Genomic DNA, 140,601 nt, shown 5'->3' with positions numbered 1-140,601 from the left:
GGCTGCCCCACTGGGAAGGGTGGGTAGCCAGAACACGCTGGAACACACATGCCCGTCTCAGAGAGGGCGCCTCCCGGGTGGGCTGCGGGGGCTCGGACCCCTGCAGGGCCAGCGCTGGCTGGGCCGGTCCACTGGAGTGGGGGGCCCGAGCCAGGCAGGTGCCAGGTGCTTTCACACCTGCCGAGCCAACGGAAGCAGCAGTGACTATTTCTCCCGTTTCTCGGATGAGGAAACTGAGCCCCAAGTAGTAAGGGGTGCAGCCGAACCCCTGACTCCTAGTTGGGCCCAGGGTGGCAGCAGGGCGGCCCAGGGGTTCAGCCAGGGCAGGGGAACCTGGGCCCGCTGTCCCCTGCTGGCCCGAGGGCAAATCCATCCTAATGGTGTGACTAGACTCAGGGACAACTCCAGAACATCTCGGCGCCCGGGTCCCAGTTTCCTTACCTGTGCAGCAGGGCTGAGGTGACTTCCCCACGAGGGGTATGTGGAGGTGTCCAGAGCACACCAGCTAATCGTAAAAACAATCACGGCATTTATCCATCGCTCGTCCTGTGCCGGGCACCACGTCCCCACTTTCCGCGCCTGCGGGATTCCATCCCCTCCTCCGCCTGGTGGCGGGGTCACCATTCCCCGCCCCGTGGAGGTTAAGTGACCGGCTCCAGGCCAGGCCGCTAGGGAGTGGCCAAGGCAGGACTAAACGCCTGGAGTTGTAACCTCCCCACACTTGGGGCTGGGCACATGGGGAAGAGCCGTCCTCTAGCACTGTCCCTGTGGCTTCAGCTCCCACAGGGAAGCATCGCATCCCCAGACCTGTCCCTCCGCCTCTGGCTGGGGAGACGCTGTCTGGTGATGTCTTCCCGGGCTGAGTCACCAAGCCAGGTGTGGGGACCAAGCAGTGGCTGTTTTCTGTCCTTTCTCAGAGGAACCTGTGAGGAAATTCAGCTGGAGAGTCTCTCTTTGGAATTCTGAGTCACGTGGGCACCCGGCTGCCTGGATGGCTCCATCTCTCTGTCTCTGTCTCTGTCTCTCTCTCTCCCTGTCTCTTTGCTTCTCTGTCTCTCTGTGTCACACACACAGACATGCACGCACACACACACCTGTCCTCCAGAAGGTCACATCCAAACCCCTGATTCAGGCAAACCCCTGATAGTAAATAAAGATAAAGGCATGGAATTTCCCTCTCTCTTGGTCCCAATACTTGTTCTCCTACCTAGAGGGACAGGAAGGTGTTATCTACAGGGCAAGTCCTCCAGGGACTTTACAGGAAGCACTGAAGCGGCCATGGGGAGCGCATGGTGCCGGATGCCGTTGGACATGCCACTGTGCCCGCACCCAGACCTCCCCGTGCTCACGGAGGTGAGATGCGGGCCATCAGCCTCTGCTTCTAGCCCTCCTGCGTGGGCCGTGGTGGGCACTGCCGTGAGTGGAGGTGACGTGCCTGGGGTGCCCTGAGGTCCAATGAGGTGGACATTCCCCAGAGAGCAGGTGCAGCTCGCTCCCGTGGTGTGGACAGAGAATGTCACTTGCTATATCAGCAAACAAAGGGTGTCGCAGCCCCCAAGCTGTCAGCCACTGCAGCCGCCCGACTGTGCACCCTGCGGGGACTCAGGATGGAGAAAAGCGGGATGCTGGCCCCAGATGGCTGAGGTGCACGTCAGGGGAACAGTTCCAATGAGCCCAGGCTCTTGCATCTTCCCATACATAGAAAAGCGCTAAATTCATTACTTGAGGTGTCTGGTTTTTCTTTCATTAACAGCCATCTTTTGATGTTCCTGCCGCCTGGCTTTTGTTGCAAAAACCCCTGTATATCCTCGTTCCTCCCTTGCCTCTTCAGAGCAGCTCCTCGGAGCGATCTGAGGGGCTGTCTCCTGGGCTTAAGTCCTCAGCAAGTTCGCCAAATAAAACACAATTCTCTCCTTCTAGGTTGTGCATTTCTTTTCGGTTGACGCCGGCCCCTCTACACCCAACCCCCTTCTCTGGCTCACTGACACACTTCCTCTACTGCTGTGTGTCCCTGTCTCGAGTGTTCCTTTCCTTTCTCTTAAAAGGATACAGTCATTGGACTTAGGGCCCACCAGGATCATCCAGGTTTCGTATGGAAGTCCTTAACTTAATGACACCTGCAAAGACCGTATGTCCAAATAAGGTCACACGCACAGGTGCTGGGTTTGGACACTGATGTATCGTTGGGGGACACGACTCGCCCACTGCAACAGGGGCCCTCGGGCATCCTGCATCTGCTTTCCCTTTGAAGACCTGCGGTCTGCTTTGCTGAGCCAGACCGAAGTCTGTTGAACGTCTTCCCTGTTCTAAGTGCTTTTGTTCTGAGTCTTCATTTGAGGACACGGCCTCGGGGTCCTGAAAGCTGTGGACTGGAGCTGATCCAGGCTCTGCCCCTTCCTGTCTCTGAGCCCCAAGCCAGAAGCCTGTCCCCTGCCCTCAGGTACAGAGGATGGAAGGGCGGTGAGGGCTTTCCCCCGGCGCCGATGCTCTGAGCGTTGGCTGGGGGCTGCCTTTCCGGCCAGGCTGGAGCGCCCTGAAGCGCAGGGTTTTGGCAAACCCACACCGGGGCCGAGGGCTGGCTTTCTCCAGCCTAACTTTGGGAGGTCCACGAGGACTCTGGCACATTCTCCCAGTATCTGGGGGAGGGTCCGGGGCTGCTGCCTGATGCCACGGAAACCGAGGAAAAGGAAAAGGTTCCACGGCAGGGTCTGCTTTCGGGAACCTGCATGCGGGGCGGCCACGCTGCCCTTTCTTCTCAAGATGTGGAAACTCGTCCCGGAGGGATGCTCTGCAGACTCGCAGGGCTGGGTCTGGCGGGGGTCTCAGACGCTGCTCCCACTCACCGGCCACCACCAACTGTCCCTCTTTCGTGGGCTGGGTTTGGTTAGCAGGCAGAACTCAGAGAAACCCAGCAATGTTATGCAAAGGTGACCGAGAGCTCGAGGTGGGAAGCGCATCACCCAGGCCGCGTGGCAAGTCTGCACTGGAGCATGCATGGGCCCCGGGGTGCTTCTGTTGCCCTGCAGGGACACCGGGACACCTGAAGCTGAGAACGCCTCCACTTCATTTGGAGGGTCTTAGAGCAGCACTTCTCAAAGTGGGAGCTTAAAACCCTGCTAGGGGCCAAGACGTGAAATCTCCTGCTATCAAAATACTAGGATGCTTTTTTCCTTTTCCACCTTTATTTTTTCACAACTTAACAGTGGAGCTTTCTGGAGACTACATATGTGTGATATTGCAATAGATGGAATACAGAAACAGATGTGAGAATCCAACTGGCTTCTGTGAAGCCAGACGTTAAAAAGACTCCAAAAATGTAAAACAATGCTACTCTTTTCACTAAATAGTTTTACTTTGGAATAGAGAGTTGGTTTTCATAAATAATGTGTTATTTGTGTTAACAACATAATGGGCTTATCGTTGTTCTTTTTAAAGGAATAAGTAAATAAATATTTTTTAAAACTCGGAGTAAATATTGATAGACTAAGCAACAGAAACAAATAACCTTTGTGGTCCCCAATAATTTTTGTTATTAATGGAAAGGATCCTGAGACGAAAAGTTTTGAAAACCACTGATGTAGAGCGTGCCAGGAGGTGGAGTAAAACGATTCCGGAAAAAGCTGGAACGTGAGTGGAGTCAGAACAGGGTGTGAACGTAGGCTTTGCCATCCTCACCTACTCGTCTACTACTGTCACATCTTTATCACCACGGCCACCATCACCACCACCTCCACGGTCACCACCACCATCACCATCATTATCACCACCGAACCACAAACGCCACCAGTGTCGCCACCACCATCACCATCATTATCATCACGATCGCGTCTACCCTTAGTTGAGCATCTGCTATGTGCCGGACACTGTAGTAAGTGATTTATAGCCATTATCTCCACTTGCCAGAGACCTCTATGAAGTCGGTATCATTATCCATATTTACAAGTGAGGAAACTGAGGCTTATACAAGGTAAACAAAATCCCCTGACGGAGCGGGCTCCGAACTCCAATCTATTTGTCTCTGTGGACATCCCGGGAAGTTGCTCAAGCTTGCTTAGTCCCCAGTTGTTAGTTGCGAATATTTGTAACGATACTAGTTATGATTACTGACCACCCACTAAGCCCCAGGCACGGGGAGAGGTGCCTGTCCACACTCTCTTAATCCTCTCAATCATGTCGAGCAAGCGTTGAAATAACGCCCATCTTGGTGCAGGTGAGTTGCATGTGAGAACATTGCCCCAGTGGCTGCAAGAGGGCCACCAGATGAATGCTTGCCCCCATCAGCATGGCCCCCTCCTCCGTGTGGGCCCGAGGCTGCTGGGACTGAGACTTGGCGGCGGAGGTGGGGGGATGAGCCAGACCTGTGCAGGAGACGGCAGAGGTGGGCGTGGCCTCTACCACCGCTCAGCTCTGTCTCTTGGACTCGGGACGCTCCCAGTGGGCCCCTCCATCCTTCCTCTCCCTCACTGAATATTGATAGCACATCTCTTAAGTGTTAAATAGTGTTCCAGGCACAGGGGAGTCCACTGTGAATGGGAAAGCAAGGCACCTGCCTGCATGTAGCTCACAAACAAAGATGGAAAACAAGTGCGTGAAGGCAGCCCCTAGCAAGGCAGCCCCTGCTCTTACCCATGCTATGAAGGACAGGTAGTCGTGTAAGGGGCTGGTAGGAGGCATGCGATGTTGGGGGCTCTCTGGAGAGGATGGCTAGGGAGGACTTTCTGAGAACAGGACCTTTGAGCGGGAGACCTGTGTGGAGTGAAGGACTGAACCCTGGCACCTCGGGGCTGAGCATCTTCCAGACAGAGGAATAGCAGGTGCCCAGACAAGGGCTTGGTGTGTTCACATAATGGCCAGACGCCAGTGTGCCAGGGGGTAGAGTGATGGAGGAGGGGTACCAGGTGCGGCCATGCAGACTGGCGGGGGCCCCCATGCATGGCTTTCTGTGCCACGTGTGGAGTTTTATTTTAGTCTGATTGTGATGGAAGCGACATTGCAGGGGGCGTTCTGAGAAGGGAATGTGACGATCTGATTTAAAAAAAATATGTCTCTGGATATAGAGGTTCAAGAATGGAGGCCGGGTGTCTTTTAGAAAGATTTTGTGTCGTCCAGTCTTACTTTAGGATGGTAGAAGGGGAGGTTGGGAGACGTGGGTAGATTCAGGTATATTTTGAAAGTAAGTAAAACAGTTATCCACCCAAGCCTATGGCCTTAGGGATGGGGTGGGAAGGTGTCTTAGCCAACTCAGGGTGCTGTAACAATACACCACAGATGAGGTGGCTTCTGAACAAATGTACTTACTACAGTCTGGAGGCTGGAAGAATGAGATCAGGGTACCAGCATGGTCAGGGTCAAGTGAGGGCTCTCTTCCTGGGTTGCAGACTGCCGCCTTCTCTTTGTATCCTCACACAGCCGAGAGAGAGAGCTCTCTGAGGTCATTTTTATAAGGACACTAATCTCACTCATATGGGCTCCACCCTCACGACCTCTTTTCCTCCTAAAACCATCACATGGGGGGTAAGATTTCAACATGTGAACTTGGGAGGACATAAACATTCAGTTCACAGCAGAGGTTTCCGGTCAAAGGCAGTTAAGTCAGCAGGGGCTGGGATAGGAGTTGGGGTTCTCGCTGGCTCCGCCCACAGCTAGATGTCTTCGATCTTTTGGTGCCTCAGTTCCCCCCACCCCCACCTTGTCCTTAGATGATAAGGTACCTCTCAGCTCTCAAGGGAGTACTGAGACTCCAAAGAGATAGCCGATGGGAAGCACATTTTTTTCTTTTTGAACCACATCATCTTCTGCAATGAGGTCAGACAATCCGTGTGACCCTGGGGCTCAAGCATGAGCTCTTTGAGGTCAGAGTTGACCTCCTCTCCAGTGGGTCTCCCCACACCTTGCTCAAGGTAGGTGCTTCACAGGTGAGTGAAACTATGAACTCTCATGCGTATAGATGCAACAATCCGCAACACACTATTAGCAGATCCAATCCAGCAACGTATAAAAAGGAAAACCTAGCACCGCCAACTGGAGCTCATCGCAGGAACGCAAGGCTGCTTCAGCATTTGAAAATCAATCAGTGTACTTGGCCACAGCAACAGACCAAATGATCATCTCAGTGGAGGCAGGAAAAGCATTTGACAAAATTCAACATACATTCATGATAAAAAGTCTAAGAAAATTCGTATTAGAAACTTCCTCAACTTGATAAAGGGCATCTGTGAAAAACCCACAGCTACCATCAGACTTAATGGTGACAGACTTGGTGCTTTCCCCCTCAGATTGGGAACAAAGTAAAGATCTCCACTCTATCCACTCCTATGCAACAGCAGACTGAAGTCCTAGCCAGTGCAATAAGACAATAAAAGGAAACACAAGGTATACAGCGTGGGAAGGAAGAAATAAAAGTGTTTGTGTTCACAAATGACACATTTGTCTGTGTAGGAAATTCTAAAGGACAGATAAAAAACCTGTAAGTGAGTCGTACAAGATGTCAGGATACAAGGTCAATACACAAAGATGAACTGTATTTCTATGTATTAGCAATGAATACTTGGAAGTAAAATAAAATAAATAAAAACTCAGTACTATAATACCATTAAAATAACACTAAAATACATGAAATACTTAAATTTAATGTAATAAGATATGCAAAGAATCTGCTGAAGACACAAAACGCTGATGAGAGGAATAAAATAAGACCTAAATAAATGGACAGACATACTATGTAACCAAAAGGGGGGTCCGGCTGCTCGCCGCTCAAAAGCCAATAGAGAGGCAAGGCTGGTGGAAAGGAAAGTTTGCTTTGTTTTGGAGGCTGGCGACCGGGGGGCAGGGGAGGCGAGGGTGGACTCCTGTCCAAAGGCCGACTCCCCCCGCAGACAATCAGTGGGCAAGAGCTTTTGTAGGCGGAGGGAGGGGGCTACATGCAGAAACAAACTTATTCTTTGGCTGAAGTTTTTCCATAGACAAAAGACAGGCTGAGGACATGGGGTGCGGGGCGGGTGAGGACCATAGGGTCCTGCTCCGTTTCATGTTCACGAGTTTGAACACTCAGTATTGTTAAGATGTTTGTTTGCCCCAAACGGATCAATAGATTCAATGCAATCTCAATCAAAATCCCAGCAGGATTTTTTGGTGTAGAAATTGACAAGCTGATTCTAAAATTTATATGGAAAGGCAAAGTAACTAGAAGAGCCAAAAGAACTTCGAAAAAGAATAAAATCGGAGGATTCATACTACTTGATTTCAAGCACACTCTAAAGTTACAGAAATCAAGATTGTACAGTATTGGCAAAAGAATAGACACAGAGATCAACGGAACAGGATAGAGAGTCCAGAAACAGACCCACACATATGCGGTCAATTGATGTTTGACAAAGACGCAAAGGCAATTCAACGGAGGAAAGATAATTTGTTTAACAAATGGTGTTGGAGCAATTGGATGTCCATATGCAAACATACACACACCTTGGCTCATACCTTGCACCCTAAACAAAAATGAAGTCAAAATGGATCATAGACCTATATGTAAAACGTGAAAGTATAAAACTTCTAGAAAAAACATAGGAGAAAATCTTTGTGACTTTGGGTTAGCATAAGCCGTACCAGAATACAATGATACACTGGACCTCCTCGAAGTGAAAATCTTCTCCTCTTTCAAAGACAGTGTTAAAGGAATCCAAAGACAAGCCACAGACAGGGAGAACGCGTTTGCAAAACACATACCTGACAAAGGGCTGGTATCCAGATTATATAAAGAACTCTCAAAATGTAATACTAAGAAAACACACATCCCAATAAAGCATGAGCAAAAGATCTGAACAATCACTTTGCCAATAATATAAGCAGGTGGCACAACACTCAACGTCACCGATCATTAGGGACTGCAGATGAAAACCACGATGAGATACCACGTCCCTCGCGTGAGAATGGCTACAACAACAACACTGCAGCCGCCACCAGCACCACAGACAATAGATCCCCGCTGCCGGCCAGCACGTGCAGCAGCAGGACCTCACGCATTGCTGGAGAGAATGCAAAACGGCAGAGCCACTTTGGCTGGGAGTTTGGTCATTGCTTGGAAAGGAAAACATACACTGACCGTGGGACCAGCCCGTTCCACCCGTGGGTGTTTCCCCAAGTGAAATGAGAACTTACATCCACCCAAACCCTGCACGTAAATGTTATACTGGCTTCATTCATGATCGCCCAGGACTAATACAACCCAAATGTTCTTTAACGCGAATGGGTAAAAAAAAAATGTGGTACGTCCATTCAGTGGAAACGTACTCAACAGTCAAAGGAACAAACTACGGATACACCAACAACGTGGATGAATCTCTAAACCTTCTGCTTGGTGAACAAAGCCAGATGTAGAGGTCTACACGCTGTAGGATCCATGTGACATTCTGGAAAAGGCAAAAGTCTGGGGATAGAAAACCCATCAGTTCTGCCAGGGGCTGGGCATGGGGGTGGACTGACCACGAAGAGACGCCAGGAGATTTTGGGGGTGCTGGAACTGTTCTCTATCTTGACTGTGGTGGTGGATACACAACTGTATTCATTTATCAAAACCCACACTGAAAAGGTGGAGCTTTACAGAATATAATCACACCTCAAAAAAACATATCAATGGGGCATTGAAAAAGGTATATATATGTGGTAAGCACCAACTTGAAAGTAAAGAAAGGCAACCTGTACACTAAAGGGACGTGTGTGTGAATGGGCTTGGTGTGCACAGAGGCGGGCAGTGGCTCAGTGTGGGCAGGGTTAGACCTGGCCCTGTCAAAAGACGCTTCTGTTCCTGGTGTGCCTGGGGCTTCGTTGCCAGGGTGGGGCTGGCAATCCAGTCCCTCGAAGGTAGGGCTCCCAGGACTTGGGGTTGGGACCCAGAGACGTCGGTTAGCAGCCGAGGCTGGTGCGACCTGCTGTCGGGCCAGCTCAGGACAAGGGTGCCTGCCGATGCCAGCAGGCCTGGGGGGCTGCCAGTGGCCTCTAGAGGGCAGGGCGGGAGCTGGATGAGCACGGGTGCCGGGTGTCTTCAGGGTCCCTGGAACTTGGAGAGAGGGTGCCTGGCAGGGAAATGACCATGGCCTCGTGCTGGGCTGGGAGGGGAGCTGCCCCTGTCACCACAGGCCCGAGGGGCCCCCTGTCTGGCCCTGTCCAGAGGACTCTGGCCCCGTGTGTGCGTGGGGCTGTCCCCCCGGAGGCTCCTGGCTCGGGCTCTGGCTCCGTTCCCAGGGGCAGGTATAAGCAGCTGAGGCCGGTGGCCAGGCCCTGCCCAGGCCCTGCCCAGGCCCTGTTCCCCGGAGCTGTGGGGCCAGGGGTGAGGGGAGGGGAGGGTCCTAGGACAGGCCAGCTCTGTCAACACCTGCTGCTGCTGGCCAGGAGGAGGGGCGTGTGGTGGCCTGGCAGGGGCACAGGAGGAAAGGGGGGCTCCTCACCAATTCATTTGCTGAAGAAAAAGGTGGGGCCTTCGAGGACGGTGTTTCCTCGGGCGGGGGGCGGGCAGGGCCTGGGTCTCCTGACCTGGCTGCACGAGGGGCTGCGCTGGGCCTGCAGCTGCTGTCTTGGCCTTGATGGACTCGGGGTGGGAGAGGGCTGGGGAGGAGGCCCTGCCCGGACACCACCAGCCCCCATCACACCCTCTCCTTTCCACTCCCTGTAACGTGTTCCCTGCAGTCCACACCCATCCAGCACTGCGGCTCTGCCTTCCCACAATGGCCTTGGTTTCTATCTGTGGCCATATTTTGTGGGAACAATCCCAGCTCGTTCAGATTCGGGACCTTTACGTTTCTGCTTTAGGCCTCTTGCCCCTTAAAGACATCTAGGGTGGCACCGTTCAACCGAATTTTCTGAAATGAGGGAAATGTTGATACGCTATGTGACCCAGGTGGGAGCCACTGGCCACAGGGGCTGCCGGGTGCTTAGAGTGGCTTGTGCCTCTGGGTATCTGAAGTTTACCTCGTGAAGGTGTCAGTTTACACAGCCCTGTGTGGTCAGTGGCTGCTCTGATGGACAGTGCAGGTCTGGACTCTGAAAAATACTTTATCTGCTTTTCCGTGGTGACCTGTCTGCCTTCAGACTGTGTGCCCGGTTAGCAGGTGGAAGGGGTCCGGAATTACCCACTGAGATGTGAATGCTACCTAAAGCAGTCCACAGATTCAACGCAACGCTATCAAAATGCTTTTTTCCAGAAATAGAGAAATCCATCCAAAAATTCATATGAAATCTCAAGTGACCCAGAATAGCCAAAGCAATGTTGAAAAGGAACAAAACGGAGGCCTCACACTTGATTTCAAAACTCGCTGCTGAGCTAGTCATCAAAATACTGCGGTACTGACAGACACATAGACCAACATGCTAGAATAGAGAGCCCAGAAATAAACCCTCACGTTTATGGTCCAAAAACTTTCACCAAGAGTGCCAAGACTGTTCAAGGGGGAAAGGACAGTCTTTTCCATAGAAAACAAACTTATTACCAAAAGGGAAAGGGGGTGGGGAAGGGATAAATTAGGGGGTTGGGATTAGCAGATCCAAACTACTATATATAAAACAGATGAGCAACAAGTTCCTACTGTAGAGCACAAGGAACTCTATTCAATTTCCTATAATAAACCAAAGTGGAAAAGAATATGAGAAAGAATATATATACGTATGTGTGTATAACTGAATCACTTTGCTGTACACCTAAAACTAATACAACATCGTAAGTCAACTAGACTTCGATAAAAATTTTTAAAAGAAATAAATGAAAGGCAAAAGGGCAGTCTTTTCAACAAAGGGTGCTGGCAAACTGGATCTCCACATGTGAAAGAGTGAAGCTGGACCCTTACCTCACACCATATACAAAATTAACACAAAATGGATTAAAGACTTAAGTGTAAAAGTTAAAGCTGTAATAGTCTTGGAAGAAAACGGGGAAAACTTCATGACACTGGATTTGGCAATGATTTCTTGGATATGACACCAAAGGCACAGGCATGAAAGGAAAAAAATAAACTGGACTTCATCAAATTAAAAACTTTTGTGCATCAAAGGACACTGCCAACTGAGTGAAAAGGCAATCCATGGAACGGGAGAAAATATTTGCAAATTAGAGAAGGAATTAATATTCAGAATAGATTAAAGAAACAAAAAAAATCCTCTTACAACTCTGCAGGAAAAACCTGATTCAAAAATGGGCAAAGGGGACTTCCCTGGTGGCTCAGTGGTTAAGAATCCGCCTGCCAATGCAGGGGGCACAGGTTCGATCCCTGGTCTGGGAAGATCCCACATGCCGCGGAGCAACTAAGCCCGTGCACCACATCTACTGAGCCTGCGCTCTAGAGCCTGCGAGCCACAACTACTGAGCCCTCGTGCCACAACTACTGAAGCCCACGCGCCTAGAGCTCATGCTCTGCAACAAGAGAAGCTGCTGCAATGAGAAGCCCGCGCACCTCAACGAAGAGTAGCCTCCGCTCGCTGCAGCTAGAGAAAGCCTGTGCACAGCCACGAAGACCCAATGCAGCCAAATAGTAAATAAATAAAATAAATAAATTTATTTTTAAAAAGCGGGCCAAGGATTTGAATAGATATTGCTCCAAGAAAGATATACAAATGGCGAATGAGTACGTGAAAAGATGCTCAACACCACTAGTGATCAGGGAAATGCAAATGGAGACCATGCACGACGCCGTGGAACGCGCGATGGGTTCAACATTGTGACCACACCTTCACGCACTCACGCGTTCATCCGTTCCTTTGTTCATGAGCTCTTTGTTCTATACGCACTTAGGAGCGAGACGCAGCTGCGTCCTCAAGGTGCTCTTAGGCTGGGGGAGGTGGGGAAGAAAAGCTGTCACGAATGCCCACCCTGATGACTGATTTTCTGTGTCAGCTTGGCTGGGCTAAGGGCTGCTCAGATAGCTCGATGCAGCGGTCCCCAACCATTTTGTCACCAGGGACCGGTTTTGTGGAAGACAGTTTTTCCACGGCGGGGGGTGGGAGGGGCGGGGGAGGGACGGTTCAGGCGGTGATGTGAGCGGTGGGGAGACGCAAGTGAAGCTTTGCTCGCTCACCTCCTGCTGTGTGGCCCAGTTCCTAGCAGGCCACGGACTGCTACCGCGGGGCTGGGGACCCCGGCTGGATGAATGTATGTACATATGTGATGTGAGACATGACTTCTAGTGTGTCTGGGAGGTGTTTCTGGAAGAGACTAGCATTTGATTCTGTACGCTGAGGGAAGATCACCCTGACCGATGTAGGCGGGCGTCATTCAATCCATCGGGGCGAATGAAACAAAAAGGCAGAGGACGGGTGGAGTCGCCCTCTTCTAGAGCTGGGACGTCCATCTTCTGCCTTCGGACCCTGGACCTCCTGGTTTGCGGGCTTTCAGGCTCGGGCTGAATTACATCACTGCAATGGATGGTGCAAGACTTGGCTTCCCTAACCGCGTGAGCAGATTCCTACACTCCGTGTCCTCTTACGCGGACCTACACACATCCCACTGCTTCTGTTTCTCCGGAGAACCCGCAACACAGTGAGCGTGCGGGTGAGCCTGGAGGGGGCCCATCAGGGCCTTCCTGCGGGGTGAGGGGGAAAAGCTCCCTGGGAGGAGGTCACCCGGAGCCGTGCGCCTCCGGGTGTGGATCTCAGGTCTGGGTAGGGGTGGCGGGTCCGGCAGGGTGGTCCTCGGCAAGGTCCTTTGAGGGCACACGGAGGAGACTGGGAACCTGGCTGGGCCCCGTCGCCGCCTCCCTGCAGCTGTGTCTGATGATGACACCCTGTGCGTCTGCTGTGGCCTCCTTTGCTGTCGTCCTGCCTGGTCAATCGCTTTTAGCTCCGGGGGGAAGCGGTTCTGCCCTGTCACTGGGCAAGGACTGCTGGCCCAGGCAGTGCCACGCATCTTGGTGGCGGTGCAGTGGGCTTCAGAATTCAGCTAAAGCGCCAGCTACCTCTGGCCCAGGCGACCGTGACGGCACAGCTGAAATCCCCAGTTAGATCAGCTGCTGGAGACACCGTGACCCCAGCATCTGTGCCTCGCTGCCCGGGGTCTCTCTCTTGAACCCCCTTCCCCACAGAGGAGTGGGTGACAGCTGCCTTGGGCTGCTGGGTCGTCCCTGGCAACCGCTGCTGCTGAGAGGTGATGAGTGGTCAAGTCTACGGGAGTGACACTGCCTGGGAGGCAGGAAGGACAGGCCACTTACAGACAGCATCCTATGCGGTGAAATGCAATTTTTGGAGTAGACGGCAATTTTATAACATAATGGGCAAATCATACAGAAAAATTAGCTCATCTGCTACGTTAGTGTTTGAAGACTGTGGATGTCCCCCAGAGTGAAGAGAGGGCTGGGCCGGGCCAGGTGGGCCAGTTTAGGGTCTGCTCCCTTTAACCGTAAGAACTCCAGTTTTATTCACTGTAAGTAGCGGAAATTTTCCGTACCTTGGGGAAGTGTGTTGAGGCCCTAGGCTCTATTACAAGCATCTGTGATCAGCGGTGGGGGCAGTATTGGGGGTTTTGCATACCCACCTTGGTAAATATTTGCACATGGGCAGAGGCCTGGTGGGGCAGCTGTGTCCATCCACCGGTCTGGCTTCCTCAGAAGGGCTGATGCCCATTGGTAACCAGACACGCTCCCACGTGGGGCTGCAGAGATGCGGCCTCGGTGATAAGGATCTGGGGGCCCACCAACACAGAGCCACAGAATGCAGATTCCAGGGTCCCTGGGGAGACCCACCGGTTTCTGGAGGGGACCAGGGTGTCAGTATCCTATGCTTAGTCAACCTAAGATCCAGGGCTCCAGAGGGCAGCTGACCAGAAAGGGAAGGTTCTGGAAGGAAGCACCGTGCGGGGCTCTGGGAGAGGAAGGGAATGGGCAGAGCTGTTTGGGAACCTGCCGCTCCTAGAATGAAGCCAAGAGGTGTGAGTGTGGAGCTTAAACGCCAGGGCTGGTTTGCCCGTGAGCCAAGAACACACAGGGAAAATGAATTATACAACTGGAAGGGCACGCCCCTCAGCCCTGCTGGCACCTGGGGCCCCCCTCCACAGGGCCACACAATTCCCAGCCTGCACCGCTTCTACTAGTAAGCCCACTCCTCCTTCAGCCCACTCGGCTCCAGTCTCGCCTCCTCCTGGAAGCCCTCCTGGACATCCCCCAGCTCAGTCACCTCCCCCAAGCCTGGAGCTGAGCGGATGTGGCCATGAGCCCCAGGGAGGCAGCTGCCTGTCTGTCTGGGTCTGTCTGTCAGGGTCCGAAGGGCTCCGCGTCCAGCAGGCATGGGGAAGAGCAGAGGGGACCCCAGTGTCCTTGGGAGTTTTTACCCTCCTGCTCTGGTTGGGGAGGCTTTGTTCCATTTGTCCACGCCTGTTGTGTAAATATGAATCTGCCCTCCATGGGTGGGCAGGCACCAGCACCCACGTGCACGGGGATCGCGTGGGGCGGGGAGGGGGACCTCTGCACATCTTAGCTGTGCAGCATCCCCCCAGCACCTGCCTCCCCCCGGGGTCTCGAGAGGAGGTGGGATGTGGCAGGGTGGTGGCCTGTGTGGGGAAGACCGGTTGTTCCCTAGAGCCCCCCAACCCCCATGGTTGCTTCTGCCCCCTCCTCCTTATTTTCGGCCTGTTTTCCAAGTCGGGTCATCGTCCTCCTGTGCTCTGGGAGCCCCTGCCTCCTTCCATAAAGCCCCTCCCCTCAACAGGCTCAGCCCCTTCTACAGGCAGGGCCCAGACCCCCCCCCCCCCCCCCCCCCACCCCCGCCCCTCCTGGGGCTGCAGAGGGAGAGGGCCTCCCTCCCGTCCCTGGGGATTCCTGTTTCATTGGCCGTGGGGCAGGCAGGGTCCAGGCCTCAGGAGTTTTACAAGCGCCCCAGGTGAGGCCACTGCACAGTGGGGTGGAGAACTTGCGAGGATGAATTGGGTCCCTTGGGGCAGCTCCTAACCCCCAGACGTGGCAGGCAGGACCCCAGGGACTCAGCTCATGTGGTGGGCTCCTCTGCTGAGCCGGGGCCGCAGCCCAGGGGACCGAGCGCTGGACACTCAGGTTCTGGGCTGAGAAGTCTCCCCGACCCCTAGAGGGTCGGGTCCCAGAATGGAAGGAGCAGGGGAGGGGGGTGGCCCGGTGGCTCTCCTTTCACAGAAGCAGGAAGTCCCGTGGGTGAGGGCACGCAGCCCCTGTCCCTAACACATGCACCAACGCCTGCCTCTCTACCAGATAAATAGGTCACGTGGAGCAAAACACTTGAGTAGTGATCTCTGCCACCCCTGGGGCCACTGGGATTTCAGCTCCAGACCCGAGGCGGGGAGGGATTCACGGAGGAGTCAAGAGACCCATCGGGGATCTGTTGTCCCAGAAAGTCACTGCCTTGGAATCTCCGGGGGCCACACGGCCCCGGTGCCGTGTGGACAAGGGGACACGGCCGGGGCCCCCGACCAGGCAGCTGGGAGGGAGGCCCCCAGGCCTGCGGCCAGCTCCACCCTTTCCCACCCGCCCATGCGGTCTCTCCAGCACTTTCTGACTAGGGTAGGTCTGTGCGGACCCTCGGTGAGATCCTTTCTGACAAACAGGAGGCTGAAGGAAAGGTGGGCAGAGGTCTTCTTGGAACTGTTAGCCCTGCCCACCCCCCACCGGAGGTTAGGCCTCTGCATTCCTGGTGAGCGAGAGGGGCGGCAGGAAGGGGGCCCTCCCGTAGGTCACCTGCACCCCAGCCCCAGGTGCAGGGCCTTGGGGGATGGAGACGGCCTCCTTGGAGGGCATGTGTGTCTGTGAGGACCAGGGTGGCCCAGGCCCCTTGGAGACAGGGGTGTAGGGAATGCTTAGGGCAGCACCAGGGGTCCAGCTCGGCGGCCATGCCAGGTACTCGTCTCATGGTGGGCAGGGTTGCGGGTGGACATTCCTCTTTCTGCTGGGCCAATCGGCTGGGCTTTTGCTGCTTCCTGGGGCTGTCTTGCAGGGGGTACCCTTTACCTAGAGAGCCCCCTCTGAAATCCAGGATGGGGTTCCCTGTTTATGCTGAAGGGCCTCTGGATAGCCACTGCTCTGATTCCTATTCTGCTGCAAACTGGTCCTAACAGCACATCCTCCTAATTCATCCTGGGGTGTGAGTGATTGCTAGTGGCGTATCTCAAATCTTTCATTAAGAAGCTCTGCATTCTTACTGGGGAACAAAAGCTGAATAATTTTGATCCAAAAGCAATGTATGATCACCAGCTCCACGTCCACGGGCGGTCACATCGTGGACATGGTAGCCTCTGGCTCCAGCGGGGACAGCTCGGGTCTCAGCTCTCCCCACACCTGTCCTCGCATCCTTCCGTCTGTCCACCTCTCCCTGTGCTGGCGCCAAAAACGTGGAGATGCGACAAAACCCTCGCTCCACGGTGACCCCTGCTGGGAAGAAAGGAAGATGCTCCGGGGAGAGATGGGGAACCCGGGAAAACTCCTGGCACATCCCCTGGGCCAAGAACAAGGAAGGCTGGTCCTGCCTGGGTGTCCAGGGCTACGGTGGCCCGAGCCTGGACCACGCAGAGACTTCTCAAAGGGCTCGAGTCTTTCGGTTTTGTGACAACCGGCCGGAAGTCTCCCTGAGGGTGTATGGGTCTGGGTCTGGTAGAGGGGAGCCCCACTGAAAGACCAGGAGGCAACTAACACCTGCCGGCTCAGCTCACCCGCAGGAAGCAGCCAGCCTGGGACACCAGGTGGAGATCAGGTGATCCCTCTACAAACCACCAAACCGCAGAGATCGCCAGCAGACCGCCGGGAGCTGGGGGAGGGGCCTGGACCAGAGGACCCACCCCTGCAGATGCCTTGGTCTTGGACTTCCAGCCCCCAGACAGCAAGAGGATAGATATCTATTGTTTAAGCTCCCATCTGTGGTGCTTGGCTACGGTAGCCCCTGGAAACTGATACATACCCATCGTGCAGGTGGGGAGATCGAGGCATCCCAGGGCTCTGACAGGGTTCTCAGGTGGCAAGCAGGTGTCCCAAGGGCACTGATGCTGGTGGCACAGGAGTGACTCTGGCCTTTGACCCCGTGGCCTGTGATTGGCCCCTTTTCCGTCTTGGAGGAAAGCGGAATCGTCTCAGGTGCAGGAGAAAAGGGGTGGGGGCTTATTGGGATCTGCTGGCCTTGGGCCGCCCGCCTCCTCCAGGGAGGCCTCCTGGCAGCCTGCTGTTTGGCCTGCCTTCCAACCCCCCCAGCCCTCTGTGGTGGTTTTGCTGGTTTTCTGTCTTGACTGGGGGGGGGCGGGGCGCTCCAGGCTGGCGTGGTGCCCTTGCGGTTCTGCAGTCCTCCTCCCACTGCCTTGTAATGTGCCTGCAAGGGCCGGTCAACCACACGTTCGGCGCGGCGCGTGTGGGAAGCCCTGGGCCGGGGGCCTGGGACACTCGTGACTTCCACGTTGATGCGCTGACCTCCACCTGGTGGGTGTTCCCCGCACGCACCCCTGCTCGAGAAGGGGAGGGGGCTGGCTTCCAAGGAGTGGGGAATGGTCCACACCTTGTGCCCCGTGCCCTCGGGACATCGCAGGGAACCCCGTCAGGGCAGAGAGGAATGAGCGAGAGTCCCTGCAGGAAGAGGAGGAGGGGCCAGGTCTGGCCGGCTGGGTGGGGTGAGCTGTAATTTAAGGCAGCTGACAGGCCGCATCTGTGCCAGGAGGCCGCCCGACCTCCTTTCCCCTTCACACACCCACAAGGACGGCTCAGAGCAGGCCTGCGGCTGCAGAGGGCTGCAGGGCGCCGGCGCCAGCGGTGGGGACAGCCCCCAGGCCCCGGGCAGGAGGCGCTGAGCCCTGTGACGGTGGCTTCTGCTGTCCCAGGGTGTGCGGGCCGTCAGACCCGCGGGGAACGGCCAGGCTGCTGGCTTTCCTTTGCCTTGGAGGGGCCCCTGGGAGCCCCGCCCGCTCTGCAGGTGGGCTGCGGGGCGGTGGCCTGGCAGTCGGTCAGTCCACCAGGCTGTGGCATTGCAGGGCAGTGGCATTACCAGGCTGCCCGGTGGACCTTGGGAATCCTGCTTGCTCCCAAACTTCAGGGGCAGCAGCAGCTGCAGCTGTGCTCTTTGTGACCACTGTAGACCCCCGGGGATTCGGCCCAGGACGGGGGCCTCTCCCCTGCTCAGCCCCCGGGGGTGTCTGGCTGGCCCCTCACTGTGCAGCCTCCTGTTGGGTCTGAGATGGGGGAGAGGGGAAGGCCCTGGATGCCCCCGTCCTGTGGCAGGGCCTGGCGCCCTCTCCTGCTCCGATGCTGGCCCCCGGGGTTCTGTCACACACGTGTCATCAGCCTTAGTTCAGGTGCCCTCTTACCTGGGAAGAAGCCCTCCCGTCCCTGATGGCATGATTCCTGGAGCCAGACCCCCTGGGGGCGACCTCAGCTCCGCCACTTACTGGCTGTTTGACCTTGAACGTTACTGAACCCCTGGGATGGGCAGAATTGCAGGTCGACCCAACGCTCCCTCCCATAACAACCTGCCCTTGAGTGTGGGTGGCACCTGTGATTACAAGCGAGCGAGATTGTACTGTGATGACGTCACGTGACCCGGCAACGGGGATCTTTGTGGACGTCACTGAGGCCCCCGGTCCGTCGACTTCGGTCAGTCAAATGATGAGTGTGGTAGGTCTGCCTATTGGGTGCAGAGGTCAGGGACTGGGGAGGCTGGGGCAGGAGGCAGGCTTCCATGGCCGGATCGGAGATGGAGGAGGCCACGTGGTAGGAAACTTGGGTGGCCCTGCTGCTGGCCAGCTAGGAAACAGGGACCTTAGTCCCACAGCTGCAAGGAACCAGGTTCGGTCAACGGCCTGAACGAGCGTGGGCGCAAGCTTTTCCCCAGGGCTGCAGAAGGCACCGGCTGGCAGGTGCCCTGATTTCTGTCTGTGAGGCCCTGAACAGAGGCACCAGCTGAGCGTGGGCCGCTGGCTCCAGGACATAACAGCGGTGGCAGGAGCCACTTTAAGCTGCTAGGTGGCAGTAGCTGCATAACCTCCCATGCCTCAGTTTCCCCAGCTATGACAGGGTCGTCACGGTCTTTACAGGGGGGTGTAGGGATTAAGAGGGTGAGGACACGAAGTCCCTAGGACAGCTGCACTCAGGAGGTGGAGGTCGGGGGGTCTACTCTGATGATCACAGCACCTCGCGCGCAGCTCACGACGGCTGCAGCCGTTGAACCTGCTCACTTCATGCCTCCGTTAATGACTGGCTTTGAGTCTTTCCTCCTCCAGGCCTACGGCTGGGGGTGTCCAGCTCTTCCTGTATCTCCTGGGCCCCCAAGGAGGTTTAACACAGAGTGAAGCCTGTAAATGTTTGGTGAAAATACTCATGGCTGGACAAGTGAGCCTTGGTCAGAGCAGGGGTTTGGGTCCCTCGTGGGGTCTGGTGCGCCCCGTGCATTAATGCCCGGCCCCAGCCTGAGGAAGACAGTGCAGATCTGCGATGGTTCTCTTACTGAGGTGGGGCCTCCTTCCCTGGCACGCGAGCTGCCCTCCCACTGAGCTGGTCCTCAGGGCCCCTCCAGGCCCGTGGGCTCCCGGGCTGGACAGGGGTCTGGAGGACAACAAGTCTGTGACAAGGACAAATTATGGGCCAGCCAAGGGCTGCCAGCCAGGGAACGCTGGCTCCTGACTCAGCCAGACAGCTGAGATGTGAACGTTGCCAGCTGGAAACGAAGGCCCAGAAGGGCTCCAGGACACACCTGGGTCACCCCGGCCCTGGGCACTGGCTGGCAGGGTCTGGCGCATCCTTGTCCCTGGCCCGGCCTCCCCCAGGGCGGTGTGAGGAGGGGCGAGCCCTGCCTGACCCTTGGTGTGTCGCAGGGCTGGAGAGCAGGAGGCGGGGAGGGTCTGGTCTGGGGGAGGGGAGGGAACCCCCGGGGCTGGTGAGGTCAAGCGATTCGGGACATTGCACTCAGACTGTCCGGGCCCAGGGACCCGTGTGGGACCTGGGGGCCCCATGGGCGCTCCTTGGGAAGGAAGGCAAGAGCTTAGCCAGGGGGGCTTGGTTTGGGGCTGCCCAGCCCCCTTCACTGTCCCATCCCCCAGTAGCCCTGCTCCTTCCCCCCACCAGCCCATCTGCACCCCCAAAGTATCTGGTACGTGGTCACCACCCTCTCCCAGCTCCTGTCAGCTCCCAGGCCCCCCACCCCTGCTTATCACCTCGGGTTTCCCTTTAGGAAAAGAGGGTCTTTCACCAAAAATCACCAGCCAGTGACTTCAGCCAAAGCTCTGGAAGGGCATCTCTTGTGGTTCTGTGATCCCTCCTTGCAGTGAGAGGCCCAGCATGTGGGGGACCCCCGGGGGAGGCCTGGAGGGACCCACCACCCGCAGCCCCTGCCTTGGGGCCCCCGGAGTGTGTGCTCAGCATCACCCCCCCTCCCTTGGCTTCGGGAGGAGAGCTTGAGTAATGAGTGTTTCACTATTTCGCTCGGCCCAGTTAGTATTCCTCTCCTTACTTCCTCTGCCGCCCACTAGGAGTCAGCCAGAGGCAGTGGGAATGTCCAGGACCTGGTTGCCCAGGCCCCCGAGGGGCAGTGGGCAGCATCCCTTGGGAGGGCGCTGTCCAGCCCAGGGCTCCTTGGGGGGCAGGGGGGCAGAGCAGAGCTGCGGTCCCCTGGCTGCAAGGGGTGGGGGGCTGGTCCGTAGGAGGTCTGGGTGCCTCCCCTGCTGGCCTGGGGGGGTGGTGTCCTACCTGCCCCGGTGGGAGCCTCAGATCCAGGGCGGGCTGCTGCAAACCCTGGTGGTTCGCACCCTGTGGCAGAGCCCAGCGGTACAGACGCCAGCGCAGCTCTGTGCTTACTGAGCTCTGCCGGGGGCCCCCTTATGCCCCGAGCCAGGGGGCTTTTTGCTGCCTGGCCTGTGGGCACAGCCTTTCAAGAGGCACCTACTTATCTGAGACTTCAAGTACATCTGTTGGCTCTCAAAGATGAGTAGAAAAATGTAACATCAAAATTAACGAGTGTTCCATTAATTTCTGGTGGCGACCAACACACCTACAGCATCACGTTATGCTGCGCCAGCCGCCCCACGCCTGGGAGCTCATCTAATTCTCATAAACGCGGCGGCGAGGCGGGCTTTATTAATATCACAGACGGGGAAGGCAAGGCAGAGGAAAGACACAGGCCTAGGGACATGCAGCTGGGGAGAACCAGGGACTCGAACCAGGCACCGTGAACATCACCTTCGGCCCACCGTGCCTCCGCACAGGCCTCCCTGGTCAGCTAGCCCGGTCTAAGGCTGCCTTCATCCAGCTCTGGGGCTCTCCCCAAGACCCTGAGCCGCCGCTACTGCCCCCGCTGCACTGACAGAGCCTTCCTCAAACACGTTCTGAAACAACAGGCCCAGGGCTGCAGCCTCGTTATGCAAATGCTGGAAGACAGAATGCAGCGGTGGCCACGCCCCTCCTGGCCTCCGATCCCCATGGGGGCGAAGGCGCCGACCGTCCCAGGCACCTGGTGCGCACAGGCAGGGACTGGGGAAGCCGAGCCCTGCGGACCTCACCTTCTGCTCCCAGGACCCCTATCTGCACCCAAAGTTCTGGTCAAGTCCTCCATCACTACCCAGAGGACCTCTCAGCTTTGTCCTCCATTCTGCCAACGCAACGTTAGGTCAGAAATTCAGACATACCCCTTTTCAAGTCTGGTTTATAAAGAAGAAATTGCTGTGGGCAAAGAGGCCAGATGTCCAAGGCCCTGACGGGACAGAGGCTTCTTCACACGCGGCCGTCCCAACGCTCCTGCCCTGCCGGACTTCCCCTCCAGGAGGTGCTGGCCGGAGCTGCCCGGGGAGGGACGCGGGAGCCCAGACGTGGGTGCAATGCAGCACTGCCTGCTGTGCCCTGGGACCCACCAGCGCTCCCACTGGGGGGCACAGCTGGGGGCCGGGAGGGGGGCCAGAGCCGGCCCCCACCCGGCCTGTGTGTCAGTTCCCGGGGAACTTGGAGGAAGTCAGCAGAGAACCGCTGCACTCGGCCACCTGCCACTCTCCGGCCCCTCCCCTCGCGGCTCCAGACGCCTCCTTCAGCATCCAAGGCAGCCCTTCCTCTGGGGCCCAGTCCCTCCCCAGGCGGGCAGCACTCACCCTGCAGCAGGGCATGAGGGCGTGGGCTCGCTGCCTCCTCCAGGCTGGTCCTCCGGAGTCTCCACTGCGCTCTGCTGCCCCCGCGGGGGGGGGGGTGGGGACGGGGTGGGGTGCTATGCTCGCCCAGCAGACGGCTCAGCCGATGCCACGGACGCTGGCCGCCCCCAGCCCAGGCTCTTCTTGGTGGGCACCCTGGAGCACCGGAGCTGGCAGAGTCGTGAGGGGAGTGTCTGAGTGGTGGCCGAGATTGGGCCACGGACAGGTGTGGCAGGCTGTGCAGCGAGGGCCAGGGGGTCACTGTGGGGACCGGCGACTCCCAGGAGGTGTGCAGGGGACCGGTATCCCAGCTGCCCCCAGCGCGCTCCTCTGGAGACTGCAGCTGTCCCCTCCAGTCCCGAGCCGCCACCAGCAGGACTAGCTGCGGCAGCTGCATCCGGGCGCCAGGGAGGTCTGGTTCCAGCCTCTGCTGTGGTCTGAGGTGCAGGCTGGGGTGTTACCTAACATCCCGAGGCAGCCACGCCTCCTCCTTGGCAGGTTTGTTTAGGGATTACAGTGGGAAACAGACGGTTCATCATTAAACACCAGAAAATCCTCCCGACACTGCCCTGACCTCCTGTGCTCTGTTCCTCCGGGGAGAGGTGGGGCAGCGCCTGAGGCACCGAGAGGGTGAACGACAGCCTGGGGTCACACAGCAAGTTAGGGGCACCAGGAATTCAGCCCCGTCTTCCTGTATTCTAGTGTCATCCTCCGTCCCCTTGGGTGCCCAGCTCCCTCCCAGCACCCAGCCCAGCCCAGCCCAGCCATGCTCATCCCTGCTTTGCACCCCCCGGCCCCTCCCCAACCCAGCACAGGTTTGCTCACCCTTCCCCTGCCTGGCTCTGCCCAACAGAACAGAATGCCTGCAGCACTGCAGGAGCAACAGCTGACAAGCCTTTTTTTGGAAGCTGGGTTGGGAGAGTTGCAGGTCCCCAACATACAGGTGACTCCTGGGCGGGGGCGTGGCTGGGGGGGAGGGCAGTGGGATGCAGGTGACTCCTGGGGGGGCTGGGAGGAGGGCAGTGGGATGCAGGCGACTCCTGGGGGGCTGGGGGGGAGGGCAGTGGGATGCAGGTGACTGCTGGGGGGCTGGGGAGGAGGGCAGTGGGATGCAGGTGACTCCTGGGGGGCTGGGGGGGAGGGCAGTGGGATGCAGGTGACTCCTGGGGGGCTGGGGGGAGGGCAGTGGGACAGACACTGGGATGTGTTGGTAATGCCATCCCTGGCCCTTGGCTGGTCCCTGCCACCGAGATGCCAGCCTCTCCTTAACATGCTCAGCTCTGCGGCTGGCCCCGAGTGCCCCATGGGCTGCAGGATTCAGGTCGTGGGCTCAGAGGGGCGGCCTGGGCAGCTAGAGCGGCCCCTCCTGCCTCTGCCCTGTGCGGTCTTATAAACATGACCCTCGGACCCCTCCTGTGCCCCAGCGTATCACGCGGAGGTGGAGGCTGGATACCCTGCAGGTCCGTGGCCTGGGTTTTGTTGGCACACCCGCCACCTGCCAGGCAAGTCCCTCAACCTCTCTGGCTGCAAAGTGGCCTCTCAGGACCCAGGACAGCTTCCGGTCAAGGCAGGGCTCTGCGAGCTGCCCCGCCCGCAGCCTCCAGGCCCTGGTGCATGCTGGGACCCCAGGGGAAGATTCTCTGGTGGATGCTGGTGCAGTGGGGGGCAGGGGGACTGCTCCAGGCTGGTCTGCAGGATCCCTGGCATCACAGGAGCAGGGGTGGGCAGCCCATGCCCTACCCAGCCTCGTGACAACTCGACTCCCAGACAGACACGAGGCAGCACTGTCCCTCCTCAGAGATGCTCGTCCTGTCCATTTTCAGGTGTCACAGTCACAAAGTGGGGTATGGGACCATCACCGACATCACCCTCCCAAGGGAGAGGGTGCAGCCCCAGCAGGTTTGAGGGGCTGGGATGGGACCACTGCTCCCGGGCTGGACCAGAGCAGAGCAGCCACGTCCGTGTCCAAGCTCACACGAACCATCAGAATTTTGCAGATTATCCAAGGCTTTCCTTGGGACCCAGATCTTTTTGCGACCCGGTGAAAATTTGATCTGTTCTTCAAGTATCAGTTCCTCCCTCCCTCCCTCCCTCCTCTCACATGCCCTCCCCAATCTCTTCTATTCAGTGTTTACCAAGCACCTAGCAGGCCCGGGCCCAATACAGGCAGTGCCGAGTGAGAAACACAGCTCCCGACGCCCATGCTCACCCGAGCTTGCAAACAGGTGCATATACCTGCAGAGGAGGCTGGTTTCAGGCTACAATTTAGAGACTGATGAGGTCACATCAGGGGAACCTGGGGACCTGTCCGATGGAGGAAGCTGAGTGTGCATGGGGCTGCGGAGGGAGCGAGGAGCGTGGAGGTGGGTGTAGGGCAGGCTGTGAGCTGAGATGTGGAGCATGGAGGAGGTGAGGGCTGGCTCTCTTCCTCCTGCCTTCCTCTGTCCTTGGTAGGGAGCTGGGGGCGCCTTGAGGAGGAGGAGGAGGAGGAGGAGGAGTGATGGCGATGATGGTGATGATGATAATGGTGGTGGTGGTGATGGTGGTGATGATGGCAATGATGGTGATGTTGGTGGTCATGATGATGATGATAATGGTGGTGGTGGTGATGGTGGTGATGATGGTGCTGGTGATGGTGATGATGGTGATGAAGATAATGGTGGTGGTGGTGATGGCAGTGATGATGGTGACGATGCTAATGGTGGTGATGATGATGATGGTGGTGATGGTGATGGTGGTGATGATGGTGATGTTGATGCTAATGGTGGTGATGATGGTGATGGTGGTGGTGATGATGGTGATGGTGGTGGTGATGATGGTGATGGTGGTGGTGATGGTGGTGATGTTAGTGGTGATGTTATTGGTGATGATGGTGATGTTAGTGGTGATGATGGTGATGGTGGTGGTGATGATGGTGATGGTGATGATGATAATGGTGGTGGTGGTGATGGCAGTGATGATGCTAATGGTGGTGATGATGGTGATGGTGATGATGACGACATAATAAAACAATAGAAACAAGTGCTGTGCCAGGCACCTGACATGAGGTGGCATCTCTGACCCTGGGTTCTCCTGGAGGCCTAGTGGGTCTCCTACTTCCTCTCAGCCGACAGTGGGGGCCATATGTAACCTTGAAAAGCTGCTCTCTCCACTCCACATTTTCTGGCCAGCCGTGGTCCCTGCCCTGCCCTGGGAGCCGATCTCCACTCTGCTGTTTCCCTCTCTAATTTGGCAAATCAGTTTATCCCCCTTTACCCCCAAATTGTGATGCTAAGGGTGGAATTTCAGGCCCTGTGGGGAAGGTGGAGGCAGTATTTTGGAGCAGGGAGTTAACCCCTCAGATCCTCTCCAGAAAGACTGCCCTGTGAGGGGTTGGCCTTCACTCTGCGCGCAGGTATTGAGAGATCTCCTACTGAGAAGCTAATGAGGAGGACGACTGCCCTGCGGCCTTGCTGGCTGCACGGGGACCCCTCCGTCTGTCTGCTCCCGGCTCCCTGGTCTCTCTGTCCAGACGGGGCCTGGCTCCCCGCGGGAAGCCACCAAATATCCTTCATCAGTGTCTCTGCAGCCACCTCCCCTCCGCCTGCAGCCCATCCTTCCAGGACATTAGCCTGGCGCAGGCCACCTGCCGCCCCCTTGCTGGAGGGTGCGCACGCCTGTCTGCAGGAGGGTAGGCTGGGGGCCTAGGACACCATCTCTCACGGGCCTGTGCCCGCCCCGTCCGCAGGCCCTGCGGGGCTGAGATACGAGGGTCCTCATCGCGGCTCCCAGGGCCTGGGCACCAGCGTCGCAGATGTGCCCACACACCTGTCAGAGGAGGCCCGGCTCTGCCTGGGCCTCCCTCTCTCCATCAGCAGAATGACGGGGGTCCCATCTGGGCGGGGGGAGGGGGGAATCTTACCCTTGCAGGGGGTTCAATGACACACACGTTTTGTTGCACATTATACACAAAAGAATGTTCGTCGCGTCCACAAGGAAACGAGCTCCCTCCCATTTTTCTCAAAAAGGGGGGCTCCCTGGGTCTATCTTTCCCCACATTTCACTAAAAACGGGAGCAAAAAGACCCATTCACTTTCCTCTTCAACCTAGGAAACAACAGTGTGATGTAGCGGTGTGGCCTGGTCTCAGGGTGACAGTGGAGAAGGGGACTCCAGGAGGCTGGCCCCTCCCCACCCCTCCCTTGTGGGCCGGGGGCAATGTGGGTGAGGTTGGCCAGTCTCTGACATTTAGGAGAGGCTAGAAATCTGGATTTTGATGAGAAATTTCCCAGTTGTTAAGTGCTGGAAACTAATTCAGACTTAACCCTTGTGAATGCCAGCAAAGGTACCTGACCTCAGGCTCTTGGGTCCCCAGTGGCTGACCTCCGGCCCAGGGATGACCGCTGAGGGCCTGCCCTGTGTGGTGTCTGATGAGCTCTCAGGCCAAGCAGGGCCCTGATGCCCGCTAGAGGCGCAGGGCCGTCTGAGGCTGTGAAACATCCTTGTCAGCAGCTCCACACGGTGAGTCTGGTCTCTCCTCAAAGCCCCCGCCTTGGCACCTGGGGCTGCTGGAGGGTGATCGTGTGGACAGACGGGCCCCCGGAAGCTCTGGCTAGCAAAGGTCGGCCTGCAAGTGGGATGTCAGGGCACTGCACGAGGGCAGAGAGGGAAGGCAGACAGGCTGAGGGCCTCCCTGGACTTCAGAGCAGTTTTCCTGGAGGTCCAGGAAGCATCCACTCACTCTGCAAACTCTCAGCCCCTGCGGCCTGCAGGCCAAGGGGGCACAGAGCTGAGGGCTGCAGACTCCATGCCTGAACGGACAACAGCCCTGCTGGGAGGTGACGACAGCCCCGGGAGACTCCTCCCCTGGGAGAACTGTATGCTCACCCACAAGCGTCCCATCGGAGGAAGAAACCAACGCTGCAGCCCTGTTTAGTCTATTGCTAAGTCCAGCTGATTCACCCGTAAGTCATGGGCCCGGGTCCTGCCCTTTTTCATTCTTCTGACCATAACCAGCTCCTCTGAACTGGATTCATACTTTGAAGCTCTGACCCCCAATGGGATGGTATTGGGAGGTAGGCCTTTGGGAGGTGATTAGGTCATGGGGGTGGGGCCCCGTGATGGGATTAGTGTCCTTATAAGAAGGGGCAGGGAGAGACATCTCTCTCTGCTGTGTGAGGACAGAGAGAAGGCACCATCTGCAAACCAGGAAGAGGGCTCTCACCCTCGCCCTACCATGTCAGCACCTTGATCTTGGACTTCCAGCCTCCAGACTGTGAAAAATGCATTTCTGTTATATAAGCCGCCCAGTGTGGGGTGTTCTTGTTATGGCCGTCTGAACCTACAAAGACATTAACATCGCTGGAGGCATGATTTATGCCAAACCTCATGTAACGTGCTCTCTGTGCAGTGAGTCACATCATTTAATCCTCATGCAGCCCCAGGAGATGGGTATGGGCCCCCAACCCTTGGGGACATACATGTCTTGGAATTCAGAATTATTCTTTTCATTAAATTCAGAATTTATTCTTTTCATTAAATATTCTTTTCATTAAAAAAAGTGCGTACAATGAGAGAGCTGGAAGAGTAGCTGAAATCAGACGAACCCTACTGCTTTCAATAATCAGAAACTGCCAATGCAGAGGATACAGGTTTGATCCTTGAGCTGGGAAGATCCCACGTGCCATGGAGCAACTAAGCCCATGTGATACAACTACTGAGCCCACACACCACAACTACTGAGCCTGCGCGCCTAGAGCCCACGCTCCGCAACAAGAGAAGACCTCGCTTGCCATGATTAGGGAAAAGCCCACGTGCAGCAATGAAGACCCAGCGCAGCCAAAAATAAAAATAAATTAAATAAATAAATTTAAAACCAAAAAGCGACTGTAGGAAGACACAGGAGAGTAGATAAATGCAGGCAGAAATTGGAGGGACGCAATCTGGATTAGTTTCTCTTCACTGCTCTGACAAATGAGCATGACCTTGGTGGCTTAAAGGAACAGAACTTCTTGCAATTTTGAGGCAATTAATGAATTAGTTAATTAATAACTTTATTATGAATTATAGAGCCTATAGTTCTGGAGGGTGGAAGTCTAAAATGCTGGGCTGTACTAGTCTGTGGGCTCCAGGGGGAATCTGTTCCTACCTTTTCCAGCTTCTAGGGGCACCTGTGTTCCTTGGCCTGTGGTCCGCTCCTCCATACTCACAGCCACTGGTGTAGCATCTTCTGTTTCTCTGACTTTGCTTCCCTGTGTCTTCCTTCTGTTCGCTATACCTTCTCTGGTCTTCCTGTCTCCCTTTTATAAGGACCCTTCTGATTACATTGGGCCTACCTGGACAATCCAGGGCAATCTCTTCACCTCAAGATGTTTCATTTAATAACACCTGCAAAGTCCCTTTTGTCATACAAGGGAACACTCACAGGTCGCATGGATTAGGGCATGGATATCTTTTACGGGGCATTTTCAGCATACCACAAGCACAGGTGTTTATAGGTGTTGTGTTTTTTTTAATGGGCTGATCCTTTCGTCATCCAAAAAAAATGTCCTGGTTTATCTCTAGTAACAATTTTTTACTTAAAGTCTGTGTTGTCTGGTATTAGTGTAGCCACCCCTGCTCTCTTCTGGTTATTGTTTGCATTTTATATCGTTTTACATTTAGACTATTTGTGCCTTTGAATCTAAAGTGTGTCTCTTATAGGCAGCTTATAGTCGTATCATTCAAAAAAAAAAAATCTGTCTGGCAACCTACGCTTTCATATGGAGTGTTATTATTACAAAGGGTGTAGACATCTTTGGGGGCATTATTCAGCCTACCACATGATTCTGGGGGAAAGGAGACAAATTGGTGAGCTCCACATCTATCCAGCTTTTCTCCGGTGGTGCTTTGAAGATTGGGGGCGGGCAGAAAGCGGTCAGTCTTACTGAGATGGAAGACAGAGTTTGGAATTTGGGGCTGCCAGAGGGACTGGAAATTGAAGGAGAAAATCCGAGAACAGAGAGATACACAGAGAGGAGAGCTCCCCAAATCTCTGTGCAAATAACCCTCAATTCCTTGGGAGCTCCCACTGGATTAAAAAAAAATACTACCCAATAATATGCTGTTTACAAGAGACACACTTAAAAGATGCAAATGGACTGAAAGAAAAGAATGAAAAAATATGACATGTAAACAGCAGAACTATTACCTTCGAATAAAGTAGACCTCAAAGCATGAACTATCACCAGAGACAAAGAGGAACATTTCATGATTGTATTAGTAATCTATCGCTTCATAACTCATTACTCTAAAATTTAGCAACTTAAAACAATAAACTTTTATTATCTCATAGCTTCTGTAAGTCAAGAATTGGGGAGTGACCTATCTGGGGTAGTTCTGCTCAGGGTCTTGAAATCAAGATTTTGATCACAGCTGTGGTCATCTGATGTCTTGACGGGGGCTGGAGGGTCTACCTCCAAGATGGCTCATTCACATTTAAGCTAAATTCAAATGGTGACGTGGAAAAATTCCCTGAAAAATGAGACTTTCTAAAACTGATGCAAGAAGAAAAAGAGAATCTAGGTAGCCCTGTATTTTTCAAAGAAACTGAAATTGTATTTTACACTCCTCCCACAAAAGATGGTTTCTCTGGTGAAAGAGTACTGGTCTTTTCCAAATTCTTACAGAGTAACCGGGGATAACTGATACTCCAAACTGACAAGGGCATTATGAGAAAATAAGCTAGAGAACAGCATCTCCCATGAATGTAACTGCAAATGCCATTATCAAAAGATTAGCAAATCAAACCCATCAATATATAAAAAGGATAATTAATCTACTATGGCCAAGCAAGGTTTATCCAAGGACTACAAAGTCAGCACTGGAAAATGAATCAGTGTAATTCAACAAAGTAACAGACCAAAGGAGAAAAACCATATGTCATCTTAATAAGTGAAGAAAAAGATTTGATAATGTTCAATACCCATGCATGAGTAAAAAAAAAAAAAACCAACTCTAGGAAAACTAGGAATAGATGGAAATTATGTCAATATGATAACGGGCATATACAAAAAGCCTGCATATAACATCATATTTAATGGTGAAATATTGAACACTTTTCCCTGTAAGACTGGGAATAAGGCAGGGATGCCCATTTTTACCATTTATTTATTTATTTTTTATGTGGACCATTTTTAAAGTCTTTACTGAATTTGTTACAATATTGCTTCTGTTTTATGTTTTGGTTGTTTGGCCCCAAGGTATGTGGGATCTTAGCTCCCAACCAGGGATAGAACCTGCATCCCCTGCACTGGAAGGTGAAGTCTTAACCACTGGACCATCAGGGAAGTCCCCATTTTTACCATTTCTATTCAACATTGTATGAGAGGTCTTAGCCTGTGCAATAAAGGAAGAAAAGGAAATAAAAGGAAGTAGTAAAATGATCTCTATTTACAAATGACATGTTTGTGTACATAGTACACAAACTAAGTAGACTTCAAAAAGACTATTAGAACGAATTTAGTAAGTTGGCAGGAGAGTTATTCAATCCTATAAAAAGGCAAGATCAAACAACTGGAAAATGAAGTTAAAAGATAATTTTGCATAGCATCAAGACACCTCAAATACCCAGGGGTAAACGTTCCGAAATATGAACAAGATACCTATGCTGAAAACTACAAAAAATACCTGACAGAAGTCAGAGACTGAAATAAATGGGGGTTAAACATGCTTATCAACGGAAAAACTCCATACTGTTAAGATGTCAGTTCCCCATGAATTTTTTATAGAATAACTGAATAGATTCAATGCAATCCGAGTCAGATTTTCAGTAGATTTTTGAAAAAATTGTCAAGCTGATTCTAAAATTTATATAGAAATGCAAATCTTGAAGAAGAAATAAAAAATTGTAGGACTTAGACCACCTGACTTCATGATATACTTTAATGCTGGTAATTAAGACAGTGTGATGCTGGTATAAGGACAGACAAAGAGACCAACACAGACCAGAGCCCAGAAATAGACCCACCACATACAATCAACTGATTTAAAGTAAGGGCGTCCATGTTATTCATGGGAAAAGGGAAGTCTTTTCAACAAACGTTACTAGAATGACTGGTTAGCCACATGGAAAAAAAAAAGAAAAGAAAACAAAAACCAGCTGAAACTTGACCTCTGTTTCACACCATCTACATTTTAAAAAAATAATAATTTTATTTATTTATTTATTTGGCTGCATTGGATCTTTGTTGCTGCATGTGGGCTTTCTCTAGTTGCAGTGAGTGGGGGCCACTCTTCGTTGTGGCGTGCGGGCTTCTCATTGCAGTGGCTTCTCTTGTGGAGCACCGGCTCTAGGCGTGCAGGCTTCAGTAGTTGCAGCACATGGGCTCAGTAGTTGTGGCGCATGGGCTTCCATCGCAGTGGCTTCTCTTGTTGCGGAGCACGGGCTCTAGGCGCGTGGGCTTCAGTAGTTGTGGCATGTGGGCTCAGTAGCTGTGGGGCACGGGCTTAGCTCCTCCGAGGCATGTGGGATCTTCCCGGACCAGGGCTTGAACCCGTGTCCCCTGTACTGGCAGGCGGATTCCTACCCACTGTGGCACCAGGGAAGTCCACACCGTCTACATTTTATTTGTGATGAATCACAGGAAATACAGACCCGGGAGGAAGGTCACATGTGTGTCTCATGCCCCATGCCCCCCTGGGGTGTCCTCTGTCCCGTGTTGGTGCACACCTGTTCCCATCCCGGGGTCTAGCTGCCACAGCCTCCTCTGGGGACCCCCGTCTTTCCTTTCTTCTCAGCAAGTGCCCGTGTTTGGGGCCTTTCAGACCGCCCCCAGCTGATGGCAGTCCTTTCCTTACACTACTCTGTAAGGCTTAGCGCAGACACCCCCTCCTCCAGGAAGCCTCCTCTGCTTTCTGAGTGAGGGACATGAGACCCTCCCTCTTCTGTGCTTCCCTAACACTAAGGGGACGTGATGATTTGTCACCCATACTGGGACACGTGTGGGTAAAGAGGGGCAGGTAATGATTGTCAAGGGTGAGTCGAGACAGAAGGTGCCTCCCTAAACCTCTTCACGTGCCGTCCTTGGATTGTGTCAATGTGTCTGTCCCTTCTCCAGACGCTGAGCTCCTTGGGGACCGGGGCCACACCATGGCACGACCCTCCCTCGAGCTCCCGCCTAGTGCCTGCCCCCGAGTTGGCTCCGTTGGGGTTTGCTGGCTGAAAGGGGAGAGTGTGGCCGAGAGTAGGTGACAGGCTGTGGTGGCTGGACTCTGCCGTGAGAGCAGATCCCCTCCCTTCTTCACCCCCCTCTCGGGTGTCGGGTCAGTAGTCAGGGCTCTGCTGGCCTGGAATGTCCCAGGACCCAGGACAGACCTGGTCCGAGTCCATTCGGTGGTGCTCCACTTTGGCCATGCCCTTGATTCACTTGACCCCATCTTTCGCGCCATCACCCGTTCACCCAACCACAGGTCCATCCATTCCACAAATACTTGTCAGGACCCTCCACCCAGGCCTCCGGTTCTCGGCCCAGGGAGACAGCTCCCCCCAGGAGCCCACCTTCCCGTGAGACACACGGACACTAACAGGGGTGCAAACATGAGTGCAGGAAATGCAGTGCGTGGTGGGTGGGAGGCCACTCTGGGCAAGGGGGTCCCCTTGGGTGCTCAACCAGGGCAGGTGAGCACCAGAGGAGCTGAGGGCAGGGCGCCCGCTGCCAGGGAGCTCCCGGTGTCACAGAACAGACCGGCCCAAGGACGGGTCCTGATGGCCGAGCAGGATGTGCCAGGAGCAGTGACGCCAGCAGGCAGCGTAGGCGGTGTGCCGAGGTGAGGCTGGGCTGGGGCCATCCAGAGGACTGCCCTGAGACGGAGGCAGAGACGGGGGACGCAACGCGGTTGGCCTTGAAGGTGGGGACGGGCCCCAGCACTGACCGCCCTCTGCCAGCCTGGCTGCCGGCCTCCTACCTCTGCGTCCCGGGAAGGAGATGCTGTTCCCTTTCCTTTTGCAGACCCGGCTCCCCGCTATTCGGTGACTCGCTGGAGGTCACCAAGCTGGAGAGGTGCCAGTGGGATGGGAGCCCAGCCCTGCGACAGCCCCGTCCCTCCAGGTGGCCATCACTCCTCCAGGACTGGGAACATGCTGGCTCTTTGGGCCCAGGCTGCCGCCCGCTCGCCCCAGCGGCGGGTTCCCAGAGGACCAGAGGTCCCGCACTCCCCATCTGTCTAGACTGGGCTGTTTATCACGCGCCCCAGGGGCAGCTGACCGTCTGTCCCCAGTGGCAGCACACAGATGATGGCCCCTCAGGGGGCCTCACAGCTATTTCCTGGGGCTGGGAGGGCGGGGCTTATGCTGGGGCCCCTCTGAAGCTGCCCTCACCCTCATCCCATTTCCAGGCGTTCCAGGGAGGAGGCCACACCCCTCCTTGGGGTCCAGCAGGAAGTGGTCCCACAAATGGATGGCCCCTCGGCACCCTACCCCCCAAAGCCAAGGCTGGGGTCCTCACCCACCTTCCTGAACCTGCCGAACGGGATGGCCTTTAGGCTGCCAGAGCCCTGGCCTCCCTGGGCTGGAGTCATCCAGTCCTAAGGGCAGTCTGGAGAGACCAGGCAGGGCGACCAGGACTGGCCAGAACCTTGCCCATCCCAGGGAAGGATGGACAACCTGCAAAGGTGTCTCCGGGTTGGGGGGCTACAGGTAAGTCTTTCTTCTTTCCATTTCTTAATGTTCTCTGAAGTTCCCGTAATGAGCAACACACACATTTTCTAGTGAAAAAAGGACTTTTTAAAACATTTCTCCTGGAGTTATAAAATGCTTTTTGTAACAGGTTTCACATAGGATATATAGAATGTTTTCTTTTTGGTAAAAATTGAAATTTCTGTGGGTCTCTATTCGAAAACTAAACACAGCTGGAGGGTTCTATGCCCAGAATGTCTCCCTCTAGGTCCAGAGGGCTTTGGTGATTTCCCTTTTCAATATTTTCTGTAGGACTTGAAAGTCTTGACCATGACTATGAACTGTCATTTAAAAAAAAATCATCAGAGGGCTGCCCTGGTGGCGTAGTGGTTAAGAATCCGCCTGCCAATGCAGGGGACACGGGTTTGAGCCCTGGTCCTGGAAGATTCCACATGCTGCGGAACAACTAAGCCCGTGTGCCACAACTACTGAGCCCACGTGCCACATCTATTGAAGCCCGCGCGCCTAGAGCCCATGCTCTGCAGCAAGAGAAGCCACTGCAGTGAGAAGCCCGCGCACCCCGGTGAAGAGTAGTCCCCGCTCGCCACAGCTAGAGAAAACCCGTGTGCGGCAACAAAGACCTAACACAGCGAAAAGTAAAAATAAATAAATTTATTTTAAAAAATCAGAGACACATACAATGATTTGTTCTTTGAAAGCTAAAAGGAATGGCTGCAGTTCCCTCCCTCCCTTCCTCCCTCCCTTCCTTCCTTCCTTCCCAAGGGAAGCCCAGGGGAGTGGGAGGAGGGTGGTGCAAACACTGGCTGGGCAGGGTCTGCAAGGAGTGGGCAGGGATGGGTGGGGGTGATGAGTGAGCAAAGGATTCCTGGGAGGAGGGGAAGTTGGAGATGGGGGTTGGGGGGCAAGAGCACCCTCTAGGCAGCAGGTGTCCAGGACCCCCGTTCCGGGCGACAGGGCTGGAAGGGGCAGGGGAGGGCCCCGCTGGCGCCAGGCTCTGCAGTGACCCTGCTTTGGCGGGCACACTTATGGGTGCGTTTGGTGAGGAAGCAGCGCCATCTGGTGGCCGGTGGGGAGACTGCTGGGCAGGGGTCACCTGGGCGCTGGGAGCCTGTGGGTGAGGCAGCCGGAGAACTCTATAGTGGAAGGATCACAGCACGGCCTCAGCGAGGACAGGCCCCGCCCAGCTGCCCACGTGGGCCTTGGGGGGCGGCCTCCCCTCCACCCCAGCCCTCAGCTGGTGGCAGGGGGGGAAGGAGGCGGGAGCTGGGGTGCCCACCCTCGCCCCAGTCCTGGGGACTCCCCGCTTAGCTGCTGTGTCTCTGGCCTTCTCCTCAGGCCTTCCTTGTACTCCACAGGCTGGGCATGTGGGAGTCAAGACCACGGCTCTCCTGATGCCCCCGGCCCTTGGGTCCCCAGGGCCAGTGAGCTAGGGGGGGCCAGGATGACACATGGTCATGGAGGGTCTGGTGAAGGGCTGGGGGGACCCTGGCCGGCCCTGACATGCGGCCCATGGGCAGGGACAGCCTCCCGGCCCCCAGCTGGGCCCCCTCCCCCAGGGCCCTCTGGAGGACCACCCGGCGTGGCTCCCGCTTGCCCGGCTGCCGGCCCGTCGCGAAGTAGATGAGCGGCCTGGCGCTGCAGGGGACACAGGCCAGGAGGGTGGCCAGCGGGAGGAACGCAGGCAGCAGGAGGTTCAGGATGGGGTGCAGGGTCCCGTAGAGGATGTAGGGGAGGCCGCAGAAGAAGAGCAGGAATACGGAACCCAGGAAGATGCTGTACAACCGAGGGCGCGGGCGCTGGGAGCAGCACATCACCCAGACGAAGAGCGCAAGCCCGGCCACGCAGGCCACGCAGGCCACGGACAGCAGCCACGTGACGCCAGCCACGTGGTACCGTGGGCAGGTGGACAGGCGCACGCCCTCGCGCAGCAGGCCGCAGGCGTTGGCGGGCAGCAGCACGGCCGGCGGGGTCAGGGCCCAGATCAGGCCGCAGACGATGCCTGACGTGTGTCTGGGGCGGCAGCCCTGGTAGCAGGCGGGGAAGATGTCGGAGAGGCAGCGCTCGGCGCTGAAGGCGGCCAGCAGCCAGAGCCCCGCGGAGAAGGCAACAAAGGTGACGGCGAAGTAGAGGCTGTCCTTGGAGCCCAGGGCCGCCTGGATGGCCGAGAAGCCCAGCTGGCAGCCCAGGAAGAGGAAGTCCGCGGTGGCCACATGGAGGATGTAGACAGAGAAGGGGCCCTTCTTGATGTGGAAGCCCAGGTGCCAGAGGACCAGCCCGTTCCCCACCAGCCCCCCGAGGCCCACAGCCAGAGTGAGGTAGAAAACCACGCCGGTGAAGGTCCTCCAGAGCCCGAACATGCTGGCCGGCTCCGCGGCCGGTGGGAAGGACCCTGGAGGGAGGCCACAGACGTTGCCGTTATTATCACCGCCCGGGAAGGCGGGTGGCATCGCGGCGCAGCTGCACAGATGCAGCCAGCCCGGGGCGGCTTCCCGGCCAGTGCCCAACCCTTCAGGCCTCATCACCTCTTTGTAAAAGGAGGATTAGGTAGGATGCACCCAACACAGGGAGATGAGGATGGCCGACCAGGTGGGCAGGCCTGCCCCCGGCTGGATGTTTAGATTAGATGCACAAAGATCGATTGACACGGCTACACCGCGGTAGCCGTGTCGCAGAGGTCAGTGATGGCTGGACAGGTCTCTGCAGGCAAAGGGGGCTCTCATGAGGACACGACTCAGGGACTCCGCGGGGGCCCTCCCACCCTGGAGGGTCAGGGCCACACTCCTGCTGGGTCCCCGCCCCAGAGGGTCTGCTGAGCACACTCTGTCCTGCACTTGCCGTGGACAAGGGTGGGTGCAGATGTCCTGGTGGGGGCAGTAGGCGGTTGGGCGGATGAGGGAAGGCTGGGGGGCGTGCCCAGCCTCCCCTGCTCCCCTGCCTGGGCAGGGATGCGACCCGGGGCTCCCGCTGCCAGCGGGTCGTGCTGAGTGCGGCTCTGAAGCCGCAGCGGGTGTGTGGACTTGGTGGCGGGGCCCCGGTCCTCTGGGGGAGAAACTGACACAGGTGTTTGCTGCCTGCGAGAAGCCAAGCCCTGCTCTGGTCTGAGGGGAGAGACGCCGTCACAGGGAAGCAGAGGCAGTGGAGGGTCTCAGAGCAGCCTCTCCCTCCCCTGGGCCCCTCTCCCCGGGGTCCACATGGCTTTTGTTCTTAGCCTCAGAGATGCAGTGGGGGGGCCATCAGGGCCCTGTCTCTGGGGTGAGGAGTCAGGGGAGACAGAGACAGAGATAGAGACACAGAGACACGGTGGAGGCGGGGAGCCCACCTGCACACCTTGAGTTTTTCCCATAGTCACCCCTTCGCTGGGCTGTGCCCCTGCCGGGACCGCCCTCGCCCCCTCCCCACTCACCCAGGTCCTGCCTCCTGTAAGACCCTGGAGCCTCCCACAGACCCCTGGGGCCTCCCTGCCTTGTGCCTGCGCGCCCTTGCTGACACCCTTCTCTGTGGTTGTCCTTGTGCCCCGGTGGGAGGTGCGGGGGCAGGTCTCTCGCCTTTACCCCCTCCAGGCTTTCCCCTCGCCAGGCACGCAGTGACGGTGTCTCGGGCCCCAGAGAGCCGAGCTGGACTCTGGCGTCCCGGGGGCCCTGCATTGACCGCCCCCCCATGCCCCAGCCTCAGTCTCCCCGAGGTACGTGGAGGGGCCGAGTTAGGTGGAGGTGGAGGGAGGGCTGGAGGAAGGCCATCCTCACAGCTCTCAGGACAGGCACACCTGCCCGTACGTTCAAACGAGGACCCAGAGCGCCGGCTTTTAAATGCTGACCCCGCCAGCCTGCTTCCCCATCCTTGCCCCCAACTCCCAGTCCGACGGGAGCCTGAAAGTCCTCAGGGGTGTCTGGTGCAGGGGCCCCAAGCCTTCTCGCCTGCACGCTGCCGCCCAGGGCTCCCCCCGGGTCTGAAACCTCTCGTGTCCCCGGGGCCCGGCTGGCTGGACCTGGGCGCTTAGCCAGGTCGCTGGAAGTGGGAGGGCCCCTCCTGGTCACGGGATGAGCTCAGGTGGAGATAATATCCTCCATGTGGTCCAGCCCTTCTCTTCCTCAGCACCTGAGGGATGTGGGTGGGGCAGCAGCCTGGGGGCCGGTGTCCAGCGGGCCGTCGCCATTCCTGGACAGCTCGTGCCCGGCCTGGCGCTGGATCCCACACGGTGGGTCACTGGACGGTGCCGCCGGGGGATGTCTGGGGCCGCAGATGTTGGTCCCTTTCCCAAGGACCCACCCCAACCGTCCACCTGCCGGCCTCAAACCCTGGGGCCCCAGCTGCTGACAGATTCTTAGGGGTTAAAATACTTTTCTAAACTCTATTCCGCAGAGCTACGTGCTCTGAGCTGGTCCTGCCGAGGACTCGCCTCTTCTGTGGGCTGCTCTGTGGCCCTGGGGACTCAGAGTGCAAGTCAGAAGTTATGTGTAGAGATGCTGCTTGTTCTAACATTTTTCAAGTGGATTTAGCTTCGAATTCATTTGCGTAACAAGTGCCGCCCGTGGAATAAGTGCTCCGCGCAGCCTGTGGTTCCCAGCCAAGGTCCCCCGGCGTCTCTGCGCTTCTGCACGTGGCTTTAAGGAGTGAAGAGTTGCCTGGCCTCCAGGCCCAGGGACAAGGTTTCCACCTGCAGGGCCCTGTTGCCGCCCTGCCCGCTCTGCCTGCTGGGTCTTGGGACGCTCTCCCGCTGCCCCTCCCCCTTTCCTCAAAGGCTACCTTCCCTGTGAGCTGTCCCTGGCCTGGATACTTGACACCATACCCCAGCTTGCCCTGCCCTCCTGCCCCCTTTCATTTTCTCCGCGCCACGTCCCATGCCAGTCCCCGGGTTCTCTGCCCACCGCTGCCAGTGGGGCCTCGCGTACGCCAGGCTCTCAGCACAGCTTCGAGAGGAGCGTCTGCTCTCGGTGTGTCGGCAACGACAGCAGCAAACATCAGGGTGGTGCGTGTCCTGGACTGAATGGGGCCCCCAAAGACACGTCCTCGTCCAAGCCCTGGAACCTTACTGAGAAGAAGTGACGGTTTTGAGATGAGGCCATCCTGGATTACCCAGGTGGACCCTAAACACATTACAAGTGTCCTTATAAGAGACAGGAGAGGAGAGACACACAGAGGGAGTGCCACGTGACCACGGAGGCAGAGACTGGAGGGACGTGGCCACAAGCCCAGGGACGCCTGGAGCCCCTAGAAGCTGGAAGAGGAAGGAAGGACCCTCCCCTGGAGCCCTGGGACACCTTGATTCCAGACTCTGGCCTCCAGACTGCGAGAAAGGAAATATCTGTTGTCTGAAGCCTGTGTCACCACCCAAAACACCGAGTGCGTTTGTTCGGACGAATCCTTCCTGAGCTTGTTCACAGCTGGTGGCCTGTTCCAAGCCCGACCGTGCTAGCGGGAGCCTTGACTACACCAAGGCCGCTACGCAGCCGTTTCTGCCCTACGAAGTGGGCAGCTTCACACAGTGCAGCCTCAACCCAGCCCTTGGCCCTGGGCAGGCCGGCGTGCCTCTGTCTCTCAGAGCCCGTGTCTGCAGGCTGGAACCTGGTTTTGTCACATCTCGGGCGCGTCACGGGGACCCGGTGAGGAGTACACATTGGGACGAAAAGGGAGCGGGGCGGGGATCGGGGGTGGGGGGATACGGGAGGTCCTGTCATGAACTGTTCCTGTTCCTGTGGTTCCTGTGGCCTCCATGCCATCCGAGGCTCAGGACACAATCGTCCGACTCTGGGACCCAGGGAGGGGACCCAGTGTTGCCCAGCCCCCACCCCGGGGGCAGATAGGGAGTGGGGACCAGAGGAGGGTCTCCCCACTCCCCAGCAGCGGGGAGTCCCAGGCCGAGGGCCTGTCTGCGGAAGGCGTGTCTTAACGGAGGCATTATCATTAGCAGGAATGGCCAGGCCAGCACCTCAGGAGACAGCTGTCATTCAGTGGATAGAGTGTTACTCACTTCTCCAGCGGAGGGGGTGCGCCACCGGGGACCACCGCTCAGGGAAGCGCTGTCGGGTCGGGGCGCAGCGGCAGGGGGCTGTGTGGTCAGGAGCCTTTGTGGTGGTTTCCGCGGGAAGGAACGGTGAGTCAGGGTGAGCAGGCTTAGGGTTGGCTGTTTCGAATCATCTTGGGGGCGCTGTGGCACAGGCGCTGTCCCTGGCTCATTGGGGCAGGAGCTAGTGGCCCTGAGTGCTAGAGCCCCATAGGGGAGGTGGGGAGGTGTGGGCTGGGCTTTGAGGGGTTTGCATCTGCAAAGCAGGCTGCGGGCAGTGGTTTGCTATCTAGGAATTGGCTAACCGTGGGAGGGGCAGCCCCTGGGGGGTCAGGAGGCCCCAGAAGTTAGAGCACAGGAGCACAGAAGATAAAAGAGGGGCTTGTATAGGTAGGTGCTGTGAACTGCTGGGGGCGAGTGGGCTCGGGTCTGAGGCTGCACTTTCTGCTTTATTTCTCCCTTCTCGTTCCTACTCTGGGGCCTTGCATGGCGAGGGGCTCCCAAGGGGCTGCCCCGGGGAGAGGGGGCAGAAGATCCCGGACTGGGAGCTCGCCGTGCCCGGGAAACCGGATCCCCTCGGTCGGCGCTCAGCTCTGTTGCCTCCCGTGTGGATCTGGTCGGGAAGTTTGCACGACATCACGCATGTTACGTGTTTGACCCCGTTGTTACATGTACAACGCGTAGTGCAGACGTAGCATGCGTTGCCTTTCTTGCCTTTTGTTGCTCCAATGACTGTAAAAAGGGTTTTAAAGAATTGGGCCTTTCCTCTCAAAACACTCCTTCATAAAATCACCAAGCCCACGATCACATGAGCGGAAGCCCCCAGAGCTGAACAGCCCCTCCAGCTGGTCCCTCCCTCCCCCCGGCCAGACTGGGGCGCAGGGGTTCCGGAAGAATGGTGCAATTCATGAAAACAAGATAAAACTCGAGTGGATTTCCTAGTTTAGGTTGAATATTTTTGTGGTGTTTTTCCAACTTTGGATGTAATTAAATAGCTGAGGAGGGAGCGTAGCCTCAACACGACGAAAACAAACGATATTTTAAAACTTTCATCCAAGTCGGGGGTGGGGTCTGGTGAGGGGGCCTCTCCCTTGGCCCCGGGCTGACAGGTTGCCTCGTGCGCGAGCAGCCTCCCCTCAGGTCCCCGAGGACGGGGCAGCGTCCCACACCCGTCCCGGGAACGTCTGGCTGCTCAAGACAAGCAGGGACGTGCCTGTCGCCGGGAGTGCTGTCCTGGCCAGATAAGCCCCGGGGGTCCTGGGGTCCTGGAGGTGGGGCTAGGGTGGGCACTGGCTCTGGCTCTGGGGGTCCGGCCTCGTTGGACCCGGAGCTGCCTCCCCTCCCAGCCTGACTCAGGACAGGCTGAGGTCTGGCTTTGCTTGAGGGCAGAGGGGTGCAGGCGGGGCAGGGAGGTGAGAAATGAAGGTGTCCTTGCCTGGGGGGAGCCTGGAGGCTCACCTGCCCGCTCGGCCTGGGGCTCCAGCTGGGAGGATGGCTGCCCCAGCCCCAGTGTCCTCTGGAGTTAAAGTCCAGTGTCAACCTCTCCCCAGGACCCAAAGGTCAGTGCCCCAAGGCAGGGGCAGTGTGAACTCAGCCAGAATGATGGGACTCGAACCGCACCCTGAGGAGGGATGCAGGTGAGTGAGGGTGGACCCAGGCTGGGCGGGGGAGAACGAGTGGCATCCACCCCTGGCTGAAGATGCGTGGGAGCTTGTCCCGTCTGCACTGTGGCCAGTCTGACCCTGGGCTGTCCCGGAGGGGAGCCGCGCCCTGCAGACGCTTCAGTGCAAAGGGTGGCCCAGCTCAAGCAGCAGGTGGGGAAGGGCCAAGGCTGAGGCCCTGGAGGCCGAGGTGGGAGACTCAAGGCCTTTGAGGAGGGGGAGCTCTTCTCCATCACCCCCTGCTCTGCCTCCAGTCCTGGGTCAGACCAGCAGTGTCTGCTTCTCCAGTGGCACCGGTGGTGGCCCTGCATTGTGCCCGAGTCCACACACTGGGACAGGCCCCTGGAGTCCCCAGGGCTCAGGGCTGAGACCCCCGTGCCCAAGCCCCTGCTTGCCCAGCCTGCCGCCAGCACTTGGGGGGCTGTAAGGAAGCCCCACTGCCCCCTCAAACTTCTTCAGGTGGCGGGGCCGTGTGCCTGGAAGGTGGGACTTGGGGTTCCAGGCTCCCCTGAGCAGCCCCGGGCAGCCATGGGCTCCAGCCGGACCCCTGGGAGCCTGTCAGACTCGGCAAGGCAGCTTTCTCCCTCCCAGTGACCTGGGAGGGTTAGTGAGGACAGGTGAGGACGCACCGGGGCCTCCATCACAGCGCCGGGCTCCCCAGGGACTTGGCAGGTGGGTGTCCAAGTGAGGCCGCCAGGCCCTGAGCCCACAGACCTCCTCAAGGTCTCTCGGGCCACCGGACAGGGGCCAGGCAGGCAGATCCAGCCTGGAGAGCAGCGCCGGCCAGCTGACCGCACACCCACTGTGTGACCTGCTTCCACACCCAAGGCCGGGGGTCCATAGAGACATTTCTGGGGCTCCTCGGGGAAGGCGCACCTGTCCATGGAGCCCAAGAAGGAGGAATCTAGAGCCCCCTGAACCTCTGCACATGGGGTGTGGTCTCCGGGAGGGAGGGAGCTCCTGAGGGCTGCTGAGCTGTGTCTGTCCCAGACACGGCAAAGGGGTCTGGGGGCTGAGGGAGGGTCGGGGCAGCCCGAGTGGGGCTGGGGGCACCTGAGCCGGCTGTGGTCCTGCTGGTGGAGGGACTGTGGTCTGGGGAGGGGGGGCGTCACTACTTGCCTGTCTTTCTGCTCCGTCTCGCTTAACCCCTCTGAGCCTCAGTGTGCTCACGTTCAAGATGGAGTGTTCCAGGGCTTCCCTGGTGGCGCAGTGGTTGAGAGTCCGCCTGCTGATGCAGGGGACGCGGGTTCGTGCCCCGGTCCGGGAAGATCCCACATGCCGCGGAGCGGCTGGGCCCGTGAGCCATGGCCGCTGAGCCTGCGCGTCCGGAGCCTGTGCTCCGCAACGGGAGAGGCCACAGCAGTGAGAGGCCCGCGTACCGCAAAAAAAAAAAAAAAAAGATGGAGTATTCCACTTCACAGGGTTATGACAAAGATTACGTTCGTATGCACGTGAAGCTAATCTACCACCATATGAGCTCGTGAATTTTCTCCTTCTCGTCTCCTTTGCTTTAGGTTGTTTTTGAAGGGCCCAAGAAGTGTGGTTTCTCTGCTTACCCCCTTGACACGGAGGGATACCCGTGGCGATTAGCTTTTCTGAAGCTCTGGGCGAAGCTTGCATCTCAGGCCTGGGGAAGAGTATGGGTGGGTGGGGGTCCCGAGGGACCCTTGAGCGGGGCAGGGCAGGCGGGGGGGATCTGCCAGTGAATCGAGTCTCATGGCCTTGAACAATGGATTGATTATAACAAGAGACCCGGGGCTTCCCTGGTGGCGTAGTGGTTGAGAGTCCGCCTGCCAATGCAGGGGACATGGGTTTGAGCCCTGGTCAGGGATCTGAAATCCCACACCCCTCATGGCTCAGTCAAAAAAAAAAAAAAAAAAAAAAAGTGTGAATATTATCATGGTCTATACATCATTCTGCAGAACTTGATGTTTTCAGTGTTTTGTCTTTGGTATTTGCCATTCCAAATGTCTACTCATTTTAACAGTGGTGTAGAATTCCGTAGTATGGACGCATCTGTAATTTATCCATCTTTGTTATATATTCTGCTTTACTGTGTTTCACTGTAAGAAACAATCCTGCAATGAAATATGAAGAACATGAAGAACAAAGGAGGTGCCCGGGCCTGGGGAGATGACACAGGAAGCTTCGTGGGTATCTGTAAGGTCGCTGGTAAAAAAAAAAAAGATGTAGGGGACTTCCCTGGTGGTCCAGGGGTTAGGACTCTGCACTCTCACTGCCAAGGGCATGGGTTCGATCCCTGGTCGGGGAACTAAGATCCCACAGGCTGCGAGGTGTGGCCAAAAATTTTTAAAAAAAGATGTGAAATAGGTATTTTTAAAATGCTAAAATGTGACTCAGCCTGGTGGTGGGTATGTGGATGTCCGTTAAAAAAAAAAAGCTTTTCTGTACGTGTGAACCATTTCATGTCACCAAAGCCTCTGCTTTAGCTCACTCTTGAAGGGGTCACCTAGACCAGCTGGTAGAGGAGAAAGAGATTTGGGTTTTGTTCACAGATAGGTTGATATACTGGTCCAGGCCCCAAATGAGCTGCTGCCACCCCGTGGTCCCACTAAGGAGTACACCTAAAGGACAGTGGGGAGGATGGAACTGCAAGCATGGAGGGAGAAGTGATCTGAAATAAGGAGGTATGTGAGCTCTTGAGCAAACAGTGTGGCTGGTTGCCAGGGCCTTGGAGGGAGCAAGGTTGGGAGACGGTGGATGGGCCGCTGCAGCAGCCACGGCTCAATAAAGGCTCAGATTAAACTCAGAAAACAGTACAATGGTGTCTACCAGGGGCTGGAGGAATTGGGTGTACATTGTGTAATGGTACAAATTTGCAACTAGAGACTTCCAAATCCGGAAGCTTTTCCTTCACTATTCCTTTCACCTGCATGACACCTTTATGGTCCTGCGGTTCTTCTTCTATTTCACTGGCCTGGGCATCATGACTGCCATCAGCTTCCAGCGCTGTCTGTCCTCCTTCTTCCCTGTTTGGTATTGGTGACGTCAGGCAACGTCACCTGTCAGGCAACGTGAGGCAATGTGAGCGCCCTGCTCGGGGCTCTGATCTTTCCGGTTAATATACTGAGAGGTTGTGCCTGTGGTCAGTTATTCATCCCAAGGACAAAGCTCTGTCCTGCACGTATGACCGCCACCACCACGTGGGGTTTCCTGCTGTTCTCCATCCTGGGCGTGTCCAGTGAGCTGTTGCTCCCCAAGTCCAGGCGGGCTCCCAGCAGCACTGGCCCCAAAGCTCTACCTGGTCCTTCTGTTCTCGGCTCCGGGCTTCTTTCTCCGGCCTGCGCCTCTGCGTCGTCAGGTTCCTCGTAGCTGACGTGCGCCCGCATCCTCCCATCCTGCATCAACAGCACGGCTAACGCTGCTCTTTACTTTTTCACTGGGGGCCTTCAGAGACAGCGGCTGAGGGAGCCCCTCAAGCTGGTCCTCCACAGAGCCCTGGGCGAGGAAACAGAGGATGATGAGGGTGGGAAGGTGCCCCTGACTAGCAAGGTGGAGAGGGTGGACCTCTGAAGGATGGGGGGCTCCCAGTGGATCCGTGTCTCTGGGGCACAGTCCCTACCATCTCCTATGCCTCGCTGCCAGCGGCACAGAGCTCCCCAAGTCAGCACCCCCAAATAGTTCCCTTCCCAGCCTCCTCTTTGTGAAAAACGAGGACAAATAGCCACAAGCAGAAGTTTTTGTTTGTTTGTTTGTTTTTTTGCGGTACGCGGGGCTCTCACTGTTGCGGCCTCTCCCGTTGCGGAGCACAGGCTCCGGACGCTCAGGCTCAGCGGCCATGGCTCACGGGCCCAGCCGCTCCGCGGCATGTGGGATCTTCCCGGACCGGGGCATGAACCCGCGTCCCCTGCATGGGCAGGCGGACTCTCAACCACTGTGCCACCAGGGAAGCCCCAGAAGCAGAATTTTTGTGTGTGTGTGTATATGAAACCAAATGCACCACCTGAGCCTTTTGAAACCTGTTAAATTATCCTTCAGAAAGTTTGTGAACTCACACTCACCAACCTCAGAAAGTCGACGTTAACCTCTGACTTACTGTTAAAATTCTGCTTATTTTCAGTTTTGGATACCAAACGCCGCTAAACTCCTTTCGGATGTAGACTGGTCCTTGGAAATGACGCACCCTTGTCCTTCGCCCATTTTTCCGGCATGTTCTAGGGTCTGAATACAGTGTTTTATTTTTTTCTTCCTTGACTTTTAATGGATTGACCTCGTGGAATGTACTCTCTCTCTAAAAACTCTCTCCTTCTGTCGTTAGCATTCCAGTGAAATAAAGGTTTGTTGACCAGTGCTGTCCGGGGCGGGCGGGTGGGCACCGTCAGCTGGTGCGGGTTCGGCTGCGTCAGTGGCTCACGCTGCAGTGACACTCAGGTCTCCGTGTGGCCCCCAGGCTGCTTTGGTTGTTGAGTGAAAGGTTTCAGCCGAAGCGTGAACGACCGTCCAACCGAGAGGAAGGTGCTGGTGTGTCTTTGCTCTCAGGAGCGACCCCAGGAGACTCCGAGTTAGCTCTGGGTTTGACATGAGGCTCCACTGCCCTCTCCAGGAGCTGGGGTGGGCGGGCTTGTCTATGTTTGGGTCTCAGAAAAGAGCCAGGACCCCCCACGACGAGCTGGAGCTGCAGACAGGAACCCATAGCTTCTTACCAGCCAAGCTCTGGTGACTACCTTTTAACTGGGGGGACACTCCCTATAGCAGGGGGGACACTTCCTACAGCTGGGGGACACTACCTTATAAGTGGGGGACGCTACCCTATACCTGATGACCAGCGGCCAGGGTCCTGGGGTCCCTGAGTGCAGGAGGCTCTCGCAGGACAATGCTCAGGACCCTGCCACTGACCCCACGACTGGCCGTCCTGAGTGTCCACGCTCCCTCCATCTCCCTTCCCTGGAGCAGAAGCCCTCCACCCCACTCCCAGCACACGTGGTGCAGGAGCCGCGGCCTCAGGAGGGTGCGTGTGGCTGGGGAGGGGGGCGGCAGACAGGAGGATGTCTCCTCCCCAGGGTGTCAGCAAGGTGCACGTCCCCCCGGGGGACACCCGTGGGGTGCCGACACCTGCACCGAGGGGCCTGGCCATCACCCTGGGTGACAACCATCCCAGAAGGTGACAGCACTGTCACCCCTAGGCGGCAGAACCCACGGCCACGTCCTCTTGAGCTCATCCGTGTCACCACCCACGAGGGCCAAACGCTGGGATGAGACCCACAGGTTCAGGGAGGGCTGCCCACACGGGATGCACCCATCCACTCGCCGGCCGTCCTCAAAACTGTCCTCATCAGCATACCTGGGCCACGTCGGCTCGAAGAACAGCTTCTACGGCTGTTCTGTTTTCTTTCCAGATTCTCCCGAAGGTGAAGGACTGAATTCTCCTTGAAGCGTAAACTTTCCCTTAGTTTTAGGAGAAACACCTTCACGGGGGTCTTAGTACGTACGTGCGGGCTGCTGTAACAAAATATTGACGCCACAGACCTGGTGACACATAAGCAAGAGGGCACTGCTCACAGCTCTGGAGGCCGGAAGTCAAGACCAGGTGCGGGCAGGTTGGGGGAGGGGCCTCTTCCACGTCGGGTCAGAGACTTCTTGCTGGGTCCTCACGTGGCACAGGGGCCAGGGGCTGCCTGGGGCATCTGTTATAAGGACAGTGATCCCATTCGTGGGGCTCCACCCTCAGGCCCCCATGACCTCCCAGAGGCCATACCCCCTGACACCATCACATGGGGGGGTTAGAATTTCCCATATGAATTTTGGGGGGATGCAAACATTCAGACCATAGCACTGGGATTTGGGTCCACAAGGCCAAGACTCTCTTCTGGAAGGACCCCGGACGGCAAGCAGGATGTGGCTTTGCATCGTGGTTAAAAGGTTGTCTTTATGTCGAGTGACTTTACGTCACAGAAAAGTGGCCCTCGGTGGGGTGAGGGAGAGGGGGTTATTCTGTCCCCGAGCCTGCGGGAGAGTTTCTGGATTCCGGGGGTGGGAGATACAAAGATGGCGGCAGCCTTCGGGGAGAGAGGGCGTGTGCCCTTGTTCCCTTCCCTCGGCCCAAGCCTGGCGTCTTATTAATACGTCCCTGGGTGCTGCTGTCACTGTGGGAAGTCGAGGAAAGGTCTGTGCACGTGCTTTGCAGGCCCAGGGCCTGCAGTAGCATTGACAGGAAACGTGGACTTGGATCCAAGGAGCCATCGTCCAGAGGCTGGGCCCGGGCCAGGGCCCGAGGGTGTGTGCAGCGGCCGTTCCTGTTTGGAGAACTCACCATCTATTTTTCCTGATTCTGATAACACCCCGTGGCCCTCTTTGGAGGACCTCGGGGCAGTAGCTAACTGGTTCAGAAATGGGCATATGACCCAACTGAGCTAATCCAGGGCCTGTACTGAAGAAACGGGGAAGGCACATGTGCTAATCTCCTGCTGGATCTGCACTTGGGAGTTGGCAAGACTGCAGTCACAAGAGGAAGCCAGCGCACAGAGACAGGGTCAGGGGAAGAGAGAAACAAGTTCCAACGACATGGCACAAGCCCTGGGTCCAGCCAGGCCTGAAGCCGTCACTCCCCCGGACCGCTCAGCACGTCCGTCAATAAATTCCTTTCCTTGTTCCCCAGGTTCTTTTCTTGGGTAAGGCTTTTGGTAACACACATGCAGAAAGTCCAAGCTGATGCAGTTTGTAAATATTCCTGGGAATTCTTAGGAATTCCTGGTGTTCCAGCAGCATGGGGACTGAGCTGTCTTGCTCGGGCCCAAGGCTGGACCTTCCGCAAGGCCCGCAACCAGAGCCCAGCTCTCTCCTCCCGCCCACACTGGCATCGTCCCACTTAACCTGGGTGCTGACCCAGGATGGTGAGACCGAAATGGGAGGAGAAGGCTGGCAAGAATGGCAGGCAGCCGGCCCCCCAGGGGGGGTCTTTCCTTAGGGCAGCACATGGGGGGGGGGCAGGGATGGTGACCGCGCAGACTGCCCCGAGAGCATGTGAAGCCTTCCCTGGTGGCACAGGATGGAGGCAAATCTGCATCCCTGCAGGTTTAGGTCCTCGGAGTGACAATGACAGTGACCAGGAAAGAGAAATCTGGGAAATGGGCCCATTTACAGTGAGAAGAATCACACACAAGGACAGAGGCAGAAAAGGAGAAAGGGCTGCTCTGCAAAACTACAGAGATTGCAAGGGTGGGTGACGGGCGGGGACAGTCGTTCTAGAACCACCCTCCACCCCCCAGGGCCTCCTCCATCCCCACCTGGAAAATCCTCCTTCAGCTCAGGTGACACTCGGAGGAGATGTTGCACAAGGGCCAGAGGGGCTGGGGAAAGCGCTCGCTTCAAGAAGAGGGTTTATATATAGTAGTCTGGGTGTGTCCATCCCAGTACCTGCTGTACAGCACAGGGAACGCTACTCAGACTCTGTAATGCCCTCCATGGGAAAAGAATCTAAAAGAGAGCGGATATATGTATGCGTATGGCTGATTCACTTTGCCGTACAGCAGAAACTAACAGAACATTGTAAATCAACTATACGCCAATAAAAATTAATTTAAAAAAAAACAGAAGAGGGTTTAAAATCGCATCCTCTTGTATTTCAGCCTTTTTTAAAGAAACTAGACCGAAAAGATCCCTCTCCCTGAAATATGTCAGACGGGGCTTGTCGACACGCCAGCCACTCCTGCACAGTCACCAGCAAGGCAGACGTAGCACGAGCATCCTCACGGGAGGGGAGCCGTCTGCGCAGGACCCGGGCTCAGTCCACGCCGTCCAGGTCCTGATGCTGTCTGCTCTCCAGCTGGAGAACCTAAAAGAGAAGATGCAGCGTCACCACGAGGACCTGAACGGCGAGGCCGTCGCGATGCACCGATTCACCCGGAAGAGGGTCGCGGTCACGGGACTGAAAAAGCAGGTCCTCCGACAGCATCTTCAGTGATGAGACGTGGGTGGATCCAGAGTCCGGAAGGATGTGCCTTGGCCCGGGCACGGGGGTCGCTGCTGGGCTAGAAGATTCCAGGTGAGTTCCGTCTTTACCCACATGTGTTTTTCTCCATTTGAGGGTCCTGGCACACCCTCTGAACCCCAGGCCTGATGTGAGGGAACCCACTCCTGAGTGCGTACTGGTGGAAGCGAGGCCCCACGGCTGACTAATACCTGGCGGGGGGAGAAGGCTGGGCTGTGCACTACGGGGTGTTTTGGCGGCATCCCTGGACTCCGCCCACTAGATGCGGCAGCACAGACCCCTCCCCAGGTACGATAACCAAAAATGTCTCCAGACATTGCCTGACGACCCCTGGAGGAGGGCCACGGCCACGGACGTGCAGCGTTGCTTGCGTCCCATCTCGGTGTGCACGTCATCTCCTCATGGTTGCTCCCCGCTCCCCACCGGCTAGCTCCGGCCGCTGCACTAGCTGTCACTAAAGGGATCCTGCCTATAAGCTTAAATTATACAAAATGGCCCACCTCTGGCCCAACCCTGCCTCCCAGGTCTCGAACAGGAAGCTAAAATACCTTTGTTTAGCTCACGGGAAACATCCTGACCAGGCCCACCTATGAATGGCTGCAGGGAGGAAGAAAAAAACACATCCCCTCTGGGGCCAGGAAATGTTTGACTCTAGTCCCTCCCCTGTTAGGATAAAAGAAGCCTGAATTCTCAGGCGAGATGGCTCTGTTATTAGGTAATTAGGGGAGAAAAGGAAAATGTGAAGCCAGTTGGATACCCTGGTAGTCTAGAAATGACAGTGGTTGGTACCACACTGACACAGTGTTGTAGCCCTGAGCTTAGCATCCTTAGCACAGCCCAAAATAGCTCATGCTCTGACTGACGTGAAACGTACTGGATCCTCTGCAGAAAGACGGACGCTAAAAAACGCCACCGTGTATATTAAAAAGCTTCTCGGTCCTCAACGGAAATGAGCTGATGTTCCCTCCACAGACCTTTAACCGGGAGAAAAAGCATCTCTGCCTGATTTACCTGAGCTTCTATGCAGCGGAACTGCCAAGGCCAGCGGGCGTTGTACAGAAACGGCCGCAGGTCGAACCTGTTGTCGTCTGGGCTGTAGCTCTCGGCGTGATACGCGGGGGTCAGTGTGGTCATCTTGTGTCTGTTCGTGGAATACTTCGAGAAGAACCGCTTCACTTTGTCGGCCACCTGGGAGGCGAGGGATGCACAGGGTCTGATGCTGGCAAAGCCGGAAAGACCCCAGGCTGGTGCTCCCGGCAGCACTGCCCTGGGCTGTGCGGCTAACAGCACCCACCCCCTGCAACACGGCTGCGTCTGGACCCCCCGAAGGCAGGAGTGGACCGGTGCCACTGCTCGGGCTGGGGCAGCGGGATGAACTTTGAAGACGCGGTCTCCTGACTCCAGCACCCCGGAAGCTGCATCAGGAGACCCAGTCAGGGGTCCCGGGAAGATGTATCTCACGAGGCTTCCAGGCGGTTCTGCGGGGACCGCTCTGTCTGTGGGCTTCGGCCCTGAGGAGCCTGACAACTCGCAGAGAAGCAGCGATATTCCGACCTCAGAGTTCGCCCCCTGCCCCCCAAAAAGGAGGAGCTTGCTCGCTACGATGGGGTCCAGCCCCACCCAGACAAACTGAGCCAGCGCAGAAGGAAGGCCTGGGCTGCTGGGAGCCTGAAACTGGACCGTAGCTCCTTAGAGAGAGAGACTGTTCTCATCTTAAGGTCACACCGTGGCCACCTGCTCCTGAGTCAACTCCACCCACAAGGTGACCTTACCTGCCGACTCCCTGAGGACACTGCACATGGCTTACCTGTCTGGGGGTGCAGACGTCCTTCCACACGTAGAGGAGTTTGCAGAACATGCTGTAGGGCCCCATCTTGGCGATCTTCCGGAGCCTCCCATAGACCGACAGCTCCGCGTAGGTCACTCCCATGTCTTCCTGGGGACAAAAGAGATGCGTCTCATGAGTGACAGCAAGTCAGCGCTGGGGGACAGATTAAAACTTCTGCTGGAGATGGAACCGAGCCCCACCCCCACCACTCGCCTCATCACCTCCCTCCCGGCTCCAACCTCGAGAGACCTGAATTGAACACTGAAGGCCAGCCATGGATGACGCTGAGCCCTGGGCTCCCAGGCCGGGACCCAGCGATGGAGCATGGCTTGTTGGGGCAGAAAGGAGGCCATGAAGGAACCCAGCAGCAGGGAGGCGGGGGAAGAAGCACAGTGACAAAGCCACCGTCGTTACCTCGTCAGTCTGGGACACCCGTCCGTGGGCCAAGGGCTCCAGCTCGGCAGTGGCCGGTGCTGCCAGGATGCTGCGGCCAAGACACACAGAGGTCAGTCACAACACCTGCGTATTAACTCAACAGACACCATGAAAGCACCAGGCAGTGCTCAGCCCGAGGACGGAGGGATACACAGACCTCCCGGCCTTACGACAGCGGGAGAAGGGTGGTGAGGGGAAGAGGGAAGCAGCGGCTGCCTGATCTGGCCAGAGCCAGGGCAGCACCGACGGGAAGGAAGGGGGTGCCTGGTCTCGGGACCCCAAGCGTGCCTGAAGGGCAGGACTGTTTCCATCAGGAGATGGGAGCTATGGAAGGGGGCTGAGTGGGGCGAGGGCGGCCCGGGGCTGTGCCGAGACGCATACCCGGTGGCTCAGGGGCCACGGCTGAGGCCTCGTGGGCGCACACGCACCTCTGCAGGGCGGGAAGCTGGAAGCGCTCCATGCAGAGCTGGACGAAGGCTCTCAGGTCCGTCTTGCTGATCCCGCCTATGGGGTTGATGTCTGCGCTGGAGCAGTCGTACTTGGTCAGGTAGCCGAGGAGGCTGCAGCAGGAGAAAAACGCGCGGTTTCCATGCAGCAGACCCGAGGGGCTGCAGATTCCACGACCCTGGGGGCCTGGCCATCCAGTCCCTGGGCATCCGAAGACTGGCTTCTTCCTGGGGCCAGAGCTTGGCAGATTCAAGGGTCTTGGAGAAGCCTGATGTGCTGGGGCAGATTGGGGAAGGGGCAGAGGCTACGGACAGCCAAGGAGGAGGATCCAGCAAGCCGGACGAGACGTCTGGGCCGGGAAGCAGCTTGGGGACTGACCAGCAGCCACCTGCAAGCGGCCCGTCTGGGAGGGAGGGCTGGGGCCAGCAGAGTGCGGAGCTGAGGGATGGAGGTCCTCGGGAGGGAGGGGCAGGACCTCAGGCATGGACGCTGAGCCCACAGAAGCAGGGCCGCCTCCCCACTGCCAGACACCTCCTGCGGTGGGCAGAGTGGCCCCCAAATGCCCACATCCTAATACCCGGAACCTGTACACACACACATACAGGGTGAAAGCAACTCCGCAGATGAGGTGAGGTTGAGGACCCTGAGATGGGTGATTACCCTGGATTATGGGGTGGGCCCTAAATGCAAGCACAAGGGTCCTTAAATGTGGAAGAGAGAACTGGCGGGGGGGGGGGGCGTCAGTCAGCGGGAGCTGTGGCCACAGGAGAGGCGCACAGATTCTGCACCACGGGCTCTGCAGACAGAGGAAGGGGCCACACGCCAAAGGATGTAGGCGCCCCCAGCAGCTGGAAAAGGCGAGTAACAGCTTCTCTCCCGGAGCCTCCAGAAGGAACCGGCCCCGTGCCGCCTTGACTCTGGGCCAGTGAGGCCCGTGCTGAACCCCTATCCTACCGAACCCAGAAGGAACCGGCCCTGTGCCTCTCCCGGAGCCTCCAGAAGGAACCGGCCCCGTGCCACCTTGACTCTGGCCCAGTGAGGCCCGTGTTGAACCCCTAACCTACTGGACTGTAAGATAATTCATTGGCGCCTTGGAGCCGCCGACTTTGTGCCCACTTGTCACCTCAACCCCACGACACTCACCCCTTCGATGCGTCCGTCCCTCTCCACCCCGCCACCACCGCTACCATATTCTCGCTGGACCACTGGATGACTGCAGCTCTCCACTCGCATCCCAAGCTCCCCCCCCACAAGGCCATTGCTGACCTGTGCTGTGGGTACTGTTTGGCCTTTGTCCCACCTGCACTCACACGGCTGACCTCTCCCCACTTTTCAAGAGAAAGACCAAACACTCAGCCCTCCAGGCTCCCACGAGGGTGCAAAGCCGGAGTGTAAGACCCCCTGGATCCCAGACAGGGGTGATTAAAACCTGCATCGCCCTAAGCGGGGCTCCTTCGAGCAACCCCGAGGTGGGTGTAACATCACTCCCTGTCCCGTTAAACGGATGGCTGACGGAAGGAACAGGGTCCGGTCCGTGGGCAAGGGCCAGGGTTTACAGGCCAGAAGAGACCATCGTTTGCACCTGACCCCTGTGCCCCTTCCCCCCCTCGGCTGCTCTCAAAGGGGCATCAGGAGCTAAGGGAGATACAGACCCGGCCGGAGCGGCCGCGGGTCAACCAGGGGACTCGTGCAGAGCGAGGGCATACACACCTCTCATCCACGTTGGCAGATCCGAGCACGAGAAGCCTGCCTGGGGCGCCCCGGGACCAGAGGCTCAGCTGAGCGAAGAGGTAGGCAATGACCATCCTCACCCGCGCCTGGACCACAGGAGGGGAACGTCATCCGCGCGGGGCGGGGGCGGGGCACGCGCATGCTAACACCACCTCCCTGCACCTTGGGGCAGGGGCTCTCCCAGCAACCTCAGGAGCACAGGAAAGTTTAAGTGATGCAGGAGCTTCCAGCGTCCAGAGGGGCCGGGAGCTCGTGGTCCCCTCACCCACACCGTGGGCTCCTGCGCTTAGCCACAGAGATGGAAGGACCAAAGCCCGAGGCCGCGGTGAGACAGGGCTGCAAAGCCAGCGGGGGAGACCGTGGTCCCTCCTGTCACTCCCTGCACTGCTCGGCAAGGTCACCCTCACCCGCAGAAAGGGGACAGAGAGACAGGACAGACCCAGGCAGCTGTAGCCCAGGCCCCCTCTTTCCCTCCACAGACCACGCAGGGTCCAGCTCCCCTGCAGCCGCCTGGAAGGTGGGGCTGCGTCTGAGCCGCCCCCCAAAGACGCAGAAAATGCACGCACTTGCACACACGCCACGTTCACAAACCCTCACGCTGATGCGCACACTCTCACGCACACGCACGCACACGCACGCAGACCCCCATCCTTGTCGCGAGGCTGCACACTCAGGGTCTCTAAGGCAGGCTGCTGACCCCAGTGCCGGCTGTCCCCCGGGTTCCCTGCGGCCCCCGTTGTGGCCCCATCTGGGAGGCACACCTGTACGTTCTGCAGGGCCAGGTTCTCCCGGCTGCTTCCTCCGTGAGCTGCAAACGCAGGGCTTTTACCCGTCACCAGGCTGAAGATGCCCACGACGGCCTTCACGGCCGGGTCGATGTTGAGACGGATGTGGTGGCTGGGGAGAGGAAGGGAAGGCGTGCAGATGGTAAAACAAAAACACAGAACACAGAACTTACCATTTTCAAGTGCCCCACTCAGCAGCATCGAGGACACTGACGACGCCACCTCCAGTTCCAGAGCTTTCCATCAGCCCAGAAGGAAACCCTGTGCCCACGAGCGGTCTCTCCCCACCCCCTCCTCTTCCAGCCCCCGAGGACGCCTGACCCACTGTCTGTCTCTGTGGGTCTGCATGGGCTGGACATTTCAGAGAAATGGAACCACACAAGATCTGTGCTTTCGTGACTGCCTTCTCTCACTCAGGATGGTGCCCTCCAGGCTGATCCATGTCGTAGCCTGTGTCAGCGCTTCGCTCCTTTCTAAGGCTGAATACCGCCCCCTCGTAACCACCTCTTGGTTACCTACTCAGCTGTCGATGGACGTTTGAGCTGTTCTGCCCATTGTGAATACACTGTCACGGACCCAAATGTGTAAATATTTGTTCACGTCCCTGCTTTCACTTCCTTTGGGCATCTCCCTGGGAGCAGAAGTGCTGCGCGGGGACAGCTTTCAGCTGAGCTCCGCGTACAGAATGGGCAGCCTCTTGTTTTTCCCTTGGAGGCAGAATAAATGGGACGTTCTGAATGGAGCCGAGTCTCCCTGTGTGGCAAGATGCCTTCTCTCCACCTTCCTCAGGCACAGAGGCCTCCAGGTGGAAGCGGGCAGAGGGCGGCTCACGCTCCCGGGACGGGCGAGGGCCTGCCTGTGCTCCCAGCTGGAGGGGGGTGAGGAGGGAACCCGCTCGCCTCTGGGGTGCTCACTGACCCACAAACGTGGCCTTGGGGGGAGCTGCCCGCCGTCACCGCCACCTGGCCGCGTCCGACGCCACTGACCAGCTACCTTCCGATCTGCTGCGCGAGATCTCTGGCTCTGTTGCACGTCTCCCGGGAGGAGTTCTCACTGGCCATGTAGCAGGTGGTCAGGATGCGGCCGCAGAGCTCCCGGGGGTCCTGGGGGGCGTAGCTGGTCTGGTTCACAATGGTCCGGACATCGGCCAGCACTTCCTGACCTGAAAACCACCGGACAGAAGCGCACGTGCCGTGTGCCAGGTGCCTGCACCACTTAATCCCTTCTCCACCGCCCGGGAACCTCGTCAGATCGGCCCTGCGATGCCCGTTTCTCGGCCGCGGACACTGAGGGAATGGCCGATGTCACCGCACAGAGCGACAGGGTGTGAACGTGGGTTTGTTCTTTCCTTGGGGCCACACTGCCGACACACGGCAGCGACGGGCACCTGTGGCTTGATGGACACAGCCACGTGGGCCCTGGAAGGGACTTTAACGGCCTTGCTGTCCCCAGGCCCTGGGACTCGGGCGTGACGCTGTGACCTCTGAATACGACCTCCACCACGAGGCCCAGGACCTGGGTTTCCCCTCTGCTCCTCCCACAGGCTGACCCCCTGGAAACTGCTCGGGCCCCAGACGTCACCTACTTCCGCGCTTCACAGCCTCGCAGACCTGGTGGCACATGGAGTAGACGACACAGGCGGTGGCCCCGCTGTCCACCCCGCCGCTCAGGGGCAGGAAGAACCCCGCCTGGAACGGGCCGACCAGACGGGGGTGTGAGCAGGGCCTCTGGGAAGCAATGCGCCCCCAGATGCGCCCGGCTCCCCCTGCAAAAATGAGCGCCCACAAAATACTCTCCCTGGGGGAGGGGAAAAGATGCCCTGCACGTTCCAGGATGGACTTTCTAGAAGGCAAAGGGACCTCCACTGTGGAGGGTCTAAGGCTGGGTCTCCACGGTGAATTACAACAGACACACACGATCACGAAAGCGGCAGGAGACGTGGAGTCTCGTAACTCAGTGTCATCAGACAGGACCCCAAAGACGGAGCCAGAGCTCAGCGGGACCTCTGGGCTCTGTCTAGTGTAGCTGAGGCTCCCGACGGAAGCAGAGCCATGAAATGCTTGCATTAAAAAAAAAGTCACCAGCCTGCCGCAGGATCAAACGCAAACCAACTGGGAGAAGCAGAGGGAGGTGGTGAGACACTGATGCCTTACCTGTTGGCTACGTCTTAAAAAATCCCAGAGCCAGAATGCGGGTCCGAGGCTGGGGAACGATGGGAAGCATTAGGATGGGGAACTGCTGACCTGGTCCACAGCTCACCTGGGGGCAGGTGCCAAGGTGGGCGCTGCGCCCGTGAGAGCCGCCAGCACGACGCCCAGGTCTCTGTTTTAAGCACTTCGCGTGAATGATTTCATTTGAAATCTCAAAACAGCCCCAGGGGGCAGGTGCTATCATTGGCCCGGTTGTGAAATGGCACAGGAAGGCAAGAACAGCGTCTCTGTGCCCAAGGGCCCAGGGCGAGGAGTGGCAGGGCTGGGTGTGGGCCAGGGGTTCTGGCTGCAGCGTCAAGGGCAGGCTCTGGAGACCAGGACACGCTGGCCCCGCAGCGCCACCTGGCGGTGCAGCAGGGGATGGGGGGTTCCCCGGGGGACAACAGGACCACCCCCACCCCCAGCTTCCCAAGGGCCCCACCTGATCTCCTCGGCGGGACTGTGGTATTTCCACTCAATGGGCTCAGAGAGCGGCTCCAGCAGGTCCTTGTGGCAGGACAGGGCGAAGTCCACCTTCACGCGGGGGTAGGGGCTCACTCTGCTGGCCTGGGAAGGACAACCCCTCAGCGCTGCTACCCGTACAGGCCCCTGGGATGACTGCAGCCAGTGGGGAACACAGCTCAGAACCCCACTGGGGACCCTTCACGGCCGCCAGGACGGCCAGAACAGAGACGGATGTAGCAAACGCTGGCAGGGATGTGGGGAACCCAGAGCCCTTGCACAGTGCTGGGGGGACGTGAGATGGGCAGTGGCTGAGGACAGCCTGGCAGGGCCTCCTACAGTCAAACAGGGAACCACCACAGGACGCTGCAGTCCAGTCCCAGGTATGTAACAAAGGACACGCAAACACGTCCACACGGACACCCGGGCATACGTCCACAGCAGCACAATTCATCACAGACAGAGTGGAAATGGTCCAGACGTGCACCGACAGGTGAATGGACAAACAGCACGTGGTCGAGCCGTTCAGTGGAATATTATTCTGCCGTAAAAAGGAATAAAGCACTAACACACGCTACAGCATGGACGAACCACAAAACATTATTCTCAGCGAAAAAAGTCAGACGCAAAAGGCCACATATGATATGATTCCATTTCTATGAAACGTCCAGAATTGGGAAATCCATAGCGACAATGCAGACTGATGGTTGCCGGGGGCCCTGGGGGAGGTGGACGGAGAGTAACAGCTCGTGGGTCCGGGTTTCTTGTGGGTGATGAGAATGTTTTGACGCTGATTGTGGTGATGCTGCTTGACTCCACGAATACACTAAAATCCACTGAACTGTGTGCCGAGATCCGTGAATTGTGTGGTAAGGGAATGACATCTCAATAAAGCTGTTATTAAAAAAAATTCTGGGTCTTTGATGCGCATCCCACGTGTGTGTCTATGAGCACTTACCGCCAGGTTTCGAGATGAAATCTCTGCCCTGTAGCTTCTGACATCCTCCAAATCCAACGTGGCGGTGAGGACTTCCTGGAGAAGGGAGTTTCAAAGAGAAATCGTGATTTCCTGTTCTGTTTTGTTTTTCACTCACACGTCTAATTTGTTTTCGTAGGTGTGCCAGATGGCACCCGATGAGTTATGCCTTCTAAGGCAGGGACTGGGGGTCCAGGGAGAGGGGACAGCCAGTGGTGCTGCCGACCCAAAGCCCTTTCCTCTTGTCGTTGCCACGGGAACCTCCACTGAATTGCCAGTGATTCGTTAATCACGGCACGGGACACAATCCTGTCAATAAATGTCTGCTGGGGCTTCTGAGACAGCTTCTTAAAAAGACACACGAGGAGCAAGGGCCCCTCTTCTGCCTTTGAACGGGGCTGCATGAAGATGCATGGCTGGAGCTCCTGCAGCCATCCTGTGACCAAGAGGCAACTGAAAATGAAGCCCACACAGAGGAAGGCCCAGATGGAGAGTGACGGAGGGGTGGAGCCAGAGCCCCGGCAGTCACCGCGTTGGGATCCTGGCCTGGATGTGCTGCCTGTGCTCTAGGAGATGATGCTTCATTCCTTCGAACCCAGATGAGATGGGGGTTCTGCCACTTGCAACAAATTACAGAAAAGGGAAAAGTTTTAACTCATAGACGTTACTCCTTCCCTTATGAAGAAAAAAACACTAATCAAATTATATTATGAGGACATTGTCTCATACACACAGGTGCAGGACAGCAAGAACTGCTTCTGGGCACCACTGGGGGACACAGGGTGGCTGGGCCCCCGCTCCTGCCGCTGGGCTGTGGACAGCTACCTGTGTCAGCAGTGGGCCTAACCCAAGCTGGAAACACCCGTGAAGAGACAGAGAGTAAAGAGCTGCCGCGTCCTTTGGTTCTCCTGTCATTTCCCAAGTGACGGGTCACTGAAGCCGCCGGGCTGCCTTGACAAAGCCACAGAAAGTGAGGAGACGCCGGAGGAGTGAACCCTTCCTGAGAAGAAGGCTCCAGTCCACTTTCCCCAGAACTCGGTTAGCCTTGCACAAAGGCTCGATCGAGGCTGTGAGAAGCATGTGCCCTCGAGAAGGTCAGCTGACCACGGAGGGGGTGGCAGGACAGAAGGGCACGGCCCTGGCCGCAGGGCAGTGATGCCCCCTCTGTCCCCAACACTCAGGCAAAATCAGAGAGTTCTGGCTCGAAAGCCCCCTCCGGGGGGCGGGAGACAACGGTCCCCAGGTTTCTGTCTGGCGAAGAATCACCTGTGTGCTTGCTGAAATGGGGGCTCCTTGGGGGGCCTGGACGGGGTCCAGAACGTGTAGTGACCTGCACGCCTGCTCATCCTGGAGCCCCTCAACCCACCTGCCAGTGAATCCTGCCACCGGGTGCCTGAGGCTCTGACGTTTGGCTGAGTGTTTTGGCCAAACCGACGTGCACTGAAGCATGTTTGGAGCAGATGAACACCTAGCCGTCTGCATGGACTTCATCTTCCCCTCCAACGCCCTTCCGTCTTTAACATGGTTAATACTGAACAACAGGACGCCTTTGGGGACGCAGCCACTTGGAAAGCAAGGTCTGAGGGACCACGATCAGGACGACTTTTGCAGGGAGACGGAGTGTTCCCGCTGCCGGGGCCCAGACTGCCAAACCTCGGGCTTCCCTCTGGGCAAGAAAACACCATGGGATTCTTTTCAAAGTTCCTTTCCTCGGCCCATTTTGAAACCGAAGTTTGGTTTCATAACCACTTCCTTGCCAACAACCCCAAGGAGACTGCGGAAGGCATGAAACATCACCTCATCTGCGTGGATGCCAAGGAGGTGAAGCGACAGAAGTTACAACAGAGGGTCCTGGAGACTTTCTTATTCCGTGACACCGCTTGCCTTTTGCTCCCGCAGAGCAACCCCCGGAGACTTTTTTTTTTTTTTTTTTTGCTACCACCTGCCTCTGTGAATGAGCATTTCCAACACTTGTTTCCAAAAAAAACCCAAGTTGGATCCAAAGACAAGATGTGCGATGCCATGTGAAACCTGTACTGACTGTCTGAGCCCAGTAAGAGTGACCCTTCCCGGCAGCACTGAAAGTTACGCTGTGTTGCGTTTGCGGAAGTGGAATCTATTCCCATTTTTGGGGCAGTAACAGCCATTTTCCTTCTTGGGTGCTCAAAAAAAAAAAAAAAAACCAACAGGGAGAGCCACACGATTCTCTACAAGCACCTTTTCATCTTGTCTTATTCTCTCTGTAAAGGAAACTAATGTCCAATCACATGGGAAAGCTCTGTACTCACGTTAATGTGTTTTCAGAAGCAGAGGGTGTGCAGTTTTCATATTTGTGGCTCCAGTGAGGTTACAACAACGTTGGGGGGACGTGCCCCCCCGCGCGCCCAGCTGGTCATCAGTCCAGTGAGACCAGGGCGCCCCCCAGAATGAGGAGGGTGGGGGTCTCCAATGCTGCTTCCAGAACCCACGGGGCAGGGCCCACAGGGAACGTGTGCTGCCTTGATTTCTGGGGAAAACCCCCTAATGGCCCACCTGCAAGCCCCCTCCTGGATCCGCCCCCACGGACGGGCTCCGCTTTCATCACGGGGACCAGGCACGGTGCCTCCTCATTCCTGAGGACTGGCTCCAGTTCCCCGCCAGCCCCGGCTGTGGGATTCTTCAAACAAGCCCATCACATCCTCCCGGGAACCAGGGGTCACCCCTCTTGTCACTACAAAGCCCGCTCCTGCAGCTCCTGGCCTCTCCCTCAGCTCCAAGTGCAGCCTCGGGGGGACCCTGCAGGGCACGTGGGGCTGATAAACTGCTGGGGATCCCATCCGTCCGGCGTGCTGTGCGGGCGGTCCCCGTAACCTCAGGGTGAGAATCCCTCCCGAACCAAGGAGGTGAAGAGGAAGCAATCAAAACCAGCAGGACCCACCACGGGGGCCACGTCAGACCCCCCGTCATGGGGGAGAACAGAGAACACAGCCCCTGAACCAGAGACCCTCCCGCCATCCCACGCGGGCTGGTTCGTACCACGTCGTCCAGAGAGAACTGGGACCCCTGGGCAAAGATGCTGCCGTTCATGGCTATCAGGGCACAGCCGTCGTAGTACAGCCGGTCCCCGTCACAGCCCTTCTGATTGGCCAGCAAGTAAATCCCGCCGTTCTGGAAAATGCAGGGGACGGCAACGGTCAACTGTGGTCCGTCACCTTCACCCTCCTCCGGCCCAAACACACGAAGCTTCAGACGCCCCTGCGACTGTGTCATAATTAGCCCCCCCACCCCAGCAAGAAAATGTGCGCCTCCAGGGAACGTCTGCAGCTATGGTGCTCTCGGCCTTCCAAGGTACCAGGCATCACACGAATCATTCATTCTCGCCTCCCAACTACCCTTCAAGGCAGGCGCTGTCACCTCCACCAGACAGGAGGAGAGATGCAGCTTCAGAGAAGACAAAACCCCCAGGTCACGAAGCTGAGACTCTGTCCCAGGGAAGAGCAAACACGGCCCCTGGTGTCACGCTGCCAGCAAGAGGGGCAAACTCGTGGGCGTTCCCCGTGCCTTGCTGTGGTGCCAACGGGCATTCTGGTTCCCGGTCACCATGTCACTTGTCCTGAGACCAGTATGATGGTCAAGAGCCCAGGAACCGGATGGCTGGGGTGTGAGCCCAGGGGCCACTTGACCGCCATGTACCGAGTGTCCTGCTCCAAAGAGCAGAGGTGTCAACAGCACCTGGCCCGTAGGGCAGTTTTGAGGGTTAAATGAGGTCAGGCAAGCGGGGCCCGGGAAGGGGCGTCACGCACACCGATCGGCTGCGGCTGTGACCAGAAGCACCGAGCATCCTCACGCTCAGGCCCCGCCCAGCGCTGGGCGCTGGGGTCACAAGCGTGAGACAGACACGCTCCAGCATCCCTGCCGCCACCTACCTTGGTGGTGGCCATGGTCACCAAGTCCACCCTGGCGTGGGCTTTGCGCAGCACGTGGTGGCTGCCTGAGGCATTGGTGAAGATCTCCACGCCGTCCAGGCCCATGTCCACGTGTGGGCTGTGGGCAGGGGAGGGCAAAGAGACCGGTGTCCCCAAACCACCCTCCCAGCCCCACAGCTCCCAGGGCATCTCCCCAGCCCCAGGCCATGACACCAGGAAGGCTGCAAACCTCCAATCCTCCGGGGCCCAGCGAGGATGGGATCTATGGCGCAGAGGGCAAGGCTGACCTGTGGGGTGTCCAGAGTTCCTCGCAGACCTCACTCCCGATGCACGTGTCCTGGGTGGAGAGGACAGCATCCCCAAAGGGCACGGTTTCCTGGGTCGGGAGACCAGAGCGCTTGAGACCCCTTGGCCATCCCGTCTGGGCCAGGTACTGAACCAGGACGCCAGATGTCACGCATGAGACTTGCATGAAGGCCACGATTTTGTTTCAAGTACTAATGAATTCCTCCTCGACCCGGAGCGTGCCCAGCCCAGGGGCCAGCAGGCAGCTCCTCCGCTGACCCAAGGGCCTCAGTCACACCTGGAAGCCGAGCTGAGCTGCCACAAGCTTGAGTGTGGCTGCCGCTAACTGTGACTCGGTTCCTGAAGCTTCCACGGGCCCAGACGGCCAGCGGCAGCAGCATCGGCTGGGTGCTCTTCTGACATCATCTGTGCTCCTGGGGGTCCCATCCCCATGTCAGAAACGAACGGACTGAGCTCTTACAAAGTTCACGCCAGCCGACGGGTCATCCAGCCCCTGAACGGCAGGGCTGGGGCAGGACGCAGGGTCCCTGTGTCTCTAGGAGCTACGTTCGTGTCCCCCGAGGGGTGGGAGCTTCCAGGGCAGGGACGGAGCTGCCCCTGAGGCTGCCGCACCGGTCTGAGCAGTCACCGAGATGAGCAAGTGCTGACAGGATCACCCGGGCGTGGGGCCCACCTTGGCCTCCTCTCTCGGGGACCAAGTTTCAGCTGCGCTGCCATTTCACTGAGCCAAAAAATCATCCTGGCGGGCCTGGACCGCATCCCAGCACTCTTGGTTGGGTCCCCTGACGTGTGTGTTAGTGAGTTCAACCCCCTTTATCACCAAGGGCAAGAACCGAGGGGCAGGCCTGGCATTTTCTGTTCTGACGCTTCTTGCCACGGACACAGCCCTCAGCCAGGACCCCGAGCTGGCCGTCCCGGGACCCCTGCACACCCTGCAACGGGTGCCTCGCATTCCTTATCACAGGGTTAGGGCTGGAATCCTGACTCCAACTTCCTGTGACAAGACCAGGGCTCGGGGCAACAGGGTGATAAGCAAAGCATGCAGGGGGGCTCTCGGTGACGGGCCCCTGACCTGAATCATCCAGGTTACAGCAGTTACGGGGCTGGTTTGCCCTGTGTCTTGAAAACTCCCCTGAACTTTAATCCACTTGCACCCAGGGCCAATTTCTGCAACTTGCTCTCAACCAGGGACACCAAGCAGCGTCCTTCCACCTGCAGGTGGCCCCCACGCTGGTTTAGGGGGGTCACCTGGCATGTTTTCTAGGATATCAAAGGGTCCTAGAAGAACGAAAGGGAGGCTTTCTCGCAGCAGGGGGACTGCTGCTGAAATGTTTGTTTCACACACACACACACACACACACACACACACACACTCACTGTGTCTGGATCACGATGCACTTAAATTGTTCCCATTGCTGCAATTCACGGTCAGAAAAGTTTCCAGGTCACACAGGAGGCGACCAGACCTGGCTGAAAGCCCCTGTCCCCAGCCTCAGCTGTGCCCAGCCCTGACTGCCTCGCGGGGGGCACCAACCCAAGCTGGCACCCCAGACATCCTCTCTTAGGGATCAGAACCGGTGCCAGTGACTTAATCTGGCTCCCAAGCAGCGGTGATCTTGGCCCAAGGGCCAGGGAAGTGAGAGGCAGGCGGAGACCCCTGGCATAAAGAGGAAAGGGGTCTGGGGGCTGGTGGGATCGGGGAGAAGGGCACTCCTGTCCCACCCCCCAGATCCATCCCCGAGGTCCAGATGCGTCCCTGCTGACCTGCTCCACTGCGGAGGTTCAGTGTGTCCCCATGAGCCACCTTGAGCGCAACAGTGAGGGGTGCAGAGAATTGGGTGTCATGGGCTAAACCGTGTCCCCGAAATTCATGTGCGGAAGCCCTAAGACCCAGCACCTCAGATGTGGCTGTGTTTAGAGATGGGGATCTTTAAAGAGGTGATTAAGGTAAAATGAGGTCACTAGGGTGGGGCCCTAAACCAATGTGACTGGTGTCCTTATGAGAAGAGGAGAAAAGCACACAGACACACACAGAGGGACGACCCCGTGAGGACACAGGGAGGAGACGGCTGTCTACACGCCAGGGAGAGAGGCCTCAGGAGGACCCAGCCCTGCCCACACCTGTATCTGGGATTCCAGCCTCCAGGACTGGAGACAGTGAATGTCTGTTGTTTAAGCCACCCAGGCTGTGGTGCCTGGTTATGGTGGCCTAAACAAACTGATACACTTGGCAACCAGAATGGAAACTCAAGCAGGAGCCAGAGAAATCAGGGCCCCCCCGAAACACCCGCTCTGTGCCCCTGGCTCTCAACGCCCCGCAGGAAGTGGACAGCACCGGGTCCCAGCTGTCCCACCGCAGCAGCTTCCAGGACGAAGGGGATGGTCGAGGTCCCCAGATAAGGCTGCAAAGTCAAAGCTCTTCAGGCCTGGCCAGCCAGGTGCAAAAGATAAGACAGGACAAGACAGATTTCTGATGCTGAGTTTTCACAGAATGAACAGGCAGCCAAGGAAAGTCCTTCATGAGTTTTATAACTAGAAACCCTCCAAACCTGGCTTCTTGAGCAGTCCCTAAGCCCGAGCCCCAGCCCAGCAGGGAACAGCCGGCCGGCCAAGGTGGGGCAGGAACCCCTTCCCCCAGGCTCCCCTGAGCCCTCTACCCCGTTGAGTGAGCCAGAGGAGAGGAGAGGGCAGCGACAGGACAGGCATGACACAGGGGAAAGGAGACGCCCACCGTCCCCCCACCTCTGCTCCCGGGACCCTCCCCACTTGTTACAGACATCACCCCTTTGTTTGTGCTCCTTACACGGGCCATGGTGATGCCCGTTACTTTGACCCGACGGGTCTTGCCCCCACGGCCCACCCCAGAGCGACGTCTGACCAAGAACGGGTTTTCTTCTCTGAGACTCACCTGCTTTGTCAGGTCCTGTATCATCCGGGGGAGAAAATATTCCTCTGTTTGCCTGGAAAGGAAACCACCACAGATGTGAGAAGGACCATCCGGGAAATACGCAGAACGGCACCCAGACGCAGAGCAAAACGAGAGCTCGGAACGGATGAGCTGGCAAAGGAGCCATCAATTTAAGGCAAAAAGGCCAGTATGAGCCTGCGCGATGAGGCCCCCAGGCCACGTGACAGCGAGACGCTGGGTGCTCTGCTACCATCGGCCTGCCTTCCCCACCCTTTTGTAACTGACCAGGACGCCATGGGGGCCTTCCTGGGACAGGCCTCCCCCCATAGCCTCTGCGTTAGCTCCTCTCTGAAGTACCTGGATGACAGTAGTTGATGCCCATTTCCTGAGTTGCTTTCCAGATGTGAACACCCCCCACCACCACCGCCAAATGGAAGAACTACTCAGCGACCATGAACATGTGGCCCCAGGTCTCCTGGAGCCTAAGGACTGATCACATTAACCCCTGTGACACCACCCTGCTGCCTCCCCGTCAGCCAATCAGAGAATTGCGCACAAACTGATCGCGTACCCTGCAACACCCTCCTCTCCTGGCCTTTAAAAACGCTTTGTCAGAACCCTTCGGGGAGCTTGAGACTTCTCAGGGCCTGGACCACCTCGTCTCCTTGCGCGGCCCTGCAGAAAACCTTTCTCTGCTCCGAACTCTGACATTTCAGTTTGCTTGGCCTCGCTATGCCTCGGGCACACACTTGTGTGAACACTTTCACGCGCGGCATCGGAGAGGCATGTCACGGGGGTTATCTGAAAAGCAGTCGCATTTCCCCACGGAGACATCCAGGTGGAATTCCTGATCAAGGGTCCTGAATCGAAATGATCACACCACATGAACCCAACATACGGTGACAAACGGATATCATCACTGAAGTAATAAAATAACGTCCCAGATTGTATGAGCTGGACACAGAGTTTAATACACAACTTCAGTACAAGCCGTCCCACGGTCTACACGAAAAGGTAGAATTCGAACAATAGATGGTTTCCAAATCTGACCTCAGATAGGCTGTTACCAGATGCACCATTAAGACATTTAATTAACTAGATTTCTTTTTGCTTTCTTGGAATTCACAAGAACCTTCTGGGAGATTTTCGTGGCTTTTACTTAAGTAAATTTTAAAAGCAGAGAAATGGAGAGGACAATGCTGTTTCTCCCTCACTAATGAAGGGAAAAGAAACTGTAGACGTCCTCTGACCCCCGAGCTGCCTTGGCATCCCATAATGAGCTCGCCATCGGTAGGCTCGGTGATGGCGATGCCGCTGCGTCACAATTTGTTTTAGAGGGAAGAGCCGCCCCAAGGTTTCTCCCTTCACCCTCGCCTCTCCCCTCAATTTGCACGAAGATCCATTCAGAACCAGATGCAGGCGAGCCCACCAGGGAACGACGCAGGTTCCCCTTTGCTCCTCCCCACGCCCTGCTCCAAAGCCAGCCTACACCCAGCGGATGGCTCATGAGGTCCGCACAGTTCATTAAAGAACCAGAGTACCGACAGTAAACCCTCCGGATCGGCAGTGAGTCATTCCAAGCTGGCTTCACGCTGGCCCGCCCCATCTTTCCAGCTGCCTCCACACCTGAGCCCCTCCTGCTCTGCACAGCTCCTCTGATGGGCTGTTCTTCTTCCTCAGCGAACATCCCCTGGAGAAACCCTAGCAGCATATTTCTGCCGAGAAACCACTCCTGGCCATGCTAATTTCAAGTCATTTCTGGCCCGCTGGGAGCTACAAGAGCCCCCTCGACACCCCCGCCCCCCAACACCCCCGTCTTGCTGGGCTCAGATTTGGGGCATCCACCTAAGAATCTAATGAAAGTGAACCTAGATTCTTAAGTTCTCTGCAGTCAAGAACTGGGCCTTTTTTCTGTTTTCCTACAAAAGCCTGAAATAGCATCTTGAAGCTGTGATGGACTCATTACTATAGCAGGGACACAGTGACAGAACCATTTTATTGTCACCATTTTGGCACGACTCCCGAAGGGTAAAAACTCTGTTTTGTTTTTTAACTGCACCAGAATGAAAGCTTCTGGTTCCAGCTCAGTATCCACTGCCACCCTTCCTACAGGCACCATTAAATGAGTGATGGTCTGAAAGGATTCAACATTTCAACATTAGAAATGGAGAAAAAAAAGTGAACTAGAGATCTATACTGGCATAGAGTTAGAGACAACAGAAGCCAATGCAAGATAGCAAAGAAAATCAGACAACAGAAGATAAAAAGTGAGCTCAAAACTAAGAAAATAATTTGAAAAATTAAAACATTTGAAGATATGAAAACATATTAGGTGCATCAAAGAACAGAACAGAGAGGGAACCCTTAGGTACTGTGGGTGGGAATGTAAATTGGTGCAGCCACTGTGGAAAACAGTATGGACGTTCCTCAAAAAACTAAAAATAGAGCTACCATATGATCCAGCAATCCCAACCCTGGGCACATATCAGAAGAAAACAAAGACGTAATTTGAAAAGTTAAATGCACCCCAATGTTCATAGCAGCACATTTACAATAGCCAAGACATGGAAGCAAGCTGTGTCCACAACAGATGAACGGATAAAGAACATGTGATACATAGACACAATGGAATACTACTCAGCCACGAAAAAGAATGAAATGTTGCCATTTGCGACATTGTGTATGGACTTGGAGGGCATTATGCTTCGTGAAATAAGTCACACAGAGAAAGATAAACACTGTATGATATCACTTATATGTGGAATCTAAAAAATAAAACTACTGAATATGACAAAAAAGAAACAGACTCACAGATATAGAGAACAAACTAGTGGTTACCAGTGGGAAGAGGGAAGCTTGTTTCAGAAGCTGATCACAGGAATCTCTCTTTGGATGAAAATCAGAGGCCCCATGACCTGCAACCAGGGATTATACATACTAAAAAAGTCATCATTTCGGGCTTCCCTGGTGGCGCAGTGGTTGAGAGTCCGCCTGCCGATGCAGGAGACACGGGTTCGTGCCCCGGTCTGGGAAGATCCCACGTGCCGCGGAGCGGCTGGGCCCATGAGCCATGGCCGCTGAGCCTGCGTGTCCGGAGCCTGTGCTCCGCAGCCGGAGAGGCCACAACAGTGAAAGGCCCGCGTATCACAACAACAACAACAACAACAACAACAACAAAGTCATCATTTAAAGGGCTCTGTCTCCAACTTAGATGAAAGGACCCTTATCAGGTATTCATAAGTAGCTCAAGCACAGTGAAACAAGGGAACTGACTCGAGTTCATATTTCCCACTTACGAGGGGTCTCTGCACCAGACTGGTCTACAGAAAGGACTGCTGACCCAAACAACACCCACCCCAGGATGAGAAAAAGGCAGCAGTTGTAGACAGCTGACCCAAGAATCTGGACCAGACCCATTCTACTAATTCAATTTACTGTTTACCAAATGTCTGTCTCCCCATCAACATTAAAGTTATTGTTTTACTTCTAACCATACCTTTGCCCCCAAAGTTCAGATGGAAAGAAAATTCTCTAGTGAAGTTGTCACAGAGTATACGTATTCGTGACATGTACCAGTGCTTGCTTTAAGTCTACTGCTAAAAGCACATGTAAAATGTTTCCTTGACAATTCAGTATAACTGATAAAATGTATAGCCTATAAAAGGTCTCCTTGCTAGCATACTTCTGTGCTTGTTCACTGAGTCTGATTAGTTTCCCCAACGTGGATAACTAGGCATATATATTTGTTTATGTCTATGTTTGAGGGACTGGTTAAACTAGGTATTATCGTTTTGTGTTTGCTAGGATTTATATCCCTTTTTGTCATAACTCTCTACTTGCTGTTTGCCTTGTATCCTTAAGCCCAAAGTCTTGGCCTCCTCTTGGGATTTGTGAGCATTTGCTATCAAATTCGAAACAGTTTCATTCCTCAAAGCTTTGTTAGGCCTACATCCCTCTTCAGCAGGAAGCAGCCAGAGTGGTCATGGCCCCCTTCCCTCAAGACTGAGGAAAGTTTAGAAGGTTCGGGGGACTGAAACCACGCCCCCTGGAGTTCACAGAGTTAACAGAAGCTGACGGCTAAAAGGAGTTCTTGAGGTTGTCTTGCAGAGCAGCAGACTGGGGAACAGCTTGTTAAAACCCCTCTGCTTGTAAACCACCTTTACTGAGGTAGCTCACTTTAGTTATTGTTTTCTTTCTTTCTTTTTTTCCTCTCTCTAATTGAATACGCTCCCAGCTTCATGTAGCCCAGTTGTTTTACAAGAACGTGGAGGTTGGCTCATTGGTTACCAGGGAAACCAGCAAAGGGGCATGTCCCTTACCGCCCCTTTGATAAACTGTCATAGATAGTTCTGATCTAAAGATTAGAACAGTCGTCACTAGCTGGAGCCAGGGGGCAAGTATGTAGGCATTTACTGATTAGGCTCTATGACTAAGAGGGAAGGTGAGTCAGGTGAGTGGGGTGTAGGTGAGGCAGGGACTGGTCCAGCAGGGATGTACAGAGAGCCAGAGAGCAGCCACCTTGGGTGGCCTGAATGCACAGTTGCAAACCTCAGCATCTCGGCATTTGGTTTGCTGCACGTTGGACAAATGGGTGTGTCCACAGCAACAGACTTGTGATTGGCAGTTCAGTGGGGCTGAGCCCTGAACCTGTGGGGTCAGACACTACCTCCAGGTAGACAGTATCAGCACTGAGTTCATTGCCTGGTGGTGGTAGAATCATAGAAAGCTACTGGATGCTGAGTTTCAGCAAATGAGTGACTGACAGGGGAAGACAGTCATCTAGGAGGCTGAGCAAACCCAGGAGGGAAGGGAAGTCCCAGAGAACTGTGACAGGGAGGGGGTGCCGGCTGTGCAGCCAGCCTGGGGGACAATAAGCAGACTGGGGCAGGAAGTGCCTGTCTGTCTGTGGGAGGCGTGTTGGGCGAGAACAGAGATTGAAAGCAAAGGAACTTGACACTGGTCGACTCCAGGCAGGAGAAATGAGCGAAGAAACACGGATTCAGAACACAATCTGCGGCTCAGCTGTGAACGCGGATATCGGCGGATCGTGAAACACTGAGCTGTGACTGGTTAGAGAGAAACAGCAAGCCCAAAATGGAGTCATCTGCACCAACACAGGAAACCAAGACTTAACTGCAGTTTCAACCTCTGAGAACAGTCAGTCTGATGTCCTGCTCACACTGGGGAGGCAGGCTCTGCACGACGAAGACCCTGCTGTTACTGTTCACAAGGGCCAAGACATGGAAACAACCTAAATGTCCATTGACAGATGAATGGATAAAGAAGAGGTAGTGTATGTATGCAACGGAGTATTACTCAGCCCTAAAAAAGAATGAAATAATGCCATCTGCAACAAAATGGATGGACCTAGAGATGATCGTACTAAGTGAAGTAAGTCAGACAGAGAGAGACAAATACCATATGATATCACTTACATGTGGAATCTAAAATATGACACAGATGAACTTACCTACAAAAGAGAAACAGACTCACAGACATACAGAACAGACTTGTGATTGCCAAGGGGGAGGGAAGGATTGGGATTTGGGATTAGCAAATTAGACTATTACATACAGAATGGATAAACAACAAGGTCCTACTATATAGCACAGGGAACTATATTCAATATTCTGTGATAAACCATAATGGAAAAGAGTATTTTAAAAATGTACATATATATATATATATATATATATAACGGAATCACTTTGCTGTACAGCAGATATTAACACAACATTGTAAATCAACTATACATCAACTAAAAAAAAAAAAAAAAGATCCTGCTTGCTGTGTCCTCCGTATCAAAGAGGAAGCCCTGGCCTGAAACTTTTCTCTCGCTAATACCTTCTTGTCCTGTCCTTCTTCTGCCTATAAAAACCTTCCATTGTGTACAGCCCCTTCTATTTACTAGTGGGAGGCTGCCCAGTTCCTGAATCATTGAATAAAGCCAATTAGATCATCAAATTCACTCAGATGAATATTTGTTTTTTTAAACAAACTTAACCAGAAAACTGTGAAGTGCCCATGTTAGGAAGAGGAGGTCAGAGAAACTAACAGTGAGGGCTGAATTGTGTGCCAAATCCTGTCCTTCCAGAGCAGGAGGCCACGAAATGGCAATGTTTGCACGAGTTAGAAATACCAAGGCGGGGGCTTCCCTGGTGGCGCAGTGGTTGAGAATCTGCCTGCTAACGCAGGGGACACGGGTTCGAGCCCTGGTCTGGGAAGGTCCCACATGCCACGGAGCAACTAGGCCCGTGAGCCACAACTACTGAGCCTGCGCGTCTGGAGCCTGTGCTCCACAACGAGAGAGGCCATGATAGTGAGAGGCCCACGCATCGTGATGAAGAGCGGCCCCCGCTTGCCACAACTAGAGAAAGCCCTCGCACAGAAACGAAGACCCAACACAGCCAAAAAAATAAATTAATTTAAAAAAAAAGAAAAAAAAGAAAGAAATACCAAGGCGAAACCCAGAGGCTACAGGAGAAAGGAGAAAAATGGAAAATGGAAATGGACAGCTATGGGGAGCAGGGCTCGGAGACAGGGCAGATTGGGGGCGCGGGTTGTGTATTTCTTTTTTGTTATCAAGCTTATAGAATTATTTATGAATTACAAAACCATATTATTATATAAAAGGGCAAACTATTTGTACTATGTATAAAGGAACAAACCATTGGACGAATCTCAAAAGCATCATGTTAAGCTAAAGAAACCGTTTCCAAAGGAATGTACATGGTGTGACTCCATTTGTATGAAATCTAAGAAAGGAGAAGACTAACCTTGGGGGCATCATCTGGAAAGGGGCAGGGGTGCCGTGGACATGGCTCTATCTTCTTTAGGGTGTGACTGCACGAATGCACACAACTGTCAAAAAAGGAAGCTCCTAAAATCTGCATATCTTATTGCATGTTATTTATGCCTCACTAAAAAAGTGTAAAAGTAAACACTATTTGATACAACATTCCCAATTGTAAAGAGAAGTTCTGTCATATTATTACTTGATATTACATGATTTTTATAATATTTAAAGCATTCAGAGCACAGGAAAAAAATGTTTTTAACTAACATAACACTGGCATATAAATTTAGAGAAGAGAGGGGCTTCCCTGGTGGCGCGGTGGTTGAGAGTCCGCCTGCAGATGCAGGGGACATGGGTTTGTGCCCCTGTCTGGGAAGATCCCACATGCCGCAGAGAGGCTGGGCCCGTGAGCCATGGCCGCTGAGCCTGGGCGTCCGGAGCCTGTGCTCCGCAACGGGAGAGGCCACAGGAGTGAGAGGCCCGCGTACCGCAAAAAAAAAAAAAAAAATTTAGGGAAGAGAGGGAAATCCTGAATAGATACTAGCAAACGGAAACAAAGTTTAACATTCCACATCCATTTGGAGCTTATAAAGACATGCAAAGACTTACCATGTTCATCTCAACATATGCTAAGAAGAAATTTGATAAATTCAACAACCACTCTCAATTAATTTTAAATCCCCAAAGTAAAAATAACTAAGGATGGATATAAATCTGAAACCAAATCAGAAACAGGAAGAGCTTTCCAAGTCAAGTTGGGAAAAAGACAAAAATGCCTGTTATCAAAGACGTTTGTTCTAGAAATGATCTAGAATATTGTTCTAGAAACGCTGGCCAAGAAAAGTAGTTTCAAAAATGAACTGAGGGATGTAAATATTAGAAAGAAGTAAAATTAGTTTTATATAATTTCTACCTGAAAAAAAAAACAAACTAAGAAAATCAATAGAATAACTACTAGACCCAATAAGAGAATGTAGTAAGGTGGCCAATTACAAAAGCAACACACAAAATCTCAAGTTTTCCTACATAAAATTCCATTTGTAATAGCAGCAACAATAAACAGACAGGAATAACTCTAAGAAGAATATAGGGCAGGGGTTCTCAACTGGGGATGATTCTGTCCTCAGGGGACACTTGGCCATGTCTGAAGACATTTTAAATTGTCACAAATGGACGTGTCTATCAGTGGAGGCCAGGGATGCCGCTATACACCTTTCCATGCCTAGGACAGACCCCCACGACAAGAAGGATCCAGCCTAAACCGATGGGGCTGGAGCTGGGAAACCGTGATATACAGGATCAGATGTATAATGATATACAGATGGATCAGATGTACAATGACAGAGGATGGGTGACTGATGACTGAGAGTCTCATGTGGTCTCTGATAAGTGGGCTATAAATTGATCGGCTGTGTCAAAGCAGCTATAGCTAAGCGACAGGTACTGCGGAGCAGGGACTCTGCCCGGAATCCTTGTCTATCTCCCCCACGACCTGCACAAGCTACGCGCAGGAAGACGCTTCACAAGCGTTCAAGGAGCAGTCACAGACCTGGCTCCCGGCATCGGGCAGCGACTCACCGGCTCCGGGACCACGGGGTGAACCAGCGCAGCTCTCGGTAGTTGCCCTCGTTGGCCAAGGCCATTTTGGGTCTGATGAGCAGGATCTTCCTACAGGCAGGGGGACAAGGCCACGCCCGAGATGAACACGACCCGACGAGAAGCAGCTGCCGGTCCGTCCACCCCGACAGTCGACGGGCACAGGGCAGCTAAGACCCGGCAGGGGGGCACTTGCGAGCAGCTGATGTCCCGGGTCTGCGAGGGGACATGACAAGGCCTCTCTTCCTGGACTGACCTCCCAGCAGTGGGGCCATGTGTCCCCACACCCAACCCCGTGGCCTCTCTCTTTCTGATACCTGAAGGTGTCCGTGGTGGTGGAGACCAGGAGCAGTGCCACTCGAGTCACCTGCCTGGTACCCCAGCCCCCACTAAGGTAGTGACAGAAGAAGCCTCCCTGCACAGGGCCCCCAGGGCCCGTGCCCCAGGGCACTGGCACGAGTGCCCGCAGGCCCCTAGAGCTCAGCGGAGGCAGGCAGGTCACTGCTCCCGGCGGTCACCTACCTGTTGAGAAAGATCACCCTGCAGTTGTAGCGGACGTTTCGGTGCATCACGGGCCTGCGGAGAGAGGGGACGCGCGCGCTTGTTGGCGAAGAGCAGAGCCATGTGTCTGCTTGGGCCTGTGGAGAGAGGGGACCACGCGCTTGTTGGCAAAGGGCAGAGCGATGTGTCTGCTTCGATGTGAAGCTTCTCTGTCCTTTGTGAGAATCAGAAGGCTCCCCTGTGGCTTTCTCAAACCAAAGTTAACAACAAGCCCAAGTGTTTCTGCCACAGCGTAGGCCCTAAATGGGAGAGCGTCTTCTAAACAAAGCACCAGGTCCCTCCCTGCTCAGGGCTCTTCCTCTCCTCCTGGAAGGTTCTCGGACCTTCCAGTGGCTCCCTCCCTCCCCTTCTCACACCCCTGCTGTCACATCACCTCTTCGTCCCCTGCTGGCCTCAGGCACTAGCCCCTGTGCCTCCCCAATTCTCCCTCCCGGCACCTCTCCTGACCCGAACACCCCCCACCCCAGAATGCAGGCTGCAGGGCAGGGGCAGCGGGTCCGAGGGGCCGGGGCTGGGGTGGGGAGTGGTGGGCCCTGAGCAGATCTACTCACCCCTCTGTCTGGACCCTCCTCAGGATAGACATTGTGTTTACATCTCCTCCCGGACCACCTGGTACCTTCCTCCTCTGCAGGGGAGGGGATCAAAGCTCCAGAGGCTGGGGTGCTCTGGGGCCAGTGGCTGGGGCAGAGCTGGGGCACAGCTGGGTCGAGACGGGGCAGAGGTGGGGCAGAGCTAGGCGGAGCTGGGCAGAAATGGGGCAGAACTGGGGCAGAGCTGGGAAGAGTTGGGCAGAGCTGGGGCACAGCTGGGCAGAGCTGGGCAGAGATGGCAGAGAAGGCAGAGCTGGGCAAAGCCCAGGTGCTGGAGCCCAGCTCAGGGTGAGAGCGCAGGCGCTCAGGGCAGAAGGCATCAGGCACCACGGGAGGATGGCCTTAAGGGGTACCTAAGACGATGGGTTGTCAGATAAAATTAATAAGGCAAATAAATAAATGCCCTGGGACATGAGTGATGGAGGAGGAAATAAAACCAGCCATTAATAGTGTGCACTATCAAATCAGGTGGCCAGGTCCCAATCCCGCTTTGCACTGGCTAAGTCTCGCTACCCTGGGTTCCTCCTCCCAGAGGGACTGAAGGACAGGATGCAGGCGGGGGTGCCCCCAGTTGTGGCCACGACACACGGATGCCACCAGCAAGGACTCCCACCGCTGTGGTTTCTAATCCTCCCCAGGCCAAACCAAAACCTGCCTGTGTTCACATTTATACAAAAATGTGTTCAAGGGCTTCCCTGGTGGTGCAGTGTTTGGGAGTCCACCTGCCAATGCAGAGGACGCGGGTTCAGGGCCTGATCTGGGAGGATCCCACATGCCGCGGAGCAACTAAGCATGTGCGCCACAACTACTGAGGCTGTGCTCTGGAGCCTGTGAGCCACAACTACTGAAGCCCGCGCACCTGGAGCCCGTGCTCCGCAAAGAAGGGTAGCCCCCGCTTGCTGCAACTGGGGAAAGCCCGCGCGCAGCAACGAAGACCAGACCCAGTGCAACCAAAAATAAATAAATAAGTAAATAAACTAAAAAAAAAAAAAAAAATGTGTTCAAGGCAGGAGGTAAACTTATATTTTAAACAAAACAGAGACCCTCAGTGAATATCCGATTTTCAATTGGAGTAAGCCTCTTGAATAAAAACAAACAGAAAATTGAAAGTTCAACGCATAAAGTTAAACAGCAAACAACATACAAGTAAAAGTATTTTTATCGTATGTGGGGATGGGTTGATATTATTCACACATAAAGAACTCTTAAAATAAATTAGACACTTCAACTGTAGGCTAAAGAACAAGTGTCGCAAACGGCCAAAAACAAACGAGAGTTCACCTTCCTAAGTCATGAAAACAAACAAATAAGACCTTTTTTTAAAAAAAAAATTATTGTGCGTTTTAAGATTCTATTTTGTTTTTTAAGTTTTCTTTATTTTGAGCTAGCCCTTTGTGATCAGCGCTAAGGATAACACGCCTTCAGAAACAGGGCAGGAAGGAGGCTCAGCACCTTTTTCCTGGAGGATAATTTGTAAAGACAATTTCAGACGGAGAATATCAATGACATCATGGTATGACGGTTGTTTTCTTCAGTGGTGCTTACAGATCCAGATAAATGCTGGATTTCCAAAGAAAAATGTCTTTAAATATGACTGTTAGCACTTTGAGGACAAAAAGCAGAAAAATTATAATCGGATTATAAGTTCAAGGCCAGCAGAGGAAAGTGGAACAAAGAAAACACACAAAAGACAACAGGAAAAACAAAAAAGAAAAAACCATGATGACTAGGACATTTAATAAAGTGGCCAGAGGTGGGAATGTGAATTGGTACAGCCACTATGGAGAACAGTATGGAGGTTCCTTAAAAAACTACAAATAGAACTACCATACCACCCAGCAATCCCACTACTGGGCATATACCCTGAGAAAACCATGATTCAAAAAGAGTCATGTACCAAAATGTTCATTGCAGCTCTATTTACAATAGCCCGGAGATGGAAACAACCTAAGTGTCCATCATCGGATGAATGGATAAAGAAGATGTGGCACATATATACAATGGAATATTACTCAGCCATAAAAAGAAACGAAATTGAGCTATTTGTAATGAGATGGATGGACCTAGAGTCTGTCATACAGAGTGAAGTAAGTCAGAAAGAGAAAGACAAACACCGTATGCTAACACATATATATGGAATTTAAGAAAAAAAGAAAGTCATGAAGGACCTAGGGGTAAGACAGGAATAAAGACACAGAGCTACTGGAGAACGGACTTGAGGATATGGGGAGGGGGAAGGGGGAGTTGTGACAAAGCCAGAGAGAGGCATGGACATACATACACTACCAAACGTAAGGTAGATAGCTAGTGGGAAGCAGCCGCATGGCACAGGGAGATCAGCTCGGTGCTTTGTGACCGCCTGGAGGGGTGGGATAGGGAGGGTGGGAGGGAGGGAGACGCAAGAGGGAGGAGATATGGGAACATATGTATATATATAACTGATTCACTTTGTTATAAAGCAGAAACTAACACACCACTGTAAAGCAATTATACTCCAATAAAGATGTAAAAAAAAATAAAATAAAATAAAGTGGCCAGAATCAGTCCATGTGGTGGGCTGCGTAAAGGCCCCCAATGATGTCCCCATCCCTATTCCTAGGACGTGCAAGCATGTCACCTCATGCGGCAAAGGGTAGCTCGCCGATATAACAAAGTTACAGACCCTGAGATGGGAGATTCTCCCGGACTCTCTGGGGCCCTCATCATAACCACAAGGGTCCTTCTGTGAGGGAGGAGGGACAGTCGGAGGGCACGTGGCAGTGGAAGCAGGGGTTGCAGTGATATGATCGCTGGCTTTGAAGATGGAGGGAGGGGGAGGGGCCACGAGCCAAGGGATGCGGGCGGGCCTCCCGAGCTGGACTCTTCCAAGGAAACCCATGCTCCCCCAACAGCCTCCAGAAGCCCAGCCCTGCTGACCCGTTTCAGACTTCTGAGCTCCACACCCACAAGACACAGATCTGTGTGGTTCTGTGTGTCGCATCTGTGGTGCTCTGTCACACAGCAGCAAGAGAGGACACAAACATGGTCCGTGTGTCAAGAATCATAGTAAAAGCGGAGAAACGGGGTTAAAAATCTCATCTGTTCACTGCTCAAAAGAGACCTACTGCACAGATGTCGCAGCAGGTTGAAAAGGCAGCGCAGCCCACGTGCAGGGCCGAGGAAAAGAAAGCAAACTCGGCCACATCCACACGACGTGACACAGAGTGAAGGATGCAAACAGAATCCACATAAAGGCCCACCAGTGGGCTCTGGTTACGCAAAGCACGTCACAGACACGCTCAACAATAGTCCTAGGCCAGAGCCCTACCCACGTGACCTGCACCCGTGGAAACTACACGCTGTGGACCTACAGGCAGACCTCGTCTTACTGCATTTTGCTTTACTGTGGTTTGCAGGTATTGCTTTCTTTTTTCTTTTTTTAATTGAAGGTCTGTGGCAACCCTGCATTGAGCAAGTGTATTGGCGCCATTTTTCCAACAGCTTTTCCTCACTTCCAGTCTGTGTCACATTTTGGTAATTCTCGCAATATTTCAAACACTCCACCAGGAAAAAGATTACAACTCCCTGAAGGTTCAGATGATGGTTAGCATTTTTTATCAATAAAGTATTTTTTAAGTAACGTTAAGTACGTATATTTTTAGACATAACAGTGCATGCTTAATAGACTACAGTATAATGTAAATGTAACTTTTATATACGCTGGGAAACCAACAACTTTGTGACTCACTTTATTGCTATGTTTGGCTTTACTGCAGTGGTCTGGAACCAAACTTGCAAGGTGTCCAAGGTCTGCCTGTACACCACGTGGGCCTACAGCTACGGAACCTACATCATATACGTCTATACTCACGGAACCTGCATCTATGGAACGTACACCATACGGACCTACATTTATGGAACCTACACCTATGGACCTATATACCACATGGACCTATACCATATGGAGGAACCTACACCTATGCATCTACAGCTATGAAAGCTACATTTATATACCTACACCCCCTGGAACCATATGGTCAGCATGTCGATATGGAGTGATGTGGAACCATCCCAAGACTTACCGTTAAGTAAAGAAAGAGCTATACATGTGAAAGGGAGACCCTGTGCTCCCAGCTGTGCAAAGCGTGTTCCCACATGCACAGTAGCATCCGGAAGAACATACAAAAAAAATCTCCCAAGAGCGGCCTCCGCTGGGGGAGTTAGGTACCTGCAGGGCTAGAGAGGGAACAAAGCCCACTCCTCCACAAGAGGCCTTCTGTGTCTTTGAACTGTGCAGATTCCACCTCCCTGATGTTAGGATGGCTCCAGACATACGACGCCCTTGAACTTGCCTCTTTCCAAGCCGGCCTTTCCCCATGCTCACGCCGGCACTTACATTCCCACATCACAGATGATATCCTGAGTGACTGGAGATTCCAGAAGGGCAGCCAGGACCTGGAGCGAATGCAGGAGGGTGTCCGACTCGTAATAATGATCCCAACAACCGTAGCCACTGCAGAGGGAGGGAGCAGGACAGTGAACCCCTGAGACACACCGGGTGGGCCCGGGGGCAGGGGTGGGGCAGGGGCCTAGGGGCCTAGGAGTCAGAACATGCAGGGGTGCAACCCAGGCCTTGGTATTTTTTTTTTTCTTTTTTTTTGCGGTACATGGGCCTCTCACTGCCGTGGCCTCTCCCGCTGCGGAGCACAGGCTCCGGACGCGCAGGCTCAGTGGCCATGGCTCACGGGCCCAGCCGCTCCGCGGCATGTGGGATCTTCCCGGACCGGGGCACGAACCCGCGTCCCCTGCATCGGCAGGCGGAGTCCCAACCACTGCGCCACCAGGGAAGCCCCTTGGTATCTTTATAAAGCCTCCCAGGAGATTCTATTGTGCGGCCAGACTTGGAATCACTGCTACAAAAAAACCCCCAAAAACGATGCTCTTTATTGGAAATTCATGGACTGGTCCCCATCCACTTCTCAAAGTTGTCAGTTACAATGAGAAATTCTCTCTCATGTCAAAAAGTGTCTGCTCTTGGATTTTTTTTTTTTTAACCTTCAATGTAGCCCAAATCCCACTAATCTACAAGAAAGGGATGAGAAAGAAACAAAGCTGGACCCAGAGAAAAACATTCCTCAGGCAAAGGGACCATGAACAATCATTCGAATGCCACTCACACAGCTACTCCTGAGTTTCTTGCTAGAGATACGGAAGCTTGTAGGGGGCTGAATGGTGTCCCCCAAAAAGATGTGTCCATGCCTTAACCTCCAGAAGCTGTGGATGTGACGTCATTTGGAAAAAGTGTCTTTAGAGATGTAAGTGAAGGATCTGGAGATGAGATGACCCTGGCCCTAAAGCCAGTGACAAGTGTCCTTACATGAAACAGAAGGAGGAAAAGCCATGGAGAAGAGACGGGGCTGGGGCTGGAGGGATGCGGCCACAAGACAAAGAACTGGGAACCAGAAGCTTGAAGGGGCAGGAAGGACCATCCCCTGGCACCCTGGAGGAAGCAGGGCCTTGCTGACACCTTGATTTGGGACTTCGGGCCTCCCGAACTGTGAGAGAATAAATTCCTGCCGTTTTAAACCATCCAGTTTGTGAAACTTTGTTACAGCAGCTCCAGAAAAAACTAATACAATGCTCAATGAGGTCCTAACAGGGGAAGTGGGTTGAGAGTAATTTCTCAGTCTGGGAGTCCCAGTAACGAAATGTACAGAATTTGTAAAGTACTATTTTATTTTGTTTTATTTATTTTACTATTTTATTTTATCTTATTTCACTTCATTTTGTCTTATTTCCACACCGCATGGCTTGTGGGATTTTAGGTCCCCAACCAGGGATGGAACCCCGACCCCCGGCAATGACAGCGTAAAGTACTAACCGCTGGATTGCCAGGGAATTCTCTGTAAACCACTTTTAAATCTTCACAAGGTCCTTCCCACTACGCATGGCCCGGAAGTGATGTTGCAAATGCCGAGCAAACTTTGCACACGTGAACACAAACCCCCAAACTGGCCTTTGCCACCCTTAATGCCTTGAAAAGCATTCCTCTCAGCCTCTGGTTCTGATCAGGGGGAGAGCCTGATTCTTAGATGAAAACGGGGTCCAGACCTGGGATGCCCTTTCCTCTCCAAGGACAGACTCCTGCCTCAGAGGCTGTCACTTCCGCACCTCCCAGGCTACATATGATATCAAACACCAATGCAATGCCAGACGTCCAGCCAGCTTTGACATCAGCCCCGGACTGGGAAAAGTCTGCCTCTCTACGAGCTCCTGTGTTACCCGACATAGGAGTCTGGGATCACCCAGCCTTGCCGGGCCTGCTTTGTTCAAGTGTGCCAAGCACGCACATTCACGGGCTTCTGATGGTCTCCTAAATGGGCCTGCGTGTCCGCAGTTCTCAATGCCCGCCACCTCCTTCCTTGCACTTTCGGCTGAGGGGAGCTGATATAGACGCCTCTACCTGCCCACCCTGGGGTGTCTGTGTGTTCTGCTCTCACCATATTTCCAGTTCTGGTCCAAGCCTGTATCTTGCTCCTTTGTGCTTGGCAATTTCAATACCTACATGTACAGAGAGAGAGAAAGAGAGGCAATTTCAGCACCCACAACTGGTCCAAAGGCAGATCCAACTCTCTCGCTGCCATAGGTGTCGTAAAAAACAAAAGGGCATCTCCCAGACCCTGCTGACACCTGCAGGAAATGAGAGACACAGGCAGGGCCTGCAGGGCTGACCCTCAGCACCAAGAAGGAGCAGAGCGGGGCGAGCGGGGAGTCACACACTGGTAGTTCATTAACCAGCAGATGCGGAAGACCCTGTGTAGGGAGAAGACAGGACCCAAAGGCACCAGCAGCAGGTACCAGCCGCCTCTGGGTTTGAGCAGCAGGCCGGGGAGGAAAGGCTGGCCAAGTGGAGACTCAGCTCTGGCCACCGAGACTGCCTCTCTTCACTCCAACTAGATTTGCTCTGAGCTCTGATGAGATGAAAGCAGGTTGAGATCGAAAAAAACAAAAAGGATGAAGGTCCGAGGCACATGGCTGCTAAGATGCCCTCACCTGAATCATTCTGTTTTTACTGCGGTTGGCAACTCTGCTGCAGTAACCAGCTGAGGACAGCCAGTCTGAAGCGGCCGAAACTGTAGGGTCGCCCAGGGCAGCCCCACTTCAGGTGTAGATGTCAACAGTGCAAACTTGCGCTTTCAAAGGTGAGCTGGTGCAGATGACAACTGTATGGGGACCCCCGTCACACACACACAACGACCACACCTAGCCTCTAAGCTGGGGAGCTCACCCCTATTCCACTTCCCTCTTTGGGTCGGTTTCAGCTCTAGAAATGTCACATGCGACCCCAAAGATATTTGAGGACAGGTTCACCCCAGCCCTCCCATCTCCACCTCCACGGCCAGACTTTTCTTACCACGCGTACAGACCACGTGTCCCCAGGCACTGTAACCCACTCCGCACTCCCATTCATGAGGAGGACCTGGGCACTTACGGGCAAAGGCGTGGTCATAAGATAGCTTATCTTATCTGTCCCCATGCCAACGGCCACGAGTTTCTCCAGAGCAAGGCTGCGTGTGCGTCACAGCAAGTCTGGCGGCCAGAATGGACCTTCGCCCCTCTGCCCCACGCCACCCCTAGACTCACTCTTTAAAATCCTTTGCAAATTGCCCTCGAAGTCCAGGGCCCACTGGTTGAGCGCGCAGGTGGCCACGGTCACCTTCCGGCCCATCCTGGCTGCAGTCGCCTGGGCAAAAGGCCGGCCGGACGGTGGGTCTTTCTGTCCTAGGGAGACAGGCGGCCTCGGCTTGTGTCCTTCCGGGTTGCCCCGTCCCGTCCCGCCAGGCCCTGAAGGGACAGGACAGCAGAGCCCCAGCGTCAGGCCCCGCCGCGATCTCCCCGCCCTCGCCCCGCCCCGCCCCGCCCAGCCCGCCCCGCCCAGCCCGCCGAGCTCTCCGCCGCGCCTGCGCAGGAGGGAGGCCCGCGGAGACGCGAGTGCTCCGCAAGGGTGCCAGCGCGCGACCCCCGCCCGCGCCGCCCTGACTCTGACCGGGCAGGTGGGACGGTCGCCAAGTCCTGGAGCGCAGGGGGAGAGGGGCCGGCCCGCCCGCGTGCCCCCATACTTCCCCGCAAACTGCATCTTAATACGCTTGTGCAACTTTATTTTCCCCCGTGATATTAATTACGTTCTTTTGGTTATTGCTGCATTTGTCACTGCACTGTAGGAATAAAGCCCACTTTATCCGTTCATTTAAGTTAGCAGCGCTGTGCCAGCACACAGGCGCCCTGCTATTTTCATTCCTGTAATGCATCCCGTGTGAGGGCAACTAGTTTCTCTACGCCGCCTACCGTTGCCAGTTTCCCCTGGAGCTGCACTTACCTGCGCCTCGCTCGCCAGGCGTAGGATATGCATACGTGCAACTTTACTAAATGTTACCCAATTTCCTCTCTGAAGCATTTGAACCTATTCACTACCAGCAGTTTTTCAGGTTTTGTTCTCACATTTCACCCTTTAGTCCCCTTAGGGTAGGAATTCATTTTTTTCCCCTTGTGAATAAGTAGCTGGCTGACCATCGTTGATGGAACAGGCCACGCTTTTCTACTGGTTTGCAATGCTGCCTCTGCCATACGTACTGTACACGTTTTCACATTTCAGACAAACGTGTATCCTGTTTATAAAGTAATGCTTGTTCATGAGCTTCCATTTGGAAATTTCAGAAAACCACAAAAATGTTTATATGTTCATTCATTTAATCCTCACTTCGACCCTTTGGGGCAGTTTTCATTGCTAGAAATACCTCAGTTCTTTCCAGTATGCTCAAATATCTCCTGCCAACCATGGCTGGTTCTAGGCCTTGGGCAGGGAAGGAGCAAATCCTCCAATGTCTGGTTGGAGCAGAAAATAAGGACGTTCTCCAAAAATGATGGGAACATGTTATTTGAAAAGAAAGAATCAGTTTGGAGGGGTTCCCACTGGCCAAGTATGGGACAATATGGGAACTTTAAAAAAAAGTAAATGACAGTACAGGATCGTAACTCAATGAGCAAAAAATCTATTCGTCCATTCTGACAAAAAATTAAGAGAGGCAAATTCTTTACAGAAAAATGCCAACAAATAAATATTGAAAGGTTGAGGAAGTTAGATCACCCTTTTTGCATCCAGTAGTTTGGTTCAGGCAAGAGTCATCACTAAATGCTAGATAATTGGACCGAGGGTTATTTGTGAGCAGTGTATTTACAGCCTCAAAGTATCACTCCACAGCTTACGCGTTAATCGTGAAAGGAAAAATGGAGACTTTTGGCGGATACCACCTGAACCACACGATCAAACTTACCATCAACAAAGGGACAAAGTGACATCATGTTGCCTCCTGCTAGGATGCGTGAAGATACGACATCTGGGTAGCATATCATCCTGCCCCACAATGCATAACCTAAAAGCAAGGACAACAGCCAAACCCAATCAAGAGACCTGCTGTGAAAAGCCAGCCTTGACTCTTCAAAATTGTCAAGGACGGAAAAGAAACAATAAAACGAACTAGAAGGTACTGCTGGGGCAGTGGTGTAGATGAAGCCAGGCTGAGGAGCTCAATGCACAGTGTGGTTCCCCGACTGGATCCTGGGTTTTTTGTAATGAGCAACAAACAACATGACCGGCACAACAGCAGGAAGCTGAATATGGGTAATATATTAGACAACAGCATTGAATGGATGTTAAATTTCCAGCGTGTGCTCATTCTATTTTGGTAAAGTAGAAGAATGTCCTTGTTTTTAGGAGATGGATACTGAAATATTCAGGAGGGAGGTATCATCTGTAGCTCATTAGTGGTTCGGGGAGGGGGGAAAGGAGGGGATACACACACCTACAGAGTGCGTGCGCGCGCGAGGGAGAGAGAGAGAGAGAGAGAGAGAGAGATTAAATATGGCAAACTGTTGACGGCTGCTGAATCTAAGTATGTGGGTGTTCACTTTACTATTTATTCAACCGGTTTGCATGTTGGACATTTTCAAAATAAAAGACTACAGGGGAAAAACATGTCTCTGTGAGGGACACAGAGATGGCCATCCAGATCCCTCTGCCAGTAAACCGATGCCCCAGATGTTGGAAGTTGGGGTCAGCAGCAGACACCTTCAGCTCCCCTCCCCTCCAGGGGCTGCCTGGGTTGCACAGCTGCCCAACCCAAGGTCATGCCCTTGCTAGGGCAGGGGTATATGAAGGAGGCTTGGCCATTCCTGCTGTCCACAGAAATAATCAATAAACCAACCTATAAGAGGAATAGAAGAGTTTTATTTGAGGCAAACTGAGGATTAGAGCCCAGGAGACGCTGATTCAAGAAGCGATTAAGGGCTTCCCTGGTGGCGCAGTGGTTGAGAGTCCGCCTGCCGATGTAGGGGACGCGGGTTCGTGCCCCGGTCTGGGAAGATCCCACATGCTGCGGAGCGGCTGGGCCCGTGAGCCATGGCCACTGGGCCTGCGCGTCCGGAGCCTGTGCTCCGCAACGGTGGAGGCCACAACAGTGAGAGGCCCGCGTACCGCAAAAAAAAAAAAAAAGAAGCGATTAAAACTATAAAATGGGAGAAGCTTCTAAAGGCAAAACCCCCCAAAATGAGAAAAGTTGTTTGTTAAGAACTGAAATTGCAGTTGGCAAGAAGTAAGAGCGCTTGTTAAGCAAGGATTGGTTGGGGTCCAACATGGTTGCATAGTTACAAGAGGAGACCTCGAGCCTTTCAAGGTTACAGCGGGCAGCCAGCAGCTATTGTTCTGAGAACAGCTGGTGGTGTCCTTGAGGCTGACACAGTCCAGAAAATTCAGGTTCTCAGTGATGTAGGAACAGGCCTGAAACCATGTCCACAAAGGCCACCCAGATCCATTTCAAATGCCTGAACCATAGTCACTCCCTTTTGATTTTTAAACGCATTCTTTTCTTGAATGGTTAAAGCAGATGTACAGCGCACGTTTGATGGGCCACAAACAGGCTGTTTTGGTGAGCCTGGAGTTCAGGGTGAAACGCGTACAAGCCGGAATGACTCCCTCACACCTTGACCTGTGAACATTTCTCTTGTCACTGCCCAGGGGACAACTCTGAGGGGCTGTCTTATTAGGGGGCTTCCCCACGTGGTTGACCTAAGCTGCTGCTCGCATCTCCACGCAGCTTCTCTCTCCACCCAGCCCTGCACACTGTGAGCGCACCCTAAACTCCACCTCCCGGTCCCTTCCTGGGGAAGGCCTGGGGTGGCCTCCTAGCGGCGGGCTCTCCCCGACACCCCTGAATAAAGCTGCTGCCCACACACCCTGTTTTGATCTTCTCCACACCACTTGCCACCATCTGACACCCTATTTGCCTGCCCGATTGTTTCTTGATTACGCACCACCACTACCGCGCGTGCGCCCCAAGAGCAGGGATTTTGGTCTGTTTTGTGGGTTGTTGTGGACCCGGCAATCTGTACACCACAGGCTCAGCGTGGGCTGCGCGCCTTTGAAGCCCCATTGGCAGAAGAGGAAACTGAGGCTGGGGATCTAAGCCGCTTGCCCACCACCACCGGTGGGGACGAACCCCCCCCCTCCCCAGCCCCCAGCCTGGGCGGGGCTCCCCGGCCCTTAGGGAGGCTGTGCGCGGGACTGGTCCTCAGCTGTCAATCTCGCGCCCAGCGGCTGCAGAATGGAGCGCGCGGTGGCCCGGAGTCAGCCCAGGGGGTGGGGCGAGGCGCCGCGGCCAATCGCGGGGCGCGACAGCGCCGGGCCTCACAGGGCCCGTCTCCGATTGGTCATCTGCCATTACGCCACATCTTGGGACGACCGGCCTGGAGCGCGCGAGTAGGAGCGGGTGGGGAGCCGGGCGCGGAGACTGGCGCTCAGGTAAGCGGGCCAGCTGCGCAAGTGTGAGACGCGCGCAGGGGAGCGGGGGGCGAGCAGGTCCGGGGGCGTGCGCAGGTCAGGGGTGGGATGGGTGCGCGCAGGAGCGTGGAGGGGGGCTAGTGCTCTGGCGAGGAGGAGATGCGTGCTCAGGTGGGCAGGGGTGCGTGCGTGCAGGTGAGCAGAGGCCGGAGATCTAGGGGCGCAGGTTGGCCACCCGAAGACGGCCTTTCGGAGATGCTCCGTCCCCCGGTGGTCGGGAGATCCCGGAGGAGCCGGGGCGGAGCCAGGTGGGTGCTTCCTGCGCCGGGTGGGCCGGTTCCTTCCTCGGGTGCCCCGCGTGAGCGGATGCAGTTTTCTGTTGAGGAAACGCGGATAATTTGTCTTTGCTCACCGAGAAGGTGGGAGCAGGTAGCAGGAGACTCTGAATTGCTTTACTAGGAATAGATTAATGGGGGGGGGGGGGGGGGGGGGTCGATGCACGGCGGGCAGGGCAGGGAGTGCTCACAAAAGACCAAACGCTCCCTCTTTTCTTTTCCAGCTTTCCCGACTAACTTAAATAATGATGTATTGCCTCTTTCTTGGACATTTTATAATTTTATGAAAAAGGGTTTTAAGGGTAGGGATTGCTCTGGTGAGATTCCCGACAAAAGGTAAAGAAAGGAGACAGGAAAGTTGGAAATGAGGAATCGTGTTTATCAAAAATGGTGTGTGAGACCTGTTATTTACTGGGTGTTTCCTGAGTGTCCGGCACTGGGCTGGGTGCTTTGACCTTAATTCTCAGAACAACCTGTGTACTTGGCATCGCCCTCATCTTACAGATGAGGAGACTGAGGCTCCCGAGAGGTGAAGTGACGTGTAGAGTCGTGTACTTAGCGGCAGAGCCGGGGTTCAAACCCAGAGATACCGGCTACATGACTTTGGTTTGGGGGGAAGAGCCCCGTCGGCAATGCCTGCATTTAGTAGGGGGGTGGGGGTGGGGATGAGAAGCTGAGAAGCTTGGGGTTTGCAGAGGCCAGGTGGTGGTTGAGCAGCCCCAGGCACCTTGAAGGTCCCCAGGAAGGCGGCAGGAACAGGCCTGAGGAGGATGGAGTTACCCCACCTGCAGGACACTCGCCACTCAAAAACCAGGACGGTTTGCCAGGCAGAAACAACCATGCACAATTAATTCTTGGAAAACTTCCCACAAAATCCTTTTATGTAACTACTGCTGCTAAAAAAAAAAAGTGGCAGATTTATGCAGCAGATCTACCTATTTATGTAGAAGATCTACCTAGTAGAAAGCTGCTAAGATCAGAGAAAGTGAAGAAGCAAACTTACAACAGAATTTAGAGGTAAACGAATTTTGGGGGAGAAAAAGGAGGGAGGGTGGGTGTGTATCGTGTGACAAGTAGCTCGTGAGACAATCCGGAGAATACACAGCAAAATTCAGTGACCCCAGGGGCTGGATTGAGGGGATTTGTTGTCTGACTTTCAAACTTCTGTTGCAGCGATGGTGTTACAGTGAGTGTATATTTTGCAACTTTCAAAAAACAGAAACCCTGTACCTGCAGTCAAAGCTGCAGTTTACCCTTTCGAATCAGAGGTCATCGTTTCTGGAATTTCCTTCCAGGGCTCACATGTATTTCTGGAGGCCTCAGAAGCGCCCCAGGAGCGGGTTGCCATGCCCCAGCCAGGACCTCAACCCTCCCCAGAGAAGCCAGGCCAGAGCTGTCCAGTGCCGAGAGCAGCCTCTGCATTTGTCAATTGGGGCTTGTGAATTGCATGCGCCAGTTGAGGGAGTGACCATCGGCAGAGGGCTGGGGGGGGGGGATGCAAAAAAGCTGCAGGTAAACCCAAGAATGACCCCCGAAATCACTCCCCTATGCCTTGAGAGCAGATGACCTCCCTGACCCCGGAGAGAGCCACAGATGTTCCCAGAATTGTGCTCTAAGAACTCCAAGAGCTGTACCAACAACTCATTTCATCGTTGTTAAATTATTTTATTATACAAGTGTCCACTAGACAAACTAGGAAAAGACGGGGCGGTGGGGGGGAAAGCCCACGTGGATGTCCCACACTACTGAGGGTTTGGGTATACGGCTTTTTGAATAGTTTTTTAGTGATAGACCGTCTTGCGGCTTGCCCTTGTGCTGTAACATACCAGGGAACTTTCTGCCACGTTAAGCTCATTCTTTTTAACAGTTGCTGAGTATTCCCCTGCACCGGTGTGTCAGTGTTTCTCTCACCTGTGGGTTTACACAGCCATCTGTGTGTGTCCCAGGATAAATTCGTACAAGTAAATGCTGGGTCAACCTGAAGGTCTACCTGGCCTCTGAAATTGTTCTCCCACCAGGAGAGCAGCTGCCCAACCCTCACCGGTTCTGAATTGTATCATTCCTTTAAGTCCAAGTTGGGGCATGTCTGTAATTTTCAGTGTCTACCACTCCTTGGACTAACAAATTTCCAAAACAGAACCCCTGCTGTTCCGATAACATTCCAACTAAATGTTTCTGTATGTATGTTAGGATAGTACCTGATGCAGGACTCAGAGAGGTTGGCTCTTGTCATCACTACTCTGAATTTTACTCCACAGTCTCCCAAGTGTGTCACAGAGGGTGGCGTGCACGCAGACCCAGCTCTATCCCTGTAGGTCTGTGCTAACAACTTGTTCCGCTTTCCTCGCCTCAACCCCCTCATCTGTAAAATGGGCCTAATGATGGCAACTCTCCAGGATTGGGGTGGGAATTCTATGAGCTGATGGGTGCTTGGAGCTTGGTAGATGCTCAGTAAATAGTCGTCACCTATGATAGGTTGTATCATCCAGGATCTCACGTTCTTTTAATACCCTGCGGCTTCCCCATCAGGAGTCAGAGCCTGCTTCCCCTCCCCTTGAAAGCTAGTGGGCTTGTGACTCAGTGTAGCCAGATGAATGTGCTGGGCTGACGCGGGGCAGAAAAGGCAGCTCGGGCACCCCCTCCCACTGCCTTGAGTCCGCCATGCTGGGAGGAAGCCCAAGCTAGCCCACACCGAGCGAGCACGTGATGAGCCGCCGCTCCGGGACACCCCAGGCCATAGCTACTTAGCCAGCCTTCCCAGGTTCCCAACCCACAGGAACAAAGGACGAAAGACCGTTTGTTTTGTTTTGACCGCACCCCTCAGCTTGTGGGATCTTAGTTCCCCGACTGGGGATTGAACCTGTGCCCTTGCAGTGAAAGCACGGAGTCCTAACCGCTGGACCGCCAGGGAAGTCCTGCTAGATTGTTGTTTTAAACCAGTACGTTGAGGAGTGATGAGCTGTGCAGTGGGTAACAGAACTCTCTGGGGTCGGGCCTTGCAGGTGCATCCCCCTTAGACCTCTGACAGGCCAAACGTCACCCCGATGCCCTGTGTGAGCCCCACTGAGCCTTCCTGAGGCCTGGGCGGTGCTGGTGGCGGTGTCGGCAGTAGCCGACTCTCTGGGGCGGACTCTGATGGGGCTTGGGTGGGGCTCTGAGCACTTGGCCCCGTGACCTCATTTACCCGACAGTAAGTTACTTTGCGGATGAGGAAACCAAGCCAGCAGAGAACTTGCAGCCTTGAGGGTGACATCTGGGCCTCCTGGGGGTTCACCATGCCATCCCGTCCCTGCCACGGTCCTGGGTCTCCGACGCGTCTCCAAATACCAAACCCTCGAGATGCCGAAAGAACTGCCACGGGGCTTAAGCCTTCTGTTGTGTGCACCCCGGGCTGTCGATGGTGATATTCTCAGCTATAGAACATTGGAGGCACTCACCTGGACTGCTTTGCTGTGAGGAGCCCACAGACGTCTCCCCCGCCGGGGCCATGTAGTGGCCAGACTGGCCCTTGAGGTTCTCACCATGATTGCAGGACGCCTTCAGCCAAAACCGTCATGGAACGTTGAGGAACGAGATTTATTGCTCACGGGTCCTGTGGGTACACGCAGCCAGATTGTAGGTAGAAAGAGGGTGCGGGTGTGGGGCTGGGCTCTGCCTTTATGAGGGCCTGAGGGCGGGGTGTCTAGGGCTTCACGGGGTCACTCTTTATTGGTGAATTTAAAGCATAGGAACAGGAATTAGGGTGTGGGAAGGGAGCAGCGCAGTCACTCGAGCTGTCAGTCACTAGGTTACCCCGGACTTCCTGAGTGAGGGCCCTTCGTGGCTTGGGGGACGCCTTGGTCCTTATCTGGTGGTTCTGCTGGTGGCTATGTGTTTATTCAAGGTGGATGGCTTTTGAAATGGACGCTTACTGTCAGGCACTCACACTACATCATCCCAAACCCTCAGGAGAAACATCCCTTTATCTTTGGCCTGTGGAACTCAAAATCCGGCCCAGGGAGCTGACCAGGGTGCCCCCCGGCATTTCCCTGGCTCCTTCCCGGGTGTGGACACGAAACCTCCTTTATCCAGCTTTAACAACAAGCGCAGAACCTCGTGTGTGTGTGTGGGGGGGGGGGGGGGGGCTTTGATGCCCCAAGACACTCAGGAAGGTCCCAGGTCCAGTGCGTCTGCTGAGAACCAGCCTCCGAGCCCAGATTACTGTCAGCGGTGCCCTGTATTCTTGGGAGCTCACTGGCTCCTAGAACGTGCGGTGGGAACGTGCAGGCTCTAGCGGGGCGTGATCCGGGTCACTGGCACAAATGGCTTGTAGAAACGGTTCAGAGGCACGTGCGCTGCCTGGCGTGAGTCTGCAAAGAAGCCAGCTTCGGCTCGTTGCTGTTCACCAGCTCTGTGTCTGCCGTGTTAAGGCTCATCTGCAAGACAACTCCTCCCTGAAGCCCTCCATCCAGCTCTGCCCGTTGTTGATCAGTGCTTACTCTTCGGCAGACGGCGTGGGTGCCAGGCAGAGAAGCTGCGTGATGAGATTGCCTTCTCCTGGGGGATCCCCACCCGTGGGGGCCTCTTGTGCTTTAGAACCCCTAGGCGCTGAGCTTGCGCCTTTCACTTGGTCCCAGCGGCGGGCCTCGAGAAAATACCATCTGGGTCCTTATCTCCCTTTGTTCCCCTGAGTCTCTTCGTGTCCCCTGCAGGACTTTGTTCAGCGGGTTGAAAAGGATCAAGCGGGCCTTGTGGAGCGTGGGAATCTAGCGACTTGAAAGGGGGCAGTTCGAGAAGGAAAACCTGCGTTCTGCCATGAAACCGCTTGGTAAGAGGTTGGAGGTAAGCCCATCTCAGCACTGCTGCTCCTGGGCAAAGGCAGGGACTTTTCAGCTTTGGAGAAGTAGAGGCAGCTTGTCCCTCAGCTCCTGGTATCAATTCTCGTCTGACTCTTAGCAAAACAATAAATTACATCCAGAATGCCACCCTGTGCCCTATTTTCAGCCATCTCCTGCCAAGGATGTTACTTACACCTTTATTAAAAATTCAGTGCTTATGACAGAGGGGTGAATGAACGCTATTATAAGCTCAGAATAATTATCTGGGCTTGTTTTAATCCCTAGAAGATACGCTTCTTCCTTTCGGCTTTCCACATTTCGTTCTCAGCCTGTACATTTCTGGCCCTTTTGCAACTTTCCAGCACGTTAGATCAGAGTAGCTGCTATGTACCAGGCTCGGTGTTCTGTGTTTTGGGGCTGTAAAGATGGGTGGTCCCCGCCTATAAAGAACTCTTCAGCCTGCCTTGAACATCGCAGATGCTCCACAAACTAACCTGTGTAAATTAACTTATGTGGCTGCAGTTTTCATTACTGAAAAATTGTAAATGAATACACAGTTGTATTAAAGTAATTCATGTTCCCATTTAGAATAAAATCAGTGTTAAGAGGCTTATATATAAAGTGAACAGTTCCGTGACTCATCTCATAGCCTCACTTCCCAGAAGAGAATACTTTTCATTCCCTTAGCTACTTTTGTGTGGTTTTCACCTGCTTCTCTCTAAACCATTTCCTTTCAGCGCTCCCAGCTTTACACGTTTCCTTCTATACATCTAGTAGTCAGTCAGTCATCAGAGTTTACATGGTTCTGGCAAAGTTATTATTATTTGCTGTTAAGCTAAGTAATGTACTATCATATGGTTTGGGTGTTTTTCCCCCTTTGTATGGCTTTTTAATCTTTCTGGAGTCAATGGTCGCCTCCCTTTTTCCATACACTCAGGTTTCTGTGTATCTATCACTAATTTTTTTCCTGCATGTTTTAACAGAGCCATCGTACATATCAATGATTGTTCTACACACTCGAACACAACAAAATGTGTCATTTCCTTTCCTCCTCACCCCTGTAGCCGTTCGTCTTGTGCCGGTGTGGACCGGTTACTGTCTGGTCCACTGCACAGCCGTTCTCTTGGGACTTCCTCTTGTCCTTTCACTGGGCATTTCTTTAGCAGCTTTCTTGGATCCTGTGTCTTCTCTGAATAATAGTTAACCTGGGAATAGAACTGTAGGTTGAAATAAGTTTCCGTCAGAATTTTGAGTTTTCCACCCTTGTTTTCTAGAATCCAGCCTGCTGCTGGCGTGACTCTTCATCCTGGATTTTTTCTGAAAGCTTTTAAGATCATCTTTTTTTTAATGCCTGATATTTGGAACCTTGACAATTGTGAACTTGTTCTAGACGTGGAGACGTCACTGCTTCCCCCATATTATGACCACTGGTTGGCTTGTATGTTGGTACAAGATGAGTGGCTATGGGTGGGAGAGAGGAATGGAAATGATAAATTGTGTTGGGAGTATGTAGAAAAATTATTAATATATATGATAGCTCTGTTAGAGCATTCAGAAAAAAAAGTTAGTGATAGATGCATGGGAACCTTAGAAAATGGAAAAAGGGAGGCAACCATTAACTCCAGGAAAAATAAAAAGTCATATACTGAGGAGGGGACATTTTATAGGAGACCTGAATGAGGAGACCTTCTAAGCTGAAAGTAGCGGGTGTCATGAACAAGATAAACCACATTTAAGGATTGATAGGGAAATCTAGAAAAATGGTACAGATGAACCGGTTTGCAAGGCAGCAGTAGAGGCACAGATGTAGAGAACAAACGTACAGACACTAAGGGGGGAAAGTGGCAGGGGTGGTGGGGGTAGTGGTGGTGGTGTGATGAACTGGGAGATTGGGATTCACACGTATACACTAATATGTATAAAGTAGATAACTAATAAGAACCTGCTTATAACAGATAAATAAATAAAATTTTAAAAAAAAGGATTGGTAGAGACCTCCTTGTGCCTGGAGCAGAGGGTATGAAGGGAGAGTGGGGAAGAGGGGAGGAAGGAGCACATTGTGGGAGGGTTCTGAGCCACGGGTGTCTGGGTTCACGTAGTAAGAAGGATGTTCTGCTGTCGTTGGAAAATGAATGGAGACAGGCAAGAGCAGAAGTAGGGCCATGTGGGAGGTTATTGCGGGTTCCAGGAGTGAGTCTAAGATGCACTGATCTCTTCCCTGCCTGGAATCTCCCATCTAGGACAAGATAAAGAATAGGTGAATGAAGGAGGCCAGCCCTGTGGGGCCTGTGAACAGTGGGAGGTGCAGTGTCCGTTTGTCACGGGACGATCTGAGCGCAGTGTCTCCTTCCCTCAGGGCCCAATGGCTGCAAAGTCACAGTCCAACGATCCCAAAACCAAGAGTCCTGGCAGCGTCAGCAAGGCCGCGACCCACGGGCAGTGGGGCCGTGCCTGGTAAGGCTCTCACCCATCTTCCCAGCTAGAAAGTAAAGTGGAATCTCAGTGAGAGGTTGCCAGCCTTTGGGATTTCATGAACCTATTTAAAAAATTCTTTTTATCAGCAAGACTATCATTAGTAGCAGTTTCCCCTTTTAGAGAGTGAGGAATTACAAGAAGAAGAAACTAAAAACTGATTCCAAGGACAGCTGGTGCCCTTGTACCGCCCTCACTGTGCAGCGCATGGGGGTCATGGTTGTCGAGCCATAGAGTGCTGGGGACTTGGTGAATGTCCCCCATGGCCCAGAACGGGAAGCCTCTGGCCACCTGGGTTGTGAAAGGCCTTCTGCCTTTCGTGCCCTGGGCCCTGGGCTTTCTGGGGGTGCCCACGGGTCTGTCGGCCTTCAGACTGCTTACAGTGGAGCATGCAGGTGGGGTGCCTTCCCCAGGCAGTGGGGGCCTTTGCGCTGCAAGCTGACAGCCTTCTCTTGGGAAGCGCTGGCGGGTTTGCACGTGGAGCAGAGCATCCCGTGCGTCGGGTCGGAGGGTCGGGAGGGCGCCACGTGACCTCCTACTGTCCGTCCGCCCCACAGGGAGGTGGACTGGTTTTCCCTGGCAAGCGTCACCTTCCTGCTGCTGTTTGCACCCTTCATCGTGTACTATTTCATCATGGCCTGCGACCAGTACAGCTGCTCCCTGACGGCCCCCTTGGTGGACATCGCCACCGGGCAGGCTCGACTCTCAGACATCTGGGCCAAGACGCCACCTGTGACGATGAAAGCGGCCCAGATCTACGTGGCATGGGTCACGTTCCAGGTCAGCCCTCCCGGCCGCCGGCCACCATGGGCGGGGCTCCGCCTCTGCAGAGCGTCCCCTCCTGCCGGGACAGTCCTGGCCCCTTGTCAGGGGTGGAGTCCTGGCTCACACTGGCGTCCTCATTCCCGGGACCCAGCAGGGAATCACCTGCAGCCCGAGGGACTTAGCTCTGTCTTCAGATCAAGGGCACCTGGTGGCATTTCAGTGTCTGACTCGCTTTCCGCGGAGCCTCCTCAAGGTTCAGGGCTGTGCCCAGCCCTGCGGGGACCTGCCGAGCAGGAAGCAGGACCCCGTGGCAAAGCGTGAGGGCGTGGCCCACCAGGGAAGCCCCACGCACAATGGGGAGCTTATCCTAAAGGGCCGCTCTCAGTCTCAGCAAAGCCAAGGCTGTGTCCCCAGCAGGTGGTTGCACAGACCTGTCCAAGGACAGCCTTGGCTCTGCTGTGACCCCACTGGCCTCCCAACCAGAAGGAGTTCATCAGAAGGCTGTCTGCACCATGAACTTGGTGAGCAGGTGGTGTTTTATTATCTGAACCCAGGAGGTTTCCAGGGAAACGGTGCTGTGAGATGCCACCGCCTCCCCGCCCTGGGGTTTCCTGTTCTAAAGGAAGACTTTGACCACTACTAGCTGTTTCTCCCCACATTCCCAGCTTTCGAGCTTCAGATTCCCTCTCATTTCAGGTCTCTTGGTCCCTTTGGGTAAAAAGTGATTCAGAGCAGCGAGAGGCACAGTAGCCTAAAGGCAGGAACAGCCCACGTGTCCATCGACAGTTATGGACACACACGATGTGATCCATCCACGTGGTGGCATGGTGTTCTGCTGTAAAAAGGAATGAAGGTCTGACACAGGCTACAGCGTGGACGGACCTTCAGAACACGATGCTCAGTGAAAGAAATTAGCAACAAAGGGATACATCCTGTCTGATTCTGTTTATGTGAAAAGTCCAGGATGGGCAAATGCATAGGGACAGAGAGTGGGTTAGTGGTTGTCAGGGGCTGGTGGGCGGGGGCCGAGGGGAGTGGCTGCTTGTGGGTGTGGGGTTCCCTTTGGAGGGGGTGAAACTGTTCTCTAATTAGACATTGGGGAGGGCTGCACGAGCTTGGGAGCGCACTGAACACTTTCGGCGAACACTTTCAAAGGGCGAGTCGTCCAGAATGTGAACTAGTGGGTTCTCCCGAGGGGAGTGGCCGAGTCCCGTGGGGAGGCGGCTTGGGCGCTCTGAGTAGTGATGAGTCTCCTGTTCAGGGCCCCCTTCAAAGCCCGCAGTCAGCCTGCAGCCAGAGCTCCCGGCGCTATAGACTCTCCTGGAAGAAATACCTGGCTATGAGTAGGCTCGCTCCCCTTCCTTCGGCGCCTCCCCGTTTAGCATCTCAGTCAACAAAGCAAGGCTGTGCCGAGGCACAGCGGCCCCCGGCTCACAGGGGATTCAGCGGACACTCTCTGTGTCTCAGGTGCTTCTGTACGTGCTGCTTCCTGACTTCTGCCACAAGTTTCTGCCGGGCTACGTGGGGGGCGTTCAGGAGGGCGCCATGACTCCTGCAGGTGAGCTGGGCCCCGCCCCTGCTGCCCACCTGTGGCAGCTCTGCCCTCCCTTCATCTCACGGGGCCTCCCCCCAGCCCCGCCCCCGCGCAGCTGCCATCCCAAAGGCTGCCCCCGGACAAAGTAAAAACTTTGCTTGGGAATTTCCACACCCCGGGACCGCCCCAGATTCGAGGTGGGAAGTCACCTTCTCAGTCGGAACGGAATGCGCCCTGCCCCACGCTGGCTGTGTAGCCGGGCTCATGGAGCTTCTCCCCGGCGGCGACGCTTCGAGTCCCCCAGGGGCACCTGGTGGGACGGGGCTTTTGTTAAGGGGTCCTTGGGGCTGCCTGGCCCGTTCATTCCCCGCAGTCACTGAGACCCCACCCCAGCACACAGAGAGCACCTGGCCCCTCAGGGAGGCTGCTGGGTCCCCCGCCAGGTACCCTAGGGGACGCTCGTCCGCTTCTGCTGTAGCTCAGCCCCAGCCTCCGGCAAACTGCAGGCTGGTGACTCAGCCTCTGGCTGGTTCCAGACGTTCTGCACCCTCTCACCCTTCCAGGAACTCGGCAAGCAGGAGCGGTTAGTCCCCAGCTCACAGCGTGAGGTGTGCCGCAGGCATTTTGACCCTAGGGGCCCGAATGGCAGCAGCAGCTGACTGGCTGTCAAGCCTGGGGTCTGGGGACCCCGGCAGCTGAGGCCCAGAAAGGCGGCGCAGGGCCGGAGCCAGGAGCTGTTGCAGCTGGGGGAACGCCTCCAATCTTCCCTCTTCCCTCCGCAGGAATCGTCAACAAGTATGAGATCAACGGCCTGCAAGCCTGGCTCATCACGCATCTCCTCTGGTTTCTTAATTCCTACCTCCTCGCCTGCTTCTCTCCCACCATCATCTTTGACAACTGGATCCCGCTGCTCTGGTGTGCCAACATTCTGGGCTACGCCGTCTCCACCTTCGCCATGATCAAGGGCTACTTCTTCCCCACCGATGCCCGAGACTGGTACGTCCTCAGCGGCCGGTCGAGCCCAAGATGGAGAGCAGGTGCCTTTTTCTGTTACCTTGGGCTGGGAGGTTGCAGAGCCCTGAGGATTGAGAATCCTTGAAGGAGGAGCTTAAGGGAACCTGATGGACTCTGGGAAGCATCCTTTCCAAATGTCTGGGTGGCTTCTCCTGCCTTAGGGAGGATGCAGTTGAAGACGGCCGAGTCCATCTCTGGTGGCCGAGCTGTGTCGTGTAGGGCTGTCAGGGAGCAGGGGGGTGGAAAAGGCATATTCTGGTTGGGTGGCAAAGACAGTCCATCACCTCTTTTTCTGGAACGTCAGTGTGGCCTGAAACAGTCTTAGTGAGGAGTCCTGTTTTCTCAGTGGCTTTAATGTAAGAACTTCCCAGGGAGAGCCTTGCTGATGGGTGTCCATTCTCATGGGGCCCTGGGTTGGGTAGTTATCAACCATGCATCCATCTCTCCTTCATCTCTCCATCTATCCAGTTCTTCGTCCATTCATCCACCCACCCATCCACCCATCTGTCCATCCATCCACCCATCCAACTCATCCATCCATCCACCTACCCATGCACCCATCCACCCATCCATTCATCCCTCCATCTCCCCATCCAACCACCTACCCATTCCCCATCCCTTCCTCCACCCCTCCCTCCCTCCCTCCCTTCCTGTCTCCCTGTATCCAGCCATTCACCCACGCACCCATTCATCCAGCCCATTCATCCATCCATCCACTTATCCCCCCATCCCTCCCTCCCCACCTCCTTCCATCCGTCCATTCCTCAAGAGATGTTTGTTGGGTTCCTCCTGTAGACAGGTGTAGGCAGTGGGGCTTTAGGTGTAAACAAGATTCTTATTCTCGGGGTGCTCACATTTTAGTTTGGGGGTCCAAATGAAAATAAAGTATGTTTCCTTTGACTGTTACACCTAAACTCTTAGGAAATGTGTTTGGTTGGTGGGACTTTGAGCTTGTGTGAGTTTTTTATCAAATAGTGAGGCTGGTCTTCTAGGACTCACGGAGGTCGTTTTCTCTGCTTTATAGTCACATCCCCTATTGTAGACTTTGGATATTTGGCTTCTTTCTACTTACCCTACCTGAGGGAAATGGACACGAAAATATGTTTCTCTGACTAGCACAGAGATCCCTGTGTATGTACAGCAAGTTATACTTAATGAAGGTCTCCACACGGGTTACTATGGCTGATTCTCTGATCGCTCCTGGAGAGGGCTATAGGTCAGGTAACCAAGGTAACGAAACATTCAACTTGCCCAGCAAGGGATGGGTGTGGGCCCTGGAGCCAGGCGCCCGGCTCTGAGCAGCACGCTTTCTTCCACATCTACCTCGGCATCACGTATAACTCCACTTGCCCACGGGAGACCCGAATGCCCTGTGAGTCTTTCAGAATAAAATCTCTGTCCAGTCGAGCCAGTTGGGCAGCTCACCTGTGCTGTGCCTCCAGGGAGCCTGGAGTGGGGAGGGAGGACCCTGGGCGCTGGCCCAAGGGAGGTGCACAGATACAATCGCCCCACCTTCCCTGGAACAGAGCAAGCAACTCAAGGGCCAGAGGTGAACGTGGAGTGAAGCTCTGAGTCTGCGGGGAGGGCGGGAGGCTGACGCGACCTCTGCCTGCCGCATCCCCGCAGTTCACGGCAGGTCTCCCCCCAGGTCGTCTCTCTTGGGCCTGCCGTACCCAGGCTGGGCTGGGCACCTGTGTCCGTGCCAGCCGCGTAGGCCACTTGTGAGATGCGCTCGTGGACGACACGCATCTGTTCTTTGTATTTTAAAGCAAATTCACAGGCAATTTCCTTTACAACTACATGATGGGCGTTGAGTTTAACCCCCGAATCGGGGAGTGGTTTGACTTCAAGCTCTTCTTCAATGGACGCCCCGGGATCGTCGCCTGGACCCTCATCAACCTGTCCTTCGCAGCCAAGCAGCAGGAGCTCCACGGCCACGTGACCAACTCCATGGTCTTGGTCAACGTCCTGCAGGTAGCCTCTCTGTGGCCCAGGGGCGTGGGAGCTCTGACACCCGGTGGGCGCTGGGGAAGCCTGAAAGCCAGATGGTTTTCAAAAGACCGTAATCTGCCGCCTTTACGTGGGGGTCGGCCCCCCTCCCATGTGTCTCTGGTCAGTACACGGCCGCTCCTGTGTTGCAGGCCATCTATGTGCTGGACTTCTTTTGGAACGAAACCTGGTACCTGAAAACCATTGACATCTGCCACGACCACTTTGGGTGGTACCTGGGCTGGGGGGACTGCGTCTGGCTGCCGTACCTCTACACGTTGCAGGTGAGAAGCAGGGGCAGGGAGCCCCCTGTGACGCATGCCCAGCACAGCAGCACACTGAGCTGTAAGGTCCCCGGGCACCCCCAGCGCTGCCCTCGGAGCAGACACGTGCCGAGCCTTGTTGTCACCCAAGTGTGTGTTTTTTTGGGGGGTGTGGGGTGGCGCCAGAACCTGGAGAAGGGAGGCTGCTCCCCTGTTTTAGGAAGAAGAGAAGGCTTAGTGTACGAGTCAGCACAGGCCACTGTAACAAATGCCACGGACCAGGCGGCTTAAACAACAGGGTTCATTGTCTCCCCGTCTGGAGGCTGGAATCCGAGACCCAGGTGTGGGCAGGGCTGGTCCTCCTGAGGCCTCTCTCCTCGGCGTGTAGACGGCCGTCTCCTCCCTGTGTCCTCACAGGATCGTCCCTCTGTGTGTGTCTGTGTCCTGACCTCCTCTTATAAGAACACCAGTCCTGTGGGATCAGGACCCACCCTAGTGGCCACATTTTACCTTCCTCACCTCTTGAAAGAAAGACAGGCAACTCCAAAGACAGTCACATTCTGGGATGCTGGGTGTCAGGACTGGGGGACACAGCTCAGCCCATAGACTGAGAGAAGAAGATGATACGGAGTAAACTTTGGGTCAAAAGTAATGCTTTGGGGGATCTGGGTGGATGGAGGTGGGTATTTGTATTCATGTGTGTTCAAATCTCAAGGCTGAAAGGATGAGAGGCCTTCTTTCCTTCCGTCATTTGCATTTAAGCTTTGAGTATGTACACGCAAGAGTGGAGGAGATGCAGGGGGCCCTGCGCTCTCGGAGCTCACAGCTGGGAGGGAAAGTTCCTGACACAGGCAGTCCAGTGCGGGGAGGGAGAGCTGGACAGGAAGTGGGGTGCTGACCCCTGAGAGAGGGCCAAGGAGGAGCCCCCAGCCAGCAGGTGGGGGTCAGAGCCAGGCTGAGAGTAGAATGATGAGTCTGAGGGTAAGAACATTCCAGAAAGGCGGAGTGGGGAATACATCAGGGTGGGGGGGAGGGCCGAGGGGGACATTTAAGGCACAAGACAGTTCAGCGTGGCTGGGACACAGGACGTGGGGGTGGCAGGAAGCCTTGCCCAGTTGGAGGCTGGAGGATCAGAGGCCAGCACCGGGTGGGAGGCCTACAAGAGGGGAGTGTTCCAGGCGAGAAGAGGATGCTGGGGGTTGGGGGGCACAGGCTCCGGGAAGAGTTCCCACGAGTAATGAATCAGGCCGGGTCCCCAGGAGAGCCTCAGCACACGCTGCAGAGCCGAGGGTAGAAAGCCTGACTGGGGAGCCTGAGGGACCTGGGTTTGCACCTCTGTAGGGCTGCCAGCCGCGGGAGGGGGCCTTGAACTCGTCCCTGAGCATCTCTGAAAAAGTAGGGCGGACATCACCTCTGTTAGGGCTGGGCATCCGCGTTCCTGCACCCGCCGTGTTCTGAGGCTGCTGGGGAATAGGGGAGAGGCCTCATCGTGAACCCCCCCCGCACCCCTCCCAGCTCACAGAGGACAGCCCTGCTTTCCTCTGCATGGCACGCGGGCTCCTGTGTAGGGTGGCTGCTTCAGAGGCCTGGCCAGATGCCCACCTGCCCGTTCTGTGAGCAGGTATGAAGAGGTGTGGCGGTGGGGAAAGAGCAGGTTCTAGGGCACTTGAGTGGTTAGCGGTGGCCTGCCTTAAACAGGACGTGCAGGAGTGGAGAGGACCAATGCTAACAGACCTTGTCGGCTGGCCCGGATGTGCGCGGGCAGGTGGTGAGTGGTTGCAGCCAGTCCTGCAGGCGATGATGACGGGGCCCGTGGTACCTGGCTGACTACCCTGTGCAGCAGCGTGAAACAGGATCACTGGGAGAGGAGGAAAATCACAGCAGAGTGAGCAGGCCTGAGGGGAGAGAGCCCTGGGCTGGGGGCCACAAGTTCTGGACTCTGGTCCCCACGCTGGATCCTCTGGACGGACCCTCTGGACTCATTCCTCTGCTTAGCTGGTTGCAGGCTCACTGGTTCCCTGATTTTGTGAACACCATTTTCCAAGCACGCAAAGCATTAGCAGTAGCTCACACACACACACACACACACACACACACACACACACACACACGTGTATGTGTGTTTATTTGATTATGTGACTCTGGTGCGTTCAAGTGCAGAATCTTCAGGGCAGCCAGCAGGCTGGAGGTCCAGGGAAGAGTTGGTACTGCAGCTGGGTCTGCAGGCCGTCCGCTGGTGGAATTCGCTCTTATTCCAGGGATTCTTTCATTCTTAGGGCCTTCCGCCGATTAGACGAGGCCCACCTGCATTGCGGAGGGTGGTCCGCTTCATTCAGTCTAATTGGAAACATTAATCCCATCTAAAACATACCTTCGCGGGGCTTGCCTGGTGGCGCAGTGGTTGGGAGTCTGCCTGCCGATGCAGGGGATGCGGGTTCGTGCCCCGGTCCGGGAGGATCCCACATGCCGCGGAGCGGCTGGGCCCGTGAGCCGTGGCCGCTGAGCCTGCGCGTCCAGAGCCTGTGCTCCGCAACGGGAGAGGCCACAGCGGTGAGAGGCCCGCGTACCGCAAAAAAAACAAAAAACAAAAAACCTTCGTAACAACTAACGTTTGACCAAGTGTCTGGGTCCCGTGGCCTAGCCAATGTGACACATTAAATTAACCATCACAATATTATATTCAAATAATGCTTGTAATATTGTTATATAATATGTATACTATATATGATACACATGTGTATGTATGTACGTGTAGATAGACAGATAGATAGGAAGGCAGCTAGGTGGGTAGGTAGGTGGACGTGCAGATTTGCATAGTTACCTGTCTGATCCCACGGCAACCCTCCGGGGCGGGTGCTTCTATTTACAGGAGAGGAAACCGAGGCAGGGCACGGGGGCAGCCGGTCAGGTGCGCAGCAGGGCTTTGAACCCAGGCCGTGCTCCCGAGCCTGCTGTCCCGCTCAGCCCGCTGACCTCTCCCGCTCGCCCTGCAGGGTCTGTACCTGGTGTACCACCCCGTGCAGCTGCCCACCCGCTACTCCCTGGGCGTCCTGCTGCTGGGCCTGCTGGGCTACTACATCTTCCGGATGGCCAACCATCAGAAGGACCTTTTCCGCCGCACGGACGGGCGCTGCCTGATCTGGGGCAGGAAGCCCAGGGTCATCGAGTGCTCCTTCACGTCGGCCGACGAGCAGAAGCACCACAGCAAGCTGCTGGTGTCCGGCTTCTGGGGCGTGGCCCGCCACTTCAACTACACCGGCGACCTGATGGGCAGCCTGGCGTACTGCCTGGCCTGCGGCGGCGGCCACCTCCTGCCCTACTTCTACATCATCTACATGGCCATCCTGCTTACCCACCGCTGCCTGCGGGACGAGCACCGCTGCGCTAACAAGTACGGCCGCGACTGGGAGCGCTACACGGCCGCCGTGCCTTACCGCCTGCTGCCCGGAATCTTCTAAAGGGCCGCCCCGGGAGGAGCCCCCAGCGGGGCAGGGAGGAGAGCTGGAGTCAGGTCCGCTGGGGCAGCAGGATCTCTGCGCCGCACTCCAGGAGCCTCTGCGTCCTCACCTGTAAGATGCAAACAGCCCGGCACTTGTCCTGAGTGGAATTCCGGGGGCTTACCCCGACTGCCTTCTCGCCAGCAGAAGTGACCAGCTTTCTCCGTGCAGTGTCCCCAGGGTGGGAGGATGACCTGGCTGGCTCGCAGATGACGCTGTTTCTTCTCTGGGGTCTGAGCCGCCCGCTGCCCAGACAGCAGGAGTCCGACACTGAACGGGATGTCTTCCAGCCCCCGTGGTCAGTCCTGCCCTTACTCTTGCTAAATAAAGTAGAAGTGGACACGTAAGCTGTGGCAGTTATCAATTGACGGCCTCTCAGCCCCAGGTGCAGCCCTGCATCACCTGCTCTGCGGTAGTGAGCTGTGCCCTTCAGACTTCTCTCCTTCGCCCGTGCACCTCGTTACATTTGTCTGTAGAGGGCGCTAAGGGATGCAGCATGAGTAGGGGCATCTTCTGGTTCTGGCTCTTGTACAGACTTGGCTCAGGCAACCCAGAGAACTTGGCCACACCATCCGGGGGCCTCACCCAAGCCTTCCCCAAGGAGACCTGAACCCCAGCCTCGGGGACGGGACACCCTTCACGTGTTTTCTTACCTTGGGCACACTCCTTGACCCGTAGGTATTCTGGTTTTTTTTTTTTTTTAATTTACTTACTTATCTTTGGCTGTGTTGGGTCTTCATTGCTGCGCGCAGGCTTTCTCTAGTTGCGGCGAGTGGGGGCTACTCTTCATTGCAGTGCACGGGCTTCTCACCGCAGTGGCTTCTCTTGTTGCGGAGCACGGGTTCTAGGCGCACGGGCTTCAGTAGTGGTGGCTTGTGGGCTCTAGAGCGCAGGCTCGGTAGTTGTGGCGCACGGGCTTAGTTGCTCCGTGACACGTGGGATCTTCCCGGACCAGGGCTCAAACCCATGTCCCCTGCATTGGCAGGTGGACTCTTAACGACTGCGCCACCAGGGAAGTCCCCACAGGTATTCTCGACAGCTCTCTTTAGACGTTATGCCCTAGTCGAGTTAATAATTCTTTATTCAGGTGTATCTGGGACGTATTGCAGGTTTGGTTCCAGACCTCCCCAATAAAGCGATTATCACAATAAAGCGAATCACACAAGTGTTTTGGCTTCCCAGCGCGGAGAAAAGTTGGGTTTACACGATTCTGTACTCTTCTAAGTATGAAATAGCATTGTCTTAAAAGACAGTGTATACACCTTGATTCTAAAAAGCTTTATTGCTAAAAAATGCCAAAACGGTGACCATGGTAACATCCCAGGTCACTGATCACAGATCACCGTTAACAAACAGAAAGAAAAGTTTGAAGTACTGCCAGAAATGCCAGGATGTGACACAGAGACGCAAAGTGAGCAAATGCTATTGGAAAAGTGGCACCGGTAGACTTGCTGGATGCAGGGTCACCAGAAACCTTCAGTCTGTAAAAAGCGTGATTATCTGCGAAGCACGACGAAGTAGATGTGCCTGTTTTAAACTTTCCCTGTTCAGACTTCTTTGTGGTTTGTCTCCCAGTGGGGCCTGGACATAGACAAGGGCTCGATTTCTGGTGTGTAGAGGCGATGCCCGGGGAACTTTGGGTCAGATGCTTGGGTCCTGCCTCAGAGCTTTGGGTACCGATCACGGGATTCAGGGGAGGGCTCCACACTTTCCCCACCGTTGGCCCTCTGTTGGGGCCACTCTTGTGCTGGGTGTGAGAATCCATTCCGTTTGCCAAAGGAAGAAATTCCAGTCTGGCCGCCTGCCCCCCACAAGAGAGCGGAGAAGCCACAAAGATGGCGGTGCTAGGCTTGCTTCACACCTGGAGGAACCGAGGACTGGAGTGTGCTGGGGGCCCCGCTCCCTAGGCAGGGAGGGCCAGTGCAGGGCAATGCCTCCCCTGCTCAGTCTACAGCTGGTTGAGCAAAGACAGGCGGCCTCCTGAACAGCCAGGAGGGGATCGGAGCTTGGGGCCCACCTGGGCCGACTTAAGAGCCGTGATTTTCCAATGCTGGTGCCCCACCCCTGCCCGTGGAGCTCATGGGCCAAAGGGGGTCCCAGGTGTTTGTATTGTCACCAGCCACACAAGTGGTTTGAGTACCAAGGCCGGAGCAGTGAACTCCCACGGGATGGCGCTGAGTACGGTGGGCCCCGCCGTTTCCTCCCAGTCACGGTGTGAATTCGTTTTAAGGAGGCTGGAGGGTGGTGGCTGTGAGCGCAGACCCTGGCTTCCCTATTCAACAGCTGTGTGACCACGGCCAGGCAATTTCCCTCTCTGTGCTTTGTTGTCCTTGTTTGAAAACTAAGGGCGATGATTGTCTTCTTGCCTTGTGTGAGGTTCCTCAGCCAGATTTCCTGGGACAGCTCTGGGTTTGAACCTTGGATCTGCCCCTCAGTTTGCCAAGTTTCGTTCGCGTGTTAGCGTCTTGGAGCTGGGCTGCGCTTTGACCTGTTTTGTTCCGCGTGCTCAGCTAACACAGTGAGGCAGGGCGCCCCGTGCCATAGGGTAGGTTTATCTGCCCTCCCTCACCTCCTCTGCATGTGGATGAAACCCGGTGCCCCCTCTCCGGGCAAGCACTGGGGAGCCCGGAGCTCCACCTTTGTGCATGGTGAGGTTGGCGTAGGTGGTGGGGGGAAAGGATGGTCCACACCGGAGATGCGCTGCCCACGGCGATGGGCTTGGCTTCACTGCTATCTTCAGGGAGAGCTATCCCAGGAGGGACAGAGGCCTCGGGGTGTTCCTCCAGTTCTTGGCGCTCTCCTACCTGGATGTGGGTGTTGTTTCGATCATGAGAAGGCAGGCCAGGCAGTGGCCCAGCCAGGTTCTCTGGGTGAGAGGCTGAGTTGAATACAATGAGCAAAATCAAGATGTAAGTCCACCCCGCACGCTTCCTTTCTAGAAGGGGCAGGTCGTTCTCACACTGCACAGCCACACTCTGCCCCTCACCAGACTCAGATCTCCACATCTACTGGGAAAGATGTCGAAAGCATGCCCTGGAGTGTCACGTGGGCAGACGTGATTAGGAGGCAGGGACGGGACGGCTTCAGTGGGCGCCAGAAATTCAGGGCCCCACGTGTGGCTGTCCACCGGTGACCCACACACAGACCTGCTCATGCTGCCAGTTCCTTGTCCTGGGAATACAGGCAGGCCTTGGAGATTGGTGTAGGGCCAGCTCACTCACCTGGACAAACAGGGATGTGAAGAGAGCTCTCGGTGAGAGGCAGGTAACCAGGGAAGCTCACCTGGTTAGGGTCTTAAAGCCTTCTCAAAACTTCACGGATCAGCAACTCCCACGTCTCCCCCAGAAGTTGCTCTCAGGTGATGGCAAGTCCAGACCCGCACGTGGAATTATCCCTCTCTCACCCAACCGGCCTGTACTCCTGCAGGCTCTCCTGCAGAAGGCATCCGGCATCCGACCACTCCCTACCGTCTCTGTGCTGAGCCTGTCCCAGCCCCGCCCTGTCTCGACAGCAAGAGGAGCCCCAGCACTGGTTTCGTGGCCTCTGGCCTCTCGGCCCCAGCCTGTTCTTAGCACAGCACAACAGTCAGACTTGTCCTGTTAAGGTGTGAGAGTCAGAGCATGTCACCGCTCTGCTCGGAACTCCTCAAGGCCTCCTGTCACTCACAATAAACATCAACGTCATTTCCAGAACCTAAGGTTTGCCTCGCTCCTTCTCCCACATTTGCCCAGCGACAGCCATGCCGGCCGCCTCGCTGGCCCTCCAAGGCCCCAGGACTCTTCCACCGCAGGGCTTTTGCACAGGCTGTTTCCTTTGCCTGGAACACTCTTCCCCTTGGCATCCGTCTGGTCCCTCAACAACCTCCTAGCGTGGCTTAAATATCACCTTCACAGGGAAGCCTTCCTCACACACGCATCCCAGGACTCTGCTTGGCTTTTCTTCATAGACCCTACTCTCCAGTTACAGATTATAAGTTACCAATTTATCTTGCTCATCTGTCTCCCCCCCAAGAACACAAGATCAGTGAGGGTAAATTTCTGATTATTTTGTTCCCAGATGTATCCGCAGCCCCAGAACGCCGTCTGCCCCGTGTCAGCAGCTGACTCTTCCAGCTTCTACTGTGCACCCACCACCGCTGTGAGAACCTTACATATACTCTCTGACCCTCACAATAACCCAGCTACTAAATACTATCGTCATCACCCCCATTTTATAGGTGGTGAAACCGAGGCACAGATGGACCGTGGGACCTGCCCAGGGTTCCATGCTGATACGTTGCGGAGCTGGACCTCAAACTCCCTCTGGCGCCAGAGTCTGTGCTCATTACCACCTCCCCTAGAGCTTCATCTCCTCTTGCTCTACTTGTTAAATAACTAGAAAGCCTGTGTCTTGAAGCAGGGCCGGGCCAGAGGCAAGCTTTCCACCAGTGCTTTCAAGGACTTTGGGTTGCGACCCACTCATGGGTCATCAAGTCATCCCCAGGGTTATGTATTATCTGTCGCCACGTTATGAGTGACCCCTAAACTGAGTGGCTTAAACCAACAATAAACATCATCTCATGCAGTTTCTGAGGTTTAGGCACCCAGAGGCGGCTTAGCCGGGGGTCCTGGCTCAGCGTCTCTCGTGGTGTTGCAGGCAAGGCGTTGGCTAAGGCGGCATCACCCGAAGGCTCGGCCGAGGCTGGAGGACTTTCTCCCAAGGCAGCTCCTCATGTATTTGGCAACTGGTGCCGGCTGTTGGCTGGAGGCCTCAGCTGCTCACCACGTGGGCCTCTCCACAGGCTGCTGGAACATCCACACAACACGGCGGCCCCCACGGTGGGTGATCCCAGACACACGACGTCCTTCATGCCGAACCTCGCAAGTCCTGCTCCCCCACTTCTGAGCTATTCCATTGGTTACACAAGTCAGCACCTTTCAACACGGGAGGGGGCTACACAGGGGCTACCAACAGCCAGGGGTGCATCTCAGAGGCTGCCTGCCATAGGTTACTTGACAATAAAGGAACTTGCAAAAGTCCCTGGAGAGGGGTGCCTCACAGACGGTGGCATGTCTGATGGGTGGCAGAGTTCCACTTAGAGGCAAGAGCGTGGGCCTCGTCCGCTTCCCCAGGCTGCACCTTCCCACTGAGGTCCAGGGCTCCTCGTGGTGTGTAGCTCCTGCCTGGCTCTGCTTTCTGGCCCAGCACCTAGGTTGTTCTCAACACCCGTTGCTTGATGAACTTGATGCAAAGACGAGGATGAGAATATGGCAGGTTCAGCTAAGAACATGGGAGGCTGGGGACTTCACTGGTGGTCTAGTGGTGAAGAACCTGCCTTGCAATGCAGGGGACACAGGTTCCATTCCTGGTCAAGGAACTATGATCCCGCATGCTGCGGGGCGACTAAGCCTGCGTGCCACACCTACTGAGCTTGCGCGCCTCAACTAGAGCCCGTGTGCCGCAAACCACAGAGCCTACGTGCTCTGGAACCCGCGCGCCACAATCGCTGAGATTGTCCTCAATTCTTTTCATTCTTTTTTCTTTATTCTGCTCTGCAGTCGTTATTTCCACTATTTTATCTTCCAGATCACTTATTCATTTTTTCTGCCTCAGTTATTCTGCTATTGATTTCTTCTAGAGAATTTTTAATTTCATTTATTGTGTTGTTCATCATTGTTTGTTTGCTCTTTAGTTCTTCTAGTTCCTTGTTAAATGTCTCTGTAGTTTCCCCATTCTATTTCCAAGAGTTTGGATCATCTTTACTATCATTACTCTGAATTCTTTTTCAGGTAGACTGCCTATTTCTTTTTCATTTGTTTGGTCTGGTGGGTTTTTACTTTGCTCCTTCATCTGCTATGTATTTCTCTGTCTTCTCATTTTGCTTAACTTACTGTGTTTGTGGTCTCCATTTCACAGGCTGCAGGTTCATAGCTCCCGTTGTTTTTTGGTGTCTGCTCCCAGTGGGTAAGGTTGGTTCAGTGGGTTGTGTAGGATTCCTGGTGGAGGGGACTGGTGCCTGTATTCTGGTGGATGAGACTGGATCTTGTCTTTCTGGTGGGCAGGACCACGTCCATTCGTGTGTTTTGGGGTGTCTCTGAACTTAGTATGATTTTAGGCAGCCTCTCTGTTAATGGGTGGGGTTGCGTTCCTGTCTTGCTAGTTGTTTGGCCTAGGGTGTCCAGCACTGTAGCTTGCTGGTCGTTGAGTGGAGCTGGGTTTTAGCCTTGAGATGGAGTTCTCTGGGAGAGCTTTCACTGTTTGATATTACATGGAGCCTGGAGGTCTCTTGTGGACCAATGTCCTGAACTTGGCTCTCCCACCTCAGAGGCTCAGGCCTGACACCCGGCCGGAGCACCAAGACACTGTCAGCCACACGGCTCAGAAGAAAAGGGAGAAAAAGAAAGAAAAATAAATAAATGAATAAAATAAAGTTATTAAAATAGAAAAAAATTATTAAAAATAAAAAAGTAATTAAAAAAAAAAGAAAGAGAGAAAGAAAGAAGAGAGCAAACAAACCAAAAACCAAATCCTCCAATGCTAACAAGCGCTAAAAACTATACTAAAAAAACCCAAAAAACAAAACACAAAAGATGGACAGTCAGAACCCTAGGACAAATGGCAAAAGCAAAGCTATACAGACAAAATCACACAAAGAAACACATACACATACACACTAACAAGAGGAGAAAAAGGAAAAAATATATATATATATATCTACATATATTAAAAAAGAAGGAAGACAGCAACCAAATGAATAAACAAATCTACCAATGATAATAAGCTCTAAATACTAAACTAAGATAAACATAAAACCAGAAACAAATTAGATGCAGAAAGCAAACCCCAAGTGTACAGTTGCTCCCAAAGTCCACCCCCTCAATTTTGGGATGATTTGTTGTCTGTTCAGGTATTCCACAGATGCAGGTACATCAAGTTGATTGTGGAGCTTTAATCCGCTGCTCCTGAGGCTGCTGGGAGAGATTTCCCTTTCTCTTCTCTGTTCGCACAGCTCCCGGGGTTCAGCTTTGTATCGGCCCCGCCTCTGCATGTAGGTCACCTGAGGGCGTCTTTTGGGAAGCCTGAGGTCTTCTGCCAGCGTTCAGTAGGTGTTCTGTAGGAGTTGTTCCACACGTAGATGTAGTTTGGACGTATTTGTGGGGAGGAGGGTGATCTCCACGTCTTACTCTTCCACCGTTTGAAGGCACAAACAGGCCATTATCAATAAAAAAATTTTAAATTAAGAATTAATAAATGCAGACTTTTGGGTCAGATGAATACCCAAATGGAGAAAAATGAATCTTGACTCCAGCTCACATCATACAAAACAAAACAAAACTGAGATGTAAAAGGTAAACCAATAAAATCTTCTTTAAAAATAAAAGAGAATCATCTTGGTTAGGCAAAGATTTCTTAAAAAGGACAGTGAAACAATAAGGTCCTACTGTATAGCATAAGGAACTATATTCAATATCCTGTGATAAACCATAATGGAAAAGAATATAAAAAGGAATGCATATATATGTATAACTGAACCACTTTGCTGTACAGCAGAAATTATACGACATTGTAAATCAACTATACTTCAATAAAATAAATTTTTAAAAAATATAGAAATAGGAAAAAAAAGGACAGTGAAGCACTAACCACAAAAAAAGAAAAGAAACTGGATTTCAGTGAAATTAAGAGCTTCTTTTAATATTACTCAGCCATAAAAAGAAACGAAATTGTGTTATTTGTAGCGAGGTGGATGGACCTAGAGTCTGTCATACAGAGTGAAATAAGTCAGAAAGAGAAAAACAAATACCGTATGCTAACACATATATATGGAATCTAAAAAAAAAAAGGTCATGAAGAACCTATGGGCAAGACAGGAATAAAGACACAGACCTACTAGAGAACGGACTTGAGGACACGGGGAGGGGGAAGGGTAAGCTGTGACAAAGTGAGAGAGAGGCATGGACATATATACACTACCAAACGTAAAATAGATAGCTAGTGGGAAGCAGCCGCATAGCACAGGGAAATCAGCTCGGTGCTTTCTGACCACCTAGAGGGGTGGGATGGGCAGGGTGGGAGGGAGGGAGACGCAAGAGGGAAGAGATATGGGAACATATGTATATGTGTAACTGATTCACTTTGTGATACAGCAGAAACTAACACACCATTGTAAAGCAATTATACTCCAATAAAGATATTAAAAAAAAGAAAAAGAGCTTCTTTTCATCAAAAGGGAGCCTTCAGAGAGTGAAAAGGCAATTCACAAGGAGGGAAAAGGTATTTGCAACGATGCTCCTCCCACTGGAGGACTCATGGACAGAATATATAAGGGACTCCTACAAATCACTAAGACGGTGATTGGCAAGCTGATTTGTATCGAGGAAGAGACTTAAACAAAATGACCCATAACTATATGAAAATGTGCTCAGCATCTTTAGTCGTCAGGAAAATGCAGATGAAACCACTTCCCCCTGGATGGCAAAGGTGAAAGGGCTCAGAAGCCCACCTGTTGGTGAGTGTGCAGCCCCTGGCACTTCCGCCCCTGGGATGGGGGTGCAGGTTAGAACGGCCCCTTGGGGGAAAGAGTCTGGTAGCGTCCCCTGGACGCAGCTCCCCTTGGCCGGGTTGGACTGCCAGGGACAAAGCGTCTGTACTCATAAGAGTGTTCACAGCGGCATTGCTCATAAACAGTGAAAGAACCCGAAAGTCAGTCCACAGTAGAGTGGGTGACCAAGGTACAGCACACGGCAAACCCCCCGCCGCGGGGGCTACAGCGCACGGGAGACTCCTGTGCACGCTGGTGAGCGGAGGAAGCCGGACCCAGGAGCAAACACTCTCGGAATTCCAAGGTCAGGCCAGCTGCACGATGGCACCAGGAGACAGAGGACGGTTACCTCTAGGAGTGGGTGACCGATGTGGCGGGGGCAGGGCAGCTGTCCCAGGAACCAGAAACACCTGCATCTCCATCCCGTTACACAAGGGCAGCGAATGTCAAAGTCCTCCCGGTGTGCCCATAAGGGCAGGAACTTCATTATCTGTACAAAGTCACAAAGCCCAGGGGCTAAATTGTGAGCAGCATTCACCACGCACATACACGTCAAGTCCATCCCCTGCAGCCACTCGCTCCCCCCTCACCCGACCCTACCAGATGGACCTGTGCGTCCAGGCGGCCGTTCGGAGGCGTTCATGGAGATGGTGTTAGAATCTTGGTTCTGGACCCAGGGAAGCAAGTCTGTTACAGTTTAACTACCCCATCGGGGTCCCCAGGTTGGCATGACTGGCAGAGGCAATGCCGTGGTGCTCCGAGTGGATGGGATCCAGGAGTCCCCGTCACCTCTTGTTAGCGTGGCATGTGGGATCTCAGTTCTCCGACCAGGGATCGAACCCACGCCCCCTGCATTGGGAGCGCAGAATCTTAACCACTGGACCACAAGGGAAGTCCCTTTTTTTTTTTTTCCATCGTTTCAATGAAGGTGCTACATGTTCTGCCCACAGAGGAGAACTCCATCGCTTCTGTCCCTGCCTTGTCCAGGCCAGGACATGTGGGCTCTCCTCCAGCCTGGACCTTCCCTGCCCAGGGCTGAGGGCAGCTCTGCCCAATGGTCAACTCTCCTCCGGTGCCCGAGGCTTCCCATCCAAGGGGAAGGCCTCAGTGTTCTGGCTGGGGCCTGGGTCTCAGCAGCAGGACTGATTCCTGGAGGACCCCATGCGCCAAAACAAGTGTGAGAGTGGATATAGCAAAAGTAGAAAGGAGGTAATAAAAACCAGAGGACGTGCCGGGCCCTGGCAGGCTGACCCTGATATCAGGGACAGAGCCCTGAGGTCACAGCTGTGTCACAGCACAGCGCACTTGTTCTGCATCATGATGGCCGCAGGCCACCAAGACAAGGTCATCCCACACCCAGCACTCTTGGTGAAGCAGGCAGAGAGGTTCGTCATTTCCTTGAGAGTCTCACGTGTTTAAAATCGTCGCGTTCCTGAGGTTTCAGTGGTCCGGGTAGCTCAGCTGTACAGAACTGCCTTTCCCCAGTGGACGGGGTTGGGGAAGTCGTTAGTGGGTTGTCTTGTCCGTCATGTGCATTCAGCTCTTTGTTTCAGTAGCTCTGGTTTGGCCTAGATGCTTTCGCTGTTATTTTTTTTGATTTATTTATTTTGTTTATTTTTTATTTATTTTTGGCTGTGTTGGGTCTTCTTTGCTGCACGCGGGCTTTCTTTAGTTGCGGTGAGCGGGGGCTACTCTTCGTTGCGGTGCGCGGGCTTCTCATTGCAGTGGCTTCTCTTGTTGTGGAGCACGGGCTCTAAGCACGCGGGCTTCAGTAGTTGTGGCTCGCGGGCTCTAGATTGCAGGCTCAGTAGTTGTGGCTCACGGGCTTAGTTGCTTTCTGGCATGTGGGATCTTCCTGGACCAGGGATCTAAACCCGTGTCCCCTGCATTGGCAGGTGGATACTTAAGCACTGCGCCACCAGGGAAGTCCCACTTTCACTGTTTAATTAGAGGCTTTTGAAATCTGTTTTTGGCCACGCCGCGCCACATGCAGGATCTTAGTTCTACAACCAGGGATGGACCCCGTGCCCCCTGCAGTGGAAGTACAGAGCCCTAACCACTGGACCACCAGGGAAATCCCTGAAATCTTCTTTTAATAGGAAGAGGGACGTCGCTGAGCAAGACCCACGGTTGCTGAATAAACGCAAACCCCCTTGAGAATCAGGCCTGCAGGTGCCACATCTCTTCCTCGGGGAACTTAGAGGTGAGAACGGGGCAGTTGCTTTCCAGGTAGGAAAGTGTGCTTCGGGAATTTCAAATTTCTTACGTGTAAAAATGAATGGTTTCATGTTTTCTCTTGATGCTTTTTTTTTTTTTTTTTGCGATACGCGGGCCTCTCACTATTGTGGCCTCTCCCATCGCGGAGCACAGGCTCCGGACGCGCAGGCTCAGCGGCCGTGGCTCACGGGCCCAGCCGCTCCGCGGCATGTGGGATCTTCCCAGACCGGGGCACGAACCCATGTCCCCTGCATCGGCAGGCGGACTCCCAACCACTGCGCCACCAGGGAAGCCCGACACATCATTTTTGATATGCTCCACAGAAGACAAAATTTGGCTTCCAACATTATCAGGAGAAACAGGCGAATGTGGAGATGGCGCCTATATAAATTTCAGTCCAGCAAAGAGGAGGTGTCCGTGCTGAAAGGGTGAAACTTTGGTCTAGATGGTGGGTTCGGTGGTAGAAGCCAAAAAAAGTGAGGAGATGTTTTGGGTGGAAAATGCTGGTAACTGGTATGACTATTGTCCAAACTGAAAAATACTGGAGCTCTCCAAGTTTGAAAACATCAAGAATCTTTTCTGGCCAGAAATAATGTCTGGCACACAGTAGGTCTGCAACAATTTTTGGAATGAATTGATGAAAAATCAAATCCACAGAGGAAGCTTCTTTCCAGGCTAACAATAGCCCATTTTATAGGTGCCTCCGTGAACCCACTCACCCAGGAGTGGGCAAACTTTTTCCAGAAAATGCCAAGTAGGAAATACTTTAGGCTTTGTGGGCCAGACAGCCTCTGCCACAACGATTCAACTCTGCTGCTGTAGTGAGAAAGCACACAGACAATATGTAGACAAATGGGCTTGGCTGTGTTCCAATAAAACTTTATTTACAAAAACACACAGGGGGCCGGATGTGGCCCATGGGTCATGTGTGCAGTCCCCTGCACTAGATGGACTCATCGGTTCTACAGGACAGAGATGGCACCTTTGTATCCTCTCAGGACCCAGAACTGGATATTTTAGTTAAGTACAATGTATTAAAACTGCCTCTCCCAAAGAGAACCCTCCTACACTGTTGGTGGGAATGTAAACTGGTGCAGCCACTATGGAAAACAGTATGGAGGTTCCTCAAAAAACTAAAAATAGAGCTACCATATGATCCAGCAATCCGACTCCTGGGCGTACATCTGGAGAAAACCATAATTCAAAAAGATACACGCACCCCAGTGTTCATAGCAGCACTATTCACAATAGCCAAGGTATGGAAACAACCTAAATGTCTATCAACAGATGAATGGATAAAAAGGATGTTGTACATATATACCATAGAATATTCCTCTGCCAATAAAAAAGAATGAAATAATGCCATTTGCAGCTACATGGATGGAACTAGAGATTATCGTACTAAGTGAAGTCAGTCAGACAGAGAAAGACACATACTATATGATAGCATTTATATGTGGAATCTAAAATATGACACAAATGAACTTATTTACAAAACAGAAACAGACTCACAGACATAGAGAGCAGACTTGTGGTTGCCAAGGGGGGAAGGAGGGTGCAGGAGGGATGGATTGGGAGTTTGGGATTAGCAGATGCAAACTAGTATATATAGAATGGATAAATCATGAGATCCTACTGTATAGGGAACTATGTCCTGGAATGAACCATAATGGAAAAGCATATGAAAAAGAATGTCTATATAGGTATAACTGAATCACTTTGCTGTACAGCAGAAATTAACACAACACTGTAAATCAACTACGTATCAATTTAAAAAAAGGAGAAAAAGAAAACAAAACCTGCTTCTGCCTCTTCCTTTCACTATTGTACATAAAATTTTTTTTTCATGTTGTCAAATTACTGTGTATTGTGTTAGGGGTAAGTTGAAAGGCTGAAAACCTTTCTTTGCTCCATGTTTCCTTCCTGGACGTGGATTTGAGAGCCGGGTCCATGAGCATTGCGGTCTAGTGAGCGGCCACCAGGGGACACCCCGGGCACACAGGAAACTGAGCTGCTTTGCAGGAAGAAAACAGAAAGCCGAATCGAGTCTGGAAGGGGTGTACCGTCCCAGGTCGTGTTGTGTGCGCTCTTGAGGCGCAGGGCTTGGAATCTGGGATGGGAAACGCTGAGCCGGAAGCGTTCTTCAATTGCCACACTCTGTGGAAGGTTTGCTGACATCTATTACTCGTGCAAATAAATACTTGATCGTAAATATGAACGCGTGATGTCCTCTGGACTAGACCAAGAAGCGTGACATCCTAGGAGAGCAAGCCGAGACCCCTTCCGGCCACATTATTTAAATAACTGACCCGAACATTTGTTTAGGGGAGAGGTCAAGTGCTATGAGGGGCACATGGCGGGGCTGAGCCTCACCTGGATCTCCGCCAGATTCAGCTCTGTCTCCGACCTGCACCTCATCACGTCCTCCAGAGAAAGGGGGCATGCTCTTCCTCGTGCCACAGGTTGTCAGCCACCTGCTGGCATTCAACCACACCCCTTGGCTCAGATGAGCATGTATCCACGCAGTGGAATAGGGAATACTCTACAGTGGTGAAAAATGAACCACAGTCATATCACCAATGTGGGGAGATCTCCAAAGACTGAACAAAACGAGCAAGGCCCTGAAACATCCAGGGTGATCATTCCCTGCATAAGTTCAAAAGCAGGCAAAACCAAAGAATACCTTCTTCAGGGACAGATCCAGGTGTGGCAGAACTGAGACAGGAAGCAAGAGAATTATTAACACAAACTTCAGGGTGATGGTTGCCTCTAGGAGGGAGGCCGGAGTGGAGGGCTACGCAGAGGTTTGGATGATATAGATGCCTTGCGCTAGGTGGTGAGCTATTAACTTATTTATTAAAATAAGTAGTCGTTGCTAAAACGTGCGTATACGTTACATGGATTTGTATAACACATCATCATAAACTAGTACAAAAAAGAAGAAGAATACTCACCCCTTCCCTGTTTGTATCTCAGGGCACAGCTCCCTGGGGGAAGGGAATAGTGTAGAGCTGGGACCCCTCAATTTCTGACCATTAGGGGTTGCAGTGTGCTTTCCTAGAAGCTGTAGGGGATGCACTGCTAATTCTCGTCTCAGCCTGAAGACCTGCACCTCGTGTGAAGACCCGGCTTCGTGGTCGAATGGGAGATGTCACAGGTGACAGCCTCAATGCCGGGGATGCTGGGTCCAGGAACACAGTGGCTGGCTCGGATGCCCCTGTGGGTCCCCACGGCTCCCAGGTCCCCAGTCCAGTGGAAACTAGAGCTTCTGCACAGTGGGGGTAACTGCCATTGGCTGCCTCTGAGTAGCCCCTCAGCTCCCAAGCCCCAGGGCCCCACCTTTCAACTCCTCCCCCAGCACAGGCACTTAGCATCAGGAAATGTCGTCAGCCTGCACATGCTGGGCTTTTCTGGGCTGCAGGAAACATTGTCTTTTAAATCCCAGACGTGGAGGGACCAGTTTTCCCAGTCTTCCCAGGACTGGGGTGTTTCCAGGGACATGGTTCTTTCAACGTAAAGCTGGGAAAATCTGGACAAACCAAGGCGAGCTGGTGATTCCGTGCGGACTTTGTAACTTAGATATAAGGCTTGGTGTTTTTTTTTCATCTTCATTGGAGTATAATTGCTTTACAATGTTGTGTTAGTTTCTGCTGTATCACAGAGTGAATCAGCTGTATGTATACATATCTCCCCATATCCCTTCCCTCTTGCGTCTCCCTCCCACCCTCCCTATCCCACCCCCCTGGATGAAACTTCAAAGCTTTTGCACAGCAAAGGAAACCATAAACAAGATGAAAAGACACCCTCAGAATGGGAGAAAATATTTGCAAACGAAGCAACTGACAAAGGATTAATCTCCAAAATATACAAGCACCTCATGCAACTCAATATCAAAAAAACAAACAACCCCATCCAAAAGAAGACCTAAATAGACGTTTCTCCAAAGAAGATACACAGATGGCCAACGAACACATGAAAGGATGCTCAACATCACTAATCATTAGAGAAATGCAAATCAAAACTACAGTGAGGTGTCACCCCACACGGATCAGTAAGGCTTGGTTTTGTTCCAATTGATTTCATGCCGTGAAAGCACTCCAGACCTCCTGCATGCCTTTCCTAAACGCCAGATTTATTTTGGAGGGGGGCAGGAAGGAAGGTTTGACTTTATCCTCCACTGCCCCCAAACAACTCCTTCTACACCTTCGGCTCAGTCATGGCACTGGGGGGGACGGCAAGTGTTTTGGTGGGTGACTGTGAGTTGGTGCTGGGGGCAGATTAAACTAGTCAAATAAGGATTCAGGGCAATTATTCCTCTTCCAAAAGCTGGGAGTGGGAAAGAAAATGCTTTTTAAACTGGGGAAGCAAGCATTATACCAGATTTCTGTCGTCAAAGATGGTTGTGTTGTCTGATCTTGAAGCCATGGAGATCAGAATCACTGGGAGGGCTTCTTAAACAAGAGCATGTCTGATGGTGTCAATCTGGGGTAAGGACATAGGACTGCATTTCTAACTAGTGAAGTTAATTCTGCTGGCCTGGGGGCCACATTTTGAGAACTATTGTCGTAGTGTTAAGGGCATTAAGTATGGACTAGGGGTTGTCAAACGTTTTCTATAAAGGGTCACATAGTAAATAATTCATTCAGGCTTTGTGGCCACCTGGTCTCAACTACTCAGCTCTGCCATGGTAGCCCCCCCTCCCCAGGCAGCCATAGGCAATATGTAAAAGATAAATGGACGTGTCTGTGTCCCAATAAAACTTTATTTACAAAAGCAGTCAGTGGGCCAGTTTCAGCTCATGGGCTGTAGTTTGCCAACCCCTGGTTTGTGACTTTTGATAAAATATTGAGCTTCTCTGTGTTCTTTATCCCTGTGTATTGGTGAGCAGATGACTTTGACCCCATTGACAGCAGGCCGCGAGGGTCGCGGGAAGGGCCATTTATTAAAAATACAAAGGCAGAGTAGCAGAGTGTATCAGTCAGCCTTTGCTGCATAACAACCATGCTAAGACTTAGTGGCTTGTGACAACCACCATCTTATTTTTAGTCATCAGTCTATGGGTCAGCTGCGTGATTATTCTGGTCCGAGCTGGTTTGGTCTCTGATGGGCTCTCTCATGTATCTGGGGCCACCTAGCAGAGCCTCTGGTGCTGGATGATTGAGGATGGCCTCCTTCACATGTCTAGCAGGTGGTTGGCTATTGGTTGGGCGCCTGGGGTTCTCTTCCCAGTGGCCTCTCCTCCTCCAAGAGGCTAGCTCAGGCTCTTTTACCCAGTAGTCTGATCGGAGCAAGAGAGGGGGTCACAGTTCCTCTGGATGGATGACTACTAACATGATGTCATCTCCATCAATGTCACTGGTCAAAGAGTCACAAGTCCCTCCCAGATTTGACAGTGGGACAATAGGCCCCCTCCCTTAGTAACAGGGGAAGCTGCTTCCCCTGACAGCTCAGACTGAGAGCTGCGTAGGGAGTCAAGCTCCCTGAGACTGAGTTTCCTCTCCACCTCTCACCAGCTGGAGCTCTTACTTTATTCCCCTGTGCCTGTCTCCTCATCAGGACATTGAGGCTGGTGCTCCCCAGGCCCACACCATTGCTGGGAGGCTTAAATGAGTTAACTTAGAACCGTGTCTCGCACGAGAAAGTCCTCTCCACATGGTGGCTGTCATTCATGTCTAAGTGAAGCCCCACACTTGTGACAGCAGTGGGGACACAAGGAATGGAAGACCCAAGGCCATATGGAGTGTCCTTTCATCTTTCAAGGACTGCCCCACCCACCCTGGATGCCAGGCTTTTGCTTCTCTGCTCCCCTGTCTGGAATCTGTGCAAGTTTTCCAAGGCCAATTCATAACACTGCCTCCTGTTTACAGCCCTTATCACACTGGATTAAAGTGACTTTAGAAAACAAATGTGTTTCTCCTGTAAGCTGGGAACTCCCTGAGTGCAGAACCAGTGTCTTACTCAGAGCCTGCAGTAGCGTCTTTGAGATCATCCAATCACAACCCCTTTAAATCATGTGGGGTATGTTTCTCCCCATTGTCTATTAAAAACATTGAAAGCCAGCCAGGGTCTTTTCCCACTAAAGGAAGGACCTGTAACAGGAAGTGTGTAAACCCTGCCTGTCCTGCTCCCCTTCAGCTGAATGCGGTCTCTTTACGGGGACACCACCGCATGGAGTTTGGGTAATTTTCTTAAGAAAAACAAACAGTAGCCACATTCTGTGGATCCTCTGTGTTTCCTGTGAGAAGAACAAATCCCGTTCTGAGGCATCAGGGATGGTCCAGCTCAATGTGGGGGGCGGGGGCGGCTGGGAGGAAGGAGTCTCTTTCTCCACTTAGACCCAGGAGCTTGCTAAGGCAACACACGAGTCAGTATTCCATACACGTTTGTGGGATTAAATGGTTTTATTATAGAAGAGAACCAAGACTGTAGGAATTTTGCAGAGGCAGCAGAAAGATACATCATTTCTCCTCCGGCAAGGACCATTTTGAGATGGATTTCTTTACTTTGTTTTATTTATTCTTAATTGAAGTATAGTTGATATACAATATTGTGTCAGTTTCAGGTCTACAGCAAAGCAATTCAGATATATATATATATATATAATTTTCCATTATAGGTTATTACAAGATGTTGAATATGGTTCCCTCTGCTATACAGTAAGTGCTTGTTGCTTATCTATTTTAGTAGTTTGTATGTGTTAATCCCATACTACTAATTTATCCCTACCCCCGTCCCTTTCCCATAAGTTTGTTTTCTATGTCTGTGAGTCTGTTTCTAGTTTGTATATTGATTCACTTGTATTATTTTAAAATTCCACATATAAGTGATAGCATATAATATTTGTCTTTCTCTGTCTTACTTCACTTAGCATGATAATCTCTAGGTCCATCCATGTTGCTGCAAATGGCAATACTTCCTTCTTTTTTATGGCTGAGTAGTATTCCATTGTATGTATGTACCACATCTTCTTTATCCATTCCTCTGTCGATGGACACTTGGGTTGCTTCCATGTCCTGGCTATTGTAAATGTGCTGCTATGAACATGGGGATGCACATACCTTTGCAAATTTGAGTTTTCCAGATCTATGCCCAGGAGTGGGATTGCTGGCTCACATGGCAACTCTATTTTTAGTTTTTTAAGGAACCTCCATACTGTTTTTCATAGTGGCTGCACCAATTTCCGTTCCCACCAACAGTGGAAGAGGATTCCCTTTTGGAGATGGATTTCTTTTTAACAAATGGACTAGGTGGAGATATGGTTGTCTGAACTTTGAGAGGTATAAGAGATGAAAGGCTAGAAATGATTATATATATGTCTATCTATCATCTATCTAATCCATCCATCCATTCATCCCGGGGCTCACCAAACTCTTTACAAATACTTTAGCCCACAGACTTATCTTCCAATTCTATGCTACTCCAGCATCCCCTTCACAAACACACACACGCACGCACACACACACACACACACATACACACACACACACTCTCTCACTCATCCCAACCTCTCCCATTTGGGAAATTCAAATTTCTCAAACTATCATAAGGATAAGCCCTTGTTTTTAAATCATCCGCTCCTCAGGTGTCACAGCGTTTGTGGTTTATAAACACGAGGCTTTACACTAATGCTCTCCTCCGTAGCTGCACCACTCACACAGACACAGGACCCGTCAGGCACACCAAGGTCACAGGTGGGAAGAACCTCCTCTCTTCCATCCTTGGTAGACGGGGGTGGGCATCGATGCACCTGACAGTGAAAAGAACAAGAAAATGTCCTGAGAATAACCTCCACAACTCGGTCATTCTGATTTTTGCGTTCCTCCTCGTGATGGAGTTGGTCTGGAGGAAGTTGCTTTGCGTAAAAGGGAGTAAAGCAATCACTCGACTCTGTTGTGATCTGGGTGATCCGGGACCTGGGACACCTGGTTCTAACTGCTTCAGCGCTTGGGATTGTCTCCCCGCGTGCTTTCATGGGTCCCCGTCACGAAGGTCCTTCCCTCCACCAGGGTTTTTCAGCCATAGCTATTCTGTCCACCTCCCTCTCCCCAGGAACATCTGGTGGTGTCTGGAGACATTTTGGGGTGTCACAAGCGGGAGGTGCTACTGGCCTCCAGTGGGTAGAAGCCAGGGTGATGCTCAACACTTTACGATGCCCAGAATGGCCCTCGTAGCAAAGAATTATCCAGACCAAAATGCCAATCATGCCAGAGCTGAGAACCCTCGCTCTACACACTCACCCGTTCAGAGCTGACGGGCCCACCTAACTGGCTTTGGAGGAGAAGAGTATGCAGCACGCTCCCTCTGCGTGACAACGTTATCCTGCGACATTTGCACACTACAGTCACAGCTCAACGTTCAGGCAGGGCAGGCGGTCCCAGGCAGCCCACTTCAGTTCTGATGCAGACCTACAGGGCTCTGGAGTCAAGGAGCTCGAGATGGGGAGCAGATGCAGGTAGGGAATTTCACAGGAGAGGAATAGAGGACCAAAGGTAGGGATGTGATCTGTGTACTCAGGGGACGTGAATACTTTCGGCAAGGTTGACAGGCCATCCCTGAGAATTGTACATCATCAAAAGCTTTGAACAGTGTAAAAAAAATGGTGGCAAATCCTACATCTGACAAGGGTCTAGTGTCTGGAATGTATGAAGAACTCTCATAGCTCAAAACTAAAGGCAAACAAGACATGGGAGCAACCTAGGTGTCCACTGACAGATGAATGAATAAAGAAGACGGAATGGAATACATACACAATGGAATATTACTCAGCCATAAAAAAGAACGAAATAATGCCCTTTGCAGCAACTGGAGATGATCGTACTAAGTGAAGTAAGTCAGAAAGAGAAAGATAAATACCATATGATCTCACTTATATGTGGAACCTAAAATATGACACAGATGAACCTATCTAGGAAACAGAAGCAGACTCACAGACATAGAGAACAGACTTGTGGTTGCCAAGGGGGAGGAGGGGTGGGGGAGGGAAGGACTGGGAGTTTGGGACTAGCAGATGCAAGGTATTTCATTTAGAATGGATAAACAACAAGGTCCTACTGCATAGCACAAGGAACCATGTCTAATATCCTGTGATAAACCCGAATGGAAAGGAATATGAAAAAGTATGTATATCTATATACCTCTCTCTCTCTCTCTCTATATATATATATATATATATATATATAACTGAGTCACTTTGCTGTACAGCAGAAATTAACACGACATTGTAAATCAACAGTATTTCAATAAAATTAATTAAAAAATAAAGGCAAACAGAGCAATTTGTTTGGGCAGACTATTTGAGGAGAGATTTATCCAAAGAAGGTATGTGAATGGGAGATATACAAATATGCACATGAAAAGATGATCAACATACTTAACCATCAGGGAAATACAAATTAAAACCACCATAAAATGTCACTTCACACCCACTAGGATGACTGTAAAAAAAGACAGACAATGACAGGCGTGTGGTTAGGGATGGGCAGAAACCGGAGCCCGCAAACGGTGCTAATAGAAATGACAATGGTGCAGTCTGGCAGCCCCTTAAGAATTTTAATCATAGAGCTACCATATGACCCCGCAACTACCCGAGAGAAATTAAAATATATGTCCACATAAAAACCTGTCCATGAGTGTTCATAGCAGCGCTGTTTACAAGTGTCGTGATCACGTCTGGGGCCAGAGTCATCCAAACCGCAAGAAGGGGGATTTGATGGAAAGAGAGAAGCAGAGGCCCTTAGAGAACTTGGAGAAGACTAACTGGGTCAAGAAGATGCCGTCTCTGCCAATCACATACCAGTGGCTTCATCAGAAGCAACGACACAGAGGGACGCCACCTGGGCTACAGGTGGGCTCCACCCTTTACATCTCTGGACCTTCTTGTCTCCAGTTCTCACTGGTGCTAGCCGTGTGCTTTTAGTATATTTCCTGAAGTTTGGGAGCAATTCAGTCTTCCCCTTCCTTTTGCATGTCCGTCCTGTGGGTAAGCTGAACGTTTCCCTTCCCATTTCCATCACACCCTCCCTTAGACTTCTGTTTCTGTGTGTTGATATGACTATTTACACTTACAAGGGAGTCCCAGCTCCATAAGGATTTGGAGCAGAGCAGGAAAACACCCCTTCGTGGAATGTTGCATTCTGGGCCCAGCGACCCTGCCCTCCTTTCCAGCGACCGGCAAGCTCAGGGAGTCAGCCCGTTGGAGGCAAATCCCCTCCCTGCTCTGAACCAGTTATATTCCACTCAAGACACCTAGATGAAAACGTTCAGGCTTGGAAAGAGCTGCACAATTACTCGTGGCCTAATTTTCCTCCTTTTGCTGAGTAAATGGACATGGAAGGCAGCATCAGATGATTTTTAGAAAACCAAGGAAAGGGGCTTCCCTGGTGGCACAGTGGTTAAGAATCCGCCTGCCAATGCAGGGGACCACGGGTTCGAGCCCTGGTCTGGGAAGATCCCACATGCCGCAGAGCAACTAAGCCCGTGTGCCACAGCTACTGAAGCCCACGTGCCTAGAGCCCGCGCTCCGCAACAAGAGAAGCCATCGTAGTGAGAATCCCGCGCTCCGCAACAAAGAGTAGCCCGCGCTCGCCGCAACTACAGAAAGCCTTCATGCAGCAACGAAGACCCAACGCAGCCAAATAAATAAAATAAATAAATTTATTAAAGAAAAAGAAGCTACATGAAGATACGCAGCCAGCAACCAGACATACAGGACACCCACGAAAATACCCAAAGTCCTCCGTAAAGGACAGACTAGAATTCCAAAGCAAATCAACAAACAGTAGCTGGGCATCCGGTGGAGCGACAGGTGCTTGGGCGCAGACGTGAACTCTGCCCGGAGGAGCTCGTGACCCGTCAGGGAGACCGGGGCGGGTGGAGGTGGTGGACGGGGTGGAATGGGCCTCGACGTGGCAGCAGCAAATCAGCCGATGTTTCTGGACGGCAATTTGCCAACATGTTTATGGAGCCTTTCAAAATTCTTGGTCTTCCCACCGGTCACTCTAAGGACGTACAGGATCAAGAGTTGGTCCAGGGTTCAGGACAAAGCAAGAGGAATAAGGAGGCTCATCACAAGGTTATTTATAAAAACCGAAGGATTGGGTCTAAACCTTCCACACTAGGGGTCAGTTAAAGGGATGAGCAGATAATAGCTATAGATATAGACAATATTTTAAATATATGTAATATTTTATTTTTTAATTTTTATTTTATATTGGAGTAGAGTTGATTAACGATGTTGTGTTAGTTTCAGGTGTACAGCAAAGTGATTCAGCTATACATATACATGTATCTATTCTTTTTAAATTTGATTTCCCACTTAGGTTATTACAGAATACTGAGCAGAGTTCCCTGTGCTATACAGTAGGTCCTTGTTGGTTATCTATCTTAAATATACTAGTGTGTATATGTCAGTTCCAAACTCCCTTTTTATCCCTCCCCCCACTTCTCCTTTGGTAACCATAAGTTTGTTTTCTAAGTCTGTGGGTCTGTTTCTGTTTTGTAAATAAGTTCATTTGTATCTTTTTTTAGATTCCATGTATGAGTTATCATACGTTATTTGTCTTTCTGTCTGACCTCATTTAGTATGATACTCTCCAGATCCACCCATGTTGCTGCAAATGGCATTATTTCATTCTTTTTTATGGCTGAGTAATATTTCATTTTATATATATATATATATCTATCTCACATCTTCTTTATCCATTCATCTGTTGATGGACATTTAAGTTGCTTCCATGTCTTGGCTATTGTAAACAGCGCTGAAGAACATTTGGGTGCATAAATATATATGATATTTCCTATGCAATGCATGCATACAATAAACACATAGCTACACCACATACCACTGCCCCCGGGAATCGTACCGCACATGGCTGTTCACAAGGCACCAGACAGAAAATGACCCCAGTGACCCCTATGCTATATGTAGGAGTCGAAAGGGTAGATGCCCACTGTCAACAAAGACTGTCTATGACTAGTAGGATTTGGGGAGACTTTTATTTCCCCCCATAGTTTTCTCTAGTGAACATGTTGTCTTTATCTGGAAAAGAATTAAAATCACTTTCAAAATGAAAAAAACATTTGTTACAGTAAAGGTTTAGTTAAAATGCAATATTCAAAAGGGAAAATGGATTCATTTATTTTGAGGGTAATTAATTTTTTTTAGTCATGTATACAAGCAAAGTTGAAACAAATATCAAAATAGAACAGGGCAGCGGTGGGTGGTAGGACTCTGGGAGATAGGGATTTCCTTCTTTATACTTTCTCATGTTTTCCAAACTTGTAAAAACGTGGAAGAAGTTGTCTAGAACCAAGTGGAGGGGGGGATTCATCTCGACCCTGGGCCGGGAGCGGGGAGAGGTCTCCCAGGAGAGGCAGTGTGGGTGCTGAGCTTGGGGGCCTGGCCAGGACACCAGCAGGCAGACCACCAGACCACGGTGCCTACCAGGGTCCCCCTGCCCAAAGCCCCTGGCTGGGTGAATGGTGAAGGGGCTGCTTCAGGGGACCCCAGTGAAGCAAGTCACGGGCCACACCAGGTAGGAGAAAAAGCCTTAGCCCAGGGCAGCCACATGCAGGCGGTCATCTGAGAGCCTGGCCGCGCCAGCAAACTGCCCAGAGCAGCCAGATGGTGGCCCGCCCCCCAGGCGTGCCCAGCTCTGGGTGCGCGGAGCCAAGATCGTACCCGGCACCTCACCTACCCCGCAGGTGAGAGCCTTGCGAATGGCACAAATAACCGCATCTTCTGTCTCTCCCTGCAGCCACATCTAGGTCACGTGCAGCACAATGAATGTGCCCCTCATCTGCGACTGCGGCTTGGGCGTCGGCAAGGTGGGCTTCGCGGGGACAGAGGCGCCCCTGGCTGTGTTCCCAACCGTCCTCGGGAAACTTTGTCAGGATGGGAGTGCCGGGTGTCCTCCCTGGGGGCCGCAGCTCCTCCCCCACACAGGCTGGCCACGTCAGGTCCGTAGAGCAGGGTGGCTGTGGCGAACGTGCATCAGACCCATGGGGCGCTTGGCTTGGCAAAAGGCAGGGGGCCAGGCCCGCCCAGAGCTTCTGCTTCAGCAGGTCTAGGGGAGAGGGTCAGGGTTTGTACTTCCCGCCACTTCTCAGGGGATGCAGAGGCTGCTGGCCCGGGGCCACACTTTGAGAACCACAGACTTAGAAAGAACAGGCCGATTACATATGATAGAAGAGCAGACAGTTGTCAAAAATAATCATGCCCATCTATTTACTGTTTGATTTTCCCACTTCTGAGAGTGGAAGGAGTTCTCCACCTTTAGGAAAAACGTCAGTCCACTAGTACTAGGTGACAACTGACACTCAGCCTCCATGACAGGAGGACAATAGGGATGGGTGGGGACTGAGGCCAATGCTCTGCCTGAAAGGGCATCTTTGCTGCCTATTGACAGGCAAGAAAGCAGGCCCAGTATTGCCAGGTTTTCCTGCTCTTCAAGAGAATTTAGAAATTCAGGGTTTTTTATTGTGATAAAAAATATATATAACATGCAAGTTACCATCTGAACTTTTTTTAAGCATACAATTCAATGGCATTAAGTACATTCACCTCATTGTGCAACCGTCACCCCCATCCACCTCCAGAAAATTTTCATCTTCCCAAATGGACACTCTGTCCCCATGAAACACTCACTCCCCATCTCCCTTCCCCAGCCCTGGTCCCACCACCTACTTTCTGTCTCTATGGATTGAACTCCTCTAAGGACCTCACCTAAGTGGGACCACACGGCATGTGTGGTGACAGATTTCTCTGTCACGTAACAGGGTTAACAGAAGTATATACATACATACATTTGGCCTGAAGGTTAAACAAGATGGTGAATGTGTGATTAACACAGTTTCTGGCCAGTAGGAAGTTTCTAACCATTACCTCCCGGGAAATCGGGGTGATCTCATCTTGAGATCCTTACCTTAATTACATCAGAAAACAGCCTTTTTCCAAATAAGGTCACAATCACAGGTTCCGAGTGGACACATCTTCTGGGGACACCACTCAGCCGACTACAATGACCTCGAGAAATTGAAGCCTAATGCAGCCTCTGAACCCCGACACTGAATTGATTCTCAGAGACAGAGTTTGCGGTGAAGTAGAAAAGATTCACTTCATTGCTTTGCCAGGCAAAGGAGGCCACAGCGGGCTAATGCCCTCAAGGCTGTGTGTCCCACCCTGGAGGGGGTAGTGAGGAGTTTTATAGCGATGGTTCAAAGAGGGCGTGGTCAGCTCACGGACATTCTTCTGATTGGTTGGTGGTGAGGTAGTCGGGAGGGCATCATCAACCTTCTGGTTCCAACTGGTCTGGGGTCTGTGTGCTTGTGGGCAGCAGACAGTTAACTTCTCCCACCTGGAGGGGGCTTAATATCTGCAGAACAGCTCAAAGATATTGTTGTTTGTATCCCTTGATGGGGAACCAGGACCCTGCCCCAAGGCTGCGCTATTGTTTCTCCTAACTGCTTCTCCCTTGTCTCTGCATCCACTCCCTTCCCTAATTAACAACTGGTTGAACCTGCTTGTTGGAACACAGGGAAGGTCATGGAGGCCGAATGAAGCCTATTTCCTGTAATCAAGAGACGCAGGGGCTTCCCTGGTGGCGCAGTGGTTGAGAGTCCGCCTGCCGATGCAGGGGACACGGGTTCGTGCCCCGGTCCGCGAAGATCCCACGTGCCGCGGAGTGGCTGGGCCCCTGAGCCACGGCCGCTGAGCCTGCGCGTCTGGAGCCTGTGCTCCGCAACGGGAGAGGCCACAACAGTGAGAGGCCCGCGTACCGCAAAATCCTCAGTGTGGGCTGGCAGGCTGGAGACCCCGGGAGGAGGTGGTGCTGCTGTCTTGAGTCCCACGACTGACCGGGAGCAGAATTCCTTCCTCTTGGGGGACCTCCGTCCTTTCTCTGAAAGCCTCCAATTGATTGGATGAGGCCCACCCACATGGTGGAGGGCGATCCCCTTTACTCAAAGTTGACTGATGTCAATGTTAATCTCACCTTCTCAGCAACACGTAGACCAGTGTTTGCACACCCAGGAGAACAGTTGGGTGTGTTAATTTCCTTGGAGACCGAGCCGTTAGACTTCCGAGAAGGGCCGCCCAAACTCCCCGGATGAAGCTCTTGTTGCTAGCGGTGGCCGCTGGCTTCCAGTCCCGTAGGCTCTGGAGTGTGGAGCAGCGTGAATGCTGGAGATGAGAAAAGGCCTGGAGAACCTTCCTTCACCTACTGACCATGGCTGAGCTGAGTGAGAGAGGGGCCTCGACACCCCTCCAAGCTCCTCCCGACGCACAGCTATAGACTGAGCTGTATCCACCGGGACAGCTGCCAGCCACTGCAGCAGGGGGAGCGGGACGTTCTGAAAGCCCCTGCGCATCCCGCGCTGCATCTGCAGAAGCAGGAACCCAGTCTGGCCGCCCCTCGATCCTTCCTCCCAAAGCTTCGCGGTCTCTGAGCCTCGTCTGCTATCTGCTCTCTCAGAAACCGAATTCTCTCTGAATAATTCCCCACCAACAGGACAGAATGCATTTACTTCCCACCTCTCCCACCCCACTTTTAGGGGTTTAACTACTCAGTAGTTTGGAGAGGGGGAGTGAGAATAAATTGGGGGGCAGGGGGCAGGCAGTGGGGGGTTATACTTCCCCTGTTGTAACTGCTGCTGGGTTAGTGCCCTGGGGCGGCCGTGACCAAGGGCTGCTGTCCTGGTGGTGAAACAACAGACATTTAGACTCTCCCGGTTCTGGAGCCCCAAGTCCAGAATCAAGGTGTCGTCAACTGAAAAAAATAAACAAACAAACAAATAAAAAAACCCCGCACAGGCTAAAAGCTGAGAATTGTTTTACTTGGCAGACTTGCTGAGGACTCGAGCCCGGAAGACAGGCTCTCAGACAGCTCTGAAGAACTGCTCTGATGAGGCAGGGGAGAAGCCAGGATATATAGGGGTTTCGCAACAAAAACCAGGTCGTCGGTATGTCAAAAGATTATTGCTAATTAAGGAAAAACACATGTCTCAAATGAACGAATTTAGCGCTTTTCTGTGTATGGGCAGATGCAAGCGTCTAGGCTCACTGGAATCGTTCCTTTGATGTGCACCTCAGCTATCTCGGGCCAGTATTCTGCTTTTTTCCACCCTCGGGGTGCACCGTTGGGCGGCTGCAGTGACTGACGGCTTGATGGCCGCGACACCCTTTGTTTACTCATATGACAGGCGACCTTCTTCATCTGCGGTGTTTCAGGGCCACACGCTCTGAGGGTCCAGGGGAGGACCTTCCCTGGCCTCTACCAGCTTCTGGTGGGTGCAGGCATTCGTGGGCCTGGTCTGTCTCCATCATCACGGGGCTTCTCTCTCCCCTATTCCCTTCTCTGTCCCAAATCTCCCCTCCCTTCTCTCTCATAAGGACACTTGTCATTGGATCTCAGGCCCACCCTAAATCCAGCATGATCTCATCTCCAGATCCCTAAATGAATCACATCTGCAAAGACCCTATTTCCAAATAAGGTCACACCAGCACAGGTTCTGGGGGCGGCCCGTGGACCTATCTTGGGGGCCACCAGTCAACACGCTGCAGCTGGTTTCTGCCTCTGCTCTGCTCTGCGGTGCCCATGCCGGGGCTGGGGCTCCTCTAGCTACTGCTCCCTGAGAGGTTCTGCAAATAGAAGGCGGCGGGAGGGGACAGTCTTCCCGTTCTCCTGCCCCGTTCAGCCTCCCGCCAGCAACAGCGATTTCCTGCGTCCTCCGGCTCCATCCGCACAGCGCCCAGTGGCCATGAAAGAATGGCAGGGCAGAGCCCCTCCCAGCCCTGCGGGGCGTCCTCTGAGCCCTTGTTCTGCAAACCCACTGCCCGGTTCTTCCTGCAGCCAAGCAGTGTCGGGTGGTTCTACTCTCTGCCCTGTTTGTGCTTTCGAACCCCTGATGCTGTGTGACCACCTCCTTGTATTCAATCCCTCTGTTTGAAATCCCTGGTGGCATCTCTTGCTCCGACACGTATAATAATTTGTCCTGCAAGGTCAAAACTTAAAGCTGCATTCTTTTCCATTATGGTTTAGAATATTAAAAAATAATGTAAAAAAAAAAACAAACTAAATACTACAAAAAGTAAAAAAAAAAACCAAAAAATTCCAAATAACAACTTAACGTTGCCCCATGGAAAGTATTCCACAGCCACAGGGGAGGAAAAAATACTTGTTATCTCTACAAAGAGGCACAATAGGAAACGGAGTATATATAAAGTAGGTTACATACCTGGGGAAGCATAAGATCACAGCAAAAAACCTCCAAATTCCTCACCGAAATAGCAACGTGTGACCAAGATGAATGATCAGACAGCAAACCGTCTATCAGGACCGCAGCGACTGGGCTGCCTGTCTCTGTTTTCCGTGAGACATCTCGCCTGCATCCTCCCAGGCTTCGGGCAAGCCCCTGGGTGGCAGGAAGGAAGTGTCTGTCTCCAAGAGGGGTCGGCATGTAACAGGATGCTCTGCGTGGACTCATTTCCATCCAAGCGCCATGACTCCTCCTGGGCACTTCGGTGTAGCAGCAGGTTGGCAGTGAGACCCCTCGTGGGGGACCTGCAGCCACAGAGAGGCAGGACGAGGCTCAGCTCGGAGTCGCCCAGCCCACTGTAACCAGAGCGGTCGGCAGACCTGAGCACCGTCCATGTCGAACCAAGATGACCCTGCTCCTTCTGCACCGCCGCAGGCACGGTGCCCCAGAGCACCCACCCAGCCCTCCGTCCTGCACCGAGCCTCAAACCTGCACGACGGCCCAGTGTCTCTCCTCGCCCTGTCTGGCGTGCTCCCTAATAAAATCCTCGAACCTTTCATCTCTTGGTGTCTGGTTCTTGGTGGACCCAGATTAACACACAGCCGACTCTCAGATCGTTTCCGAATGATAGAACGAACGGTTTAATCCGCATGAAAGTAGATAGATTTATCTTCCTAAAAAATAACAGAAATTAACTTAAATCGCACGCTTTCCCCCGCTCACTTTCCAAAGCAAATGTAGAAGCCAGTGTGTCCCTCACCCCATGGTTCTTTCCTCCCCCGCCTCTCTTTTGTGGCCTTAGTGTCCTCACCTACAAAGTGGGCAACAGCGTGTCCCAGCAGGGGTTCCTCGGGTACACTTCTTCCCTGCAGGTCATTTGCTGAAACCCCTTAGTGGCATTTTGACACAGTGCACGGGTCTGAGAAGGCCATCGATGGCGGTGCTGTGACCCAGAGCCATCCCCAGTGGCACGTCGGGGTTCCCCGCCGTTCACCGTGCACGGACACACGAGAGCCCAGTGAGGCGAGCTGCTCCTGAGGGCAGATCTGGCCTGGCCTACGTCTTTCAGAAGCTGCTGGTGGGAATGGAAGAAGAAGACTGGTTCATCGGAAATGAAGTTCAGAAAAATCGAGGGAAACTCAACCTGAAATATCCCATCACCAGCTGGCACACCATGGAAAAGGTAGGCTGCAGCTGCTGTTGTGTGGGAGCCGCTCCCAGGGCCCCCATCGACGCCGAATGGCAGCCCCGCTGCCTGGCACCTAGGAAGGGATGAACCGCCAGCATCCGGGGCTCTCGCGGCGCTTCCTGGCTCTGGGTCCCTGGAGACACTACGCAACGGTACTAACCTCATCGATGCTAGAGTCGGAGACCTGGGCCTGAATTGTTCCTCCACCATTGCTGATCTGCGTCATTTTGGACCAGTAACTTGGCTCCCTGGTCCTCAGTTTCCTAATCTGTAAGAAAAGGGGTATAACTTTTCCTATCACACAGTGCTGTTGTCAGGATTAAAGCGGACGACGGATAAAAAATCCCGAATCCACTCCACACCTATTAGGATGGCTGTTCCTTAGAAAACCAACCAACAAACAACGCCCACGCCCCACCCCAAGAAAATAACAAAGGTTGGTGCGAAGGAGGGATTAGAAAACTGAGACTCTGAAACACTGCTGGCAGGAATGTAAAACGGTGCAGCCTCTGTGGAGAACAGGATGGTGGGTCCTCAAACATTAAGCTAGAAGCACTGTATGGTCCAGCAATCCTCCTTCTGAGCGAATCCCCAAAGAACTGGAAGCAAGGACAGGAAGAGATATTTGTACACTCATGTTCATAGCAACATGATTCACAACAACTAAAAGGTAAAATGACCCAAGCGTCCTTCAACAGATGATTGGATGAGCGCAATGTTGCCTGTCCCTAAAATGGAATATCGTTGTCTTAAAAGGGAAGGAGATTCTGACATAGGCTACAATGTGGATGAACCCTGAGGACATAATGCTAAGTGAAACAGGGCAGTCACAAAGGGACAAACAATGTATCATTTCACTTCCATGAGGACCTAGGGTCATCAAGTTCTTAGAAACAGAAAGTAGGCTAGTGGGGGCCAGGGGCTGGGAGGGGGTTGGAGAATGAGTGTTTAATGGGGACGGAGTGTCCGTTTGGGGAGATGGGAAGTCTCTGGAGATGGATGGCGGTGACGGTTGAACAACAATGTGAATATACTTAATGCCACTGAACTGTACACTTTAAAAAAGCTTAGAGTGGTAAATTTTATGTTCTGATGTGCTGTTTTGCCAAAAGTTTTACCTTTGTTTTAGGTTCGAAGGGTTTGTTAGCAAAAAGACACCACTCGTCACACAAATAGACAATTTCAATTTAACTTTAATAGAAAATCATTAGAAAGGAAGAAATAGAAATGAAAAGGGATAGAAAAGTAAAAGCAGGTACATCACCAGATTGGGCGACACCTACACCCAGACTCGGCGCTGGGGAGTCCTGAAAACAGCGATCTGGAGTCCCAGCTGGGAAAGGTCCCAGGCAGTGCGTCCACCCCGTGGGTGAGACTTCAGATTGCAGTTTAGGGGACTGCTGCTTATAATACCAGGCCGCTAACTGATATCATCAATTGCATGCAAATATACAGCCCTCGGTCCCCTCAGCAGTGCTGTTTATCTCATTTTGTGTACCATGCGAATTTCTAGACCCCCAGGAAATGACCAGGTCCACGAGGCTCAAGAAATTCCACGATCCACTCCCTTCTTTTTCTTTTTTTTTTAAAGTTTTAAAAGTTAATTTTATTTATTTATTTTTGGCTGTGTCGGGTCTTTGTTGCTGTGCGCAGGCTTTCTCTAGTTGCGGCGAGCAGGGGCTGCTCTTCATTGCGGTGCGTGGGCTTCTCACTGCGGTGGCTTCTCTTGTTGCGGAGCACGGGCTCTAGGCGTGTGGGCTTCAGTCGTTGCAGCACATGCGCTCAGTAGTTGTGGCTCGCGGGCTCTGGAGCGCAGACTCAGTAGTTGTGGCGCACGGGCTGAGTTGCTCCGTGGCATGTGGGATCTTCCCGGACCAGGGTTCGAACCCGCGTCCCCTGCCTTGGCAGGTGGATTCTTAACCACTGCGCCACCAGGGAAGCCCCTCCCTTCTTTATCTTAAGTGCCGCCAGACTTGCTGGCGGCAGCTCACAAGCAGGCACGTAGTCCAGGCAAGGTCACGAATCGGTTCGAGGCCTAATATCGCCTCTGAAGCCTGAGCAAGACGACTTGCATTTCAATCCTCCTAACACGTGCCCCCCACTCTCCTCAGGTCTGGCACTACTCCTTCCACCAGGTGCTGCACGTTGCCCCAGAGCAGCATCCTCTCATGCTGACAGAGCCGCCCTTGAACCCGACGTCCAGCAAAGAGAAAGGGTTGCAGGTAAGAGGCCAGGTGGTGGGCAAGGGGGTCAGGGAGAAGGCTGCGTGGCGGGCAGCTCGGGCCCCCCCCCCCCAGCCTCGGGCTCCTTGTGGAGAGACTGAGATACCAGCTGAGACCCATCCCCTTTGACATTAGCGGCAAGAGTGACGGCAGCCTCTGGAGAACTCGCCAAGCAGTCTGGTACGGGCGAGGTGTTTAATCTGAATCATTTCATCTAGACCTATGGCTACTCTACGGGCAGGGCGATTATTAACCCCTTTGCACAGATGAGGAAATTGAGGCTTCCGGGAGTGGAAGCCTGGCTGAGGTCACCCAGCGAGTGGCCTGTGGACCCGCCCAGACCCTGGGGTCTGAGTGCACAGCCCCATTCTCAACACTGATGCCTGGTGTGTCCTGCCTGCAGGTCTAACCCTGACTTAAAAGCTCCCAGACCTCCTCCATCTCTGTGCCTCACGCGGGGCCTGACACCCCCGCACCCCAAGGAGTTGGTGGTGTGTGCTGGTCGGATTGCCCCAGATTGAACTGGATTGAACTGGGTGGTGGAGCCCGTCAAGGCTGCTGGGGAAAGGGGGGTGCGCCCCCAGTACAGTGGCAGAGTACCCCTCAGGCTGGAGCGGGGTCCAGGTGAGGTGGGGACCACAGGGGCTGCCTTATTGAGGACTTAGGTGAGCCAATTAAGCAAGCAGCCATGTCCCACCACCTGGCCCCGACTCCCTGGAGCCCAGCGGTGCCTCCCGCCGTGAGCGGTGACCCAGCGGGCATGCCCAGTGGCCCATGCACCACCTGCACACAGAGGAGGCTCGTGCCATGGCCCAGAAGCAGAGCACCGCCCAGCACAGCTCAGGATGCGTTACCTTATGCCGCCTCGTGTAACACAGCACTCAGGGGAGCCAGTGAATCTCCCCTGCATGTGGGCAGGTCGGTCACAGAAGTGGGCCCTGCCGGGCGCCATGTGGACCTGGAATTGGCTCATGGGATTATGGAGGCCAGCAAATCCCAGGGTCTGTAGTCGGCAGCGTGGACCCCAGGAGAGCGCATGGTGTACGTTCCAGTCCAAAAGCAGGAAAAACCGACGTCCCAGTTCAAAGGCCACCAGACAGGAGGATATTCCCTCTTATTCAGGGGAAGGTCATGCCTTTTGCTCTAGCCAGAACTTCAACTGATTAGATGAGGCCCACCCGCTTTGGGGAGGGCAACCTGCTTCACTCAGTCTATGGGCCGAAATGTCAATCTCACAGACAGACCCAGAGTCATGTTTGACCCAATGTCTGGCCCTTCTGTGGCCCAGGCAAGTAGACACATTAAGACACCCTCACACAAACTGCACTGCTGGCCACACAGCCTGTCTTGGGCACTTCCCCACCCTTCTGGGGCCCACTGCCTACTTTTCTGTCCTGACTGTCTCCAAATTTACCCTCTAATCGTATCAGGATCCCAGCAGGAAACCAAAGCACACTCACATCAGGTAATGTTGGTGAGGGTTTGTTAAAGAGATTGTGTACCAAGGTGAGCATGAGTCTTAGAAAAGCAGCACGAGAGGGTTGCAGAGCCCCCGGGTGGTGACAGGGAGCCGTCCCCTCGCCTCCACTCCCAGGGCTGAAGGAGCAGCAGGTGGGTACCTGCATCGGGAGGGCTCAGCAGGTAGGGAGAGGGGCCCTCAGGTCTCCAGCACCCTCTCCCGCATCCCCCAGCTCTCCTTCTGCACCCCCACAGGCAGATCCCGGTGGGTCACCTCGGGGGGAGTCTGTGACTACAGCCCAGGACAGAGAGAGGTGCCGAAGGGCGGAAGCTCCTGCAGGCTTCTGAAACAGCAGGTGATGGGGGTCCGCACCGGGGCACAAGGAATGCCACCTCACTGTGGACAAATGGGCTTCCCCGCATCTGTGGGCGCCACCACGAGCTCCCCATCATGTAGGCCCCTTCCAGCAGGGTCCCTTCCCTGCCTACGTCCCTCTGTCCAGCAGCCCATGTCCAGGGCTCCTCCCAGAGACTGGGACAGGCTGAGAAGTGCAGGGTTGATTTTTCTCCTGGAATAAACCTGTATCTGAAGAGGATTTCTGGGGGCCGTGTCCCAGAAGAGAAGCCAACGGGGGAGCAGCCCAGCGTACAAGGAAGGGCCCAGCCTGGCCTTAAGACGTCTGGCTGCACCAACATGTGTGACCTCAGGCGGCTGACTGGTCCTCTCAGTGACCTGGTTTCGTCCTCAGAAGGATGCTAACGGTATCGGCCCTGGGGTCGCTGTTGAAATGAAATGAGTTAACGCTGTAAAGCGCTTGTCCCAGTGCTTAGCGCCCATCGAGCCCTCAGTAAATGCTGGTTCTTGTCCCCTGGCCTCAGTTTTCTCATCTATAAAGTGGGAGTTTGACCGCAGGAACCCTGAAGACCCTTCCAAGCTCTGTGACCTCTGGCCTCATGCCAGGCCAGGGGGAGCGGAGGTTGGTTTATGTCTTTGTGTTTTTAGGGGGAGCGGTCTCTAGTTGGAGCATAAAAGATGCCCTCCCTCCTCCATCAGGACCCAAATTCCAGGACTTTTTTTTTTTAATTCCAGGATCCACCAGGTTCCAATGTGGGGGGCACCCAAGAACAGCACAGACTTACAGGCTAGTCTTTGTATGGACATGTGTTTTCACTTCTCTTGGGTAAATCCTCAATCCCCCCAGACCCTGCTCTGCAATAACGCACTTAGTGGGCAGCACGCTTGGTGAGTAATGAGCTCGGTGGCGTATCCTGGCCGTGTGTAATACTGTGTTTTAGTAGAGACGTGGATGGACCTAGAGACTGTCATGCAGAGTGAAGTAAGTCAGAACGAGAAAAACAAATATTGTATATTAACACATATTTGTGGAATCTAGAAAAATGGTACAGATGAACCTGCTTGCAAGGCAGAAATAGAGACACAGACATAGAGAACAAACCTGTAGACACCAAGGAGGGAAAGGGGGGTGGTGGTATGAATTGGGAGATTGGGACTGACATATATACACTAACTAATATGTATAAAATAGATAACTAATGAGAACCTGCTGTATAGCACAGGGAACTCTACTTCACTGTATGGTAGAAACTAACACAACCCCAATCAAAAAAAAAAGTGCTGTCTTGACCCGGTTAAGAGGTCTTTGCTAGAGGCCGGTTAATTTCCCTCTTAGGCAGCTGGTTAAGTCTGCACCTCAACCGCTCCCCTTATGGTCCTGTCACACACCCCAGGGCCACGATACACCTGCCCTAATCACTTCAGAACCGGGTACCAGACCATTAGGGACTGCCCCGATGCACAGGGGCCGTGACATTATTCAAACGAGCCAATCCAAGGAACCCGTGCCACCTAGCGGAGCACCCCGCTGGCCACCCGGGAGCTGCCCCCGGCAGCGCCAGCTCACCGTGACCCTGCCCTTGGGAGCCGCGCCCCCGTGGCCCAGCCTGGCAGCTGCCCCTGCTTGGGAGCTGTACGTAAGAAAATCCGCCTTCCATCTGTCTGAGTGACACCGTGTTGGGTCCTGCCATCAAAAGAACCTGTACTCCTATGGCCCCGTGTCACCATCTTGCAGGAGAATCATTCGTTCACCCAGCCAGGTTCACAGAGGCAGCGCCCTGCCGTGTTCAGCAGCCGTGTTCACATCCCACTTTTGCCACCTGCTCCCTCGCATTCTTGTCCAGTGGTCTCTCCTGTGGACGGGGGTGGGGGGGGGCTCCAATATCACATACCCCCAGGGGGTCACCACGGGCTGTAAACGCAAGGCTGTGCCTACCCTGTTCACTCCTTCCACCCTGTATACAGTCAGCACCCAGCAGAGATTTCTTGACCAAGCCACGTCTGGACTAACGGTCTGGCATGCAGTTAACACACAATAACGGTTAGCTTTCATTGTTCCGTTTTAATAAAACAAATGAATCCTCCCACGTGTGAGAATTTCTGTAACATCTGCCCGCCCTCAGAGAGCAGAAAGAAGGATGTATTCAGTGGAGGGACCGGTAACGGTTTCACAGAGACACTGGGAATTCAACTGCATCCCCACTGTGAAAAAACGGTGGTTCATAAGATGACGTGATGCCCTGTGATCAGTCCTGAGACGGTCCGTAAGGTGCTGTCCCATTAGTACCTGGGAAGAATGCGAGCCCATTTTACAGACTGGGAAACAGTGTGGCAGAGCTCGTCAGGGCAGGGCTGGCATTCCTGACTGTGTTGTCTGGATCCCTCAGGGGGAGCCCAGCGCTTCGGGCCAGTCGGCCTCATGTGCTCATGGAATTAAGGGAAACCCGCCCCCTGAGTGTTCCGTGCTTTCCCGCAGATCCTGTTTGAGACCTCCAGCGTGCTGGCCCTGTATTTAGCCATATTCCCTGTGTGGCTCGTGGGTAGATGGCTCCAACCTGGGCTCACTCTCCACCTTCAAGGACGTGTGGGTCACCAGTGAGGAGTGTCTAAGGACATCGGTTCCTCCATCGTCAGGAGGATAACCCTCTGATTGTGACTGTCCGGACCCCATCGCCTGTCTCACCAGCACCAGCTCCAGGCTGAGCCCCAGCTTGGCTGGATTGATCAGAGCTCAGAACCAACTCAAACATGAAGGCAGCCCCCCCTCCCCCAGACTTCGACAAGAAGGGTCAAGAAAGGACAGACAGCATCTTGGGAAATGCTCTCAAGGCACTCACTATGTCGGAGCAGAGTCACGAGGGGAGGGAATTTCCGGCATCCCCTGTCCCCTGTGTATTCTTTCGGCGTGGCTAAGCTGTGCTGCAGTAACAAACATTCCCCAAGTCTCAGTGCCATAAAACAAGAGTATATTTCTCACCCGTGCTACACGCCCATTGAAGGTCACAGGGGCTCTGTCCTGCTTTACCCTCACGCCAGAATCTGGCCGACAGAGCTGACACCATCTAGAACATTGTCATGCATTGTGGGTGCACATAAGGGTGCCCTGGAGGGCCTTTCACTGGCAGCAAAGGGACACGTGGCACGTCTGTTCAATTAATTGTCCAGAACAAGTCACATGGCCCCAAACCACCACGGAGGCTGGGAAGTACCACCCTGCCACGGACCTGGCCTCCAACATGGGATAAACAGCGCAGATGCTCTGGTTCACGAGCGCACGGTTAGGGCACATTCATGCAGGGGGCATTACGTCCTTCACGGATTTATTCCTCATCACGTTGCCGTGAGATTGGCCTATTCAAGCCGACTTCGTGATGCTGGAGCTGAAGCTGAGAGACGTTTATGAGTTTGAGCGAGGTCATTTCAACAGGGACGGGGAGTTTACATCTGTAGAGAACTCCTAGTTGGGACACCAGAGGGTGAGGGCAGAGAAATAAGGGGAGAAAGTCAGCACGAGCATCTACGAAGGAGTTCCCACCCTGGAGGCCCAAGTTCACCTTGTGAAGGACCGTGGAGGGCCGAACAGAGCAATGGGGCATCCCCTCGGCGGACGCTGCCTGGGGAAATCCCACAGTGTCGAAAGTCAGAGCAACTTCTAGAGGCCGTAGGAGAAAACAACAAAAACCAGGTAAACTATAAAGTAAGGTTACCAGAAAAATCCAGGCTGCCCAAGGAAATTGAATTTCAGAAATGCAACACATAACTTTATGGTATAAGCGCGTCCCAAAGATGGCATGTGTTCTTATTTGCTAAATCTTTCAACCTTGCTCTAAAATAAAGAGGCTTTGATCTGCATCAGAATTCTTACCTGCAAAGCTGCTACTGCAAGATAAGAGGACAAAACCACGAGGAGGAGAGGAAGGATGCTCTTGAACTGGAAATCTCATACGTCCCCCAACTGGGGTTGGAATGTTGGGAAGGAAATCATTTGGCCACCGGCAAAGACTCAGAAAATTTACCACCCACCTGCCCTCTTTCTCTAATA

General features: G+C 53.9%; 3 protein-coding genes and 1 long non-coding RNA gene across 11 annotated transcripts; 2 read left to right on the top strand and 2 right to left on the bottom strand.

Annotated features, from left to right (window-relative positions):
• Window positions 1–34,468: 34,468 nt before the first annotated feature.
• MRGPRG (MAS related GPR family member G) lies at window positions 34,469–36,467 on the bottom strand. Its single transcript, XM_027090359.1, has one exon. It carries the CDS (start codon window positions 36,238–36,240, stop codon window positions 35,053–35,055), a length of 1,188 nt encoding a protein of 395 aa, XP_026946160.1. The 5' UTR covers window positions 36,241–36,467; the 3' UTR covers window positions 34,469–35,052.
• Window positions 36,468–48,941: 12,474 nt separating this feature from the next.
• NADSYN1 (NAD synthetase 1) lies at window positions 48,942–82,718 on the bottom strand. Of its 5 annotated transcripts, XM_027089899.1 has the most exons (21): window positions 82,470–82,697; window positions 81,326–81,386; window positions 79,222–79,338; window positions 74,218–74,271; window positions 73,678–73,767; window positions 65,304–65,355; window positions 62,377–62,465; window positions 62,090–62,207; window positions 61,200–61,331; window positions 58,167–58,241; window positions 57,189–57,313; window positions 56,711–56,759; window positions 56,143–56,245; window positions 55,551–55,719; window positions 54,534–54,669; window positions 53,752–53,858; window positions 52,023–52,154; window positions 51,574–51,643; window positions 51,139–51,267; window positions 50,343–50,519; window positions 48,942–49,175 (listed from the first exon to the last, which is right to left on the bottom strand). In XM_027089899.1, exons 1-21 carry the CDS (start codon window positions 82,552–82,554, stop codon window positions 49,125–49,127), a joined length of 2,121 nt encoding a protein of 706 aa, XP_026945700.1. In that variant the 5' UTR covers window positions 82,555–82,697; the 3' UTR covers window positions 48,942–49,124. The 5 variants fall into 5 exon arrangements, with proteins under 5 accessions (XP_026945700.1, XP_026945702.1, XP_026945703.1 ...); XM_027089901.1 differs by lacking the exon at window positions 81,326–81,386 and having other exon boundaries at window positions 82,470–82,718; XM_027089902.1 differs by lacking the exons at window positions 79,222–79,338; window positions 81,326–81,386; window positions 82,470–82,697 and adding an exon at window positions 79,054–79,199.
• On the top strand, window positions 70,516–79,047 carry LOC113611240 (uncharacterized). The gene is made up of 3 exons (XR_003429383.1): window positions 70,516–70,525; window positions 77,187–77,190; window positions 78,393–79,047. It is a non-coding gene; the product is annotated as an uncharacterized LOC113611240 (long non-coding RNA).
• A 3,863-nt stretch (window positions 82,719–86,581) lies between the features above and the next one.
• DHCR7 (7-dehydrocholesterol reductase) lies at window positions 86,582–108,684 on the top strand. 4 transcript variants are annotated; one of them, XM_027089876.1, is made up of 9 exons: window positions 86,582–86,679; window positions 91,685–91,814; window positions 94,167–94,264; window positions 94,840–95,062; window positions 96,515–96,605; window positions 97,364–97,577; window positions 99,365–99,569; window positions 99,737–99,868; window positions 107,401–108,684. In XM_027089876.1, the coding sequence occupies exons 2-9, from the start codon at window positions 91,788–91,790 to the stop codon at window positions 107,719–107,721; spliced, it is 1,311 nt and encodes a 436-aa protein (XP_026945677.1). In that variant the 5' UTR covers window positions 86,582–86,679; window positions 91,685–91,787; the 3' UTR covers window positions 107,722–108,684. The 4 variants fall into 4 exon arrangements, with proteins under 4 accessions (XP_026945677.1, XP_026945676.1, XP_026945674.1 ...); XM_027089875.1 differs by lacking the exon at window positions 107,401–108,684 and adding an exon at window positions 102,841–104,068 and having other exon boundaries at window positions 91,685–91,800; XM_027089873.1 differs by lacking the exon at window positions 107,401–108,684 and adding an exon at window positions 102,841–104,068.
• Window positions 108,685–140,601: the final 31,917 nt, after the last annotated feature.

This window comes from Aethalodelphis obliquidens, unplaced genomic scaffold (assembly GCF_003676395.1).
Source record: "Aethalodelphis obliquidens isolate GAN/ISIS:26980383/991018 unplaced genomic scaffold, ASM367639v1 scaffold69, whole genome shotgun sequence".
Lineage (NCBI taxonomy): Eukaryota > Metazoa > Chordata > Mammalia > Artiodactyla > Delphinidae > Aethalodelphis > Aethalodelphis obliquidens.
This window is presented reverse-complemented; position numbering and strand designations above follow the sequence as displayed.

Excerpts from the sequence above, each read along its gene's own strand:
- MRGPRG (XM_027090359.1), bottom strand. The coding sequence starts at position 36,240 with ATGAGGCCTGAAGGGTTGGGCACTGGCCGGGAAGCCGCCCCGGGCTGG.
- NADSYN1 (XM_027089899.1), bottom strand. The coding sequence starts at position 82,554 with ATGGGCCGGAAGGTGACCGTGGCCACCTGCGCGCTCAACCAGTGGGCC. Across the intron at positions 62,466-65,303 it reads TACAGGACCTGACAAAGCAG|GAAACCGTGCCCTTTGGGGA; the intron begins GTGAGTCTCAGA and ends CTCCCGACCCAG. Across the intron at positions 58,242-61,199 it reads AGTTCTCTCTGGACGACGTG|GAAGTCCTCACCGCCACGTT; the intron begins GTACGAACCAGC and ends TCCCTTCTCCAG.
- DHCR7 (XM_027089873.1), top strand. The coding sequence starts at position 91,788 with ATGAAACCGCTTGGTAAGAGGTTGGAG. Across the intron at positions 95,063-96,514 it reads TGGCATGGGTCACGTTCCAG|GTGCTTCTGTACGTGCTGCT; the intron begins GTCAGCCCTCCC and ends TCTGTGTCTCAG. Across the intron at positions 96,606-97,363 it reads GGGCGCCATGACTCCTGCAG|GAATCGTCAACAAGTATGAG; the intron begins GTGAGCTGGGCC and ends TTCCCTCCGCAG.